Source organism: Phaethon aethereus (genome assembly GCF_964289735.1).
Source record: "Phaethon aethereus genome assembly, chromosome: Z".
Taxonomy (NCBI): domain Eukaryota; kingdom Metazoa; phylum Chordata; class Aves; order Phaethontiformes; family Phaethontidae; genus Phaethon; species Phaethon aethereus.
In genome coordinates this window covers 69,425,061-69,541,273 of record NC_138577.1, presented here as the reverse complement: position 1 = coordinate 69,541,273, position 116,213 = coordinate 69,425,061, and the positions used below count along the sequence as shown (strand labels likewise).

Below are 116,213 nucleotides of genomic sequence, written 5' to 3'. Positions count from 1 at the left end.
TGCTAAAAAGTCTGTCCCCATCTTTCTTAGAAGCCCCCTTTAAGGACTGGAAGGCTGAACTAAGGTCTCCCCAGACCTTTTCTTCTTCAGGCTGAACAACCCCCACTCTCTCAGCCTGTCCTCACAGGAGAGCTGTTCCATCCCTCAGATCATTTTTGTGGCCCTCCTCTGGACCCACTCCAACAGGTCCATGTCGTTCCTGTGCTGAGGGCTCCAGAGCTGGATGCAGGACTCCAGGTGATACAGATAGTATTGATTCTTCTATTTAATCAAGCTGTGTAAAGAAAAGGAGTGAGAGGGACTGGCCAACTGTGCTTTCCTGAAAGAATTTAGAAAATGTTATTTTCATTGCAATGACATATTCAGAACTGGAATCCTGGAGATTAAGTATTAAGGCAATTAATTGCAACACCTTAATACACTCAGGGGTATCAATGTTTCAGGAGGGGAGTAAGGAGGTAGTTGTGCTCCTTTTGCTGTTTCTCATCAGCCCCAATAACAATATGTGCAATGCACCCAACCATTAGCGTCTTCAAATATTTCAGCTTATCATAAATTACAGGTACCTGAGTTTGCTCTTCTTATGTACAAGCAAAATTCACAGCAGCAGAAGAAAAGATTGCTCTGATGTTCTGTCCTTGATTTACCACAAAATTTTAGTTTTAAAACAAAAGAATTTACTTGCATGCTCAAACATGAGCTGATAGATCTAACTCCTGCCCTACTTTTCAGGCTGTGCTAGTCTCCGTGAGTGAAAATCTTAATATGATAAACTTTTCATGAATTGGACCTCCAGAAATATAACTGAGAAAAGCACTGACTTATAAAGGTGTTCTTTCATGCGTAAGGAGAAAGGTTTATCCAACTTGATCCTATTATAGACTCTGTTAGCACAGCTTATATTATTACCATGGCAGTGCTCTCTAATACTTCTGTAACTAAAAATCTGTCAGCATGTCTCCAACTCTCATCTCTTTGAACAACACCCACCTATCCTTTTATGTCTCTTAAAACTTCATAAAGATATGTGTTTTAAATAATTTGCTTTGGCTAAACAAGGCACATAGATATTTATAACTGTAGTTGTGTGACATTGTAGGCTGCCTTATATACATTGAAAATGGGCAGTAACATCAAAAGTATGTGAACAAAAAAATATAGTGGTGATGAACGTATTCTTTGGTTTTAAGAATGACAGCTTAGTGGAATAAATATATGTCTATTTCCATCAACTATCTGTATTTTTGTCTTACCACAAAATGTCCTCCTTACATCTAAAAAAAGAAATGAGAGCCTAGGCTTATTCCGCCCTGAAATGAAGCACTGCTCTTAAAACTGTTAGTCTAGCACAACTGAGGGATCTGATACTTCAGGACTAATCTGCAATCTAACCCCATTCCTACAAACCCGAACGTATCTTGTTATTTTAAACAGTGACAACAGTTTAATTTCAGAAGTATGGAATTACATCAAATAAAAGATTTCCTATTTTAGCAATTGTTGCACTGTCTGAATCCCTCAAAAAGATCTGAACTTTATGGGTCTGCCTCACAGGATATGCAAAAAACAGGCATAGGTTAAGTGGTAAATGAGTTGACTTTTGCAATATGGAAACATGGCATTTTTCAAATAAAGTCCTGACCTCAGTGAAGCCAGTGGAAATTTTGTCTTTTTCTGTTTGGTAGAGCCAGAATTACACTCTACAAGGGAGCTTGCAACACTTTGACAATCCACTTTGAACCCTGTACATCTTAAAAAAAAAAAAAGATAAGCACACTGAAAGGAATTGACCCACTTCTCTTCACCATGGATTTAGTGACGGTGTGCAGTTTATTCTGAACAGCTGTGTCAGAACAGCAAAGCAAACAACAATTAACAATATAAAATTAATAGTAGGTAGTCCTTGAGAAGTTGATTTGGCTCATACATTGTTGAAGATAGAGCTATGTTACTACATGTTTCACCCACAAACAAACAAAGAAAAAAAGCCTTCCAATACAAGCCTTTCAAGCATGAAAATATTCAGAAATGGTCAACTAAAATTCACTAACTGCAGATGAGGAGAACTCAAAGAAACTTTATATTAATTTCGTATACTAACTTTTTCCTTAAAATCTTAAAAATCATGAGGTTTCTGTATCGAACCATAACTCTGACCTTAAATGTTCATCCACTTACCTAATAGGATAGTTTTCAGTGTATCGTGATGTTCACAATATATGTAATACTTTCCTGACTACTTATGTTGGAAATACAGTTTGGCTCTAGCTTTTAAAAAAGTGTTGATAATGTACAGTGCTTTCCAATGAACATGAGTGTCTAAAAATACAACACATTTGCCTTGTTTGTTGTTGATGGGATAGGTGATGGAAGAGTTGAAGCATTAAAGTTGAAGCTTAGAAATTAAAATAATTCCACTGCAGCATGTTCAGCAAACAATCTATGCAACTCTAGCACATTTAGCTTAAGCCACTCTGCAACTGGAATGACGTAGAGATTCAGCTCTAAGTGGCATGGGCACTTGCATGTCGTTACTTGCCATAGTGTCATGATGCTGACCATGAGGGAAAATGCAGGATAGATATGGAGTAAAAGTATGGAAATGCAGGTTGCCACAATTGATATATCAAAATGCAAGGAGCTAAAGTAGGAGAAAGAGAGAGATGAGTGATGGTCACATCCACTCCAGAGAAATTAGATGTGGCAAGTAAATTTTCATTTCATTTGGACAACAATTACCTGTGTAGTTATACACATGATTTTGGATCAGATGAGGTTATTGTTTGTTTGCTTTTTTCTGGGGATACTCTTGCTGAGGTTCTTTTCTTGTTGTTTATCCCTGGTTAGTGTTACATACAGGAGAATGACATGAACTGAAAAAAAAAAAAAGCAGCAAATAGAACAAACAGGAGGGATATGTCAAATCAAGGATATTAAATCTAAAATAGCAGCTGGCTGAGAGAACATTTGGCAAGGGGAAGAACAAAGCTAGAGATATGCATCTCAGTGCTGGGTCAGGATTACTTCATATTCAACTGCATGAAATGTTTTGCTATTTCCTTTAAGTCAATAAGGCATTGAAAAGACATCCAGCAGCCCAGGGACATGTGCGTTTTCTATGCAATGTCAGAAAAGATGGTTAACAGCAAGCTGACACTGGCAACAACATTGGCTGTTGTTGTCTTTTTGTGTAAAAAGACAAACAGAAAGAATATATGGGAGAATTTCTCTACCTTGTAAATGTCAGCTTGGCACCTATGTGGGCACTACTCTCTGTTCTCGCCAGCAAAAGAACAATACATTTTGTAATTACTCCATATGGGCTGAAATTCCTTGGAGGTATTTCTTTTGCAGTTAGCACTGCTTGGACCTATTTTCTCTCTGATTACTCTCAACCTTCTTACATGCAATAATCAAGTTCTTACCCACTCACACTAGACCCAGCATGATACCTCTCCTGAATGTTTCCTGTTTTTCTCTATTCATTGTGCCTTCCTTTTCTGCTTTCAGGATTCTCTCCACTTTCATGTTCCAACCTATATTTGGAAAAATTTTGTAAAGTCAGTGTTTAACCTTGAGAGGTGCTGAAACTTGCAAATTTCCCTGCTTTACTTAAATGGGTTGGCTTCAAAGGGAGATGTGAGGTTCTGTCACCTATCAACGTCAGATCACAATTACGCTTGTTTTGTCTATTTTATCCTTAAAATTCAGAAATCCTTCTTAGCTAATTCACAGTTACCTCCATGATCTCCAGTGCTTGAACTTTCACTTACATTTTACTTTTGCTGATATCATCCTTAAGTGAAAGAAGTGACCTCAGATTTTTAGGTCTGGTTCTAAACTTGGCCTTCACCATTACCAGCTACCCAAAAGCATTAGCTGGCAAAAGCACCTTGGGTTTTGTACCTGGCCAGGAGACAGCCTTTTTTGGCAGATGAAGATTTGGCTAGGATGACCAATAAGCTTGTGAGCTTTCAGGCTTCATTATTGCAGTGTACTGTATCTGGCCCAGAATAATTTCCCAGAGGGTGAAGGATGTGACAGCCTACCACTTTACAGATTCTGATAGTACTGATACAGCATCTGATCCAGTAGGTTTCCGGGTTAAACTCCAGATTCTTGGTGCAGAGTCTCTGAGGCATTCAATTTGGACTTGGCAATCACATAAAGGGGTGTGGGGAGAGGAGGGCTGACTAGCTTGATCCTCATGTTGGTTCGATGCCAGCTCCCAAAGAGTTGAAAGCAACCAAAAGGCATTTCTAAGCTACACCAGCTGCTAACAACTCCAGAGGAACCATCTGCCAGGTTAGCACATCCCAATGCAGTCATGCCTTGATTATGCAGCTTCCAGTTCTTGCACTGGGAGGAAAAAAATTGTATGTAAGAAACCAGCAAGATGTTAACATAAGGCTTCCCTGGAAATTAGGAAATTCTGTTCTGGCAGCTAACACATTTCAAGCTCCTTTGTAATCCTCTCATATGGCAAAGAGACTAGAAGAAGGAGAGAAGACATAATTTCACATCTTCATCTTCCAACCTCTCAACAGGCTAAGTATTCTGGAGATGTCCTCATTATGCAGGCACACCACAATAACAACAAATATCTAGAACAATGGAGTTGTCACTAAACACAGAGACTGGTACTTCCATGGTGGCCCATGAGTGGGGAACATGCTGCCAAGAGAGACTGAAATGAATCTTTTTTCTTCTGGAGAAAAAAAAAATGAACCTGTTTCTTTGCCAGTTCAAATAACAGTAATATCTCACGGGAAAAGACACAAAAGAAGGAGGAGGAGAAAAGGAAATGTCTGGAGAAAAGAGAAAAATAACTCTAGTGTAGTACACAATACTAAGAGTACAAATACAAAGAAAATATGAATACTATACAAGATGTGTTATCATTGGCTGCTGTTATGAACCTTATTGACATATTGGGAGGAAGAAAATGAAAGATCAGAGCTGGAATCTCCATGGGTGTAAATCAGCATCATTCTTCCTTGACTGCAAAAAGCTATGACAATTTAGAACAGCTGTTATTTGGCCTGTATTGGTTTTTAGGGGTTTTTTTCTTGTTTTATTTTTGTAAATCACAGTGATGATCATGGGACAGAGGATAGATTGACAATATGAGCTGTGAATCCCATGGGACATGTCTGCTGTTTTGAGTTTTCTAAGTCTTTTGAATACTTAATGCAATGCTATTTGAATAACTAACAACGTTTTCTTTGGCAGAAACCCTATTTGGTATCAGAACAACTAAATGAAGACTTCAAATGCTAATTACCAAATTGTGCTATTGCTGGTTCATAATTGCATGTTTGAGTGTTGGGAGAGGGAGAAATTAAATTCTGTATCATTGACCATGTCAGGAGAACTGGTATTCTGAGTTCAGAAGGAGTTAGTTTAGACTTCAGCTTTTGCTTTGAAAATATGCTTTCTTCCTTATGGAGAACAACATGTTGTTTCTTAATTAGGTTTTGGTCTATTTTGCCCGCAGTCCTTATCTGCTTGTCAAGAATATTTACAAAGAGTACCACAATCCAATATGCCTTTATAATTGTGATTCTTTTACAAATTATTTATTGCCGACAAATAGCAGTACGTATTACTTAGTAGCTGTAGAAAAAAAGAATATAAATTGTTTCTTCTTTAGTTCACAGTACTTGAAATAGCTATGTGCTAGACATCAGAGATGGCAAATAGAAAAATAATTACAACAGTGAAAGAAAACAACAGTGAAAGAAAACAACAGTGAAATACAAGATAGCATAGCCAAAGGAAAATGCTGTCTGAAATAAGCTTCTTTGTAACTGCCTCTGTATAAGGGTAAGGAAAACAGGCTTCCCCTTTACAGCCATCAAGCAGTGAGGTTATGTCAGTTTGAAGATCCACAAAACAATCCACTTTATCCACTAGGAATGTTTAACACCGCATAAAAATCTTTAATTCAAAATACTAATTATGGTAAACGAAAGCACGATTCTTCTGAGCTTTTCTTTGTTCATATTACTATTTCAGATCTTACAGAAGTTCAGGCAGGGAGGTGGTTTTAGCAAGCTCTGGTGAATACTGACTTGCTAAATAGGAAGTCATGTGAATGGAATTTTTTTTTCTTAATGTGAACTCTAACGTTCAGAAGCATCTTGTCAGCCACTGAGGAGGTGAAAATGCTCAACACCTGATCACAAAAATGAGACTTCCTTTTCCCTGATGCTACAGGTGAACTGGCTGTTTTCCAGAACAAAGCAGCACCTTTAGTGAACATCACTGTAGCCTTCTGTTGCCACTCATCCACAAAATACCTGTACTCAACTTCTATGCAACTGCCATGTTCATTTGCTATCATCTGTCTCAATATATTGAAACTCTGTTATTAATTTTACCCAAATTAGAGCCTTTGATCTTGAGGGGAGTATTTTGAGAGGTTGTTTAAGAAGGCATCACAATGAGAGTGGACTGCAACTGTGTGGTGTGGCCACTGTAAGCACCCTGACTTTTATAAGAAGCAAAGCAGACCACTGTATACTCTTATTTGCTGAGCTAACCCAACAGATGAGTCCTGTCTTCTAAGTGATTCACAGAGAATTAAGAGGGATAAAGAGTTGGTGTTTACTTCCAAGGACTGATTTTCAGGGCTAGTTTTAGCTATCGCTGCAACAAGTTCCTTTCGTATAGATAGATATGCAGATAGATGTGTGTGTCTGCATGTGTTGTCTAAGATCCAATGGGACAAGAAAACAGAAAACAGCCATGTCTCTAACTGCTTAGAAACTCCTTGTCTTGTCTCTGTGGTCCCCAAGTTGCCTCCACCAAGAATTATTGCAGAACTCTACATTTCAGCAGAGAAGTACCAGACCCCAGCACAGTCATTTGGTCAGCTCCCAAAGTTGAAGATTTCCACCCTAACTTTTAAATGAGAAATAGTCCTCCTTTCTCATGTAGAGATTTATTACGAAGTAGTCTAGAAGTCTTACTTTTCCTTCATTTTAGGCCTGTATTACACAGTCATCTGGTTTCCAGAGCTTTCCCCAGACTCTTTTTTTCATATCATTATTTTAGCAATTATTTAAAGATTGTTTGAAATGTCTTGCTTTGACCTAGCTCAAGAGATGGAGCCTTCTGCCAAGAGATTGACAGTAAACATGGATTTAAAATTTCTCAGAATAATGTTATTAACGGGTCATCTTCAAAACAGTTGAATTAGTATTGATGTACTGGCTATAGCTCTAGTGTTTTTGATTAATTCATAGGGTTGCTGTGATTAGAATTCACTTCTAGCTCTTACAATAAGTTTATGGTGGTAAAGACTTTGCTTAAGGCTCAAGTGAAACATAATATTTGGTCTTAATCCAATTTAACATGTTGCCCAGTCAGGATTTCCTCTAATGACTCATTCATACCTCTACTGAATTGAAAAGGATATGTGTAAATCGACGTTGAACTTAAACTCCAAGACTTTTGACTTTTTATCTTATCTCTAAATTGGCACCATACAACAGCTTTATATTCTAATCATATAAAAAAACAACTCTTCCTTTTTTCCTTGTTTTTCTTGTCTAATGAGGTCACATCAAAGAATGCAGGTCACATATACAGGATGGGACAAAAGCAGAGTGTAATTCTGGACAGATAACTACATGTGTATTCCCAGTATAAAACAGTAACTGTGTAATCCCACAAGTAAGCTATAATGCCATAAGCTAACACAGGAACTGGTGGGGTTCAGCTACTTTGTGGGATTTTCTGTGCACCCTCTCACCTTCTGATGAGTGCAAGCTCACTGCCCCTTAACAAGAGCACATTCCCTTAGCAAGTGATCCGACTTCACCACAGGAGGGAGAAGGAGCTACACCAGGGCAGTTAAAGAGCAGAAGATATAATCTGCTGCTTCAAAGTCCATTTTACCTCGTGGCAACTTGTTTATGTGGCCATATCCAAAGGTAGTCTTTGTACATATAGCAGAGGCATAACAGATAGAAAAAAGAAGATGTATTACCATCTGTAATTTGTTTGAGGACCACACTTAAAAGCTTTCCAATTTGCCAACATTAATTTTTAGAATGAAAATCGATGACGTCAAATATTTGCAAATTCAAAGCTGTGGGCTTGTATTATTGTCAAAATCTCAGAGAATTCAGACAAATCCTTTATAATCTATCCAAAATAACTTTTGAAAGGAGGCTTGAAAACACACTGGAAATACATGGATGGTAAGAAAATCTATGAGAATGGAAAACTTCTCATTTACAGCAGGCAAAGGCTGTGTCAGAATTTCAAAACGCAAATAGCTGAATGAGGAGCTGGACCAAGCATACATAATTTAACACTGAAGCTAATTATCTATTAATTATCTAACAATGTTGTTAGGAGTGTAGCGATCAGGATTAGTTCACTTTCTGAAAAACATTCTCTAGTTCAGTCCAGAATTATGGGGCTTTATGCCAGAAGCTAGAGTAGCTGATTATGGTAATTGTCCGTGACCTTTTGATCCAGTAATGCCATGTACTAGCTTTCCAACCATACACATCATGTCCAGTTCTTCTGCACAGTTGTGCTGAATGTGTGAGCAGGACCTTGGATGCCACGTTGTTAAATTCTCTGTGTGATTCACACAACAGAATAGATCAAATTAACAAGCATTTAATGAAGCCCAGGCTTGAGACTCCTCTCTCCTCATGCTAGTTGACAGTTAAATGGCCTGTTAAGATTGCAGAAAGTACCTTCCCGCACAATCCCAGAAACAAAGCTGTATGCACTGAAAGATGTTTGTGAACTAATTATTCAAGTTTTTCTAATCACGTGTCTTCTTATGGATGAGGATCTGATCTGCATTCTTTTCAAGGCACTCTCTTGCTTTCTGAAACTCATTGGCAGCAGATTGACCCATGGTGGACTAATGGATCAGGTTCAGACATTATAAACACTGAAGAGAGTACAAAACCACAGCAGAAAACCAACTCATTTTTACTGCAGTCCGAGGCATAGTCTCACAGTTCCTTCAGATGCAGCAATTTCATGAGACTAAGATGGTAGACATATTCGGCAGCACGTGTGTGGTGCTGTTGTTGTAATCAAAGTGAAACAGTAAGTCAAGCATTTCTAACAGCCTATGCAACGTTGTCACCATTCTCTCAGTATAACAGAATTATGCCTATAGCTGTATTTGCTACATTTTTACATGCTTTTCAGAATGAAAATGTTTTTCCAAACTGAGTAAATTATTTGATATAATGTAGGGCAAACTGAAGGTAGGAAAAACTAAGAGCAATGTTTTTTGGAAGTTAAATGCAAGGTTGATTTGATCTGTGTCCCATTTATCTCCACTCAGAATCTGAAGATGAAAATAGGAACAACGCACCTGGTTTTGGCTCAGTCTTTTGAAACGAGTAGGTAAATTCTGTCATGCTCTAAGAATGGTAGTTATTCTTACTGGTCCTCAAAGCTGAATGGGTTTTTTCTTTCTTTTTTAAGGGAACACCTAAGTGCCAGGATGACTGTTTTGAATGTGAGTCATCATGGATCATCATATGACTGAGTTAAAGCTTGTTTGTTGTTTCATGAGACACACACTGAAATTGCTAGGTTTTGCTTAATATGATACTGTTCATGATGTTCCTTAGTGGAGCTATCACATGTCAGTGGTGCTAGGTCACCATCTGGAAGTCCACAGGCTGCCTTTACGTATGAAGTACTTTGAAAACCCTACAGTGTTAGCGACTGTTTAAGTTACCTACATAGCAGAACACTGATTCCCAACCTTGCTGCTCTGAAAAAAATGGCCACGTACTGCCCCTTACAGGACTCATCTCTTCCAGGCTGCTGCCTCCTTTCTGTTCCTACCCACTTTTTCCATTGCAGGACTGCTGTGCATTTCCAGGAATAAGCATAGAGGCATCAGAGTTGGTCTTGCACAGGAACAGAGAAGCTCCTGCGGACATATCTCATATGTCTTCTTAACTCATATGTTCTTCTTAACTGAAATGTGGTCATGTCTTCATAAGCAGTATTATCATGCTTTTAAACTGTCATTTAAGGTCATCTCTTAGAGAAGTTTCAAAATTAATGGAGAGTTTTCTCTTGTATTCAATAACATCAATGGATGTGATCACTGACGGATGCTGTGATCACTGCTGACTGTCATAGGCCCTTGATGGGGGCCACACAATTCAATTCTGCAAGTGCTGCTAGCCCACAGAAGATCTGTCTTTTCCCATGTGGAACTGACCATGCTTGTGCAGTTCTGACGCAAATACCAGCCTCGGCTTCATCAAGTAGGAATACTGAGGTTCAACAAACCATTAAATGGTCCTGGAGAAACATACTAGAAAAACAATGTGCAACATATTTTTGAACCACTTTTACTCCACTGGGAATAGGATTACCAATGAGAAGTTTCTTCTATTTCAGCAAAATTTTGTATCTCCTCGCATAGTAAGACGAGAGCTAGCATTCCGTGATTTTAGACAAAAAATAATGATGGTGCCATGTAACCAGCAGGAAAAAGTCATCCTGAACTTCTTACAAGAACTGAAGTTGTATTTCATAATTTAGTTTTTCTGCAGCCATATAGCCTAATCAGCACTTCTTATTTAAACAGTATTTCCAGCTATGAGTTCAGAAGTAGATGTTTGAACAGGGTTATCAGCTCTAATTGAGATACTATCATATATAACACATACAAAGACACTTGGCAAGTTTTTATCTTACACGTTGTATTTGCATATGGATGGTATTTATAGCCTCTAAATTAAAATAAGGTTTTTTTGGTTTTGGTTTTTCATCAACGCTGTTCGTCAAGCAGGCCATACTTCTATATGACATTGTGTTCTGGAGCTGACCTGCATTCCTTTCAAACCATTTAATCACACACAGCTGACCAACATTCCTGTATAAAACCACCTAATCAAATGCATTACAAATACCCCAAATGGTTACTTAATCTCCATATATGTACAAGTGTGAAACGTGCAGTGTCCAAATATGCCCTTTCATAAAAGCAAATGACATAAAAGCAAAAGACGTTTCCAAAGTAAACCTTCCCCCCCTCAATCAGCACAGACATTTTTAAGGTGGTTAAAGTAGTATTGCTCCACGTAGTTGGCCTTGCACATGAAGATCAGAATTCACTGAAATTCATATTCAAACTTGTTTCCTACCCATCTTGAAAATGCAATTTAAGAAGAAAAAAAATATAACAGCTGTCCACTTCTGGGTAAGTATGTCAAATGAACTGCAAAATACTTGAAAACACATGACACTGCAGCACCTAGATAGCTCAACGAATGTACCACGGAGGGCTGTATGTGCTTTCATCTCCCGGTCGCTGGGTTCAGATGAAAAGCTTCTCAAGGTTGTTACTGTCTGATGACTGTGTCTCAGGATTAAGGGGAATGAGTTATTCTTTTTATGTCCGGTAAGCTATGCTTTGATTAGCACTTTCACTAGAAATCTCTATAGGAAGGACAGAGACCCCCTGAGCTGGAGGCTGAACTGTTTTCCCTGTTTCCAGAGATACTCATCCAGAGCAGCAGTACGTGCTGACTGATGTGGGCACACTTGTGGTACTGCCGAGTGTGCTCTACGTGTTCTGCGGGCGATAGTTTTCCAAAACACCGAACTAGCATAAATTCACTTTAATTTCCTACATGCATCTTTTGGGCTTTTGCAGTGTTCGCTCATCAGAGAAAATGAAATTTCAGAAGTTCTGTGTTTGAAACGTAAAAGCACAGAACAGCAGGGGGAGGTGGGAAGGTACGTAAGGACCCTATGAACAAGCAAGGGGGCGGCGGGTGGGGGGGCGGATAAAATCCCTGTTAATACTGTGAAAGCACGGGACAGAACAGGCTAAATAGAAAGAAGAAAACCAGCGAAAGATTCGCTTTACTGCTCTTCGCCTGTTGCCCTCCGATGGCCCAGCGGCGGGGTGTTACTGGGGCCGACCCATGAGGAGACCTTTTCCCCGCGGAGCCCCTGCAGCGCCCGAGGAGCAGCCGGCGGGTTTCTGGGACGATTACCGACCCCGCAGAGCGACTGGGTGCAAGAGCACCCCCACACCCCCCCCCCAACACCCTAAAACCCCAAACCCACCGAGCCTTTATTTTAAACAGAGGAGAGAGAGGATTTAACTCAATTATTTTTCAGGTATTTTTAGGGCCGCACCGTGCCACGCGCCGAGCATTTGACACGACGGCGCATCATTATCAGATGCCGCGGGCAGCGTTCTACACGTGCGTAAAACCCGCGTGGAGGGCTGCCGGCAAGCCGCGGGGCGGGAGGAGGCACCCACCGCCGGCCGCCGGGCCAGCGCTGGCCCCAGGGCTCCCAGCGGGGCAGGGCCGCCCCCGCGGCGCGGCTCGGCGGCCCGGCCATCCCGCCCCCCCGCCGGCAGCCGCGGAGGGGCCGCGGAAGGGCCTCCCCGCCCCCCCACCGCCTTCCCTCCCCACGCCGCCGGTCACGTGGCAGCGCCCCCCGCGCCCCGAGACCGCGGAGCGCGGCGGCATTGTGACGCAGCAGGCCTCCGCCGCGGCGGCGGCGGCGGGTGAGTGCGCGGCGGGGCCGCCCCCCTCCCTCCTCGCGGCCGCGGGCCGGTGGCAGCGCAGGGGCGGCGGGGCGGGGCGGCGGGAGCCGGGCCGCTGGCGGAGCCCTGCCTGCACCGGCGGGGAGTGGCGGGGGGCGGCAGCCGAGAGGCGGCACCTGGGTCCTTCCCCCGTCTCCATCACCCCGCGGCTGCCGTGAAACGGCCGCGGCCGAGCGGAGCGGAGGGGTGAGGTGAGGCGAGGGGAGCGGAGCGGAGCAGCGCGGGGGGGGGGGTGCTTTGTTGCCGCCGATAACGCGGTCCCTCCGGGGCGGCGGGAGGGGGGCGCGGATCCGGGCCCGGGGTCCCCCGCGGGGGTGCGGGCAGCGCTGGAGGCGCCCGGCGAGGCTGCGGGCTTCCCCCCGGCGGGCCGACCCCGGGGGGCGCGGGTGCGGGGGTGCCCGGGCGGCAGGAGAGGCGGGGGGCGGGAGTGGGGGCGGGGAGGGGGGGGCGAGCCCCGGCCCCCGCCAGCCCGCCCCGGGGAAGTGCTTTCCGCATGAAATCAGGGCTGAGGGCGGCGGGTTTTATTGGGGCTGAGCACATACGTGATGTCAGACCTGCGAAGTGCCGCTGCAAAGCCCCGTGTAGCGCGGTGGAACCCGCTGACACCCGCCGCCCACGCAGGTCCGGTCCCGCTCTGCTCGGAGCCGGGCGTCCCTGGCGGAGAGGCAGCCTTCAGCACTCGCCGGTCCCACCGGGTCGTGCCGAAATCTGGCAGAAAGTCCAGTAGGAGTTGCGTGTCTGTAACCGTGGGGAAGAAAATGCAAAGTTGTCTGGTAGAAAAACTGCGTCTTGGCTTATACTTGGGTCAGTCCAGGATCGTGTTTTTGCAGCACCGGGGATCAAACCTTTTTCATGCCCGTATCAGTGAGCGTTTTTACACGAGCAAATGCAGTTTAGATGAAGAAGAGCACCAGGATCAGGTCCTGATGGTTCTGGATACGAACCAGCTCCTAAATAATCTCAGCCTTCATTGTCAGTGTTATCATCTCATGGCACTTTCAATGGTTGGCTCAAAGCCACAGCTCTTGGGAGATATATTAGTCAGTCACAACTACTTCTCAAAAAGCACCCCCACCCCAAAACCCACCAAAAAACTGCTAGTGCCTATGGTTCCATAGAAAATCTTGGAAGCACGGCCTCGTTGTACACCTTAGCAATCCAACCAATTAAAAAATTGTTCTGACCCTTCTGTGATATTTAAGGGGCTGAAGAAGGCATACACTAGTAGCATAGGAAAATCAAAATTACTTTATAACGCGTGCAAATAGCTCTGATCCTGCAGCCAGGAATTATGTTGAATGATGTGCATGTATCTAAGCCTTGCGCAGCATGCTGTAGCAGACATTCATAGTGTCCTGCACTTGCTGAATTTAGTAGGTATATCTACTGCATGTACTCCCAATGAGCCGTAAATAGTATGACCTGTTGCCTTACTACCACCCATAAACATCAGCTTCTTCACCCTAAAATCCTCTGCAACTAGCTCGGTTGCTGCCCGGTGAACCTGGTAAGCCACTTTTCTCTTAATGCTGCTAAGCCTGCGAGTATGCCTGGTGCCATACTGGAGCCCTGTTTTGAAGATTTTGCACCTAAGATGGGAACCCAGTCTTGAGAGCAGGCTTGAGGGGTCACGCAGAGGGAGTTGAAACACAGTAAGAAGGGGGTTTTGTGTGATAAAACAATTAGAATTTGACCTGTGCAGTTGTCAAGAAGAAGCTTGCCTCGCCACTATAGTTACAGTTCCAAAATTGTATAGTAATTTTTCCTTTAGGTATTCCTTCAGTTAACACAGAGGCATAGTGCCCATGCCTGGTGTGGAAAGACTCCATTTGTAAGGTGTGGTATGTTTCATTTCTGCATATTTTTGTGTGTCAAGGACTGACTTATGCAAACTGACTGTTCCACTTCACCTGGTCACTAACAGAATCTTAATCCAGCAGTTCAGTGATTTTTCAGATCTTTGTGATTTCTGATTGGTGTCATTGACTCAATGTGCTGCAGAAAGCAAATGTAGCTTGTAGCTTATTGCAAAAGTAGGTAAAATAGAATTATATCTGCAGAACAGGCCAGTGAAGAGTTATCTCAAAATCTGAAGAGCCTGTAAAGAGACCAGCCTGTTAAAAACCTTACTTGAGCGAGTTACTCCAGTGTGGACATTCAGTAAAAATACTTTAGGTGGCATTCTGCCATAAGGAGATAGGCAGTCTTTCAGGTAATGAAGTCCTATAGAAGCTAGTAAATTATATTCAAGAGAAACTGCTTCTCTTCTTAACGTTTTTTCTCTAATGACGGCGACATGGTAAGTAAGTATGACGTGACTCAGCTTTCGAGTTTACAAAGAGCTGCATGTAAAAGGTAGACTGGTTCGGCAAGGTGATGGAGTGGTGCCTTTGGAGATGCAGTCCCTCCCTTGAGTACTGTGAATTAGTGATAGGTTGCTTTGCATTTGTGTTTTTCATGATTGGACAACTATAATCCCAAATATCTACATATTTTGTAACCACTTTTTGACAAGGCAGCAGCAGAGCTTCAAGAAACTAGGAAGTACCTCTTGCTGGCCTTCTGCTTCCCAATTGTCCAGTCTTGCTGGCATCCAAAACCTGTCCCCACACAGACTCCACAAGTGCAAGAAGTCTTCTTCCCACACGTACCTGAGGTGGGATACCCCCCGCACTGGTACAGCTCTCCTTCTCGCACAGTCCCCTTCCAGGATGTCCCAGACTCCCGTTATCTTTACACCCACAGCAGCTCCGTCCTGCCCGATTAGAACCAGGAAAGGGAAAACGTGACAACCCTGCTGCAGGCACTGTAGTTTCTGTCCTCTGAAACGGCAACACGTGGGTAGTGCTGCTTCCATGCTGTGATCAGCTGCTGGCAAGAAACGGGAGCACACAGCCAGAGGCAGCCCAGTGAGGGGGGACTTGACCATCATGGACAGCAGCACAAAATTCACATTGGCAACAGTGCAGGGATGCTGGTACTCGTAGTTCTGGCATCATCTGGTGTCATGTATGCATGGAATGGTGATGCTGCACCTCACAAGCACAAAGATCAGTAGTTCCAGCAGCCTTTGTGGGATGCAGCATGTTATCTCCCCTGACCTGGTTGTTAAATGTTTTATCTGACTAGATGGGATGTGCAGCAGAGATTTATTTCCACCCTTGTCTGTCTCCGATTACCTGCATGAAACTCCAGAAGCAACCTATGAATCACAAGCATGGTTACAAGAGCAAGGAGGGGAAAAGAAGGGAACAGTTACCATTTTTATTTCACTTTTATTAGAATAAATCTACATCTATTTCAGCTTACACAGTTGAAGGTAAAATGCCAGAAGGAGGATATTCTCATGCTTCCTTATGCAACCATGTTAATTAATGCTAAGTAAAATACAGAAAAGTTAATATTTTTCAGATTAAAATCTTTGTCAGAAACCTATTTGCTAATGCTTTACTGGTATTGCTTAGAAAATACAATGATTTTGCATAGTGGAAATGTCAAGATTCAGTTCACTGTCAAGATGAAAAAATACGTTAAAAATTTGAGAAGTATTGGATTTTGGAAGGGCAAGTAGTTCTTTTCAACTGTTGTCATAATAGGACCATAACTAAACTAACAGAAATAATGCTTAGATAATTGGCAACAGGACTTGGAGGAGCATTGTGTCTGTGCTCTCTCTTTTTCTGGGAGATCTGTCTGTTTCTCAAAGGAGGCAGAGAGAAAATAGGCTTAGATGGAGCAGGTGCATAGTAAACACAAGGGATTTTCTCTTTAAATGCAAATGTGGTTGTACGATAGATTTATATGCACAGTGGAACCATTGGAAACAAGAAAATAGAGCATCCGCATCAGATGTCTTACTGATTTAAGGTCCCAAGAGAGTTTTTAAACTGAGGGGGGGAAATTAATTAATTAATTATTGTGGTAGAAATATCACCTGATGCTTACCTGTCTAAGGTAGAAGCTATAATTTCATCTCCTAAGATAAAGCCCCAAGTGATTCAGAGGTCTGAAGGTCTTAGAGGTATCAAAGAGAAGTACAATTCAGCTGTCATAGTTTGGCAGTTGGGGCAATCCTTCATTAGGTATATTTTCTTGTATGGTAAGGAGCATTTACAAAAGCTTATTTTGAGTATGAATGTGGTTCATTTGCACTGTGTAAAGAATTCTTGAGTAATGCTTGAAAATGCATTTTTCTGGTTAAAACGTAGCGTTAGGTTTGTAAGGTTTGCTGCAAGCATTTCCTTTCCAGTTCCGTTTCCTCCCGAGTTCTTGTTTGCAGTCAAACTGCTGGCATTATTTTTCTTTGTTTATACTGGAGAAAAAGGCATTGTCTCACTTATCTTTTAAACTCAATACAGTGTATTACATGACCTCTCCTTGTGTACAAATCCTCCCCCCTCTCTCCCCATCTGTTTTATTGTTACTCTATCAATCTGGAACTTACCATTTAAAATTGAATTCTAATCAGGAACTTAACACTTCCCTTCAGCCTCCTCCCCATTTTATCAAACTTGTTTACATCTGTGAGTAAAAATCAGGCTGTGCTGCATAGCTTTCTCACATGTGCATGACAGGGGTATGCACATGATTATGGTTTGAAGCTATACTGCTCTGCTGCTTGTTCATCCATGTAGTTCTTTTGCACGATTTGGCCGTACTGACTAGCATTTTTCTTAAGAAATAGGAGATAACCTTTAACCATCCAGACTAACAACATATAACTGCTGGCATGTTTATATGTACATGTACATCTCTCGTGTTCTCTTTTACTAAAATTTAACTGTAGGTATTCTGCCTTTTATACTCTGTGCTATCAGTTCCAGTCGAGTCACAGTAGTAAATTTATGAAGAGCTCAAGAATTGCTTTTGAGTTGGCTCAAGATTTTAATACTGAAGTTGTCGGCATGGTTAGAGATCTATTTAAATAGTAGTAAATGCTGTGTCCGAGATGTTTTTAAAAACAACCAACCAACCAACCAAACATAATAAAGCAAAATAAAACGGGGAGATGTAGTGCACATAGAAGCAGAAGAGTGCTAGCAAGGTAAATAAGCTGCATGCCACTTTCCCTGACCCACACTTCTATTGCACTCAGTATAAGTATACTCATTTATCCTCTTGTACATTCAGAGAGTCTTAGGGTATATGTCCTAACTGCGTTAAATACTGGGATAGTATCATTTTGCAAACTCATATGTTGAGCACTGGATAAAGCACAGTATTTGTGCTTGTTGCTAGGACATGGGCAAAAACTTATCTTGAGTTACAGATTGGAATCGCCAGGAAATTGAGTTAAACTTGCATCATTAATTATTTGCTTTTCATTAACCGAAACCAGATTTTAAATTAGACGTAAAGGAATTTATGGTGGTTAAATGTAAGCAACTTTGAATGAATACTGTAATCTTGAACTCTACCAATGCTTTTCACTTCAAAGCTGCAGAATCATAGTTACCTGGGCCCCTGACTAACATTGGTCATATTTAAGTTAATGGGCATCCTTGTGGTAGATGTGAATGGAGTGAGGTCGTGTACCCATGGAACAAGTAACAGGTTAGAAAAAGGAGGATTCAGCTTTTCACTGTCCTGTTGAATATGATGCTTTCTATCTTAATGTGATATTTGCTTGAAGCAATTTGATAGCATAATTTTCAGGAGACTGAGTTTGTATTCCTCTGTGTACATCTTTGTATTAGCTATTTGCGTATGGCATTTTAACTTTTCCACAGGAAAAGGAGGATTACCTTTTAAAGTCTTAATCATGATCACAGTAGTTGCTGTTATGATTGAACGGGCCAGATCTTGGAAGAAATGCTGTCAAAGCAATTAGTTGCAAGTTAAGAGAGAACCAAATTTGTGATACACTGTTACAGAGCACATGGTGCAGTTCCCGAAGTTAATGGTTGGAGGTTTTGCATTTAGTTCAACAAGTTTCTGTTAATGTTTGTTTGTGTTAGTGTACCGTGTTGTATCTTTGATAAATGGTAATGATACTGCTTTTGGTGATAAATTGACTCTTAATTCTAGATTCAGGAACCCTCTGTTTACAAATAGCTCAATACAACATTTCTTGGAACAGAGTTTTGGGAGCACCAATATCTGAGAGGTTAATATAAAATCATTACTTACTGTTCAGCATTATGAATCCGCTGCTGGTATATATATGACACAAATTTAGCGGTTATCTCAGTTGCTTGGTAATGCTTTCAAAAGCATTGATAATGTCAGTCTAATAGGTAGATTTTTCACACCATACTGGGCAACTTTAGCTGTGGTCTCTAAGACTGAACAGAGAGCAATTAAACTCTCACCCACCTCCTTAACGTTGTTCTTGAGGGTCATAGATGAAACACGTTAGCAAACAGCATAATGGCAATTGTATTTCTGCTCTTTACTGTGGTGGTCCCTGTGTGGAGGAGTTAACCATTGCCTCTCTGCACTTCTTAGTAAAGCACTGCGGGAATCGGATCTGAGGTGAAATGGCTGGAACAGCACTGTCCGATGACTGGAGGTTTAGCTGTGGTTGAGCGCTGAGATGCCCAGGTCCAGACAGCCGAGTGGACCAGGACTATGCATGTGCTCAGGGTTTGCACAGAGAGGCAGGCAGCAGCATGGGATTTTTATCCCTACGCCCAGAACTTTCTGTATTTCACTAGCTTGCTGCTTCTCATGGTAAATTAGCTCATATGTAATCCCTGCTGCTGTGATCCAATTCCTACCAGAACTTTAATTGTCTGAGTCAACACTAGCTTGTGTGTCTTTATAAAGGCAGCTAAGCATGCTGAAGAACTGCATTCCTTCTTAACTTGTCTTCTGGTTGTGATTTAGCAAAATGCACACAAAATCACAAGTGGAGTGAATCATTCATTACGCAGTCCATTTAAGAACATGCGTAAATCCCTTTGGTCATCGCTTGCTGGACAAATGGTAGTAAGCCATTCTTGAGAGGATGTAGTATCTGTAGTAGTTTGTAGTTTGTAGCTAGTAGAGGATGTAGTGTTGCAGCTGTACAGCAAACCACCGTTTGAGGGGAGGACGTCCTGAATTTGAAGGACTTTACCAGCTCCTGGGTTTTTGCGTCACAGGGGGTTCTGCCCCTGGTAGCAGCAGTAAGGATGAAGGCGTTGTTGGTATCTTGACGTTCTGAAATAGCTGGCCTTGAAACAGTAGATTGCTAACGTCCGGTGTTAGTACTTTATGAGGAGGAATGAGTGCCGTTCGCTCGTAACAGGGTCGCCCGCGGCTGCCTGTAGAGTGTACCAGTGTTTCTTCATGAGGCGATAAAGCTGGGTGAGTCCCTGTACCTGACAGATCAGGTTAATCTGGCCTGACTCTGTGAATCCCCACAGGAGAGGCCAACCAGCACGTGTCACAGTGTCCTCCAGGAGTACAAGGGAAGCAGGTTAGGTGGGGGAGGAATCAGCCCAGCTAATACCATTTAGCAAAATGGACACTCTCCAGCATGTGTTCCTCATCAGGTCCCATATGCTTTAGGGTATATTCCCAGGCTTTGCTTTTTGCAAATGCAGTTTTTAGATGAACATATATCTACAGTAGCACTATTTCTGGATGTGTCTACACTGCAATTGAGTAGTGTGATTGCAGGACATGCAGACAGATCTGTACTAGCTTTGATCTATATGCGATGTGAAGACATGCCAGCCTAGACTTAAGAGAGGGCTGTCCAAGCCTTCTGGACAGATTGTTAAGCCATACTGGAGTCTGCTTTCATCTGTCTTTGCTGCTATTTTTAACTGTGCTATCTAGATTAGCACTACTGTGGATACTCCTACACATGCTGACATAAATTCACAACTACATGCCCACTGCTTCCTTACAAGGTTGTCGGTGGATGCTCTGCATCTGGGCATGTGTCCCTTATTCCCTGTCCTGAGACAGTCTAATTTTCTTTTCCACTGAGTTTAGTTGTTTATTTCACAATTTAATTCCCCTCTATAAGGAATTACAGAAAGAGCAGCTGAGTGTAGGAGAGACTTCTGGCATTTTTCCACTCCAAAAATGCATTTATTGTCTCTATTCCAAGTTTGATTGTTAAGCTCAGCCTTAAAGAACCTCCAGATCCAGGCTACATGTTTTTGCAAATGTTAAAATCCAGATGAGAGACCAGGTTGATGGAGCAGTGTTAGAAGGCTAGCATTTTAAAATGTTCTTCACAAAAGCATTGAATCTAGAGCACAATTATGTGAAAAAAATTGTGAAATTATATGGAAAATATCAACAATGACAGTAAGGTGGTTATCATGTATAAAATGATCCAACTGTATGAAAAAGATTTGGATGTATTTTTAAGAGAATTAATGTGTGTGGTTTTTGAACATTTAAAGGAAGAGCCCAGAAAATCCTAAGAGTTTCTTGTTGTTTTGGTCTGTTGTTTTTTTTTTTTAATGTATGCAATAAAGGTTATTTTGCTTTGTCAGTCAGATTAATTGTAAGTTACTCAGTCTTATCAATGAAGGGTGCCTTTAATTAAGGTACCATATTGTAAGAGTAAAGTTTGACAACAAGAAGTATACTTGCACATCAGATTTTAGTATTTTTTATTCAGAAATAGACTTTCCCTTCCTCATTAAAAACCAACCAACCAACCAACCAACCAAAACCACAGAAAACAGCAAAACTAGTCTGTATCTAATGATATAATCTGAAAAAATCTGTCAACTATCCAATTCTTTTACTGTGCAATTTTCATGCTGTTGACAAGGGAGAAAACATGGCTTGAAAATTGAAGTTAGGACATAAAAAGATGAATTCATGTAACTTTTTTTCATGCCACAAAAATATTGCACATAAAGGTGAGTACTGTCAAACAAAGAGCAATACAAAATAGACTCTAACAAGGCATATGTTTCTGTGACATGAGACATGCTGTTAAGTAGTAAGGTGAAGCTGAGCTTTTAAACATGGTAGAATGTTGCAGCTTACTTACCTGCCAAGAAAATATTTTGTTTCTAGATAAATGGTTGAACTGAAATAAATAAAATATACCCTCATCTTTCCTTAAACAGTTCTTTAGAAAAAGTATTTCTTATGACAGTCCTTCACATCTTTTTGAGGAAAAAAACCAGCCTTGGTTCACCGGACAGAGCACAGGAATGCAAGCACAAACCAGCTGAGTCTTGTTCTAGCACCATGTGGTCTTCAATAAATTATTTAAGTCCTTTCACTTATCCACCTGTAAAGTGAGAACAAAATACATTAGAGAACTGCAGTAGCAGAATTTTCAAAAGCAGCATCTCTTTGTAATATGGAGATCCAACAATGCCTAATACTTTTCATTATGAAAAAGATTTGTCCTCTTCCTGAAGAGCTCTGGCACCTTTGTAGTTTGAAGGTGTTAGAGGCTGAGTGTATCTCCTGTGATATACTTAGTCTTCCTCAGTCCCCTCGGTGGTCTTGCATAATGCTAGGGGAGCTCACACAGAGAAGTGTGTTGGAAGCGGAGAACTTGGCGTCTTTTTGTGGTTGAAGCTCCTTGAAAAAAAAAGCCAGCATCAGAAATTACATGAATAGTTGAAAGATTTGTGATGGTTACAAAGTCAGGTGCTTTTAAATTAAAAAACAGAAGAGTCACTTCCTGCTGTCTTCACTTTTCCCCTTTTTGTCAGGTAGCATGGTGGTCAGGGATGTTTAGCAGATATCCTTGGCTCATTTGCTAATGGAGCTGGAAGGCAGATGGGTAATGGGGTAAAAAAACAATATGGGAGACCTGGTTACACAGGACATGGAAAAGGTGGAAGTACCGAATGCCGCCTTTGCCTCAGTCTTTACTAGCAAGTCTGGCCTTCAGCAGAGAAAGGTTGGAGCAAGGAAGATGTACCTTTGGTGGAAGAGGATCAGGACAGGCAATACTTCGGCAAACTGGACATACGTAAATCCATGAGCCCTGGTGGGATGCACCCATAAGTGCTGAGGGAGCTGGCAGATGTCATTGTGAGGCCATTCTCAATAGTCTTTGATCAATCATGGTGACTGGGAGAACTACCTGAAGGCTGGAGGAGAGCAAATGCCACCCAGAATTTCAAGAAGGGCAAGAAGGAAGACCCAGAGAACTAGAGGCCTGTCAGCCTTACCTTAATCCCTGAGAAGATGCTGGAGCAGTTAACCCTGGAAACCATTTCCAGACACATGAAGGACAAGAAAATCATCAGTAGTAGTTAGCATGGGGGAGAAGTTATGACTGACCAATTCAATAGACTTCTATGATGAAATGCCCAGCCTGGTAGATGAGCTGAGAGTAGTGCATGGTATCTACCTAGGCTTCAGTGAGGCCTTTGACACTGTCTCCCATACGGATCTCACAGAGAAGCCGTTTATGTAGAGGCTGGATGAGCAGGCAGTGAGATGGATTGAAAACTGATTGAATGGCCAGGTCCAGGGGATCATGACCAGTAGAACAGTCTAGTTGGAGACCAGTGTCTAGCAGTGTACCCAAGTGTCAAATCTGCGTCCAGTCCTGTTTAACATCATCATTAATGATCTGGATGATGGGGCAGAGTGCACCCTCAGCAAGTTTGCAGGTGACACAAAACTGTCAGGAGTGGCTGATATGCCTGAGAGTCATGCTGCCAATCAAAGGGACCTCAACAGGCTGGAGAAGTGGGGTGGCAGTAACTTCAAGTTACTGCACTGAAGCGCAGAGCCCTGCACCTGAGGAAGAGCAACCCCATGCACCAACGTATGCTGGGGGGCACCCAGCTGGAAAGTAGCTTGGCAGAAAAGGATCTGAGGGTCCTGGTGGACACCAGGTTGAACATGAACCAGCAGTGTGCCCTTTTGTCAAAGACAATGAATGGTATCGTGGGCTGCATTAGGCAGAGTATGTTCAGCAGGCTGAGGGAGATGATCCTTCCCCCCTACTCAAAACTGGTGAGGCCATGTCTGAAGTACACTGTCCAGTGCTGGGCTCCCCAGTACAAGAGAGACATGGACATGCTTGAGAGAGCCAAACAAAGGACCACAAAATGAGTAAGAGATTGGAGCGTTTCCCATCAGAAAAGGCTGAGACATCTAGGACTGTTCAGCCTGGAGAAGGAAGACTTGGGGGAGATCTCATCAATCTATATAAGTATCAGAAGGGAGGGTGCAAGTCGGATGGAGCCAGGCACTTTCCAGTGGTGCCCAGGGATGGGAAAAGAGGCAACAGGCACAAACTGAAACTCAAGAGGTTCCTCCTGAACACCAGTATTGTTTAATATCTTCATCAGTGATATAGACAGTGGGATCGAGTGCATTCTCAGCAAGTTTGCAGACAACACCAAGCTGAGTGGTGCAAGCTGACATGCCTGAGGGATGGGATGTCATCCAGAGGGATCTGGACAAGCTCGAGGAATGGGCCTGTGTGAATCTCATGAGATTCAACAAGGCCAAGGTCAGGGTTCTGCACCTGGGCTGGGGCAACCCTCAGTATCCATACAGGCTGGGGGCTGAAGGGATTGAGAGCAGCCCTGCTGAGAAGGACTTGGGGGTGCTGGTTGATGAAAAGCTGGACATGAGCCTGCAGTGTGCACTCGCAGCCCCGAAGGCCAACCACATCCTGGGCTGAAATCAAAAGCAGTGTGGCCAGCAGGTTGAGGGAGGTGATTCTGCCCCTCCGTTCTGCTCTGGTGAGACCCCACCTGGAGTCCTGCATCCAGCTCTGGAGCCCTCAGCACAGGAAAGACATGGACCTGTTGGAGCGGGTCCAGAGGAGGGACACAAAAATGATCCAAGGGATGGAACAGCTCTCCTATGAGGACAGGCTGAGAGAGATGGGGTTGTTCAGCCTGGAGGAGAGAAGGCTCTGGGGAGACCTTATTGCAGCCTTCCAGTCCTTCAAGGGCGCTTCTAAGAAAGATGGGGACAGACTTTTTAGCAGGGCCTGTAGCGATAAGACAAGGGGTAATGGTTTGAAACTAAAAGAGGGCAGATTTAGACTAGATCTAAGGAAGAAATTTTTCCCTATGAGTGTGGTGAAGAGAGGTGGTAGAAGCCCCATCCCTGGAGACATTCCAGGACAGGTTGGACAGGGCTGTGAGCAAGCTGATCTAGTTGAAGATGTCCCTGTTCATTGTGGCGGGGTTGGACTAGATGACCTTTACAGGTCTCTTCCAACCCAAAGTATTCTATGATTATATGATCAGGAAACACTTTTCCTCTGTGAGAGTGACCAAGCAGTGGCATAGGTTTCCCAGAGAGGTGGTGGTGGTGAAAAGCCTCCTGGATGCAGTCCTGGGCAACTGGCACTAGCTGTTGACCTCCAGAGGTCCTTTCCAACTGCAACTGTTCCATGATTCTGTGAAACACTGCAAAAAGAAGGGTCATCATTATAATTAATACAGTAAGGCAACACTGACTAACCTGTGTCTTTGCTTATGTGATGGTGGCCTTGTATGGTGCTAAGCATGAAACCCAAATCATTATATAGCAAGGTAGCCAAGAAAACTGTATGCTTTCCTGTTTAGGTTACCTACAGTCTGGAGGTATGGGCAGATACACAGGTACTCCCATGTGCTGTTTCTGATCCTGGCCCTTCTGCTGTGTTATTCTGTGGCTTCCTCTAACTCCCTTTGTTTCCAGTTTCTGGATGGGGATAACAGTGCTTTCTCATCTTGTAATGGAGATTGTGAATGAATTAATGAATAAACACTTGGATAATACTGGTGAGCATCCTTGAAAAAGCAATAAAAATGTAACTGATCTTAGACAGACTAAAATAAATTAAGATTTAAGCTAGCTAAATGCTGGATAGGGGACAAAAAGAAACGGAAATAGCCACCTAATATTTCTGAGTAGTTTTGATTGTGCCCTGCATGAGGTAGATATTCTTTTGTAAAACATTAAAGTGTGATCCTTCAGTTAGACTCTGTCAAAATCAGTACAAGCAAATGAAAGTCCCCATGCATAAATTTTGTAACATTGTAGTTTTTGATGCAGTGAGGTTTATTAAATGTAGTTTCAAAAATGTAATTCAATTTTTGTAAAGGGTTTTAGGAATCTCTGAATAAAGACACTACAAAATTACAGCTTAAAATAATATTACTGCTTCTATAGTTGGCATTTTTGCCGTCATCTCATCCCACACTTTTGCTAGAGCACTAATATCCATACAACTGAGTGCTAATATTGGGTTGTATCTGCTGCTCATATTATTTAAAAAAATTAGTATTGGATAGCAGTACTCTAGGTAGGATAGCACTTGTATAGCTGCAGAAGTGCAGTTGCAGTCTATTTCTGATCTCTCAAATGAAAAAATGACAGTTTCAGAAGACTATGTTCTGATCTCAGGGGTATAGATGTCTCTCAAGAATAATTTAGCTGTTCTTCACTTAATTTTCCAGTTTTCACGAAACTTCAGCTGAATTAAAAAGTTCTTTTTTGACAATGCTTACATTTACAGTAGTTTACACTGTTCTAAGAACTTTTGCAAACAGCATCATATGTCTAGGGAATAAGGTATGAAAAATTGTCAAGTTTTTGTCCTTTCTTAATTTTAATTTTATCAAAATGAAGATATTTGCATATATGTTAACATGTCATTGCTAATTATGAGGAAAGTTAATATTTGCCTTAAAATTGCTAAATGCTTTTTAACAGTTTTTTTTTTCTTTAGAAGTAAATACCTGGAATATATGCATGCAGTCAAATTTGTGTGATTCATCAAGTAGTCTCAAAAGAAATTAGACTTTTTCTCATTTCTTGAGTGACAAGGAGAGTGAGTTCTTGTGAGTGAGTTTTTGAGTTAAGATTTGGGTTTTTGGCCCACAGCCACAATATGCACAGATATGTGCTCTATGTGACGTGCCCTGCCTACAGCTGTCTCAGGTACCAAATGGAAGTGTAATGCTGGTTACCCACTGGCGCCCCAGATGCTGACCATGCATAAACCCCACTTTGCATCAATGGGAAGTTTCACTTTGAAATTTGGAGTATTACAGTTTGTTAGAGTTTAGCCATTGAACGTCCTAGTGACTTTCAGTGTGCAAAGGGTGGGACAGTAGAGTTGGTTGTCCAAAAGTCAAAAAAGAGGAAAAAAAAGGGTGCCGGTGGAGGACAGAATAAGAAAGTGGTTTGGCCCTTGTTGTGGAGAAAACGGCTTCCACACATGAGCAGGGCAGTGCATAGACTTCACACAAATGGTGGATACATTTGATATACTGTGACCCTTGCAGGGAATGTTCCTTACATAGGAGTTTTTCCTTGAATTTATAATTAAAGCTCACATGAAGCAAAAAATCGTCATGGGACTAAATGCAGGATATATATTTTGGCAGGCAAATGTAAATGAGGCAAGTTCTAAACTTCTAACTTCAAATACAGCATTTGAATGTTACAAACTTTCGAGAGTACTGTTTGGCATTAGTTCCTTCCCAGGATATTTCTAAAAGTAAGTTAACAGACCACTATGGGTCTACAAGGTGTTGAAATTCTAATGGATTATTACTGAATTTGGGTTGAGGAATTTAAAGGAGAAAATGAAAGATGCTGAGAAGTGTTTGAAAAATGCCTTTTTCTCATCCTAAAAATAATAATTAAGAAAAAACCAAACCCAACATGACCTAACAGATGCTTTCAGCATTTAAAACATATTGAGCAAAGTTATCTCAGATTACTTGGTTTATTGAAACAACAGTTATAATTGAAATATGTCTTTAATGAAAAAGCACCATAGGAAGATTTATAGGGATGGTATACTGATTAAATTAATTCCCCATTTTTCTATGATCCATGCCACTGCAGAAGGTAAGATGAATAAAGGTGTTGCATGGTATTAAGGAGACAAACCAAAGCCAGGATTTGAGCACTGCGTCACAATACTGCAGTGTCAGATACTATGATTTAATTGAACTGATTGCAGTGACAGCAGAAACTTATGAAGAATCGCTGCCCCAGTGCTACTGCCCCCAGTGCTGCTGCTGTTGATTCAGTGGAAAAAGGAGAGACCTCAGTTTCTGGTTTTAAATGAGAGTGCCATGAGTCACATCTGCTTTATTAAAGATGTTGACACAGAATTCCCCACCTCCCCCCAAACCAACGCATGGTTTGGAAAGGCTGAGCTCTGCTATGCTTGATTTCATCGTAACGTAAGTGCTGGAGCCTACATTAGCAGTGGTAGTTGCCATAAGCCCTTTGCTGCTCTGTCTTACTTTGGGGCCAAGTATCTGGTTCCTTGTGGATGCAGTTACTAGGGTGTATTATTTTTGGATTTTTACACAAGAACTAGGCTACCAAAAGAAGGCATCTTTTTTATTTCTGTAGTTCATGAACTTGCAACAGCCCTGCAGATGTTGAATATTCATTACCTTTGCCAAAAGACTTTAGAAGTTGTGAACACTTTTACGGCACAGTACTTTTCGAACTGGAGTAAACTGTTGTTAAAGCAAAATACCACGCGTAATTGTATGTATCACTTTCTTCTCACGGTGATTTGGAATCATGTGTAACTGTTAATTTTCTGAATGTTATGTTTAATTCTCCTAAAAATGCAAGTGTCTGAAGTCTTGCTGAAGTAAATACAAGGACAGTGTGTACATTCACACATACTTTCTCATGTGGTGTTTCTTTACTGTGGTATAGTTTTACATTACTATGGAGTGGTTTTATGTGACACATGGGCTTTATGCTTTCAGCCACCATTTAGGGTATAATGATTGAATTTTCATTTTTCTGTGTGCTTTCCATACAGAACAAGTCGTGGTTTTTGTCTTGACTAATGGCTTATGGAACATGATGAGGCTTGATAGGGAATGTGGAAATGCAAAGCAAGACATTGTTAGTATTCAAATAGTTAATTCCCTCTTATTTGACAATGTTACTGAATAGCTGCACAAGGCTCTGTTCTTTCTTTGCTTACATTAGCAGTGTACTGATTGTGTCAAATAATTTAGGAGTCCTGTCAGCTGATCTCCCAATTGTCGTTTAGTAGTTGCCTCCTGAATTCAAGAAAAGGAATAAGCACTGGCTTTAATGTGGAGTGCGCTGTATTTCAGTCACTAGTATTCTTTGAAATAATGAAGTGAACTGCAAATAATCTTGACATGAAATAGCACAGCATTTTATGTCTCTCTTTCAATGTTCCAAGCAACCATGACTTGATCCATATAAGTCTTTGGTTCAGCCTCAAATCTAAGTTTAATGGAGGATTTACAGAAATGCTGAACAGCACAAGTACTTCCACATGATTGATGCAGTGTTCTATATATATTTTACAGTTCTGCATTATAAATTAGTTGCTGGTTTAGTATTAAAAACAGATGACAACCTATACCTTTAGTATTATGTATGCATAGAAGATGGATATACATACTCTCTGTATTTGTGATTGTTGTATCTTTATACTATATTAAAATGTATTATTAATTTCTGCCAACAATCATGAGTCAGTGGAAAATAATGGGTGCAATCATTTGAAAAACGCACATTCACAATTTGCTTGTATTCATCTCAAAGTTCAGATTGCAGATGTGTAACCATTCATTTTACTGTTCTCAGTGATGCATGTAAGCCTCCTGAGGATTCACATTTAGGAACTTCCTGCATGGCTGTTGGTATTTAAAGTAGAACAGATAGGTAACATGAAATAAAATTTATTTCTGCCATAGAATTTACTGATAAAAGAGGTAGTTATAAAAAAAAAATCAACACTCAACCTGATTTTGTTAGTTCAGCTGCTGTATTTTCACTTGTAAAGTCATAAATTCAGTTTGCAGTGGGCTTTTCCTAGTAATTGCAAATATTGTATGTGCGTTTTCTCCAAGGAGTCACACTTTGGAGTAGAAGTGGCTTTTTTCCTAAAATTTTGCAGGAAGTAGAGAAAAAGAATGAGTATCTTTTAAGCTTACTTTGTTAAGCAAGCTTTTCTGTTCAGATTTTACATTTCTAAAATGACTGAAGAACAGAATTGTTAATTCCTGATGTTTCTGCTCAATCATAATTTTCCACGGAAAGTTATGTCATACACAATCTCCTGATCTGTATGTGAATGTATTATTTTAACCTGGATCTGGTGTTAGCGTTAAATTGCCGATACTCAAAACAAATGTATTTGCAGACTTCTCTGGGTAGCTCTGCTTAAGAAAATATTTTTAAAGCACAGAGGAGGTACAATGAACTAGTTATTAGTGTAGTAATGTACAAAGGCAATTTAAACTTGAGCCTTTGTACACTCAGTGCTCAAAAATATATCAATGGCAGATTTCCCACTGTTGTGCGTGTTCTGTTTTATTACTGATTGTTCCAGATTGTGCTTCTAGTCTAATTTAATGTTATTCATAGCTTGATAGGATAGGTAATTTTTTTTCCCTTTGGTTCAGTTGGTTTTGTTTTATTTTAGTCCATTCATTGATATGATATCCTTTGTGTTTTTTTACCATTTCAATAAGCAAAGGAAAAAGTCCTTTCACAGACCTTCTTAAGAGAGTTGGTTTTTACATATTGCTGAGATCTTGCCATTTCAGAGGTTGTTTTGATTATGGAGGTAGTGCAGTGTGATTAAGCATAAATACAATCTAATCAGAAACTCCAGAAGAAAATATTGCAGTATCAATTCATTGCTGTAATTTTGGCTCTTTAAACAATTTGGAATTCAAATTAAGAAAAGCATTTTTTTCTTCTTTTTTTTTTTTTTAATTTTAGAAACATGTTAAGATTGATTGCTGTGATGGAGGAAAAAGAGAAAACATTTTAACTACAGCTATAGTGTAATATAATGTTCCCTAAGTGTATTTTAGATCTCCAACTGCAATATGAAAAATGCAAATTTCACTAGGACCAACATACACAAAAATTATTTTCCCGTAAATGGAGTGGTTTAAACCAAGCAGGACACTTGAAAAATTGCAGCACTTACAAAATCTTTTAAAAATATTTGCAGGTTACAATTTTTCTAGACATGAGTCTCCAGGATGGCAATAAATAACCTGCTTTGAGAGAAATTGCTTCCATAAAATTGAGAAAGTGAAAAAAATAACCAATGCTGTATTTGCATCACCATAATTCTGCAGAATGAAGGAGGTAATTCTCTTTCTTGCTTTGAAAACTAAATTTAGTGTACATCAAGAAAGAGATGGTAATCTTTTTTTTGCATCCCTTACTCATACCTTATGGAGTACTCATAAGGCGCCCTGTCCTGGCTGAGAGAGGCGGTGATTTGGAACCAGCACAGCTGATGCCAGAACTGTTTTGTCATTCGTTGGTGAAAGCAGGAGGATAATCAGTTCTTGCTCTTTTCTAGACTCAAAGGGAGCTTTTCAGATTTCTGAACTGGAAAGTGTGCCTATGTCATGACTAAGTACCTTCCCCTGCATTCAGTTTTGAAGACTAACTGATTTGGCAGCTCTGGTTTTCAGGTGGGCAGGTGAATCTCAGTTACATTAGCAGCAAATCCTCTCTGTTGTTCAGTGCAAATCTGAATTTTTGGTTCTGTGGTATATTAGATAAAGCATAATATTCTGTAGGATTCCTTATTATAAGCACTTTTGGTTTCCGTATCTACACAAGTACACAATGGTACAGCTGTTCATGAAAGGTCTTACTTAGATCTGACTTGGATCCACTTTCCTTAGCATGGAAATAACTGCATAAGAGGTCCTGCTACATTTTTAGAGAATTTGTACAAGCTTTAACTAACTTGCAGGCAAATGGAAAGTTGAGTCAGCTTGCAGGGAAAAATGTGGCTTCGTAAGTGTTTTGGTGATGGGCTCTTTGAATCTCTCAGTTAGAGGAGAGATTATTGTCTTTACTACTTACCGTTCTACACATGTGCCTAATCTCCTGTCAAAACTCTGCCATAAGCGGTTTAGTAGTTTCTTTGTGTGACTCTCCAGCACTTAGGGCTCTGGATGCATTTCTGCAAATCCACAAAGAATGGTGCTGCTACAAAATTCAGTTGCTCATCTGCACTTGTGTCTGTGTTGGATCTTTGAGTGTTTGGACAGACAAAGTGGGTGAAATTCTTCATAAACGGTCAGACCTTTGAGAACTTGGCTACGAAGGTTGGAGACTGTCGGATCCAGGGTTTCAGGCAGATTCAGAATTTGCTTGCTGCTGTTATTCTGCCTTCTCTAAATTCAACATTGTTTTTAAGGCAGTAAAGTTGCAAAATTTATATGTTTGAATAACTGCCTGTTCAGCGCAGTATCTGTACTGTAGTTCACATAAGGTTTTGCTATGATATTGCAGCTATTCACAAAAAAGAACTCATGGTGATGACATAAGGGGCATTCGTATTTCATGTGAGCCTGAATCACCAGTTCACAGAGGACTGTGACAGCTGCAGAGAATGCACTTTTTTCTTTGCCCAGCCAGGGTTCTGGAACTGTAAGACATCATCTCTCATCTCTTAAGAGCATTCATGAGAGTTAAAACTAGCTTTTGAGTAGCAAAAACATACTTCTTCGAAGATAGATGTGCTAGATAACAAGAAACCTAAGATCATATTAGTTAGTAGCAGCTAAATGCTGAACTGACATTGCAGTCCAGAGTTCCTTTTCAGACTATATGGCTATGATAAAGATCAGTGAATCATCTGTATAATTGAAACACCATATGAACATCCTGGACCACATAAGGTTCCCAACTTTGACAGTATTCCACAATGCAAATTCTGGGACTGGCAACGGTTTCTTCTGTGTAGTAGGATATATGAACCAGGAAATCCTTGTTCCTCCCTGCTTACCAGATGTAATGCCCCTTTACCTTGCAACAAGTGAATGGAAAAGATTTGAGCTGTTTTAAAAGGAATAATCTCTTAAACAGTTGCAACTGGCGCTGATTTGTTCTGAACGGTATTGAAGCTGTCTTCTCTTTCTGGAACTGGGACAGATCCTACCTGGAGTATAGTTGCTTGTTTCAGTGTATGCGTATGTGGGAAAAAGAGGCAGTAAAACAAATAATCCGTTGTTGAAAAAACGGAATAACAGTCTTACAACACTGCCTAGCCAACTGCATTTATTCCCAGTAAAGTGACTACACTTGTGTCTTGGTCACATGCCAAGACTGATGATGTGCTTTATAGATGCAGAAAATTATGTTAATAAAACTACAAATTATAGTGCTACTATCCACAAGCACAAGCTTTCCTATGACAATATTGTTTACTTAAAAACTAAACATTATAACATTGATGCTAAATTACTTGCACAGATTTTAAACCAAATCTAGGCAATCAATGTTTCTGCTTACTTGTCAGTTGCGGATAACTAAATATTTGCTTGTGAAGCTAAGCTGCTGTCTGCCAAATGTTCTCAGGTTTTTGGGTTTTTTTTTCCTCAGTAAATAGATGTATTCCCAGTTTCTAATTTTATTCTTTTACAATCTCCTAGAACTAGGAGTAGAAATGTTGGTTGTTACAATTTTTAGTAAAAAACCAGATATTGTGGTATTTGGCCATACATTCTTTCAATAATCCCTGTCAACAGATTGTACTAAATGTAACAGCTGTTCCTGGTGGGCCCAATAGTCATTACTAGAGAAGAGTTCAAGAGTGCAGTACAGACTATCTCAGTGGAGGTGGAGGAGTTGGGGGGCCTGGAAATGAAGCTGATAGCTCAATGGTGAGAGCTCAGTCCTGCTCTTTGTATGATAAGTATCTTGGCCATACAGGTTCTGTATCTTAAATTACAGTCCCTTTCAGAGGTCATCCTAAGTGATGTGGTTGCATAATTTCACTTGTGAAGACTAGTGGCTAGGAATCAGAGTTGGATATTAGTTAATAGTTACCAGAGACCAGAACCATCTAGTTTTGGCATGCTTTCTTGTTGCCTTGAACAGAAATGTAGTTGGTGTGGAGCAAAAATTAAGCTACCACTGAGTAAAAAACTTAGTTGCAAATCAGTTAAAACGTAAGTCGGTCTCTGTTGTCCCATTCTGGTTTATCACCAAGCCCTATAGCTATTAAACTTCATAGTTCTCACTGTCTAGCTCACTACACAGTTTGATAGCTTTATGAATGACTTCTTGTTCAGTGAAGTTTTAGTAGAATGTATAAAAAGAACATAAAATGTGTTCTTAACAGTTTCAATAGCCTCATCCTTGTTAATATTTTTGTTTTTCCATACCTTTGAAAATTTGAGGTCATTGCCCCAATTTTTCATTCATGTGAGGCTGATTTTTGAGTCATTCAGCTTCTTGATATGCTTGAACAAGAGGAACTAGACAGTTTCTTTCAGCTACAAACATTTCCTGTTATCAAGCTCCAATTTCTCCTACTGTTGTCACCCATGTCCATGTATTCTGGTGTTTTGACAGACAACAAGGCAGCTTTTTGGCTCCTTCATTTCCTTTTCATGTGTCCTTAATTAACAGTGGCACCCATAGAAGTAGCTAGAGTCCCTTAGGCAGAATACTTAAAATCTCAGGGTTTAAGAGAGTCACATGTAATGGAGCAGAGGAGTCTGAATAGTTGTGTGGAGAGCAGAGTCCTGGATGGAAAGTAACAGAGTGCAAATGAAAAGTTTTTCTGTTTGTTTTAGTAATTTATAGTGTGGAGTCAAACCAAGGAGATAGATTTAAACTTTAGCAGTAGGACATCTGTGGTCTGGTTTTCAACGGTAGTAGCAAGTCATTGTGGCCAACTGACATCCAAAAAGTTAAAAATACTTTTGCAATATTGCATGTGGTAAAGGAAAGCACACTGGTTTAAAAAGTAATCTTACCATCTGTGATACTTCAACATGGAGGGCATCAGTTATAAATTTCTGTGTGTTTACTAAAGGTCTGATTTTTTCTTTCTCTCTCCTGCATTTTCTGCAGCTATCTCTACCAATACAGAGTAAGTGTGAGTAAAATACTGGTAAATCAGAACGGAGGAGTTCTGAATCCACTTTTTACAAATGTAGTAAATTACAGAGGGCAGAAGTGCACCCCACCCCCTTTCCTTTTCCTATCTGTGCTATCTTTTAAACACGTAATTTCAACTTGTACAGATTGTAAAGGTCATTATTGCTCCAGTAAGTGGAAGACAATGAGGCATGCCTGTTCATCTGTCTGGTAAACAATTCGAGAAGAAGTAGCAATTGAGAGCGGAGATGATGCATGCTTTCAGAGGCAACATACACAGTAGTCCTGGCAGAGTTCTGACTGCTACTGGTTCTGGTTTTGTTAAAAATAGATAATTACAGTAGGTGATACTGGATCACAGAGCTCTTCAGGAAGACTAATTGCTAGGTGTCTGATTTAGATTATGAAAGAACTATATTTAGAATAAAAAGTTCAAGTTAGTTCTCGCATTTTTCTCTGGTTGCACTCAGAATGTTTCCATGTCTAGTGTGATCTCTAACTGAATTGCCTGTTTGATGCAAGAGGAAAAAACTCAGAAAAGAAGTAGCGAAGGAAAAATAGCTGAGGAAATCTTGCAGTCCATTTTAGATTGTAAAGAGTGATCTACATTTTTCAAGTGGTAAAGTTTTTTTAAAATTTTCATCAATGTTGTGTTTCCTATCCAGAAATTTGTGACTTTTATATGTCCCTAATGAGTTATAGATATTTAGGTGAATGACAATTAGTAAAGGAGCTGTGTTGATCTGTTTGTGTTCTTTTTGATATATCAGTCAATAATGATAAAAAAACTGTAAGATCAATTTCAAAACCTCTTAGCAACCACATAAAAAATAACAACTGTATCGATTTCTCTGATAATTGTCCTGGAAGAATGGTAGGAGCTTAATGGTACAAACTTAATGAAATGCATTTATCAATAGGCTGTGTGTTGGATATACTGCATTAGAAGCCTACACTAAGATGCTGTCAGTGGGGGGTCTAGATGTAAATTTTCAAGGTCTCTTTCACAGATTGGTGAAAGTGCAGAAATCGTGAAAATAGGAGAGAAAACAAATATCGCAGAAAACCTGTAGCAAAAGGCAGACATCTGAAAGGAAATGCAAGAGTAATGTCCTCTTCATTAATCTAGCAAGTTCCTTAAAAGGATGTGAAACAGAGTCTGTCGTGCATATGTTCTAGATTTTATAAAGGAGACTTTGTGAGAAATATTCTCAGAGCCTGCTGGGATATAGTCAGGATTATGGCAATTTCCCATAAGAACATGTGTTTACCAGCTCCAGCTTCCTTTTGAAACACTGTAAAGAATTGCTTTCATGAATAGGTTGGTGGTTTTTTTTTTTCCCTTCTGTTTGAACAGGCAGAACAAACAGGATATCTTGGTCATATATGAACAACATAATGAAATGATAAGTACATCCTAATTGCAGCTTGTTTATATAATGATTACACAAACAAAATTATTTTGATAGGTATTTCTGTTTCTACACACCCTAAAAAATCTTCAAACATTATTGTCTCATTTTTGTTCTTTTCTCTGTTAAATACTACAATATATAAGAAAGACACTAAAATGAAAAAGCACTGAAGCCATGCCCATGTAAAAATGTATATAAAATGCAAAATTAGTCTTCATCTCTGCCTTGGGTTTCATTCTCAATATTGAATCCTACATTACTAGCATTATGATATCTAGTGTTTGAAATGCAGACTTCCCTTTATTTAGTTTCACACAATTTATAAGCTAGCAAAATAATAGAAAATAAATGCTTAGAGAAAGAAGTCATTGTTAATATAACAGCCACCAGTATTAGTCCATACATCTCTTCAGAGATCTGCTTGGAAGAATCCCATGGGTTACAGCCCTGGAAAGAAGAGGAGTCTGAAAGTACTTGTTGATGCACAAGGATCACCTCCAAGACCAAGAAAAGTCCATCCCAACAAGCAGGACGTCAAGCAAAGGTGGCAGGGGTCAGTCCTGCTTGGTGTATGGACTAGCCAGGAGCTCCTGACTGAACTCAGGCTGAAGTGTACAACAGGTGGAAACAGGGGCATGTGACCCAGAAGCAGTATACAGTTGTTGTCTGATCTTGCATGGATAGGGTTAGGAAAACCAAGGCTGACCTGGAGTTGAATCTGGCAAAAGATATGAAGTGTTAACAGGAGAGGCTTCTACAAGTACATGAACAGCAAAAGGAAGACTAAGGAAAAAGAAACCTGCTGCTGAATGGGATAGGGGAATTGGTGACAAAGGACACAGAAGGCCAAGGTACTCAACGTCTTGTGTCAATCTTTACTGGTATGACAGGCTGCAGGAATCCCAGGCACCTGAGATCAGAGGGAAGGTCTGGAGCAAAGAAGGAGGAGGAGGACAAGGTGAAGGACAGGGTTATGGAGCACTTGAACTGGACACATATAACTCCATGGGGCCTGACAAGCTGCACCCATGAGTGTTGAGTGAGTTGCCTGCTGTCATTGTGTGACCACTCTCGGTTATCTTTGAAAGATCATGGTAATTGAAGACTGGAGGAGATCAAATGTCATTCCTGTCTTCAAGAAGGGCAAGAAGGAAAACCTGTGAAAAAACCACACTGATCAGCCTCACCTCAATATCTAGTAAGGTGATAGAGATAATCTTCCCGCAAAGCATTTCCAAACACATGAAGTGCAAGAAAGTAATCTGGAGTAGTCTGCGTTGATTTATGAAGGGGAAACAATACATAACTAACATAACCTGACAGCTTTCTACAATTAGGTGACTAGCTTGGTGGATGGCGGGAGAACAGTGGATGTTGTTTACTAAGACTTTTGACACTGTCTTCTGTAACATCCTTATAGACAAGCTGACAAAGGTTGGGTGAAATAAGTGGACAGGGATGTGGATTCAAATCTATCTGACTGGCTGGGCCTAGAGTATTGTGGTCAGTAACACAAAATCCAATGGGAGGTAAGTCACTAGTGGTCTACCCCAGCGGTCAGTACTGGTGCCAGTACCGCTTAAAATCCTCGTATTAGCAGTTAAACAGACGTGAACAATGGGACAGAATACAGTCTCATTAAGTTTGCAGATCTTACAAAACTGGGAAGAGTTGTGCTGCCATTCAGAGGGACCTGAATAGGCTGATGGACTGAGCAGAGAGGGATCACATGAAATTCAGCAGAGATATGCAAAGTCCTGCATCTGGGGAAGAATAAGCCCACACGCCAGTACATGTGATGTGGGGGCCAACCAGCTGGAAATGAGCTCTGCAGAGAAGGACCTGCGGTTCCTTGTGGACACCAGGCTGACCATGAGCCAGAAATATGCCCCTGTGGCAATGGCAGCCAACAGCCTTCTGGGCTGCTTTAGGCAGAGTGTTGCCAGCAAGTCAAGAGAGGTGGTCCTTCTCCTCCCATCAGCCCTGATGAGGCCACACCTGGAGTACTGAGTCCAGTTCTGGGCTCCCCAGTACAACACAGATACGGACTTCATCAAGCAAGTCCAGCGCAGAGGCACAAAGATGATTAAGGGACAGGAACCTCTTTCATATGAACAGAGGCTGAGAGAGCTGGGACTGTTGAGCCTCGAGAAGAGAAGGGTCAGGAGAATCTTACTCATGTGTATAACTACATGATGGGATAGAATGAAGAAGGGGGAGCGAGCCTCTTCTCTGTGGTGCCCACTGACGGGACAAGAGGCAATGGGCACAAAGTGAAACACATGAAATTCCACCTGAACACAAGAAAACACTTTTACTGTGAGGCTGATCAAACACTGGCACAGGCTGCCCAGAGACATTGTGAAATCTCCATCTGTGGACATACTCAGAATCTGACTTGACACAGTCCTGGTGTGTCAGTTCTAGCTGACCGTACATGAGCAGGAGGTTAGACTAAATGATCTCAGGCTGACCCTTCCAGCCTAACACATTCTATGCTTTAACCTCAACAATTTTTTGCTATTTGGAGGGATAATGTTGATCTATCTGTGAGTTATTTCTGAGGATATCTAAAGCTGTTAAAAATGTCTTCGCTCATTTTTTCACTTTTTCCTTTGAGAAAATGAATTTTCCTTTTCTGAAAATTTATTTTTGTTGATGGAAAAGTATTTTTTAAATTCAGTCTTTTCTGTTAAAATTTATTCTTGTAACTGCACTGTTTGCCTCCAGTGTCCATTTCTTTTAACCATTGGAACATTTCATATGAGAAAATCTAGTCTAATTCATGGGGAAGATGCTGATCTTTTTTGTGAGTGGGAGAAATGTCCCTTTCATACCTTTATGGTAAGAATGTCACACTTTAAATAGCTTGCTTTTTTTTTTGTGACTATGTCATATACCTCTAGATGACCGGTTTTTAAATTTACAAGTGGATAGTTTTAAATGGACATTAGTATTTCTCCTGTAACAGAGATTTGAGAACTATTGCTCTCTACATTAAGCAGAAACACTTTGTCGTTTTAGAGTCACGCTGTCACAAAATGTTTAGTGGGAAGACTGAACAAATTCATTTTGAGAACCAGCCATAACTGAAGATAACATGAGGTTAAATACATATTCATAGAACAGTTTAAAGGAAGAGGCAGAAGCTTGTATACCATTTAAAGACCCTTTTTAAACAAGTGTCGGGAGCAGCCGTCCTGCCCAAATAGGGTCAGCAACTGGCAGGAGGTAGGACGCCACAGCTTAGGTAAGTGGGATGAACGTAGCAGTGGAAATGAGTGGAACTACACGATATTATCCGCACTTCACTGGTTTAATGTCCTTTAACAAAAAATGGCTGAGAATAATGAACAGGGCATTGTTTCATTTTTTTCATCCCTCAAAGGTAAAATCTCTTCTTTATATGAAAAGTTACTAAATAAGGAATGAGCTTATAGAAATTTATGGTTAAAGTTACTTTGTGGTCCCTGTGTGTGAGAAGTATAACAGCATGTCACAGTGGAGAGGAAAGGATGCTCCCGCAGTGCACTCAGTAGAAACTGTACCTCTGTGCATGATACCTTGGTTAAAGCACTGCTTTTCTTACTGGAACGAGTTGGCAAGTGGGTAAGTGGCAGAGCCATTATGCAGATTTTGGATGTTAGAAGTTGGAGTAAATCCCACCACCTGCTTTTCTTACAGTTTGGCTGCAGATTGCATCCAAAGCAGCAACTATATATTCCACTCCAAATGCACACGCTGGCCTCTGTTGTCTCTAGGTCACTACGAACAGTGGCATTATAGAAATAAGTCATGGTAATGGAACAGCATGTATTCTTGCTGCATGTTCTAGTGAGGTTTCTGTCCAGTCTTTCCCTCTATTTATATGTATATGTGCGTACTTCACTTACAGAGGGGAGTTGTTTAACCTGGTTTTGATCTGCATGTTGGTGAGTCTTAAAGCCCATAAAAAGAGTTAGCTTGTGTGAAATAGCTGAAACAGTTGCTATATAACCTAGAGAACAATGAAGTAAGCATATTAATTTTGCATGACTGTAGAATATTTTATCTTAAGAGCAAATAGCCTTGTAGTAATTCAAAGGGAATAAAAACATAAATTAATGAAATACAGCCAATGAAATAATTCTTTTTCAGCAGATCAATTGACCTCTTATTTGTTCTGATCCTGTCATTAAAGTTAAGCAGACAGTGCATTAGCTTTGTACAGTGCTTGAATCACTGTATGCTGTTTCAGTCTTAAAAACAGCTATTAATTTCCAACTCCGAAGGCTTCTTCTTCAAAGCTGATTGAAACAAACAAGTTTATTTTTCTAGGCCTCATTCCAGAATGCTCAAGTGCATATATTCTGGCTGAATGCTTGGAGTCCAGTTTTCTTTATGCTTGAATCTTGAAGGAAATATGAAACCATGGGGTGGAAAGAATGGTTTTATTATGAGAAAACTAGGGTGGTTTGCAGTGAGCAGATGTCTTTCAAATGGTGTTACAGTAAAAACAACTCTTCAATTAGTCAGATCACTCAATAGCCTGAATATTGATTTCTTTTTGTTAGGTTGCTGTTTTCTTTTTGAATGAAGAAGTAGAATCACTCTATTTTAATATTAAATGTAATGGTTATTCATGAAAGCACTAAATGGAGGAGTATGTAGAACAGCAAGAAGGAAGTACTTTCTAACAGCCAAATAGACACTCCTTTCCTTAAGGTGGGTGACATCTTAGTCATGCAGATATTAATGGCAAAGCTTCACTGCAGGTCAGATGTCATCCTTGGAGTAACACTTTCCTTTTGCAGTCAGTTATGTGGAGTACTATTCAGTGTGCTAAAAAAAAAAATCAAACATAGAATTATAGAATAGTTTGGGCTGGAAGGGACCTTTAAAGGTTATCTAGTCCAAATGCCTTGCAATGAGCAGGGACATGTTCAACTAGATCAGGTTGCTCAGAGCCCCATCAAACCTGACCTGGATTGTTTCCAGGGATGGGGCATCTGCCACCTCTCTGGGCAACCTGTGCCAGTGTTCCACCATCCTCATTGTCAAAAACTTCTTCCTTAGATCTAGTCTACATCTGCCCTCTTTTAGTTTCAAACCATTACCCCTTGTCCTATCGCTACAGGCCCCATCTTTCTGAGAAAGCCCCTTTAAGGACTGGAAGGCTGCAATAAGGTCTCCCTGGAGCCTTCTCTTCTCCACGCTGAACAACCCCAACTCTCTCAGCCTGTCCTCATAGGAGAAGTGCTCCATGCCTCGGATCATTTTCATGTCCCTCCTCTGGACATGCGCTAACAGGTCCATGTCTTTCCTATGCTGAGGACTCCAGAGCTGGACACAGGACTCCGGATGGGGTCTCACCAGAGCAGAGTAGAGGGGCTCTACTCCACCTCCCTCAACCTGCTGGCCACACTGGTTTGGATGCTGGCCAGGTTATGGTTGGCCTTCGGGGCTGCGAGCACACATTGCTGGCTCACGTCTGTTAAGACTCCATAGGACTGCTTTATATCCAAGAAATATGGATGAATATGTGATCTTGAGGTCTAGGTAGATGACTAGGAGAACTTTGATTATGTTTGGCCAGAAACAAATACATTTGTTCTTATCTAAAATGAGTGCTGAATGTGCATTGACTTCATTAGGAACAGAACTGGATTCAGTATTTGTGCCTCTTCCGGTCTGTGGGTAGGTTGTTTCTCTATGTCTGGAATGCACAGTTCTTCTGAAGTTAAATTTTAAAAATTGCATCTTTTGTTCTTGGAAAATTGTTGTGCTTTGCCGCATGCCTTCTTCCTGTCCTATCAGCGTAGCTTGTCCACTGATAGTACTTGCATGGTGATTAAAAGCAGTGCTTTTATTTTGACTTGCTTTAGAATTATGAATTGCTGCTGTGAACTTTTAAACTCAGGAAACCTTCTGAATAAATGTGATAAGGGATAAGGTAATCCTGGTCTCAGAATTCATTCCTTCACTGAAATAAATCACATCATTTTTCAGCCTCACTGTGAACTTTTTTTTTAACAATAAATTGTTATTTAAAATTCATCTTTACTGTTTAAAATTGCCCTCTGCTCCTATTGAACCTTCCCTTTATATTTTAATATTTTATATTTGACTGGACAGATAATTTCCTTTTCATGATATATTTTTCTTGGCTTACATAGAAGGAAGAAAAGTAAGTAAAACAAACTAGTACAAGAGAGGTGCTCAGTCAGTAATAGACAATCCAGACACTGAGCATGACAAGTAATAGAAAAAATGTTATTTCACATAATCAGAAAAAACACTTTGGGAGCCCTAGAAGGTAAAAAAAATTGGTTGCATAAAGCACTGCAGACTTCATTATAATATCACAAAACCTTATAGGACTTAAAAGCGTCAACATAGTCTAACCATATGTCAGGTTGTCATTTTATTTGAATGCATGAAGCTAAAATGGTATGCTTGAAAAGCAAATGAACTGCCATTTGAGCTGCAGTGTTGTTCTTTACATTCTCAAAGTCATGTGCTTGAATATTTATTGATTATATCCAAGTAGTTTGCCCCTTAGATATAATGAAGAAAATGTAACTATGAATGAGAAGCTGGGGTCTTCTAAGAGTGCATGTATATATAGTATTAAATTTAAAGTATTGCTCACAACTAGATGATCATTGTAGGTCCCTTCCAGCTGAAATATAATATTCTATTCTCTTCTGTTCTAGTCTATTCTATTCTTCTATACTAAAATGATGAAACTGCAATCTTTCTATGTATTTGATGCTTTCTCTGTGTGTTCTGCATTTATCACCTGCGGAGGTTCCATCTGTATTTGATGAATAAAGGTTTTCAGTTGTCCTGGGGATCTCCTACAAAGCTTCAAATATTACTTCTTCCAGACTCCATTGCAGTATATTTGCATCATGTTTATTATTTAATTGGATTACTCTTGTACCATGGAGCTCTGTTAATATACCAGGACACAGGCTATATGAAAAGCCAGACAAACGTAGCGTGACTACACAATACCTGTCTCAAAGAACATGTAGTCTTTAATATAAGACAACACACAGCTAGGCACCGGGGAACATAGGAAGCAATAAGAGCTAGGACAGCTGGAGAGGTGGTTGTGTTAGCCCAGACTAGCTTTGCTAGGACCTAATGGCGAAGGTTTCTTGCCTTCATTCAAGAGACCAGCTCTCATGTCCTCTAATTATGTCAGTACTCCTGAACATGCTATAGTGCTTTCCATATACTGTGTAGTAAATAGGGTTATAAGGCCAAATTAATTTTTGGTAGAACTTCACTGTTACAGTGGAATATGAGGATGGAGCAACTGAATTCAAAGTTCTAGATATTTTCTACTGCTGACAGATGATGTGCCTTTCTGAACTGTAGATTTTAATCGAGTGCTGGGCTTTTCACTGCATGCTAAAAAGATTTAACATAGTGTAACATTACATTGTTCTATTTGTTTGAAAGTGAAGAAACTTTGTTTTATACTCTTGGTATTTCTTAATGTTAGGGAATAAAATTCAGACACCAGATTTCAAGCATTACTTGAAACAGATACTGTGTGCTTAAATGAAAGATGTAAAGTCTTTCCTTTCTGCCCATAAATCTTATTAATCTTGAGCTACTATAGCCTCTGATGCTTAGGAAAGGGCAGTATGTTTATTTTGTTATCTTAGACCTATAATTGTAAAATGTAACCTTATCCCCTAATTGAAAAGCAACCATGATGGCATTCTGACATTTAAAGCCTAAATCTTTAATATTAGCTATGTTTAAGGAAACAGCCTTTTGCCAACCACTATAGAAGTATTTGCATCTGATTTACTTTATATTTGATTGAAAGCTTAAGTAAATCCCCAAATATTTTGGTATAGTAGTTCTGAGATGTGGAAAATAAAACCCCATGTGGCATTTAGCAGGATTTCTTAGAGTTACAACTGAAGTAGACATTTAATTAACGGCAGATCTTTTTATTGTTATTTGTTCTTGTTATTTATGTATCCATAAATAATTAAAACAACTCATTCTCAATTAGTTGTTTTGTTTTGGCTCAGTAAAGGCCATTTCGCCTGTGCTTCCTTTTGGATTTAGGCTTTCACATGCAGCACTGAGACTGGTGTTTTGGCTGAGGTGCTGGGTCAGATTCCTTTTGAAGCGACTGAATTTGCTACAGCCTTGTGGCAAAGGGTCACTACAGGTTGCTTACACCTTTTTACTCCACAGTTTTGCATTGAGCAAACAGCACAAGAAACTGAACGTGATGCTTCCTTACTTGCTACCTGCCATACCCATCTCTTCATTCACTCAGTTAATTGACGGACAGCAAATGCTCACCTGGCCTTGTTCTTGCCTGATGTGCATTAGCATGGATAAGGAGATGGCCATTGGCTTCATTATACAAAGTCACCAGCAGGACTGGCTTTTAAAGCATTCCTGCCATTCCCACATTAAATCTTCTTCATCCTCAAACGGCACACCGGCTCCTAGGGATGTCGGTGTGGCTGTTTTTTTGAGACTGTGTGGTGAGACAAATCCAAGGCTTGATCTACCTTAAAAAAGATACCTGAACAATGTGAGCGTTTCACCTGTAGGTGACACGTGCCATCAGTCTAGAGCGAAGTTTTAGTTTGCAGGAGTTGATGGATTTGTTCCCTGTATCTAATACTTCATAGCTTTTTTTTTTTTTTAATTTATTATTACTTTACTGGGAATTGCTTTCTTTGTCCCTTTTTTTCCTTGTTGACCTATTTGTATTGAATGTTTGTCAGTAACAGGATTTGAGTTCAGACAACTAGTTTTAGCTGAGAAAGACAACAGCAAAGGAAATTATGTTTTGGAAAAACACTAAGGATTGTTGCTGTTATTTGAAAAGGAGAAGGGTGATGTTTTTCTCTTTATTTTACAACCCAGTCACTGTTTAATATCTGTTGCAATGCAACATATGCAATATGTTATTATATCAATACTACTATTACCACATTTCTGTGTAGTAATTTTTAGCTGGATGATTTCTCCTGGTGGAACTGTTTCATGGAACCATAAAAAACACTTTTTCTTGCGTACATATGCGTGATGCTTATGCAATTTTCTTCTTTTAGCTGCAAATTCTGAGAGCAGACAGCGTTTCTTTTACCTGTATAAAATGTGTATGTGTCTGTATGTGTCTCTCTGCAAGCCAAATTGCCAGACGAGAAATGCCTTTTTTGGGGAGGTTAAAATTTTGTGGAATATTTAATTACTATCTTCCAAAATACAGTTAGGAAAATTGATCAGTTAAATGTCAGACATTTCTGCTGGCAGGCTAGAGACAGCCATCTGTATTGCTTTGGTGTTGATGCTGCATTGTTCATCTTATGTCATCCATTGCTGGCAGTTGCAATTTGGGTTGCAATTACTTATACCTTGATTTTGACCAGTTGTGCTTATGATCTGCTTGTGAATGCTATTCAGATTGTTTATACTTCTGGTGGTATGCTGGATTCAGCCATTGTAAAGGTCTCAAAATAGTCACAACTCTGAGAACTGTCCTTACCATATGGTTTGCATTATACATGGTGTAGTTACTATTTCTACTATGTTAAATTGTATCAAAAAAGTGCACCTCTTGAATAAGACCCCAAGTATAGCCATGGGAAATCTTATGTGGTCATAGTATTTGTCCTGAGTTGCTGTCCAGTTTTTCCTCATCAAGAATAGATGAAAATCTTACAGCAAATGGAATGCATGAGTCTCTTGCCCTTTCTTTACATATAACTGAACACTATCTTCAGAAAGATAAGTTTTCCATAGAGAAAAAGTGTTTGTTTTGGTTACCAACTTTTTTATCAGCCTTTGTGGGTTTCATAGTCTTTATGTTTTGAAAAGACAGAAGTAATGCTGCAAGACTGTGGGCTGGCATGATGAGTTTTGTACATGTCTAGGTGAAATGCAGTCCTTTCGTCAGTCAAAGGTGAGTGCGGCATTTTTTGCCTCAATGGCTTCTTGCAACTTAGAAATAAAAAATAAGTTTGAAAGGTTGAGATCTTTTTTCTCTAAAATCTTGAGATATGTGTTAACAAGAAATAGTAGGGTTTTTATTAAAACCATGGAGTTATTTTACCAGTATGAATCAGTTTTAATTGCAAAATAAAAATTTTAGGTCACTTCTTGATTCTGGCTTATTATGTGGCCTGCCTAGAGTAGCTTTATTTATCTCTTCCATTGATTTTTAAACATACTGGGTGGAGGTTTTTTTAATCCATTTAAAGCCAGTGAAAAACTGAAACTCAGTGAAGCTTTGGTTTGTTTTTAGGCTCTTTGTATGTGGTTTTGTATATGTTTTTAACCTTTGAACTTTTATATTTTAATTTTCATTCTTACATCATATGTGTATCACGTTATGGAATGACACTGGGTAGATTCTACAACCCTGTAATTTGTGTAGGACAGTACATATGCAGTTGGCATTTATCTTGCTTCTAAAACTGACTTAATAATTCGGTTTGAGCTGGTATCAACAGTCTGACAGCTAGTCTTTACCTCTGTGGAGGGACACTGTGATGGGCTGACCGTGGCTGGCTTCAGATGCCCACCCAGCCGCTCTCTCATTCCCCCTCCTGAACAGGACAAGGGGACAAAATAAGATTAAACAGTTCATGGGCTGAGATCAAGACAGGGAGGTTGCTCACCAATTACCGTTGCAGGCGAAGCAACTCAACTTGGGGAAAATGAATGTAATTTATTGCCAATTAAAAATAGAGTAGGATAGTGAGAAACAAACACAAAAACTAAAACACCTTCCCCTGTCCCTCCCTTCCCAGGTTAAACTTCACTCCTTTGATCATGATTCCTCTACATCCTCCTTACCTAGAGGTGCAGGGGGACAGGGAATGGGGTTGCGTTCCGTTCATCACATGTTGCCTCTGCTGCTCCTTCCTACTCATACTCTCTCCTGCTCCAGCCTGGCCCCCGCGGGGTCCCAGGTCCTGCCAGCAAACCCGCTCCAGCCGGGGCCCCTCTCTCTCCCCACGGGGCCACAGGCCCTGCCAGGAGCCGGCCCCAGCGCGGGCTGCCCACGGGGTCACGGCCTCCTTCGGGCATCCCCCTGCTCCGGCGTGGGGCCCTCCCCGGGTGCGGGTGCAGATCTGCTCCCCCGTGGAGCTCCATGGCCGCAGGGGCACAGCCGGCCTCCCCGTGGGCTTCCCCAGGGGCTGCCGGGGACCCTCTGCTCCAGCGCCTGGAGCCCCTCCTGCCCCTCCTGCTGCTCTGGGCTGGGGGCTGCAGGGCTCTTCCTCTCACATATTCCCACTCGCTCCAGATGCTGTAGTGCAGCAGTTTTTTCCCCCTTCTTAACTCTGCTCCCCCAGAGGCGCTGCCACCGTCACTGACGGGCTCGGCCTTGGCCAGCGGAGGGTCCATCTCAGAGCCGGCTGGTGTTGGCTCTGTCGGACACAGGGGAAGCTTCTGGCAGCCTCTCACAGAAGCCGGCCCTGCAGCCCCCCTGCTACCACAACCTTGCCATGCAAACCCAACGCAGTGACAGTGTACTTTGCCACAAGTAAGCTGTAAGGTCATCCAAATGCAACATGTTAAAGCATAAACCTTAGAAAAATACACTGAAATTCTGTGTTTCTGTTAAGAAAGCAAAATCTCTGGTGTGGAAAAGAATCTGTAGACTTGAGAGTGTCAAGCCTTTTCCTTTTTCAGCTAATTCTTTTTATTGCAAGGATTTTGTCTGATTTTAGAGGTTCCCTCTAAAAATAAACTTAGCATTTGGGAATTGTGCAAAATGAAAAGCTTTCAGCTAGTTTCACTTCGTAGCCACTTCTGTTTCCTCATATCAGTTTGGACTGAGGACTTTATACTGTTTCTACCTGTTTAACCATCTCCTTTCCCACTGCTTCACTCAAGCCTAACAGCCACAGTGAGACAATAATAGGTAGCTGAGGTTGTTCTTACATGCTGCCTTCCTCCCCGTTTCTCCTCCCCAGAGTTCCTTCCTTCTCATATTGCAAGGAGCAGAAACGTCCTAATACATGAAAGGAAACCTATTCTTTTTATTATATTTTTTTTTACGAAAAATTATGCTGAATAGTTCTTTACCTTCAGTAACTTCATCAAATCATAGAATCATAGAATGGTTTGAGTTGGAAGGGACCTTAAAGATCATCTAGTTCCAACCCCTGCTCAATGGACAGGGTCACCTTACACTAGACCAGGAGATAAAAATTTGGTGAGAAATAAAAATTTTCTTTTCCAGTTGTTTCAGCTTAAAACTGTAGATTTGCCTCTTGGTTCTTCTTCTAATAACTTTTCAAGAACAGGTGTCTTAAGATCAGCTTTGTGCTTGGCTGGGTTGTTACGAAGGAGATTAATGACTAAAGTTTTGTTTGCCAATAAGTATAACACCTGCAGAAATGCATTTTCTTCAAACCCCTTATCCTAGAACTTTCTTAACTGCATATTAATGTTTCACACAGTGATTTTATTTAGACCTACGCAGCTGACTTCATTATTCATAAACATATTTCTTGGCAGTTGTCATATGAATAAACTGGGCTTGTATTATTTTTTTTTCCTTCAGACATTTCCTTTTGTTACATACAAGTACTAGAAGGATTTAATTTGCTTCCATAATAATACTTAACACCTATGTAGTGCCTCACAATGTTTAAAATATGCATTACACTTTTCGGCTTCCTTTAAAATAGCTTCCTTTTGCACTTTTACTTCTGTTGTACTTGTTTGTAGTGATAATGCACACTTTCGTTCTAGTTAGGATTAGGAAAGTAATGAGGATTTTATTGTCTTTGATGTTCTGATTGTTTAAACTCTAATTTATTCAGAATAACGTATTGACTTTTCCAGCCAAATTTCTTGCTTTGCAGAGAGTTTTCTCTTCTCTTTCCCTTGCTGTGAGGAAATGGTTAAGGCCCCTGATAATCAGTGCACATTATATATAATTCTGGTTTTGCCCTGGTTACTGTTTTGGGGGAAGTGCACTTGCAGGCTGCGGAGAGATAAATCATCCATCTGTGAAGCACTGGCTGCGTTGTGTGTTAGTCTGCTTGTAAGTGGAGATAAGGTGTGATAGGATTTTGTTTTCTGTGCCCAGTGTGATTCTAAGTTCTTTTCTGCCTTCTTGAACAGAGGAAGACTGTAGTGACAGAAGTCTCTCTGTTCAGGTCAGTAAAGTAATAGCATCCTTAAGACAAGATGGGTCATTAACTCATCTGTGGTTGCAGGGTTATGAGGGTGCTCAACAGCTTAGGTCTTTACACCTGTATTGAACTTCTGGAAGGACTAAGTGATGCTGAATCAAGTATTTTAGACTTCCAGTTCAAGTACCACTTAGCTATTATCCCTAAAAATTGAAATCCTTCTTCATGTTATGCAGAGTAGAGATGGCAAATCATATTTAGCTTTTAGGATTAAGTTATGAAAGGCTTTGCTATACAAGTTAATTGTTTTCAGTAATCTAGCAACTATATTAAACAATTTCTGTGTGATTTTGACTCTTTAGTAGACAATCCATTTCTCTTTTCTTAATTAGGTCTTTACTACTGTGCTGACTCACCCAAAATGTCCATAGAAGAATAATGGAAGCCCCTGAATACCTTGATTTGGATGAAATAGATTTTAGTGATGATATATCGGTAAGTACGAGTCTTATTTTATTTGTTCAAGTTGAGACAATCTTAGATATCTCAAACCTGATATAACAAACAACACAATTGTTAGAAGCCACAATCTTTTACCTCCTATGTTTAGGAGGATGTTTAAATAGAATAAAATAGGTGTTTTGTAAGGGAAATCTCTAATAAGCTTAGAAGGAAAACTTGTTTCCTCTCCTCCAGGTAGTAAAAATGACTTGTAAATCAAGTTAGTAAATGAGTTTTATTTCTGGATTGCTTATCTACTCTATAGTCTTGAATGAGTTATATGCGCTCTAAAGCTAGCTTTAGGCACCAAACTTACAAGTTTACTTTTTTTAATTGCGTGCATTTCAGTTGTAAAAAAAGTCCTGCCTCTCTCACCTGTGAATTGCTCCTTTTTTATATAAGTTACTATTCTGCCCTTTGCACCAGTAACTGTCTCCAAATACAGCAAGATTTTATCAATGGGTGTGATGTAGCTACCTGTGACATGGTAAAGTACAGAAAGAGGCAGAAAGAATTCCAGAGATTCAGAGGCAGCACTGATCCTTAGTGTCACAACTGAAACAACTGCAGCTGTAATTGCAAGCAAAAATACTGTTCATCTACATTGTTAGTGGTTTATAGGAAGCACTCTCACAGTATATTCTATTACACATAACAACACTGCTACTGCCAGTGTTTGTGCTTTTTGTGTAATAGAGTTGCTAGTATATTGAATGTCTGATTAACAGTGGACTTGAACACATAAGTTAAATCCACCGTAAGAAAATGTATTAATTCCATTTTCAGATCAGAGAAATGTGCCACCATCTCCTTCCACATTTTTCATAATTTTATCATTTTATTTCTTTTATTTTTACAAAGGGCCTGGTTTTCCCTTTAACATTTGGGACTCTTGATTCAATTTAAAACATTCCAGATGCTTTGTTCACAGACAGATTCCTTTTGGAGAGGTTGGGGTTTTGGTTTTTTGGTTTTTTTTTTACCTATAGTAATGCTGAATTTTTATTAAAGAGAAGTATGGCAAATGCCCAAAATATTACAGGACAATGAGCCAATCTTGAGCAAATACCTTATTCTGGGCAACTTTTTATTACTGTTATATGCTACATCATGTCCTGGTATCTGTTTCTATACTCAGTTTTGTAAAACTGTAAAACATAATAGTTGTAACCTCTCCATGTCTCTCCCATTGTGGCTTTTGCTGCATACTGGTGGGTTAGGTTACTCACTTTTCCGCTGAACAGCTCAGGCTGCCTCTTTTAATAGGCTGTTCTTTCATTGGATGCTGAACATTGAATAAAAAACCAGCACAAATTATAGAGGTAGCAGTTTTGCTCCCTGCTTTAGCAGGTAAGAGAACAAAGGATTTGTTGCCAGAATCCAGATTAACAAGAGAATTCATGGTTTTTCTTGTGCTCTAGTCATATCTTACCATACAAAATTTAGAGATACCTGACCTTCACATTTTATCGTTAGCCTGCCATGGAAAGAGCAGCTGCACAGCATCAGTGTTAGCAATTTATATTGTTCCTGTTAGCCCTCTGGTTCTAATCCAGTGCAGAAAAGTACTGACTAAAAATAATGGCAGCAAAAAGGATATTAAAATTACACACTTATAAATGTGCTTGAGTTAGAAAGCCACTGTGTGTAGTCCAGACCCTTGTAGACCACTTCAGCCAAGATGACCAAAATGTGATACACATAAAAAATAGACGGGAATTTGTTTTAAAAGGCAAACAGATATGTAAGTGGATTTGGTTTCTTTTTGTTGCTGTTGTTTATGTTGCATTTGTACACAAGAAAATGAAACTATATATTTCTCCAATATCATAGACTCATAGAATGGTTTTGGTTGGAAGGCACCTTCAAAGGTCATCTAGTTCCAACCTCCCTGCCATGGGCAGGGACATCTTTCACTAGATCAGGTTTCTCAAAGGCCCATTGTGGTGGGTTGACCTGGTCTGGCCATCAGGTGCCCACCAAGCTGCTCTATCACTCCCTGTCATCAACAAGATGGGAAGAAAAATATGACAAAAAACTTGTGGGTCAAGATAAGGACAGGGAGATCACTCACCAATTACCATCATGGGCAAAGAAGACTTGACTTGGGGATATTAATTTAATTTATTGACACTTAAACAGCGTAGGACAATGAGAAACAAGAACAAATCTAGAAACACCTTCCCTGCACCCCTCCCTTCTTCCCAGGCTCAACTTCACTCCTGACTTCTCTCCCTCCCTACCCCAATAAGCGCAGGGGAATGGGGGGAAAGGGAAGGATGGGGGTTGCGTTCAGTTAGTCACATGTTGTTTCTGCCTCTCCTTTGTCCTCACACTTTTCCCTTGCTCCAGCATGGGGTCCTACCCACAGGGTCACAGGTCCTGCCAGAAAACCTGCTACAGCCCGGGCTCCTCTCCGTGGGTCCAGAGGTCCTGCAGGGAGCCTGCTCCAGCATGATCTTTCCAAAGGCTGCAGGTTCCTTCAGGGCACATCCACCTGCTCCAGCATGAGGTCCTCCATGGGCTGGAGGTGGATATCTGCTCCACCATGGTCTTCTCCATGGCCTGCAGGGGAATCTCTACTCCAATGCCTGGCACATGTCCTCCCCCTCCTTCTTCACTGACCTTGGTGTCTGCACAGTTTTTTCTCTCACATTTTCTCATTTCTCTCTCCCAGCTGCTGTTCTGCAGTGTTTTTTACCCTTTCTTAAATATGTGATCTTAGAGGCTCTACCAACATGACTGATGCGCTCAGCTTTGGCCAGCGGCAGGTCCATTTTGGAGCCAGCTGGAGCTGGCTCTGTCCCACATCGGGGCAGCCCCTGGTGTCTTCTCACAGAAAACACTTCTGCAGCCCACCCTGCTAGTTTGCCATGTAAACCCAATACAATGGTCGTCAATGATGGGCATCCACCACCTCTCTGGGAAACCTGTTCCAGTGTTTCACCACCCTCACTGTCAAAAATTTCTTCTTTATATTCAATCTAAATGGACCCTCTTTCAGTTGTCCCTTGCCCTGTCACTACAGGCCCTGGTAAACAGTCTTTCTCTAGTTTTCTTATAAGGTCCCTTTATATTTTGAAATGCCATAAGAAGGTCTCCCTGCAGCTTTCTCTCCTCAAGGATGAACAATCACAACTCTCTCAGCCTTTCTTCATAGCAGAAGTGTTACAGCCCTCTGACTGTTCTCCTGGCCTTCCTCTGGACCCACTCAACAGGTCCATGTCTTTCTTGTACTGGGGACTCCAGGGCTGGATGCAAGTACTCTAGGTAGGGTCTCCTGAGAGTGGAGTTGAGGGGAAGAATCACCTTTCTCACCCTGCTGGCCATCCTTCTTTTCGTGTAGCCCAGGATATGATTGGCTTTCTAGTCTGCGAGTGCACATTGCCAGTGTATGTCGAACTTTTCATCCACAAAGTATCCACAAGTCCTTTTCTGCAGGGCTGCTCTCAATCCCCCAATCTGTATTGATAGTGGTGGTTGCCCTGACACAGGTGCAGGACCTTGGCCTTGTTGAACTTCATGAGGTTTGCTTGGGCCCACTCCTCAAGCCTGTTAAGGTCCCTCTGGATGGCATCTGTTCTCTCCTGTGAATCAACGGCACCACTAAGCTTGGTGTCATGTGAAAACTTTCTGAGGGTGCACTCGATCCCACTGTCTATGTCATTGATGAATATATTCAATAGTATTGGTTCCAGTATGCACCCTTGAGGGACACCACTCATTACTGGTTTCTGCTTGGAGATTGAGCGGTTGACTGTAATTCATTGGGCATGGCCAATTCCTTATCCATCTATACATCCATCCATCAAATCTGTATTTCTCCAAATTAGAGGCAAGGATGTGTGTAGGACTGTGCCAAAGGCCTTGCAGAATTTGAGACAGATGACATCTGTAGCTCTTCTCACTCCCTCATAGAAGGCCATTGGATTAGCCAGGCGTGATTTGCCCTTTGTGAAGCCAGGCTGGCTGTCTCTAATCACCTCTCTGTCATCTATACGTTTCAACATAACTTCCAGGAAGATCTGTTCCACAGTCTTACTGGGCACTGAGGTGAGGCTGACTGTTTGGTAGTTCCCAGGGTCCTCCTTTTTACCCTTGTTAAAAATGGATGTGATACTTTTTTCTAGTCACTGGAGACTTGACCTGACTGCTGTGACTTTTCAAATATGATTGAGAATGGCTTAGCAATTACGTCTACCAATTCCCTCAGGGCCCTGGAATGCAAATACGACACATATTTTGCAAACTGAGATGGTACTATTGCAAACCCATCTGGTAGAGTATATTTGAATGTAGTTTAGACAGCAGAATAAGGTTCTGGGACTCTTGTTTACATTAAACAAAAATAATATTCTGCCTGCAATAATGCTAAGCAACCAATCTGAATAATTTAATTTATTTCTTCAATAACTACTCACAGAAAGGAAGAAAAAAATTACCTTTAAGCTGCATTAAATAATATATATACTATTAAAAGTATTTTTTAAACTTTTCCCTTTTTTCCATTAGTACTCTTGATTTTGCCTGTAAGTTTATTCCTGCTTGTAAGTCGTATGCTATTGTTATGGTTACCTGAAGGTTTCCTAATCCTTTGATTAAAATGCAGGATTTGTATTGCACTGGCAAACTGTGCAAATTGAAACTATTTTACTTCTTGCTTTACAGAAAGAATACCAAATGACCTAGTCATAACCAGAGCTCCTTGTGCTAGATATTTGTAAATTATTTGGGGTTCAGTGTTTAGATTATTGCTCCAATCATTCGAATAGCTCTGTGTGAATAAAAGCCTGGCTTACTGGTGCCAGTGGAGGACTGGGCCTAATTTGAAAGTTTGTGAAATGTGAGTGCAGTAAGTGAATTCAAACAGAATTAAGCAGCTGTTGAATTGTTGAGTATTTTGAAACAGCTTGAAAAGTTTCTTCATGTCAATCCTCGCCTGGCAGGGCAGATGTGAACTATGTATGGTCAGGAGTACAGCTAATCTTCTGGTCTCTCATTTAGTTGGCACGGGGCACCTCCTAAGCCTGCTGTCCCCCTTCCTTGGCCGTGGGAAGAGCTGGGACACCCCTCAGGCTCACACAGGTGTACAGGCAACACACAGCTCAACTTTGCCTACCAAGCAACCAGGACTTCAGGGCTCAGCAAGGATAGTCCTAAATAGCTTTGCGGGCACAGTCACTAACTGCAGCGAGTTGATTTATTTCCCATCCAGCTGATGAACTGATTGATAATTCTTTTTTTTTTTTTTTCCCCCTCTCTCCCTTTGCAAAATGAAACAAAATGCAGATGGCCACCAAAATGTTCACAGAAAGTGTTAGATTCAGACAGACATTTTGTACCTTTAACAGTGTTAGCATCCATATAGGTCTCCTTTAAAGTTCAAGGAAGAATAATATATGAAGTGTCTATATAAGATGCTGTAAACAATACATAGCACAAATAACCTAACCAGTACTCCACAGATGCTGATAACATCCATTAAATACGAATTTTATTTTGGGGAGGTGTTATTTCTCGCATGCACTGTGCCAGCCTAATCTCTTTCCTCTGTTTTTTTGCTGTGGAGCTGGTTAAATTGACACTGCTTTTGAGAAAAATCTTTCTGCAACCTCAGGCCAAGTATTGTTCCTTTATTTGTTCTCAGTATAGCTTGCTACTCCCAAGTAAATGTCTAAGAAGAAAGGTGGTGTTGCATAGTCAGAAATGATTAAGCAAATGTAATAAAAAGGTATTAATTTAATGGGATTTGAATATTAATGAAACAATTTATTTTCCACTATAACAAATAAACTGAAATGAGACTGTTAAATAGCTTACAGTAGTAATAACACCTGGAAACAAATTAGTTATAATGAAGGAAGGTGTCTGTTTTCTCTATCTAAATGAAAGCAAGGAGCTGTGCTTTAAGACAGGACACAGTCACTGGTGTCTTGATCCAGTGGAGGTGAATTTGTTGAGTTTTGATACTGACTCCAGTTGGAGCAGGACATGGTCCTTACTGTTTTGGGGGTGTTATGGTTATGACAACGTGGTCTGAGAGTTGCACTATGTGTCCAACTTTGCCCTTTGACTCCATTTCAGAGACATTAAAGGTAGTCTCCACAACAGAATGTTAAAAAATAACTGTGGCTTTTTAATTTACTTTTTTTTCTATTTTGTATATACATTCCTATGCTACTACTCATGATCCAGTATTTCTTCTTTCTGATACTTCTCAGACACAAGTGAGTCTCCAAGTGGCAGACAAGTGGCACAGCACAGAACAGCCTTACTAGAGATAGAAGGTTTTTTTCCCATTTCTCCATTGCATTAAAATTTGAGAACCATGTGAAATTTGAAAGGTTAACATTTGCATTAATTCAAATTCTGTAGTACAATTTTATATAATGAACAAATGTTTTATATGATAAGGGAGGTTCCTTTTCCCTGACTTAACAGTATCTGTTGAAGAAACTTGGGAATATCTTGCATTTGCGTGGAATGCTTGTTAACTGCTGCTTGCCTCTTCTTTGCTGTTGATACTGTTCTTCCATCTTGCGAAGTTCTTAAGGGGTTTACTGAAATACTCTTTTTCAGGTTGGACATAGGTACGCCTTAAATGCAGAAAAATAACCCAAACCTCAAACAGCAATCAAAAATTACATTACATGTGTTATTCTGGGAATAAGCCCTTAGTTTTGTTACTGAATTTCACCATCAACCACAATACACTTTGATTAAATACCAAAGATCACAGTAAGCACTGACTAACAAAGTGACCTGATGTGCTTAGCTCTCACGTTGTCACTCATGCCTTTGGGCATGGCCCTCAAGTCTGGTTGGCTTAGTTACTCTAATGGTGAAATGTGAGAAATGATGTTTCATTTTGTAAGTAAAACAATTTTAAATTATTGAATGAGAAGTGAGAAAGAATTAATTTTAAATGCCATTGAGTAAGCATTAAGTCTAACATGCTGTACCAGGGAAGGGTTGCAATCTCAACCTCTTTTGCTGTCCCTCTGTGATACAGCTGATAACCTTGAAATTTTTGGTTGAAGAAAAGCTAACAAACATTAGTGATGATCAGAGCTGGAGCTAGAGAAACTAGAGGGATGAGCTGGCAATGGATTGTGCTTATGGCTGGGAAAGGTCTACTTTAAAGAGTAATTTTAGTTGCTTCCTGGACAGTTCTCCACATCTTGACCACAAAATACAGATGGCAGAAATGTAAATGCACAGAAGTCTTTTTGAGGACAGAGGTGAGTGGGAGGAAATCTGTTAATGAAATCAGACCAATATGATTACAATGCATAATCAAATTTATTTAATAGATTCTTGATGGTGGGAGGCGGTAACTGAATACATTTTAGTGCAATGTTGAAACAGAAACAAAGATCTGTCTTCCAGGAAAGGTCAGGAAAAAAGACAAAAAGAAAAATGGCTTTCTGTTTTTGAGGTTGCCTGACAAAACACATAGCAATGGAATACAAAAGGCCTCATTCTAATTGAATTACAAACTGTGTAATAGTTTAAACTGCACCAGCTGGTCTTATGAAGCTACCATATCCCTTGGAGACATGTTCTTTGGATTCTCTTAAGAATCTTACTAGACCAGTTCAACATTGCCTTCTGAGTCTTTGTGCTGAAATAGCAAGATGTATAGCTTAACAGCTCAATCTTTATTAAACAATAACTACAGTGAAGCACAGCACATGGCGTTTGTACATGTGTGTGTTTAACTTTTATTAATTTGTATTTAGTAGCATCTTTCTCCCTGTTCTTTGGCTGTTTGTTGCTTTAGGCTGTCACATCCTGGAGCAGTCACAGCCTTATAGACAACCCCTTGTTTAATGGGTATTGGAGTCACTGGGTAGTTCTGTGGAGTGCTGATACACATTTTAATTAATAAGTTCAGTGTTGATCCTAGGAATACTTACGGGAGAATCTTGTAGTTGAGGTTTCTCAGTACATCCCCGAACCAGGTCAGCAAGGGAAAAAGTAAGGCATGGGAGGATTTTGAGGCTTAATAAAGTAACTACAATCAATTGAGCAACAGTCTTAAACTTGCACCACAGAAGTAAATTACTTCTGCAATTGGCCACATGAGGTTGACTTTAGATTATTTTGAAGTAGATGGCCAGCTGTGCATTAGAAGCACATCAAACTTTGCATGGTGAACTGTCAGCAAAAAACAGGACAATGTATGACCGTTTCTTTTTTGTGTGGAAAGCTCATGTGGTTTTATATGTAGTTGTTTTGCTTCATTGGTCAATAGCACACCAGCTAAAAATATCTGTTTCCTTGAAAACATATGGTGTTTATATATTCTTTTAAAATTTTCAGTTGTGCTAATCCAAAATCCTTTTTTTCTGTTTCAGTTTCCAAAATACTGGTTTTAATAGCTTTTTTTTTATATGAGCAAAGCCATTGATCTTTCACAGACATAATGATTTTCATTTGTTTAAGTGACGATTCCTGTAGCATTTAAGCATTTGATTAAGGAAGGCTTGCTATTAAGTAACTTAATTTCTGTATTTTGGAAAGTGTAGTTTTATAACACTGTATCATGTGTCTTACCAAGGGTATTTCACAAGTTTATAAAAAAAACATTTCTGTTTAGTATGATACATATGTCATCCCTGGTTTTTGTCATTTTAATGTTGAATTCAGAGAATAACATACTGATTAACATCCAGCATATGCTGTCACATCAAAGTAATAATGCAAATTTGCTTTAATAAAGCCTAAGTTAGCAAAATGAGCCTGTTGTCTGATATGTGTATGTACATGCATCCCTCTCTGAAATTAGATCTCTGTGGTGCAAATATTCTGCGTTACTTTTACATGTTGGTTTGTGAAAGCTTGAATTCTAGTTTTTAAGCATGAAGTATCTTGCAGTATAATCACCATAATAGATGCCCAGGTGGGCAAAGTGAGAACCACAGTGTTTACTGTGAAGCCTAGATCTATTGCCACTTTTGATGTACCTTGCATCCCATGGAAAGGATGGATATATGAAATGTATTTGTGACTTGAATAATGGTGATCTGCAGGAAGGAGAAATCTGAGGTGGGGAGCCACATTGCTGTAGCTTTGGAAGTCTGTTTGAAACCCCTCAAGATGGGACATAAAAGCATATACCATCTGCTTTTCTCATGCAACCTGAGAATACCATCAGACTGCCAGAAATACCCTTGGGCTGGTAGATATATGCTGTGCCCATGACACCAGCACCTCTTGAAAGTCTTATTTTTTATCTTTTTAAGTTAATTATTTCATATACTTTTTTTTTCCTTTTTTACAGTATTCTGTAACTTCTCTCAAGACGATCCCAGAATTATGTAGAAGGTGTGATTCACAAAATGAAGATAGATCAGGTATGATGCCCACTTCTGTCGACCCCTAATTTTCTAGGCTGCTTTTTATCATGTACTACTTGGCAACAATAGCTTCTTGGCAGTGTTCTGTTGTTTTGTTTTCTCTCATTTTTGTACAGCTTTCTGGAAACATGACTTCTTTTTTTTTCAACAGATGTTAGCTCATTAGAAGGAAAAAAGTTCCAAAAAAGGATTTGGCTGTATACAGATAAATGTAGGGCTTCATCTCAGCAGCCCCAAACCACAATATATGCAACAATTTAGTTGAAAACCCGAGAAACCATTGGTGACAAGACGTAATAATGTAGGCGCCAATGAAAAAATGTTGGATACATCTACTACCCATATGGCCACGACCAGTTTGAGAGATGATGTTTTGCCAGAGTCTGAAACTGTATCAAGGATGCTACATGATAGAATCTACTCTAAGGCATACTGTAATAGTTAAGATTAAAGCTGAGTTTTTTAGTTTAATAGTGTAAACTAAATGAAGAATCATGGCATATAGATGAGAACCAGCTGGAGACCTTCCCCCTACCCCCTTGACAAAAAGTGCATTCAGAGTTGTTTTTCACTCAGTAAATCAGATTAATCCGCTTTTGTTTTTCTCTTCCTGATGGAGGAGAAATGAATTGGTGAGAGGAGCATTTTTGTTGAGTTATGAAAAGTTTATTGTGCTTTCTGATGTTTTAATTGGACTTTCATTAATGTTGTTTCATCAGATACTTTTATAACAGAAATGGGAGACCTGGAATTTGTGGGATGTTAGAAGGCTTCAAGAACTGTGCTATACTTCAGCAACTTTTATTTCTATATTTCCTTGTAGAGAGTTGTAAACTTCCAAGGTGTGTAACTAAGACAAAACTTTCTGACACCTACTTCTTCAACCTGAGTCGTTAAAGGACAGGTCATCACAGCCATATGCCACTGCCTTTGGCAATGAAGGAAGGCAAAGCTCTCCTTACCATACCTACTTGCCACGTTACTGCCTGCACAGGGCACAGCAGTAATTGCACATATGGTATTACCTGCTGCAAGCAGAGGCAGGGAATCAGAATCATTGAATCACAGCATCGTTAAGGTTGGAAAAGACCTCTAAGGTCATCATGTCCAACTGTCAACCCAATACCACCATGCCTACTAAACCATGTCCCAAAGTGCTATGTCTACACATTTTTTGAACACCTCTAGTGATGGTGACTCCACCTCCCTGGGCAGCCTGTTCCATACAAGTCTATGGGGCCTGATGGGATCCACCCGAGAGTACTGAGAGAGCTGGCGGAGGAGCTTGCCAAGCCACTCTGCATCATTTATCAGCAGTCCTGGTTCACAGGGGAGGTCCCAGAAGACTGGAGGCTTGCCATGTGACGCCTGTCTACAAGAAAGGCCGGAAGGAGGATCCTGGGAACTACAGGCCTGTCAGCCTGACCTCTGTACCAGGGAAGATTATGGAGCGGTTGGTCTTGAGAGTGCTCACAGGGCATGTGCAGGACAACCAAGGGATCAGGCCCAGCCAGCATGGGTTCATGAAAGGCAGGTCCTGGTTGACCAATCTGATCTCCTTCTCTGACCAGGTGACCCGCCTAGTGGATGAGGGAAAGGCTCTGGATGTTGTCTACCTGGACTTTAGTAAAGCCTTTGACACTGTCTCCCACAGCATTCTCATGGAGAAACTGGCAGCTTGTGGCTTGGATGGGTTTACTCTTCGCTGGGTGAGGAACTGGCTGGATGGCTGAGCCCAGAGAGTTGTGGTGAACGGCGTTAAATCCAGCTGGTGGCCGGTCACAAGCGGTGTTCCCCAGGGCTCGGTTCTGGGGCCGATCTTGTTCAGTATCTTTATAGATGATCTGGATGAGGGAATCGAGTGCTCCCTCAGTAAGTTTGCAGATGACACCAAGCTGGGTGGGAGTGTTGATCTGCTGGAGGGTAGGAGGGCTCTGCAGAGGGATCTGGACAGACTGGATCCATGGGCAGAGGTCAACTGTATGAGGTTTAATAAGGCCAAGTGCAGGGTCCTGCACTTCGGCCATAACAACCCCATGCAATGCTACAGGCTTGGGGAGGAGTGGCTAGAGAGCAGCCCGGCAGAGAGGGACCTGGGGGTGTTGGTTGACAACCGGCTGAACATGAGCCGGCGGTGTGCCCAGGTGGCCAAGAAGGCCAATAGCGTCCTGGCCTGTATCAGAAATAGTGTGGCCAGCAGGAGTAGGGAAGTGATTGTGCCGCTATACTCGGCACTGGTGAGGCCGCACCTTGAATCCTGTGTTCAGTTTTGGGCCCCTCACTACAAGAAGGATGTTGAGGTGCTGGAGCGTGTCCAGAGAAGGGCAACGAAGACGGTGAGGGGGCTGGAGCACAAGTCTTATGAGGAGTGGCTGAGGGAACTGGGATTGTTTAGCCTGGAGAAGAGGAGGCTGAGGGGAGACCTTATCGTTCTCTACAACTACCTGAAAGGGGGTTGTGGCGACGAGGGTGTTGGCCTCTTCTCCCAAGTAACTAGCAATAGGACAAGACGAAATGGCCTCAAATTGCACCAGGGGAGGTTTAGATTGGATATTAGGAAAAATTTCTTCACCGAGAGAGTGGTCAGGCATTGGAACAGGCTGCCCAGGGAGGTGGTGGAGTCTCCATCTCTGGAACTGTTTAAAAAACGTGTGGATGTGGCACTTCAGGACATGGTTTAGGGGACATGGTGGTGCTGGATTAATGGTTGGGCTTGATGATCTTGAAGGTCCTTTCCAACCTTAGTGATTCTGTGATTCTGTGAATGCTTGACAAAGAAATGGAAGAAATGGAAAGGGAGAGGACCCCTTATTCTCCCCCCTCAATTTGCACTATCTAATTCTACCCCAATCTTCCTCCTGTCCTCCCCCACCCTCTGCCATCCTCTACTCCATATTCCACCCATCCTCCCCCATTACACCCTTCCGTCCTTCCCCTGCCTCACTCCCCATCCCTTTTCTTCTCTCTTCTTCCTACCTTCTCGCTCCTTTTCCCCCTCTTCCTCATCCCTTTCTTCCTTCTTCCCCTTTTGTCCATTCTCCTTCCCCTTTCTTCCCTTCTTCTTGCCTCCTTCTTACCCATTCTTACCACCATTTGCCCCTCTCTCTCCCCAGTATCCCATTCTTACACCATTTCTTCCCAACCGTTCTTCCCCCCATTTTCCCCTCATTCCTCCTCCTTCCTTTCCTCCTCCTTCCCTCTTTCTTCCCCACTTCTTCCCTGCTTCTATTCCTCATTCTTACCTGCCATTCTCTTTACCAGTCATCCCCTCATTTGCCCCCACATTCCTCCCACCATTCTTTCCCCCCTTCCTCCTCCCATTCTTCTTTCCCCATTCTCCCCACCGTTCTCTTTGCCATTATCCCCAGTGTTTCCCTACCTGTTCTCCCTACCATTCCTCCCCGCCATTCTTCATCCCCGTTTTCTCCAATATTCACCTCACCATTCTTTCTCCCCATTTCTCCAGAGCTTACCTTTTCTTCCCTCACATTCTTCCCTCCTCAGTCTTTCCCACTATTCTTCCCACCATTCTTATACACCTTTCGTCTTCCCATTCTTCTTACCATTCTTGTCCCCACCATTTACTGCCCCTCATTGTCTCTCCCTTCATTCCCCACACAGTAACCCCCTCATGTCTTCCATATCCCCCGCTCCCTCATTTTCTCCCCACTGACGTTTACTCACCTCTCTCTGTCTGTCAGTATTAGCAGTTGATCATGTGGCAGCAGGGCATTATCTTGTCTTTTCATAAAGAGTTAAAGCTACTCAGTCACTCAGCTGCTCCAAGAGCAAGGTGAACCAGAGAAGGAGACCAAGAATAGCTCCTGAGACATATTATACTGGGTGGTCTGTTCATGAGAACTGCTCAGGCACAGTGGCAGGATCAATATCTGTCTTCAGGAAGAAGAGTATATTTTTTTTTTAAATTCAGATAGTAGTCTTAAAGTAAAATGCAGACCAATAGCAAGGATGAAGGACTGGTTATGAGCTCTTCCTTAAGACTGTGGCATATTGAAAACTGATTGTATAGCTCTTTTGTTTCATGGTCGCCTCTGCAGTTGGACGTTTTTCAATGATGATTTTAATTACATCTGCACTCATCTATTGCCTTGAAAAGGGGTTGCCAGAAGCAAGTACAGGCATTGCTGGAAGACAGTAGCAGCACTGGGGAGTCTGCCAGTGGAAGTTAATTCACAGCTTTGTTTAAAAGTCTTGAGTCAAAAAAGAGGTCTTTAGCATTGATAACAGTATTGGCAAACTGGAAACTGTACTAAAATCTATTTTTTCTCTCTATCATTTATGAGTTTTTGTGAATTGGAAATTGTACTAAAATCTATTTTATTTTTACTCTGCTTAGTCACTGAATAAACATAGTGTTGAACAGGAAGGTGTTGCTTTACATCTCTGTACAGACTTCAATATCTGAAGCATCTTGTAATACCATCAGAGCTGCATCAGTCAACATTGTGTAAGGCCCCGTCTTTTGATTTGTCATAGTTGTAGACCATTGAAAAAGTTGAAAATCCTCATATTGTAGACCACTGAAAAAATGTTCCCCAAACTATTGTTGCTATGTGCTATTTTTGAGGAACCTAGATGATATCATAGATCTTTAGTATACATGACATTCGTGCTATTTTATATCTGTATTCCATTGACAATATAAGTAGTTACACATAGAAATACTCACAGCTTACAAAGAGCTGATCCAGCTTTTTACCTCATACTGACTCCTGCTTAGTTAGAGTTTATTCTTTAAAATAGAGAAGAATGTGGAAGTAGAACTATACAAGGATTATTTTTTTAAAAGAACTTAGAAGTTAAGTATAAGTTAGCCATAGGATTAGATATGTCAAGACCCTAATAATCTAAAAAATAATTCCCTCTCAGCTTTGTCTCAAAAATACTTAGTTCACTAAGGCAGTCAAGACAAAATTATAGAGAAAATAAAATTAAACTTTATACCTAAAAATATATATAAATATGCAGACAACCATTTTCTCCAACAAGATTATTAGCTCTTCACATAGACCTTTCAACAGATTTTTGGGTTTTTTTAATCTATTTCTGCGTGCCTGTAACTTTTGCTTAAATTACATATTCTTTTAGACAAAGAGAGATTAGAAAGTCTGAGAAAGGATTTCCCTACATGTAGTTTTTCCTCCCTGAATTCCCAGTCTTACTTCCCTTCATTGGACAGCACTGGCTAGTGATCTGTACCAGTGGGAAGGTCCTATCTTTCCTTACCCTTTTCCAAAGTGTGCATGAAAGTTATGCAGTCATTACATTTTCTGTCCTAATCCTTCTGTGTCGTTCCTTGGATTTAAGGAATTCTGACTCACAAAAATTCTAAGGGATCCTTGGAGCCAAAGTATGTGTGTCAGTACCCACAGATTACAACATAAAAGATATATGAGGTTAGACAAAAGTTGTAGGGCAAATCCTGATTTATCCACAATAAAGCTTGATTAAGGGTAATTGTTTTCTCTACCATCATGCTTCAAGAGAATGATCTTTGTAGCTAGCACAATAACCACTAAGATGGGCATTGTTCCTCTTCAAAGATATAAAACTAAGGAGTGTAGTTTAAAAATGGATCTAGCTAACTCATTTTTCTGAAATGAAGCATTAGCCAGTGTGCCCATTGATTTTTGGCATTGTCTAATGGAGAATGATGAATTGAAACAGAAATCAGCCCTTTATGCTTTTGTTATTAAGCATGAAATTGGTTGCCTTTTTTCTGGGCAGATTTTCTAAGGCCACTTGAGCAAATGGTTCAAGACATCTGTGTTCAACAAGCATCACTGAGCCGTATCATTGTTGAAGTATATTCTGTCAGCTTTTGGTTGTCATTAAATGTATGTCTCAAATGAGGACAGTATCCTACTCTAGGTTTTTCACAGGTTGATAAAAGCAAGTTCATCTTTAATCTCCAGCAGTTATCCTTCTGCACTGCTTTATTCATTCCCAAAGTAACTGTCATTCACAAAATTATTCAGAAAATTAGTTTCCTATATGAGAAAAATAAATAAATCAGTGAATATAAAATTGCACACAATTTCTCTCTCAAGCTCTAGGAGTTTAAAGTAAAATTTTATTTGGAGGCAGTTTATATGGCATTAATTTCACAGTCTGTTGTACTCCAAATACCTCCCAGGTAAATATGTCTGAGACAATACAAAATTGATTGGATAACTCCTTGGTAGAATACTGAAGAATTTCCTCAGAAAAAACAATAGTATGCAGTGACCCTTGTGATAGCTATATATAAGCTCTTTTCCTACCTTGTTTTCACATCCTCCCTCTTCCTGTTTTACACATTTTGTGCCAGAATGACCTCTTCTGATTTTTCAGTAGAACTTTACTTGCTACCTGCCTTTTACATCTTTAGATCAGTCTGGACAAGAGCAAACCCAGTTTATTACTTTTGAAATTTTCTTTGCCTCTTCTATATCCTCTCTTTTAGAAATGACAGCTTTTGCAGTGGTCTTCCTCAAGCCAAGACAAGAAAAATTATTCATTCACTTGTGAGGCTTGTATTAACGTTTGAATTTCCTGGAAAAAATGCATTGTTATTTAAAAGGTTGAAATATTATTTACCTTTTTTACCCTTTCTTTCTTCTTTAGAGTGGCTTCAAATTCCACTTAAATGGAGTAAACCCTCCCTGTTCTTACCTGTGCAGGGATGTTCTTAACTCAGGCTCTCATGCTATAGAGTTTATGTTAAAGAACCCTAAAATAAACTCCTGGAAGTTATTAATACATTAAAACTATAAAACAGTGCCACCTTCAGTTAAAATTGTTAAATATGATTTCAGTTATATTAGTAAAACAGTAAATAGGTATTCAGAACTAGTTTTGATTATCCATAAATATGTAAGGGACATCCCTTCCTCCATCTCAGTATTGCTGCCAGTATTGGAGATAAATTGGTATTAACAACCATGAGGAATTTTCTAAAGGTTTTCCTAGTGTAGATAACACCTCAGTGTCTGTATACAAAGTCAGAATCGCAGTTCTCTAAATGGACCTGGAATGAGTACAAGTTTTAATTGATTCAAGAGTCTCTGCTGAAGTCATATCACAAGGAAGAAGCTCAGGCATTTGTTTCAGAGGACAGTAAAACTCCAAATGTGAAACTCTGTATACACTTACTGCAGGCCCCCAAATGATTATAACATGAGCAATATGGTGAAATACTGCATTTTAGAAAAAATATTTAATGGGTATGGGCAGTTCTCAATGCTAATCCCAGGCTTCCTTGATTTCCATGATCATGGAAAGTGACGTAAACTCCACAGTGAGTGAATTTTTAAAGCAAGGAGAAAGAGTTTCAGATAAAGGAAACTCATTTGAATGTGTTCATCCTTTGGTAGCAATGGATTCAACCTAACAGAGTTTGTTCTCATTTATAGAATCATAGAATCCTAAAATGGGTTGGGTTGGGTTGGAAGGGCTCTCCAAAGATCATCTAGTTCAACCCACCTTTCATGGTCAGGGACATCTTTCACTAGATCAAATTGCTCAAAGCCCCATCCAGCTTGACCTTTGAACACTTCCAGGCATGGGGCATCCACAGCTTTCTGGGCAACCGTTTCCAGTGTCTTATGATCTTCATTGTAAAGGTGCAAGACCCTGCAATTGACCTTGTTGAACTTCATGATATTCAGATGGGCTCAGCCCTCAAGCCTGATCAAGGGACAGAGTGCTAGCAAGGGCCCTCAGCCTGTTGCTCTGAGATGTGCTGGCTATACTGCAACACACTTGAAGTCTTACAGAGATGAGACGTGGGCTCCTGAGGTAATAGAAGCCAACACAGAAACACTAGTGAAATATCTCAAAGGAATTAAAGGGTGTTTCTCTAAGAAGGTGACATGGCCAACAGCCCCGCTGAATGCACACAGTGCACACCAATGCAGGCAGCATGGGCAACAAACACGAGGAGTTGGAAGCCTTCGTGCTGCTAGAAGGCTCCAACCTAGTTACTATTACTGAAACTTGGTGGGACGAATCCCATGACTGGAGTGCAGCTGTCGATGGCTACAGGCTGTTCAGAAGGGACGGGTGAGGAAGGAAGGGCAGAGGCTTTGCCCTCTGTATCCAGAACTGGATAGAGTAGGAAGAGCTATCTCTGAAGAATAGCCACGAGCAGGTCAAAAGCTTATGAGTAAGAGTCAAAGACCAAGGCAACAAAGGGAACCTTGTGGCTGGTGTCTACTACGGGCCACCCAATCAAGGGGGAGCTTATTGATGAAGCCTTCTTACTCAAGCTACAGAGGCACTGACTCACAGGCTTTCATCCTGCTGGGGGACTTCAGCCACTCCGACATCTGCTGGAAAAGTAGCATGGAGAGCTGTAGGCAATCCAGGAGACTCCTGGAGTGCATTGAGGATAACTTTCTGTGCCAGGTAATAGACAGCTTTACCAGAGGGGATGCTGTACTGGACCCATTAGTCACCTGCTATCAATGATGTCAAGATTGGAGGCAGCCTGGGCTGCAGTGGTCATGTACTTGAGCAGATTGCAGTCCTGAGGAATATGGGTCAGGCAAAGAGTAAAGTCAGGACCCTGAATTTTAGGAAAAAAAAACCTTCTAGCTCTTCAAGGTGTTGGTCAATAGAACCCCCTGGGAAACTGCCCTCGGGGACAAGGGAGCAGAACAGAGCTGGCAGATCTTTAAGGATGCTTTCCTTAGAGCACAAGAGCTCTCAATCCCCAGGTGTAACAAATCAGAAAAGGAAGGCAAGAGGCCAGCATGGCTGAGTGGAGACCTGCTGGTCAAACTGAAGGGCAAGAAGGAAATAGGCAGTGGAAGCAGGGACAGGTATCCTGGGATGAATACAGGGATGCTGTGGGGCTGTATAGGGATGAGGTCAGGAGGACCAAGGCATGGCTGGAGCTGAACTTGGCCGGGACGCAAAGAATAGTAAGAGTTTCTACAGGTATGTCAACAAGAAAAGGAAGGTCAAAGACAGCATACCCACCTTGATGAGCAAGATTGACAAACTGGTAATGATGGACAAAGAGAAGGCTGTGGTATTCAGCTACGGTTCTCAGTCTTCACTGGCAGTATCTCTTTGCACACCTCGTGAGTGAATGGACTGCAGGGTGGGGATTGGAGAAGCAAAGTGCCTCCCATTGTAAGAAAAGATCAGGTTTGTGGCCACCTGAGGAACCTGAAGTTACAGAATTCTATGGGACGTGCCGAGGTGCATCCCAGAGTCCTGAGGGAATTGGCTGATGTAGTTGCGAAGCCACTCTCCATGATATTTGAAAAGTCATGGCAGTCAGGTGAAGTCCGTGGAGACTGGAAAAAGGGAAACATTGCACCCATTTTTAAAAAGGATAGAAAGGAGGGCCCTGGGAACCTCCGACCTGTCAGCCTCACCTCTGTGCCTGGGAAGATCATGGAACAGATCCTCCTAGAAGCTATGCTAAGGCACATGGAGAATAGGGAGATGATTCGAGAAGCTAGCATGGCTTCACCAAGGGTCAGTCCTGCTTGAACCAACCTAGTGGCCTTCTATGATGGAGTGACTACATCAGTGGACAAAGGAAGAGCTACAGATGTCGTCTATCTGGACGTCTCTAAGGCCTTTGACATGGTCACAGAATCACAGATTCATTAAGGTTGGAAAAGACCTTTAAGATCATCAAGTCCAACCATCAGCCCAACACCACCATGCCCACTAAACAATATCCTGAAGTGCCACGTCTACATGTTTTTTTAATACTGCCAGTGATGGTGACTCCACCACCTCCCTGAGCAGCCTGTTGCAATGCTTGACCACTCTCTCAGGAAAGAAATTTTTCCTAATATCCGGTATAAACCTTCTCTGGCACAACTTGAGGCCATTTCCTCTTGTCCTATTGCTGGTTACTTGAGAGAAGAGACCAACACCCACCTCACCACAACCCCCTTTCAGGTAGTTGTAGAGACCGATGAGGTCTCCCCTCAGCCTCCTCTTCTCCAGACTAAACAACCCCAGTTCCCTCAGCTGCTCCTCATAAGACTTGTTCTCCCAACCCCTCACCAGCTTTGTTGCCATTCTTTGGATGCGCTCCAGCAACTAAACGTCCTTCTTGTAGTGAGTGGCCCAAAACTGAACATAGTAGTCGAGGTGCGGCCTTACAGTGCTTACAGGGGGACGATCACTTCCTTAGTCCTGCTGGCCACACTATTTCTGATATAGGCCAGGATGCTGTTGGCCTTCTTGGCCACCTGGGCACACTGCTGGCTCATATTCAGCCAGCTGTCAACCAGCACCCACAGGTTCCCCACAACTTCCTTCTTTCTAAATTGGAGAGACACAGATTTGATGGGTGGACTCCTGGATGGATGAGGAATTGGTTGGATGGTCACATCCAGAGGGTAGTGGTCAACAGCTCAATGTCCAGTTAGAGCTCAGTGTTGAGTAGTGTCCCTCAGGGGTCTATACTGGGACCAGTACTCTTTAATATCTTCATCAATGACAGAGACAGTGTGATCGAGTGCACCCTCAGCAAGTTTGCAGATGACACCAAGCTGACTGGTGTGGTTCACATGCCTGAGGCGTGGATTGCTGTCCAGAGGGACCTGGACAAGCTCAAGGAATGGGCCCACGTGCATCTCATGAAGTTCAAAAAGGCCAAGGGCAGGGTCCTGCAGCTGGGTCGGGGCAAACCCCAATATCAATCCAGGCTGGGGGATGAAGGGATTGAGAGCAGCCCTGCGGAGAAGGACTTGGAGGTACTGGTAGATGAAAAGCTGGACATGAGCTTGCAGCCCAGAAGGCCAACCATATGCTGGACTGCATCCAAAGAAGTGGCCAGCAGGTTAAGGGAGGTGATTCTACCCCTCTACTCAGCTCTGGTCAGACCCCACCTGCAGTGCTGTGTCCAGCCCTCAGCACAGGAGAGACATGGACCTGTTGGAGTGGGTCCAGAGGAGGGTTACAAAAATGATCCGAGGGATGGAACAGCTCTCGTCTGAGAACAGGCTGAGAGAGTTGGCGTTGTTCATCCTGGGAGAAGAGAAGGCTACGGGGAGAGCTTATTGCAGCCTTCCAGTATTTCAAGGGGGCTTCTAAGAAAGATGGGGACAGAGTTTTTAGCAGGCCCTGTTGCAACAGGATAAGGGGTAATAGTTTGAAACTAAATGGTTAAAAGACAGGGTAGATTTAGATTAAATCTAAGGAAGAAAATGAGGGTGGTGAAACCCTGGCACAGGTTGCCCAGAGAGGTGGTAGATGCCCCATCCCTGGAAACATTTAAAGTCAGGTTGGATGGGTGTCGTGGTTTAGCCCCAGCCAGCAACTACGCACCACGCAGCCGCTCGCTCACTCCCCCACGGCGGCACAGGGGAGAGAATTGGAAGAGTAACAGTGAGGAAACTCATGGTTTGAGATAAAGACAGTTTAATAAGTAAAGCAAAAGCCGCGCACGCAAGCAAAGCAAAACAAGGAATTTGTTCACCACTCCCCATGGGCAGGCAGGTGTTCAGCCATCTCCAGGGAAGCAGGGCTCCGTCACGCGTAATGGTTTCTTGGGAAGACAGACGCCATAACTCCGAACGTCCCTCCACCCCTTCCTTCTTCTTTGTCCCAGCTTTATATACTGAGCATGACGTTATATGGTATGGAATATCTCTTTGGCCAGCCTGGCTCAGCTGTCCCAGCTGTGTCCCCTCCCAGCTTCCTGTGCACCCCCAGCCTGCTCGCTGCAGGCCAGCATGAGAAGCTGGACTGTCCTTGACTACTTAGCAACAACTCAAAACATCAGCACCTTATCAACATTTTCTCATCCCAAATCCAAAACATAGCCTCATGCTAGCTTCTATGAAGAAAATTAACTCTACCCTGGCTGAAACCAGGACAATGGGGCTCTGAGCAACCTGATCTAGTTGAAGATGTCCCTGCTCATTGAAGGGCGGGTGGAGTAGATGACCTTTAAATGTCCCTTCCAACGTAAACATTTCTATGATACTATGAAGGTCCCTCTGCATAGCATCCCTTCCCTCAAGTGAACCAATTGCACCACTCAACTTGGTGTCATCTGGAGATCTGCTGAGGGTGCACTCAATCCCACTGTGTATGTCATTAATAAAGATATTGAATAGCACCAGTCAAACCCCTTACAAACACCACTTGTTAGTAATCTCCCTTTGGACGTTGAGCTATTGACTGCAACTCTTTGGATATGGCCATCCAGCCAATTCCTTTTGCATCAAATAGTCCATCCATCAAACCTGTCTCTCCAAATTAGGGGCAAGAATGTTGTGGGTGACTATGTCAAAGGCCTTACGGAAATTGAGATATATTATATGAATAGCTCTTCCCTTGTTCACTGATGCAGTCACTCCATCGCAGAAGGACACTAAGATTGATCAGGCATGATTTTCCATTGGTAAAGCCTTCTTGGTTGTCTCTACTTACCTCTCTGTCATCCATATGCCTTCACATTGGTTCCAGGAGAATCTGCTCCATGATATTCCCAGGCACAGAGGTGAGGCTGACAGGTTGGTAGTTCCCAAGATCATCCTCTTTGCCCTTTTTAGAGGTTAACAACTGAAGCCTAAATGGTAAAGAAGCTTCTTGTTGTGTTGTCAGCAAGGATAGAGTACCTCCCAATATTGTGTATTGGGAGTTTTCAAGTACATGCTGACGAGGTCTTGAGGTAAAAGCCAACAAACAGTGTCGTCTTTTGTCTGTCAGTTTTGCACTTTGTTTCCAGTCTTCCTACTATCTGCAGGCAGGTGGCATTCTTTGAGGGTGGTTACTTCTTCATCATAGCATAACTTAAGTCAGAAGGCACCTCTGAAGGCTGTCTTGTCAACTTACCTCTGCTCAGAGCAGTTCCAGTTACACCAGATTGTAACAAAACATTGACCTATTCTCCAAATGAATGTTGCAATAAAGAACATTGCATCCAAGTTACTTTGAGGAAGTGTTAACTAGGGAAGCAACCGTGATGCACCCACTTTGTCAGCAAGAAATAGCTGTGATTCAACCTCAGACTTTCATAGACCATTGAAAGAACTATTAGGCATGATAAAATCAGCAGATAGTCTTACCATAGCCCAGGTGTCCAAGCTCCAGGGCTTAAGCAGCATATTGTTCCCCATTATTCACAGTTTTACTGTGACTTGTGACTGCACAGGTATGGAGTTCATAGAAAAGAAAGGTTGAAATACAGAGAATTTAGAGTTAGCACAGTCTGGGTGCAGGTCACGTCATGAGGTGGAAGCATTAATGGCGCTGATGACTGGGAACTGTTTGGATAAAGGCAAGTCTTCCAGTTTTTCTTCTGGAGAGTGGTTCAAAGCAGTTGACTATAAGATACTGTTCTCCATTCTAAGAAAGAACAGAGAGAGCAAGCTAAAAAGGCTCAAGGTTTTCATTGAGGGATGTAGCATAGTAACAGGGGTCACGGGTTGCCACCTGCGGAAGTACAGGAGTGAACTGATACTTTTTCATTCCTGTTATAATGGTGTGTAGGCATCAAGTGACCTAGCAGAGCAACGTGGACTCAGTTGCCAGCTCAGCTGCAAATGACTCAGAACTTTACATCCATTTTCCCGCTTGCCTGCACCACTGCCTGTTGTATGTCCCAGCTGTTCAACAGCAGCATTCGTGACTACAGAACATTGGTCAAAGCGTAAACCTAACTGAGTCCTTGGTGATGGTGGCAGAAACGCACTGTTAGGAGTTTTACCGCTTAGTCAGTTGGTGCTCTTTGAGTCATTCTGGGTGCATGAAGATCTGGCATAGCAACATCTACAAATGCCACTCTGCACTATGTTCACTTCATTTTGTAATGGTACTGACGTGTGATATACAGCCTTTTGCCACCTCCTATTTGTGTCACTAGTGCTGTAAAATTCATGAATCCATCATTTAAAGAATGTTGCTGTACCCATATGCCAGGGAGACAGGCTCTTCCATGCACACCAGCAATGAATTTCTGTAGTAGTTTTCTTAGAACTGAGGTAAAAGCTGAGTTCTTTGTTATTTGTTTTATACTCAGGACAATTTCAAGGTATTCTTACGTTTGGCATTAGATTCTAAGTATCACAAAAGCCACCTGTCACAAAGGTAAAGTTTTATTTGTGCATGAGGTAGTCTTGATGGTTAGACAAAACTTATGTAGTTATCCTATAGATCTACAGATGCTTGTATACCAGATAAAACTCCCCCTCTCACCTCCCCATGCCCTAGATACAGAGATGATGTCGAAAAATGCTCTGAAGTCAACAGATGCTTCCAGTTGGAAACATGTTCGAAGGATCTTTTTTAGAAAGTTCAAGGTAAATTTTGGTTCCTAAAATAAAAACTGATGAAGTGATTAAATTGGCAAGAGAAGTTGCTTCCTGATTGCCCCCTTTTCCAATTATTGGCCCCAGTAGTTCTAGGACAGCTATAAATAAATAAATAAATAACACCCCCCCCGCAAATAAGCCTACAGGCCTCTTTATTCACATTTTGCATTTTCTGTTCCTCAAGAAGAGCATAAAACACAATATATGGTGAAGAACTACTTTTGCAAATTTGACTCTTGCAGGTTTTCATCAGACACTATTTTCTTCAGTGCCAAGGAAATGCTTTGGCACCTCAGGTCTATCAGGCAGCATGATAATTCTTTACTGATGTGAATGAAGTCTCCCCAGTTTTTGTGTTCCTTTCCCTTTTTATTTCAGCAATACAACAATGGGATCATCCAAATCTCTCATATTATTAAATAAAAGTTAAAGAAATATTTTGACAACATAGTTGGGAAAAAAAATTGTCATCACCTTTTTATGTTTGAGATACTGGTGCACAGAAGAGATATGGCTTATCCAAGATTATACCAGAATTATTTGTCAAATTCTGGAATCAAGCTAGCTGCTCCACATTCTAGTCCCCTGCCTTAAACTCAGCCCATCCTTTACCGTTGTTTATAAAAGAATCAAACAGTATTTATTTGACCCAGTCTTTTAATGGCCCCTGCCTGAGTTCATAAATATGGAGAGATGAGCAAGAGGCTTTTCCCCTGGAGCAGCTGTGGAAGACTACTCACATAAATCCTGCTGTGCTGGTCCTTAGGAGGAGATAGGCAGCACTTGCTTTTCCTTCTTGACAGAACAAGCGTCTGAAAACAGAAGACATTCAAGCCATGCCCTGGTCCACTCTGGCCTATGGTTTCAGTGTTGTGTAGGGGAAAACCATGCTGTAACTGGCTAAGCACTGGTGCAACCTGTACAGTACCCCAGTAGAAAATTACACAAAGAAGGATTGTGTCTGCCCATCTGACTTGCTTTCTTCCCTGTTGCTATTTCTAATCCTTTGTTAAATGCAGTGCAAATCAATCATCCCAATTAAGTGAGGAATATGTTAGTAAGTCAGTAAAAATATTGCTAACTGTTCTCGGTGTTTCAGTTTGTTTTCTGGAAAAACAGTGTTTGTAGAGAGATGTTGGGAAGAAACACAATGAAAAAATGGAATTACCTTACTCTGCTTCAACTGTAATGAAAGAAAGGAGAAATACATGACTTTACAATGATCCTAGAAGGATTTGTAACAAAGGTCATTGCTTCTTCACAGTGTCCAATTTTACAATTTTGTCATCAGTGGTTTATGTAAATGCATCTTATTAAGGTTAGAAAGTGGAGAAAGCCAAGCAAAAAAATAAATGTAAGCTTAAATAAAGTGACGACAAACAAAATGATGATGCCTTTTCCTCTGTCTAGACCCCTGTGTTGAAAGCATGTTTTCATAAAACTCAGACAGAATTCATTTCCATACTGAGTGCTTAATAGTTCCTGTCAGAAGAAAACAGCTGGGAAACATATGGTATCCATTTCCCTGTATCACTTGGAAAAAATTTCACATGTAAATAAAACCAACATAAAAGTGTAGGCCTTTGAACCTAGAATCTTATACAATACATAAATAAGTCAGTACAGTGCATTCTTTGTGTTGGCCCACTAAGTTACATGCCTTTTGATTATTATTATTTTTATTTCTTCTTTGGAAATGTATTCTTAAGCACTTCCAAAAGTATTTAGGTAATTTTCAGACATCCATAACTACTAAGCCATACTAATCTTTCATTTCAGACGTTAATGTTGCACTGAAAGTGTATATATCTGTTTCCTTAGGAAGGTGTTCATGGCAAATTGTGTGTTTTGACCACAAATTAGATCCCACTGATATGCAGTTAGCACGTGTAATAAATCTGCTTTGTTTAAAGAGTATTCTTGACTTTCAGAATGCATTAACTCTTAGTGTACATTCAAAGGGACATAGAAACTGCCTAGAGGCTTTACTGGTTTTAGTGATGTCCTTCAACTGAAAATAACAAAATAAGGAAAACTCTTTGACAGAGTTCAACTGATTACAGAGATCATAAATATCACCAGCTGGGACTGTGTGAAAGAGTGCAAGTTCAGTAGGATTGAGTTCAAGGTCAGTAGGATTAAGAGTTCAGGTGCCTTGAGCTCCCTTTCTTCTCTGCAACTCAGATTCATTGGCAAACTCCATATCCTGCAGTGCACTGAAATAATGGTCTGGAAGGTCCAGAGATATATATGTGTGTGTAAATATATACAGGTTATATATGTATAAGGGATGGAAAGTTTGACAGAGAAGCTCAACATACAGAGGAGAAGTGGAAAAGGAAACATCATACCTGAATAAGTAGGCTTAATTTTCAGATCAGAGAATCAGAAAATCGTTTAGGTTGGCCAGGACCGCTTGAGACCGTCTAGTCTAACAGCCCTGCTTAAGCAGAGTCAGCTAGAGCAGGTTAAGCCCAGAACTGTGTCAAGTCAGATTCTGAGTATGTCCACAGATGGAGACTGTCTCTGGGCAGCCTGTGCCAGTGTTTGATCAGCCTCACAGTAAAAAAGTGTTTTCTTGTGTTCAGATGGAATTTCATGTGTTTCACTTTGTGCCCATTGCCTCTTGTCCTGTCAGAGGGCATCATGGAGAAGGGCCTCACTCCCTCTTCCTCATGGTTTGCCATCATGTAATTATACACAAGGATAAGATTCCTCTTGACCTTTCTCTTCTCCAGGCTGAACAGTCCCAGCTCTCTGTCATTGTTCATATGAATTTCCAGTTCTTGTGTGAAAAATACATTTCTCAGAGATAACAGGCCTTAAAAAAAAAATTTTTTACTGTTGTTAAAACAAATCCAACAAAAAATTTTGACTAACCTTTTTGTTGACCTCCCAGAAAATCATCCTATTCTTATGATGCATCTCCGTGCAATAAAAAAAAGCAGAGTGCAAACTAACATAATTGGACAGGACCATTGTAAATGCCACTAGGATCCTATCGATGGCCATTAATTGATTGAAACTACTTTATTTGTAATTGATTACAATGTATGTCCTGTTTGAAGAAAGTTTCTTTTCTGGAGTGTCAAATTCTTCAGCTGTTTTAATAGAGATGCCATTAAATCTGCTTAGATATGAATGTGGTATGTTATCATGTAATTCTTGCTTCTGGTGCTTGGCCAGGTATATCTTTAAAGCATGCTATATCATGTCACATGTCTGGTAGTAATCACTTCTAAATCACATTCCTCTATTTCTCTAGTTTCCAGCAGCAGCTGGAACTGTGGAGTCTCAACTCTTATCGGAAATGCACAGAAACCAACAGGAATTGCAGATGTGTGCAATAAATTCAGACCAGTGAAGAGGGTTTCCCCATTAAAGCACCAGCCAGAAAGCTCTGAGAACAATGAAAGTGATGACCAGAAGAACCATAAGGGAGAATACCAGAAAGGCAGTGATTCTCAGTCTGCACCTCCAAATGATGACCAGAGTCCAGGAGAAGGAGAGAGCCTCAAAAGCAAAAACATCGAGACTGCTGTTTTGCTTGGGGAGCTGGAGCACTATGACCTGGATATGGATGAAATTTTGGATGTGCCTTATATTAAATCAAGCCAGCAACTTGTTCCTTTTACAAAGGTAGCTCCTGAGAAAAAACTTTTGGGTGTATGTTCAACAGTGAATGGTCTTAGTGGTCAGACCTGCTCTGCAGGGAGCACAGAGAGCTCTCCTGCCAGTGGGACGCAGTTCTGTGTGCTGTCTCCTGTGAAAGGCTCTCAGCTGAGAAAAATGCAGCCCATTGTCCTTGACCAGCACAAGCATTTAACAGAAGAATTGGAGCTTTCCCAGCCTGTAGTTAAGTGTAGCTCAGTCCATGAATCTGAAGCCCAGGGCAAGGGCTTCCTCAGCAGGACATTTGTTGATCCTCATGCTCACAAAACTGAGAAGACTATGCCAAACTGCCACCTGAGGACTTTCCACCTGCAGACAGCAGTGGCAGAAAGCAAGCAGCTAGAGGAACTGAGTATGAACTGGAGCAGTGCAGGGGGCCAAGAAGAGAGGAGTGAAGAGGTGAAAAAAATTAAAAGCATCTTAAACATTGTGAAGGAAGGCCAAATCTCTTTACTGGTAAGTATCATCTTTTTCATAAAACACATAGAATAAAGGTGATCTGTGATGTGGTTTATTAAGCCAGCAAAGCTGAAGAAGTGCGTTATTTTGAACCGCTGCCCTTTTTATCTTTTACACTCCTTAGAAATTGAGCCTATGGACTTCCAAATGGAAAGTTTTAATCTTTAAATCAAATATGTAGCAAACCCAAAATCCTAGTTTTATGTAAATGTGGCCAAGATTGCTAGTTTATGCAATACAGTGAAATCATGTAGAAGACAGGCATTTTAGCTATTGAGATCACTTAAATATTGGATTTAAATCTTAATTGAGTTTTGCCTTTCACAACTTTTGTGAGTCACTTTGTTCAATGATTGCTGGTTTACCTCAGTTGTTATTTAGAGGCTGGTGATGGGAACAGAGGGGCTTCTGTTTTATTCTGATTATTATTCAGGAGTGTTTATGCTGTCTTGTTGCAGCAGCATTCTCAGGCAGGAGTTTTCTGTAAAGCCTCGTTGGCCTCTGACCCATATGAAGTTTTTTAGTAAATTCTAGCACTGTGATCAGCCACTATCAATGATGGTTTCCAAAGTAACTAGATGCAAGTTAACACAGTGATGCAGAGCATGTGATCTCCACTCAGAACGGGTGGTGGAGGCACAGTGTATGTGTAAGAAATGGTTTTGTTAGATTTTTGTTTAGCTTCTCTGTTTACCAGTCTAGCTCAAGCACAAAGGCATGCTATTAACATAGCAGCAAGAACAAAGGCAGATATTCAAAGACTAGACAGAGGCAGAGAGAATATTAGATTGCTTGGTAAAAAATAAAAGCAAATTAAATTAGCCCTGAAATAGGAATTGAGGGGAAAAAAGCAGGTCATCATAAATAGGTAGATGGAAAGAAAAAGCATAGTTTTTCCAAACAGGTCGAAACCTCTGAATCATCAAACAGTACTCTGGCAAGTCTGCACAACTCTAGGAACTTATCATTGCTACTCCATAACTCTGTCTTCCTTCTTCCCCTCTCCTTCTGGAGTTTCTCAACTTTTGTTTTGTCTCATTTGGGCAGAAATAATGTATTAGTTCATGGTTGTATAGTACTTTGGGTAAATATTCCAACAATTTTTTTCATAAAAACAAGCTATTAAATAAAAGTCTTCTGTCGTGTGTTTTAACTACATTTTAGATTGTGTTTAACACAAGCTGCTGCTTTCGCGATGAGCAAAATTAATCAGGAACTTTTTTTAGGAGACATGGATGTTTTCTGTTCAATTATCAGCGTAATGAAAAAAAAAAGGAGAGAAAACAAAGGCAAAATAGACAGAAATCATGAAAATCTGGGTATTTTTGCAGATACTTCATTGATCAAAGTAGTACAAAGACTTAAAGCTACTCAAGATCCGGCGCTGTTGTATGACAATTGCAAGAGAAGGCGAGAAGCTACACAGTGAATCAAGCCAGTGAGCATCCCACCTTTATCTGTTTGGCTAATAGTAGCCAGGTTCTGTATAGTGCAGTGAAACGCTCCTGGTTTTGAGTTACAAAAGAACATGCCTATGGAGAAACGTCTTTGTATTTGTCTTGTGTCTTGGGCTGTGAGGCTTAATGTTCAGTGTGTCTTTTTATCCTTAGTTGTAACTAGCATACATACCTTTTTTAACAGCCGCATTTAGCAGCAGATAATCTGGATAAGATCCATGATGAATGTGACAACAATCTGTTGCATGTAGCAGCATCAAAGGGACATGCAGAATGCCTGCAGCATCTCACTTCTTTGATGGGTGAAGACTGCTTGAATGAACGAAACGTTGAGCAGCTAACTCCAGCTGGATTAGCTATAAAGGTAACAGTGTCTGTCTCTACTGTAATGTGACATGAAGGTCATATAGTTTCTTTCTGTGATGGCAGCAAGTAATACATCCAGCAGGATGTTATTTTTCAAGCATTGTGTTAAGTGAGAGCAAAAAGAACTGTTGGCTGGTACCACGTAAGCAAATAAAAGTGGATTACTATGCAGGATACAATATCAGCTGTATAATACTGACATTTTATAAGTTGTTGTCAATGCATATACATTGATTTTTAAATCAAATAACTGATTAAATTTTTTTTTATTATTTTGAGGAACTTTCTTTTAACTTGGACTCAGTTTTGTGTTTAGAGAGCATAACAGTTTCTTGGTTTTTAACAAATGCGGGTATAATCTTTTAAGATAAGTCTGAGAACATGTTTACAAAGCATGAAAAACCTCTGATCCACATCTGGAGTTGAAAATTCTTGGTTGTCTTGAACAATCGCATCAAAGTTAAAATGTGCATGTTACAGAACAACGTGTCATAAACTGCAAAAATTTATGTCAAAGCTTACAGGAAAACCTGTTATGTAGGAAAATGTGAAAATTATTGGTGTTGCTGCACTAAAATAAAATACAGTGGTGTACAGGAAGGCTGATAATTTAACCGTACTGATTCTTTTTCTTTAGTAAGCGAGACTAGACTGAATAGTTGAATGCTATTCCTTTTAGCCACTAGGTACCTTAAGAAGAAACAAGGAAAGGGGTGAAATGTAATACAAGAGTTTCTGTTTCATCCACAGTTCTATTGTTATTTGCTTCTTGGAAAAACTTTAGAAACTAACAGAGGATTGGTGGATTCCAACCTGCAGTTTTGCATCTTTGAGACATCATTTCAATGACCTAGGGCCCTGGTGCCGGTTTCATGAGAAGGTTTTTTTAATTTTTCTGGGACAAGTCATATAAATGTAAAATGAAACTGATACCTAGTTGTGCTAATGAAATGCTGTTATAAAAGTAAGGTATTTAACTTCAGTATCTTGGCCTATGTCCGGGCTGAATAGATACAGTTTGCCAATTTGAAATCTTACAATTTTAGTTGGAAATAATTTTCTTTTTTTTTTTCAACCTAGGTATATAATGTCTTTATAAGCCAATAAAACCTTGTGGTTTTTTCTGCAGAAAGGTTGGCTTTTTTAATAATAGATTCCTTTAGTTTCTATAATACTTGGGCATCCTTTGGCATTCACAGAAAAGTGTATAAATGGAGTTCTTCATATAAGTGAGTGTGCTCAGGCCCAAGTGTTTCTAATGACGGATTAGAACAAGTCTGCATGGCTGGACTTGTCCTGCATCGTTGCAAAGTTTTGTGAGAGCCTTAAAGTAATCTGGCATAACTAAACTTTGTACCTCTTGATGCTTAGTCCCAAAGTGTTTTTGCACACTGGTGGAATGGACTTTATTCTTCTTGCTCTTACTATATACCACTGTAACTCCCATAATGTTTACCATGTGGGCGTGCACCTGTGTTACACAAGAATGATAACTATCAGAACGGAAAAAAACTTGCATGAAGGAATATAGATTTCCATGGAAGAGAATTTTAACAATTTAGTGATGATGCATGACACCTCTCAGTAAGGGATGAATTAATTAAAACTAATTCTTTTGATTGAAGACCTCTTTCTGACCCTGAGCTATGAGGTAGAGAGTGAAAATGGAGCAGTATGTTGTCACCAGTCACACTGTCATATTGATTGTTTATTTTAACTAACTGCGGAGAAATCCTTTCCACATTAGCAAAACTATCTTATTTAGCAGGTACTTGTTGTTATTAATCCTTTACCTTAATTTTAAAAATATAGAAGTATTTTATGCAGTTGTGATACAAAGGAAAACAAAAAATAATATTAGTTAGTCATGCTTATTAATATTTGAACCCAAATATGATGAGGAAAATTTTTTTAGCGTGTTAAAAAGAATACAAGTAGTTTCATTGTTTTACTTCGTTACTGAAATTGAGACAAATAGAGGAAAGTACGTAATGGAAAATGGTGTGCATTTTTGTGTTTATATACATACATTACATATAGAAGGAATAAGACAAATATCAAATTAATTTTATACCAATTTTTCTTTCTCCCATATAATTTTAAATGAGTTAATATTTCTTCTTTTTATAAAAATAAAACTGAAGCTTGAAATGGGTGTTTCTTTCCTTCTGATGATAGTTTTTTCCATTTTGTCCACACAAACAGCTTTTTATGTTATGTATTTTGACTCTGTGAGGTTTTGACTAAGAAACTGAAATACTTGTTTCAGCTATAAAGAATATAATAGCCTTTCTGAACATGAGACTTGAAAAATCAAGTAAGAGCAGGCTGGAATGTAGGTCATGCCAAACTGCATTTGCCAAGGTACCATCGCTGAAAAGGAGCTGCAGCAAGAGAAGCTGCTAAAAACTCTTGCCTTTCCATTGGGCGACAAGCATGATCTGAAGAAAATGTTCATCTGTTCCCACAGCATGTACATCCCACTTCATAGTAACTTGCAAATTACTAGGAGTGTGCATAGCAGCTTGGGAACATTGAGACTAGGCTGTAAAAGGTGTTCAGGCAAGAATAATCTCCTTGTTTGTGTTTGTGCAGTATCTATTGCAGATAGGTCCTAATCCATGAGGATTAGGTGTTCATATACTACACACATGTGGGAAGCATGCATGTAATTAGTGATCAATGAAGACTTGAGTTTGTAGGGAGGCTGTTCACTCTGCACCAGCAAGTGATCTTGTTTAGTCATTGAGCCTTGCTGTACAAGTGATGGAAAAAGAACCATGGTTTTTCTCTGAACAATCTGAGAGGGACCAGACTGTGTATCCAATACTGGTTTACTGCCACTTTCACATTGCCCCTTTCGCTATAATCAATAGCCAAGCTATAGGTTGATCCAGGACAGCAAGATAAACAAGTACATTACATAAGACCAGATGAAAGAATGCATTTTCAAACTGGAATTTAATAACATTTTTATAATTATGATAAGCTTTTCCCTATTTAGTAGATGCCTTTAGAACTGAAACAGGTGGAATTTAATTTTTTTTTTATTTGTTTAGAATGGTCAGCTGGAGTGCGTTCGATGGATGGTGAGCGAAACAGAAGCTATTGCAGAATTAAGTTGCTCAAAAGACCACCCAAGCCTTATTCATTATGCAGGTTGCTATGGCCAGGTATGTCTTTCATGTACTTTTTCAAATAGATTATTTAGATGCTTATACAAAAATTTCAATTTAAAGCATGTTATCATTTTGTGGCTTTTAATTACAGGTGTGCTTAATTAGTTCAAATATAGCAAAATCTTTTCCCACTTGATCTGTATATTTTTTTTCAGCATTTTCCGTCTTAAGTCTGGGGATTTTTTTAAGCTTTAATTAATGGCTAGGAGAAGATTAGCTGGCATAGTAGGCCAACCTGTCAATCCCAACAACATTGGGGGAGATCATCTGTCATGATCCCTAGAGGACTCCTAGCACACATCAGAAAATCATCAAACATTTTGGGATAGTTCACATTCTCTTTCCAGAAGAGACTAATCTCAAAAAATTTTGGCAAATTATTACAATTTAGCAATTCAGTATATTGGCAGTGAAGTGTGGTGAAACTTGAACATCATCTGTCTAGTTCTAGCCAGTTTTATTGAGAATTACATATAAAAATATGGTAAATCAATCCTGTTCCACACCTAACTTATCTATAAATCTAATGATGAGAAACCACAGAAGTACAGCATTTCACTGCTTTGCTACTGTCTGGGGAAACATACCACTTAATCGCACCACATTGTCTTCCCACAAAGTCTGTTTTTCCTAGGCAGACCTTGCAATAACTGCTCTTCAAAAGACCTTCTCCAGGATCTGCTATGCAAGGAGTAGTGATAGCTTATTCTTCTCTAATCTCTGTGGCAGATGGGCCAGTTTATCATGCAGTTTCTTCAACAGACGTTAAGGATAAATGCAGAAAAAACCACTATTTTTCTGCTAATGCTTGTTTTTCTCTTACCTGTTAAGAGAGAACAAGCAAAATGTAACCACTAATAAAATTATCTTTTTCTTTCCTGTACAAGTATGGTTACCTCATCCAATGCCACACAATTACTGTGGTGTATATCTGCTGTTAACTGATCCTGTCCAAGCATGAATCTACTGGAGGGGGAAGGAAAAAGAGAGGACAGGTTTGGAAGGCTATGGAGTTGGAAGTCTACCCTTTGTCCTGCTGTTTGCATAGGCACACAGACACCCTTGTTTTCATGCTGTGCAAAGGTCTCCTTTGCCTTTTCTCCACTCACCTGCTGTGCAGATGTTACCAGTGCAAGTTAGGATCCTGCTGGATATACTGATTGATCGTGTCCTGCTTTCCGTAGCAAGTTTGGCCTGTAAAACTAGCACTGAATATAGGGAGGCTGGGAGCCAGATCAGAACTGGATTTGAGAAAGGTGTATTTGCTACTGGGAAGAAAAAATTTGGAAGAGAAGGTTTCATGTGAACTTACTTCAGTTGATTACCCTAATTTTGTCCTCATCTCTAAAGATATTTATACAAACTAAATCCAGCAAAGCTTTGTTTTTTTTCAGTGAGCTGTGCTGTCTACTACCAGGAACAGATCTGGCACACTTTAGCTAGATTATTTTGAGAGCAGGAAGGAAGCTCTACCAGTTAATAAACACCAGCTACAATCAGCCACCCATGAAATTTAAAAAGGTGATATATAAATTGCTGCCAAATTTTTTCCTTAATTAGCTGAATGCCAAAGAAAGTTTACATGTAATGTCAATTATCTTTTTTTTTAATAATCCATAAACATCTTGCAAACATGAGGTAATGTTGAGGCTGAAGGGATGCCAGACTGTCTCACCCAACTGTATTAGGAAGAAAAAAACACTGAGAAATTCAAATGCGTAGTTGGCGCTATCCTCCGAAGCTGTAATTTATTTAACCATTACTTACATGAGAGATAATCCATGTAAACACTGGTCTTGGCAGAACTACAAGAATAATATTTTTACAAGGAAGACCTGTTATGGAATCATTTTCTAAAGGAGTCAGTCCATCCATTGTTTCCCCAGGCATTAGACGTGCGCACCATATTTTTCTTCAATAAATGTCTGGAATGGGCAGCAAAAGGGAGTTCATAGCAAAGTTCCTATGTTAAAGGTCATCAAACCACAGTCATGGCTTGACTCCAAAGGCATCTCAACAGTATTATATTTTTCCATTGAGAGAGGGACTACATAAGTTCATGTGATGGAAGAGGAGATCTTAAAGTCAACCTGTAGCCTGGTCAGCATACCTCCTAGCAAGGGCTTCTTTAAGCACGGGATTACGCAAGAAGCAGCCATGGTTGTTGGCAGGCCTCTCCATGCCATGCATAAGTCATGGGTACATGGCAGATTGGGTATCAACTGTACCTGGCACAGTCACCATGTGACAGGAAGGAGATGGTGATGCAGTCCGGGGTGCACATAGTAGGTCCTAAGAGCTTCACAGGGCTGTAATTTCATTCCAACACGGATGCTGTGGTAGCATGGACTGCACAGGTAGGAGGCAGAGGATGGGGAATACCGAGGGTTTCTTGCTTCTGAGCTCCAGAAAGTCTAGGAGGGCTTCGGGGAGCCAGAACTACAGCATGACTGAAGTCCTAGAAGGTGTTCTGTGTACCACTCGGCAGTGGTGTAGTGCTGGAGAGTGCACTGGGGAGGAGTGTGTGACATTCAGATACACAAATGCCTAACAATACACCTTTTTCGCACCTAAGGATGTTTACCTTCCTGTCTAATGTCATTTTTGCAAGGACAATGTACTGCTTTCACTCACTTCTACTCCTCTACTGTGAAGGGATGCTGAGAAAGGCAGCTTATTTAATTAATATTGAGTGATGGGGCTAGGCTTAGCTGTAGAGCCAGTACACTTCACCATGCTAATCCTTCCATTTGTAGTCCATTTAATGATTTAAATGGTCTTTGTTAGTTATTCTTTCTGTTACAAAAGCCATCTGATGATGGAGCCAAAGTCTGCAGCCTGTCCCAAAACAGAAATGATGTAGACATTTTTCCAGAATCTTTTTTTCGGGAGGTTTGAATTATTGTAGGTCTAGAATATGCCAGAGGGATGTTAACCACTGCTGTATCATAAGACCATTGTAGGTCTTAAAATTATCAGAAGTACTGAATAATTCATCAGTATTTATCAGTTCCCGTTACATAAAAAATATATGATTATTTTCCATAATCTTAATCTCATTAGTTTTCTGATTATCCTTCATTTTGTCTGAATAAATTGAGTTGATGACTATAAACCTATTCCGAAGAACACTTTTATTCCAAATACATAATGTTACTAAAGTGATATATGATATATTTTGATATGTGATATTTTCATTTTCCCTAGATATAAGTGAAGATAATAGTTGTTTTCTTTCTTTTGTCAAGGATACATTTGTTAAAAAGCAGTCATCTGAGAGAAACACAAAGTGTTTGAGTAGGCCTCTGACTTTGTGCCTGTGATCAGCTGATGCGCAGACAGTCCTAAGTACAGATGATTGCATTTAGCCATCCAGGCACTTGATTTCCATGATTATAAGATAAATGACTAAAAAGCATCATTTGCTCCATGCCAATTGTGATCATAAAATTACAGAACATGCTTAACATTCTGGTCCCTATTATGTTCCAAAGAAATATATAATTTCAAAGCTATAGTTATCTTCCAATTCTGCACAGGAGTTTTGCTAAAATATTTTTCTTTTAATTATTAAAACATAAGGGCAATTCATAGGAGTAGTGTAATCCTTCTTCACTGCTGGCCAACACCACAGGCATCTCAAGAAATTGCTCAAAAGTATTTTAAAAGGGATATGTGATCTGAAGTCATCTCTCCATGCTGGCTGTCAGCTGTATTGGGTATTCAGCCAAGGAGAAGTAAAAATACCTATCCCTTCACCCTGTAACAAAAACAAAACTGCTGTTAAAGTGGAAATATGAAGAAGGTAAGTTCCAGACAGACTAGCCCTCTGAAGTAGTAAGAGAGATCCAGGTGGCTGTATGGGCAGAATCTTTTGGAGGAGACCTGAAAGAGTCTGAGGATCCATCTCCTTTTTCTTGACATTAAAATTTCTGTGGTACTTTTATACAAAAAAAGAGGTTTATACACATGGTTCCTAGCTGGAATTTCCTTTCCTCATTTTTATTCTTTCCCTTTCCTGTCCTATTACAGCTCAGTGTCCTAGAAATGCTTTTGGTACCGTTTTATTTAGGTACACTTCACTCATACAGATCCACGTATCTAACTGTGGGCCATTATGTACTTACGTGTCACTGAAGCTGCTGAAGTGCTGCAGCTTAAGTCTGTGCATTGGTGTTTGCCTCACCAACACTAGAATCTACAAAGCCCTTTTGAACTAGAGCTCCTAGCCAGTATAACACATGATAGATATCAATGGAAGATAATAAAAAATACATGTTTAAATAAAGAACTTTTAAGCTAGAAAGTAATTTTTTCTTTTCAGCTATTTAGATGCAAAAACTGGGAGTACAGCTGCAGTCAGCTATCCTTTAATGGACCTCACTTTTATGTAACCTATAGATTTATTCTAGATTTTTCAATATCACATTTAGCAGGACACAATGAAATTCAACCTGGAGAGACATGGAAGGTTCCTGGAGAGGAGAAGATTTTTCCAAATAAATCTGCTGGGGAAAATAAGAAATAAAATAAGCTTAGTGCACATATATTAACTCTCCATTGTTAGAAGAGAATACCCATATAAATGTGTATTACACCTGCATACACACACAAAAAGCAATGTTAGAAAGACTTAAGTCAGCACCTCAGTTTTGGCTTGCAGACTTTCACTTGCAAGTTTTGCTGTCCAAGTCTCCCCGTACTTCCCAAATTGGAGGCGTATACAAATGGTCCATTAGTCAATACACTGAGAGCTCAGGATAGAGGGATTTCCTAGTATTAGTTGTATTGCTTCTCTTCTTGCACAACAGCCCAGAGCTGGGGCCTGGTGACGGATCTGAAGAATCTAACTGCTCAGCCCTGTGATCTGTGCATATTGCTGTTTTAATTTTCCAAACGAGCTTGTGAAATTTCATCGAATTTCACAAGCTGATTTTTGGATTGACACACAGGCTGTTCTGCCTCGGGTCTCCTCTCCAACATACAGGCATGCATGCTTTTTAAAGTACAATCTCTCAGAATGCGTTACAGTACTCAAATTGTTCTTGTTGTGTGTTTTTATGAAACAAATAAAGTATATTGGCCTATTTCCTTGAAGAAAAACAAAACAAAACAAAACAGAGGCACACCCATGATACAGTAAGTCCTACAAAGAGAGACTCAAAACAAGGAATTACTGAACAGTATTGGTAAGAGATGATGATACCAGTATTCCTCTATTACCTTTAGCTTTTCATTCTTTCTTGTCTTTTGTGACATCTCTTTCCCCCTCTTCCTAGGAGAAAATCCTTCTGTGGCTTCTTCAGTTTATGCAAGAACAAGGGATTTCACTGGATGAAGTTGACCAGGATGGAAATACTGCTGTTCACATAGCTGCTCAACATGGCTATCTAGGATGCATACAGGTAGAGTGGTAGCTATATCAGAAACCTCTTTGCATCAAACTTGAATGACAACAATTATTAAAATGAATATAGGAGATCTTACAAGTGGGAATAATTATTGATACGTTAGAATACACTAGAAGGAAGAATTTTAAACCAGTAGGAATGAGACTGAAATACCAAAAAGCTCTGGGGTTTTTTATTCTATTCTCAATTATGCTATTGTTGGCCTAAAGTAACTGTTGTATTGCAAGAAGAAAGCATGATTCTATTGTTTGTACATAAGCAGCTAATGTGTATGTTTTTATGTTACAAAAGGGCAGCCAATGTAGATCTGCTTACTTTTATTACTGTTCTGATATTTTGCTTCTATTTCTTTTTCCAATGAGTAGTTGTAGTGCTCTGTCTTAGGGGAAGTCTAACAGATAAGTTTCTTCTATGTTGAAGGATTTCCACGTTGAGTAAACCATCCCTTCCAGACTTGTAATCTTTGAATCTATCTATGCAATACAATGCAGCGTGATGGTGATTTCCTTCTAATTCTCAATGAATCAGCTTGGCCACTGAAAGCAATATAGTTCTGTTGTACAGAGCTCCTGAAAAGGGTATTTTATGTTGCTGAGAAGGCTTACACAGCTACACTACTTTTGGGAGCCAGATCTGAAAAAAAGAGTTTGGATACCTCTGTACAGTACCAGTGTCCAGTGCAGACATATGAAAAAAGCTGTAGCTGGATGGCTAGGTGAAGCATCTCAACTTTGCATTGAATTGCATATGTACTCTCTGTCCATCAAAGTCACCAGAAGGATTACGTGACAAGAGTACATTTCAGTATTTGGTGTTGTCTGCACTTTGTGTGAGAGCTGTTTGGAGAAGAAATAATAATAAAATTATTATAGTAGATTGCAGAAAGGTATTTGAGAAACTAATTAGTCATTGGAGAAGAGTAGATAAAAGAATAAATAACCACATTGGCAGAAAGTCAAGAAATAGAAATCAAAGTAATCAAGTCAAGTAGGGAAGGAAAACATATCTAAGAAGGAGTAGTAATTCTCAGAGTCTAACGACTCAGATATATATCAGTAAACATTTTAATCCTGTTGCCACACATGAACTGAATCATAGTCCCTCTTCGGTCACTGCAAATACAGAAAATTTGTATTAGTTCAACCCTAAAAGAAATACAGCTAGTCAATTCTCATTAGCTAACCTCTTAAGAGATCTAAATATATTTGTGCAGACTGTTACGTTGAATCTACAGATGCATGGCTGCTTATTATTATTATAGCAGTCTATTTATGTATCTGGACACAAAGAAGACGTAAGTCTATAAAAGTCAGTTTGAGAGTTTCACGCAATAAGAAAAAGCATGTAACAGTTGAGGTGAATGATTAGACTTGAAAAAAACAGTTTAATAGATTTGGAGGATATGACCATCTCTGCATTTTCTCATTGATGGGACATCTCTTTCTTTTAAAGATGTCAGGAATAGACTCTGCAAACTCTTATGAGAATAAAATAAACAAATCATTACATCTCTGCTAAATCTGGTGGTTTTATTATTATATTGTAGACAATTGCTATCATCAGTTGGAATAAAGTGGACAGAAGAAATGTTTATGATTTATTAGCGGGGAGCACCATTGTGGTAGGATATGTACTTAGGGTTGCTAACTCAACAGTGCCTCATCAAGATGTACAATGCATTTGAAGGAGAAATGAGAGTAGATTGTTTTGAACAGAGTGGTGACATCTGCAGGCTGTTTTCATTGATAAAACTAAACCAAAAAGAGACTAGCCCTGCTTTCTCCATGAAGAATGTACCTTAATAAATGGCTTAGAATTCTCAAGATTATTTTATTGTAGATAAATATACAAGTCAACGAGTGTTTTGTGTTGAAGTGAAGCCATGAGAATAAATAATGAAAATATCTAATGACAACAAAAATATACAACATTAGTAATGTCACTTCATTAACACCTCACAGACTTCAGTGTAGTTGATGTTTTGTTGTGCTGTGAGACAAGCCTTCTGCCCTGTGAATTTATAGTCTAATTTAAAACAATGTACAGTGAACAATCTGATAAAAAGAAAGAAGCGATAAAGGAGGCAAGGAGATTATAAGTAGCAGTACAAAAATTGAAGGGTCAGACTGTCAGTGATTCCCTGGCCCTCCCTGTCAGTGATTCCCTGATATGAGAGGGACTACTAAACACAGTAGGACTAGGTTCTACTGTGTTTATGAGCAGGTGACACTCCTATCATGTTCCAAACTCTAAGATTGCTTTCTGCAGGGTTATAACTCTCCTTTCTTCATTTTCTGTACTGGCAAATTAAACCAAATTTGTTGACATGAGATGCAGTGCAAGACGGTTCATAAGTTTCCTTTCTGTATAGATTTAGCAGAGCAGACAGACCACCGTTCTTCTATTCTGTCAGCAGATGTAGACGTGTCTGTGCCTGCTGTTCTGAGTCAACAAGGCCACTCCAATCCTTGGTGGCTTACCAGATCTGCTTGAATAAGTCAACCAAGAGCTCAGCCACACAATTCCTCTTCTGCATGTGTATGTGTAATGTTAATGATGCTGTAGTGTTTGGCTGCATTATGATTTTGTCCAGAATTTCTTCCAGAGTGCTCTGAGCAATGTGTGTCTGAACATTGGTGAGAACATTTAGGTCCTACTCTAGGTTCTCCAGTAAGGCGAATAGTGCATAACACTGATTATCACAAATCAGAAAGAGCAAAGGTTTGGTCTCAATTCTTGCTTCCGTTACTGGATGTCTTGACGTCAGCATGACAGAACTTCTTTTGCCCTTACAACAGTCTCGATTCAGGTCCCAGAGGTAATTCAAATGTCATGTTTACAACCTGGACAGTTCTCCAGCAACAAGCTAGGGTTCTCCTCTAGTACTGAGGGAAACACAGGGGTCTACATCAGAGTATAAGCCATTAGTTTTCTTAAACACTAAATGCTGGCACGTATTTTAGTATCTCTTGAAAAGAAAATGAGGGGAAACCAAACAAGTGCAAAGCAATGAGACTTCTTTCAGCACTAGAAAAAAAAACGCCAAACCCCCAAAAAACCCAACCAGATTGGAAAAGTCATTGTACAGATTTCTTTCTGCAAAAAGAAATTTGTGCCTGTCTAACCTAAAGGAGTTGTTGGAAAGTATCTGCCATACTTTTCATATCCAAACATCACTTGGCTGTGGAATCAGGACATTGAGACTGCTGCGTTGAGTGTTTTAAACTCAGGGATTCTGCTGTGGTAGGAAATTGAGAGCTAAACCACAAAAGGAGCCAGCAAATGTTGTGGAAAGACATTCCTAAAAAGAGATTCTCAGAGTGTGTTGCAATGCCTTGCAGTGTGGAGGTCCCAAGAACAGCATATAACAGACGCGGTAAGCCATTACAGCTCTTCACCACCCTCTATAAACTGGCTAGCAATGTGTTCACACTGCCCTGGACCCTGATGTTATCTAGCACAGATGTCCTTTGAATTGCACTTGCCCGATTCTTCTTTTCTAGGTCTACCACATGCAAAGTTAGCACAATGTTCAGTAATGCATAGACAGGTGTATCTGAAAAAGTTTATTATTATGGCTCAAGAGAGAATCAACAGGTGCCTAAATATAAATTCTCTGTTTTCATTTGGTGGTCCCACTCACTGTATGAATGCTACAAGTCATGCTATGCTGTACAGACGAATGAACAAAAAAACAAATGAACTGAGCAGAACTGCAAGGGAAGAGGAAGTAAGAATATAGCCTTTTTATAGTTCTTCTGAACCACAGCTCACTCTTCTGTGTTATCCTTGCACCTGAGAGATAGATTTTAGTCGTAGGTGTTTCGAGTTCAAGCTGCATATAGACTTGTCAGTGACTGTTTTTTAAAAATTATTGTCTTAGACCAACATTTTCAAGCATTTTATTTGGGAGCGCTTTGCATCCAGCTGTTCTTGTGGTTGACCAAAACTCACAGTAGAGACTTAACGCTTACAGGTATCCATGTTTCCTTTGTGTTTTTACAGACGTTGGTTGAATATGGAGCAAATGTCACCATGCAAAACCATGTGGGAGAGAAACCCTCACAAAGTGCAGAGCGACATGGGCACACCATGTGTTCCCGCTACTTAGTAGTTGTGGAGACATGTATGTCATTGGCATCTCAGGTTGTCAAGCTGACCAAGCAGCTGAAGGAGTAAGTGTTTCATTGTTAGCAGAGGGATCATTCTTAAAACAGTACCCTACTTTGTCTTCAATTTCTGAGCAGTGTCTGGTTTTGCACTTCTTATATATGATATTTTCAAGTCATATTTCTACCTTATTTTTCCACCCTTTCCTCCTCTCAAGCATTTGCCCCTACACATTTAGCAGCACAGTTTTTTAGCTCTTCACTTTGTGGCAGTTTGCTGTGAACACAGATGAAGAGAATGGGAGTGGAAAAGGGTATGTGTCAAGCAATCCAGTCCCCTTTCCCTTTGCATACCTTGGGATCACATCATTGCTAATCATAATTTCTGTTCGCGTAGCATGGTTTTATATACAGTGAGTCGCTCTTCCCAGTTACAGTGCTGGATGTTGATGTTGGGAGGAATAACGGAAATAGTAGCTGGAGGAGGTTTTTTTGGTCTTGGAAGGTCACAATGACTACTTAGGAAATATCTTATGTTCTGTTTTTTCTTCATAGGAGCTGGTTTTAATATTCTAGTGTGGTCTAAAGAGCCTGTTATTTTGAAACATGAATTTATGCCATTGCTTACTGTTATTGTAGGTGCAGTTACTATGATTTACCATGTCAATAGGCTCATAAGATAAGCCTTAGAAACCACCAGCACTGACCTAACACTGTTCCAACTTAGATACATGATTGAGAGCTTGTCAGCTACCGCAGGCCATGAAAGTGGCTTCTGACAATCCCATGTTTAGAGGAGACTGTGTCATTTTATGCAAGCAGCATGTGGGTAATTGTACTGGGTATAAATTACAAGACTGTTAGCGGGGGAGCTGCAGGGGTGGCCTCTGTGAGAAGTGAGAGGCTGCCCTTTGCTGGACACAACTGGTTCCAGCCAGCTCTGAAACAGACCCACTGCAGGACACAGCAAAGCCCATTGACCCAAGTTGGTGGCACCTCTGTGAAAACATATTTAAGAAAGAGCAGAAAATGCCAGAGGAGAAGGGAACAGAAGAGTGACAGAGGGAACAGCAAGGTCAGAAGAGCAGGAGGTGCACCATGGTGGAGCAGGCACACTCCAAAAGGAACTGCGGCCCATGGAGTACCCATGCTAGAAAGTACGCCCCTTGAAAGGACTGCAGCCCATGGATAAGCCCACACCAGAGCCAGTGCTTCCCCAAATGGACTGCAGCCTGTAAAAGACCCACACCAGGGCACAGGAAAAAGTGAGAAGGAAGGAGCAGCAGAGAGAAACTGATACACATGAACCTTGACCTCTACTGCTCGTTGCCGTACTGAAAAGACTGGGTGTAACGTGCAGCGATGACAAGAGGGGAAGAGACATGTCTGGCGTGAAGCCTGAGAATGGGGGAGAAGAGGGGTTTAGAGTGCAGATGAACCTGGGACTGAAGTTGATCCTGGAAAAGGGGAGGACAGGTGTTTAAAATGTCTGTCCTGCTTTGTTTCCCAATACCTGAATCAATAATGGAATATTTATGCTGATTGGCAATCAACTAAGTTAAATTCCCCAAGCTGAGTCTCTTTTGCCCATGGCAGTAATCGGTAAGTGTTCCTGCTGTCTCAGTCTTGACCAACGAGCTTTTTTGCCTCTGTTTCTCCTATTTTCTGCTCCCATTCCACTGAGGGATGGGGGGAGTGAGAGACCTACTATGTGGGTGCCTGGCTGGGGCCAACCCATTACCGTGATACAATTTTTAGTTTCAAACCGTGTAACTTGAAAATAAGGGTAAAAATTATCTGTACTGTTAATTCACCCTTTTGGTATGATCAGGTATGTATTTTGTACTGTTTTTACAGCAAAAGGAGTGTGTAGTAGCAGTCCTCTCTGTCATTACAGAATACCTTCCTGCATTTGAAGTATGCTTATTTTTGCATTTGTACCTCTAAGTTTTATATTATAAAGGCATTTTCTCTTTGTGATATCTTCACTCTTCTTTTGCATTTATATTCTCACAAATATAAACAGTGAACTAAGGATGATTATAATTTTCACAGTTTTCATAATTTTACAGTCTGGCACTGTTCACTGGACATTTCAAAGTACCAGGTATTTTGTAGTTGGTTCATTCGCTGAGAAATATTAAAATACACAAATTGGCTGATATAAAGGAGAAAAATACAACATTGGGTATTTCCTGAGTAGCTTGCATTAGCACCTGGCTCATGTCAATATATCATGATATTTATTTTCCCCATAACTCAAAAGAAAGAAAAAGGATATAGCAGGAAGTCGGAATGGCAACCACAGATTCTCCGTGTTTCAGTTCTCTTCAGTGCTCATCCGGTACTTGATATAATTGTTGCCTCTCATGTGGAAAAGAAAGACTTGTTACGTTAGTCAGCAGGTTGTTTACCCCCATAGAAATAGTCTAGTTCTGACTTTCCTTTCAAAAGCATTAACACTTTTCCAAATCTTCCCCCTGTCATCTCAGAGACTGCATGCATAGGAAGTCATTTAAATTATTCTTATCTGGCTCCTGATGGGCTCCTTTGCTTGTCTCAGCTGGAGTTAAATCTGTTTTCCTTCAGCAACCTATTTTTTCAGGCTTCGTATTTAGCTCCAGTAAGTGCAGCAGCAGCCTTTTCTCCCTCTTCTACCAAGAGATGTGTCTTGTGCAACCCTGTTGCAGTTTACTGAGGCAGTGAAATATTCTATTTTCTGCTTGAAAGAACAGCTTCCGCATGGTTATTTGGGCTGTAAGCCTCAGGCCGTGAGTGGCTCTGATAGAAGCAATGAACCATGTTAAGAGGTCCATGCTCAGGAGACAGAGGTGATGATGGAAGAAGACTCTTGCCCTGTTTTGCAGCACCATCCTGCATAAAAATCCAACGATGGTACAAAGTAAATGCCTGGGACAGCTTCTCAAGGGACCTTACCTCTAGCATAGCAGGAGAATTCATTGGCTACAGCCCTGCTGAAAATTCTGCAAGCATCAGATGGCAGCAGATGGAAGTCCAGTTTACAGTCCAAGTCACTTCAAACTGCTGTTACATAGGAGCAGCTCCAACTTGGACAGCTGAGCTGGCTTTCCTGTGTTTTCTCCATCTACTTCTGCTGGTGTTAATGAACATTATTCTAGAGACAGAGGAGTTATGACTGTATCATGATGGAATACTTGAATGGTCAATATCAGCACAGAAAGCCCTTATGTGCCTTGCAGCCTTCCCTCAGCTGCTGTAGACATGAGTTTATAATGTAGTCTTCTTTTATTCTGGATGCCTAATTAGCCAGGGAAAAGAGCTTCTCTCCAATAACACTGTGTGTCCCCAGCCACAGGAAGAATGGAATGGTTGATATTGTGCAAGAAGAACAGCAGCGCAGAAACTGTCTTAGACCGGCACCTAGCAAGACCTATCTTCGAAGTTCCTAAACCAAAAAGGAAGTACTGTCTTTCATTCTCTTTTTATGAGCTCTTCCAGACATCAAGGCAACACAGAGCAGTTCTAGAGAGAAGTTATCCCAATCCATCACACTCTCTGGAGCCATTCCTGAAAAAAAAGGCACAAAACCAGAACAATAAAATCTTGTTTTGCCAGAACTTTCACATCTTTTAGCTCTTTCATCCAACGCGGCTCAAATACAGAGGAGTAGAGCAAAACCTTTTGAATTGGGTCTAAGTCTCCATTCAGAGAGAAAAGCTTTTATATTTGAAAGAAGGAAGTAAGTGATAGCTACAAATGTTCCAGCGAATGTTCACAAGAGGATTAACTGAGACTTTTCCCCAAAAGAGGGAAGGAACCAAGCAATTCTTTCTATAGGTAAAAAGGAAAGTGGCCCACAAAAACTGCCATTACTGGCTTCAAAATAAAAGCTTTGATTTGCATCTCTTGTTAGTTATATAAGTTTGGTCAGTCCAGGAGGACTTTCTGAACTAAACAAAATGCTTAGGACAGTCTCAAAAGTTTCTCACAGGGTCTATACAAATACTGGCTTTCATTTTACTTCCTGAGGTCTTCATAGGTCTTACAATCTTTGTTATTCCCTTACTGATTTCATCTGCCTTAAGAAACCTTGGCCGCCGGTGTAGAAAATTCCTACCTGCACAAATACATGGTTTCTAGCACTGATGTCATTAGCAGTAATGACTTGTATTGTTTGGGCTTTCCTGGCATGAAGACACCAAGTCAGAACCAATGACATAAAATTAATGCTTCCCTAGATTTTTTTTACAATGCTGCTTGACGGCAAACTGTTCTACCTGCAGTCCCAAAGGGTTGCACTGTCCTATGGTTATGAACTTGGATGTGCAAAGCAATTAATGAATTAGAAACTTGTTGATATTTTTGATACACTATCAAGCCAAAATCTCTGGCAAAGCAAAGATCAAAAAAAACCATACGTCAAAAGATGAAGATGAGAAAGTGGTTTAATATCCTCTGTTGCCACCACCTTTCTGTGTGCTGTAAACAAATACTTTATTTTCTTGAAACCTTATAGGAATAGCTGTAAAAATAGCTGAATAAAAAATTATTGTGGTGGTATGTTCAGGGGTGTTCAAGTTGCTGGTTGGAGTTGGTTTTGGGTTTTTTTTTGTGTTAGTGTTATATAGACATATAGTAAGAAATCCAGTATAAACTTTACAATGTTCATCTCTTTTTTACTTATGTAAAAGTAAAAGCTGTTTTATTTTCTGCTTTGTAGAGTGGCTGTTCTTGTTTTATTTGAAACAAAACAGAGAAGTGAGGCAACATACTATAAAAGATATTTCAGTAGAGCCCAGTGCCTCAGCCTGTTCCCTGTTCAGTTACTGAGCTCCCTGATTTCATTAGGAGGTAGCTGGGGTCCACAATTGTCTAAGTAGACACAGAAGGGTCCTTACATATTACTTAACTGGAAACATTGTCTGAGCTAAGACCTTCAGAATTTGGGCATTAAATATCATAAAGTAAGTAGACCCTCTTACCCCTGAAGCTACAGTGATCTTGTCTCCTAAATCAATCTGGTTTAATACTTAGCAATATTGCTATTCCAAGAAGTTGGAATGCCTTGTTTTCAGTGTTACCTTAGATATATATGTGTATATTATATATCTTTAGGGATAGGGCTGGCAAGATGTGTGGGTTTCTGTGAGCTATTTACTAACTAACTAGTTGAACTGTGAAAATAATAGGGGAAACTTTAATTCTTTTAGCACAATAAAATGTTCAACTGGAATGAGAACGTTAACTCGGCAGCAGAGGTGTCAGAGATTTCCATTAAAGCTAAAAGCGTAAGAAGCTGTTAGCCTCATTATTTTAGATACTTAGAGATAGAATTTGAAGGAAGCATAAAAGGCAAATAAAACACATAAATTGCATGACAATCTAATCTCAAATGAAAATTTCCCTGGCTCTTAAAAGAGAGTATCTGGGGAGTTGCAATATAAGCCAATGTTGACAGATGGTAGGAGTAACTTTGAAATAGTCTAAGGAAGTGTGTAGGCAAGAGGAAGGAAGACAGAAAATTAAAGGAAGAAAGGATCTATGTAAAGCATTGTTGTATTGTGAAATGTGAAGGCAAGGCAGTATGTCAAGATCCCACCTTTATTTCTGTAGCACTTTTCAGATCCAGTCTGATATGTTAGAAGTAAAATGTTTGTTTTCTGCCAGCCCTGCAAGTACAACCCCTGGTCTAAAAAGTCATCTGGATTCTTTCTGGCTCTGACATTGCCAGTTAATAAAGACTGCATTTGGAACTCAGCTAACTCTTCTACTGATGGCATGCAAGGTAGGAAGGAGTCCAGCTCACTAGTGGAGAACTGTATTAGTTCTGCAGATCCAACAAGAGTAAAAGTACTAAAAACATATTACTTCTACAGCAACAGAAGCAGAGCCTGGGAGAAGCAGATAAAAAGTCAGTTTTAGCATGGCCATTTGATCAGGACCAGGGAATAAAAGCAAATGTACCAATTGTATTCCAGGTGAAAAATAGCATATGTGCCGTAACAAAAAGCTGTAAGTCTCTTGTTTTCTATGTGGCTTCCCAGTAATTCTGTCTGCATGGTGTTTAGAGGCACTGGAACTTACAGGTCACTAAACAAGTTTGAACGTTATCTGTGGTGGTCAACAAGCTAAGGGGTGTTTTGCTGTACACTGGAAGGTCTAAATCGGATGTGAGCAGGGACAGGGAGAAGAACTTTTTGTGGCAAATTGATCTATTCCTTCATTTTCATAGAACTACTTGGAGGTTTGCAGGTTATTCAACTGAGTCCTTCCTATGGAAATAAGTATGTGGCAGGACAACAGAAATTGTGATTACAGTTCTAGGGAAAATGGAGTTTCTAGTATGGATGTCACTTTCATATTACTGACTACTTATATCTACTATTACAGTTTTTTAAACATTGGTCTCTAAAGTTAATTACAAAGCAGTGTAGATCATAACACCAGACTGAAAGGGATAGACTGCAGTAGTTACAGCATTACGGAGTATGAAGTGAGTGCAGAGCACAGGTGGGACCTTTGGTAAGGTTGGGCAGCAAGCAGATGTGTTTTTTCCTACTTCGCTGAATACACAGAGGTCATACTTAGTTCCATCCTGCAGCTGAAGAAATCTGGACCAGCCCTTCCGAGTGGGCAAAGGCTCCTCTCTGAGTTCATTTGCAGATAGAAAAGGAGAGACCAGTTGTCTGAGCTATCGTTTAGTTGAGTAAAAGCCGTCCACCAAACATAAGCAATGACTTCTTAAACTGTCCCTTTCCTCTTCCTCTACACAAAGAAGAAAGAACTAGGTGGCCCTAAGTTTGCTCTGCCGTATCTTTGTTTCTGGACTATTATTTTCTGTGAGTCACTCAGTTCCAATAAACTGCTGCTTATGATCCCACGCTTGTTCTTATATGAAGCATAATAAATAATCTCTGACAAGTAAGCATCTCTCAGTTGGTCTTGTACAGTGATCACAAAATGTCCACAGGGATTCAGAGACAAGGACAAACTCTCTGTTTATGCTATTATTTATAATTTTGCTTTTTATTTACTATGTAAAATATAGGTGAAGAGGACTTCTTTTTTGAACAAAGTTGAACAGGTAGTATCATTCATCCTGTAGCTTACTAATGCTGACAGTTTTACAATTCGAGGTAAACCGTCTTATATTTTCTTGCAGGCAAACGGTGGAACGTGTGACATTACAGAACCAACTCCAGCAGCTTTTAGAAGCCCAGCGGTCAGAGGGCAGGTCACTGCCCATGTCCCCAAGGTAAGGTGACTGGAATTATGCTGCAGCCTGGATTTGCACAGCTTCATGGTACATCGGTTATCAGGAGCAGCTGTGACCTGTCTAAATAGTAGATGTGTTCTGTAAAGTGTTTTTTTTCTTCATGGGCTTACAGCTGAGCTTCTAGAATTTGACAGTGTGTAATGTATAAATAATTGGAAATTTTGAGTATGAAATGAGTAGAGCCTGTTTCCCAATGAGGTGAAAATCAGATTTACGGTGGAATAGAATATATTTTGTATTAGATGAATAGCAGAGGATCCTAGAAACCTCTAAGAAAGTTGTAAAGTTTGACCTTGTGGTGGTCCACTGTACATTACTGCCAGCACTAATCCATAAAGCCAGCTACCAACAAAACCCGCTTTCAGATTGATAAGACTCCTTACGCTCATTAAATCTTTTGCCTGCAGTAGCTTGTATAAAAAGTCAAGACTCCAGAAACTTTATGTGGTGTTTACCTATCCTGTCAGAAGTCCCAGAAATAGACACAAACTGAGTAACATTAAAGAGGAGGAAAATGAAGGCAGAGGACTGGATCTGGAGTCTGCTAATATATCTCTCTGACTTTTGCCATAGAGTTCCAGTGTGATGTATGGAAGTCAAACAAGCACGTGACTTCTCTCTGATAGCAATCTGAAGATGACTTGGAAAGGAATTAAATAACTCATATGTAAATAGGACTTGATTTATCATTACCTTAGAATTCAGTTTCCTCTCTGGAAGACATATGGAGAGCTTCTCCTTGCTCCAGAGTTGTTAAGGAGCTACATATATGTTAAAGTATACAGTCAGCATAAAAGCTTCTGCAGGCATTGATGGTCAGAGCTTTCGGTCATCAGGTATGACGAGTACTGTTTAATATCTTCATCAATGATATAGACAAGGGGATCGAGTGCACCCTCAGCAAGTTTGCAGATGACACGAAACTGAGCGGTGCGGTTGACACACCTGAGGGACAGGATGCCATCCAGAGGGACCTGGACAAGCTCGAGGAATGGGCCCATGTGAACCTCATGAGGTTCATCAAGGCCAAGTGCAGGGTCCTGCACCTGGGTTGGGGCAGCCCCCAGTATCAGAACAGTCTGGGGGCTGAAGGAGTCAAGAGCAGCCCTGCGGAGAAGGACTTGGGGATACTGGTGGATGAAAAGCTGGACATGAGCAGGCAATGTGCGCTCGCAGCCCAGAAGGCCCACCACATCCTGGGCTGCATCCAAAGCAGCGTGGCCAGCAGGTCGAGGGAGGTGATTCTGCCCCTCTACTCCACTCTGGTGAGACCCACCTGGAGTACGGCGTCCAGGTCTGGAGCCCTCAGCACAGGAAAGACATGGACCTGTTGGAGCAGGTCCACAGGAGGGCTACAAAAATGATCCAAGGGATGGAACAGCTCTCCTATGAGGACAGGCTGAGAGAGTTGGGGTTGTTCAGCCTGGAGAAGAGAAGGCTCTGGGGAGACCTTATTGCAGCCTTCCAGTCCTTCAAGAGGGCTTCTAAGAAAGATGAGGACAGACTTTTTAGCAGGGTCTGTAGCAATACGACAAGGAGTAATGGCTTTAAACTAAAAGAGTGAAGATTTAGATTAAATCTAAGAAAGACATTTTTCCCAGTGAGGGTGGTGAAGCACTGGCACAAGTTGTCCAGAGAGGTGGTAGATGCCCCATCCCTGGAAACATCAAGGTCAGGTTGGACGGGGCTCTGAGCAACCTGATCTAGTTGAAGATGTCCCTGCTCATTGCAGGGCATTTGGACGAGATGACCTTTAAAGGTCCCTTCCAAACCGAAGATTCTATGGTTCTGCAATTCTAGGAACTCCTAGGATCACTGACTGCTTTTTTTCCGTTATCACAGAATCTCAAGCACTTTTCTGGACAAGTGCTCCATGTCGCTGAATTTCATGCGTCAGTGTTTCATACAAGTGCAGATATTTACAGAAGTAGGTAACAAGACATTGGGATTGGAGATGCATTTGTGTAAAGGAACTTCAGCGAGGAAAGGGCTGTAAACTCCAAACTCCCACTTGAAATAGAAAACCACACTGGAAAAAAATTGTTTTGACCTTTTTTTTAGAATCATGGTTTTTGTCTTCCCTGTCTGCCAGCTCAACAGGGACAATGGAACCAAACACTGTCTTCCAGCTCATTTGGTTTCTGTGATTTGATTCTGACTGGTCTTTCCAAGTGGTCGTGCATCTGAGTACTCATGAGCACCAGGACTGTTTTACTTTCAGTATCAGATAAGATCAGGTGAGAGCAGATCTCTCATCATTCATTATTCCTGTAAAAGGGTAGGTTTTAACATCTTCTTAGTTAAGTGAACAAGTCTGAAAATAATACTCTATTATTTAAAATTTTATTTCGTGATTGGCTCCTACTTTTCCTTCCAGCTAGAACTCACTTGTGTATATTTTCATTACTGAAGGAGTCAGTAGCAGATCTAAGAGAACCTATCCTTTTACTAGGAATGCCGGTTGTAGATACATGCATATTCTTTGGTGTCTGTTTCTGTTTGCCAAGGGAGAACAAGTGCAAAATTAATTGAAGATGAGGTGTCTAGTATAGGCGTGTGAATTTTATACACTGGGAGAGGTATGGACTCATCAGAGTAGAAGTTTCTTGTGAAAAAAGAAATTAAATGTCTTAATTCACTGCCTCACACTAATGTTAGTTTTGTCACCTTACCCTTGCTTAGAGGAAAAGTGGTTTAAAATCAGAAAGTGGAGTGCTATGAGATCTGCATATGTCATGGGGACAGAAATGGTCTCATAAATGTAATTTATATTCTTTGCAAATCAGACTTACTTGAGATTGCTGTTTCCTCGCTATGTAACATTTGGAGTTCTAAATTTATTATTCTAATAGTATTGAAATAAATTCATGTCACCTTTCTCATGCTTTTCCCTATTTCATATCTGAAAAGGCTTTGAGTGCAAATGGCCCTGACTTTTTATGAGGTCTTATATGACTATTATTAATACCAGATGAAGTTTAGATTTATGAAATCATTGCTGTGCAGAGAACTGGTACTTTCATGGTATTTAGAATAAGCTACTTTTGTATTATGATGCCACTTGGATAGGAGGCATTTGGCCTTGCAGGGTTTTTTTGCCTTTAAAACACATCAACTCCCACAAATAGGAGACAGTAGTTGCTCTAAAGTTTTCCTCAGAAAGTCATTTTTGGCTTTGAAATAACTATTCTAAGTTTTGATTTTAAGGAGTTGTCTTTGTAAGAGAAGGTGAAGAGACTCAGATTGTAGTTAGGAGTGGAAGCAGAGTTACATCCTTCTCTCTGTAATCTTTCCTGTGGCATCATAGTAATGAATTCCATGTGAGTAGCAATGAAGAGGATAAGTCACAATAAGCTGAGACAGACATGTACACTGGAAATGGCAGTTTCACATTTTATATGTACATTAATTTGGCTGTGGTATCTCCTCCTCTTTTTTTCTTTAAGCTCACCATCATCTCCTGCCTCTGGCAAACCCCAGTGGAAACCATCTGAAGCAGATGAATTGTCTCCACCAAAAAGTAAATTGAACACCCAAGATGGGATTCAGATTCTTGGCAGCTTGGGAACTTCTAGTCGCGCTCGAGCCAAGATAAAAGATGAGGACTCAGATAAAATCTTGCGCCAGTTGTTGGGGAAGGAAATCTCTGAAAATGTCTGTATGCAGGAAAAGCTGACTTTGGAATTTCAGGATGCTCATGCGTCCTCCAAGAACGTGAAGAAGATTTTGCCAGAGAAAAGGGAGCTGAAGTTAGCCAGACTGAGGCAACTGATGCAGAGGTCACTCAGCGAGTCTGACACAGACTCAGCTAACTCTGAGGACCACAAGAACACCCTTGTGAAAAGAACTGACAAACCAAGGCCTCAGCCCATAGTGGAGAGTGTTGAGAGCACAGAGAATTTGCACCTGATGATCAAGAAACACGCTTCCGCAGCAGGACGCCGCTTCCCTTTCGGTATCAGGGTCTCTAAGTCTGTGGACGGCCACAGTCCTTCCCCTACTTCAGAGAGCAGCGATCCGGATAATGAAGCCCCGTACCAGTCTGGTACTGTACCTCAGAGCCAGTTCTGTGGAGACAGCTCTCTGTCCGGCACAGACAGTGCCACTGCTCAAAAAGTTGCCACCAGCCCTAAGAGTGCCCTCAAATCTCCATCTTCAAAGCGCAGAACCTCCCAAAATTTGAAACTCCGAGTAACTTTTGAGGAGCCTGTGGTGCAGGTGGAGCTAGCAGAGTCAGAACTAAGTGAGGAAAAGGATAAAGAGCGGGGCAAAGGACTCCTGCGGGCTCCAGCCGGTGCTGGGGAGCCAGTGGGGGACCAGCTGAAAAGGCCTTTTGGAACCTTTCGGTCCATAATGGAGACGCTGAGTGGCAACCAGAATAACAACAACAACTGTCAAACAGCAAACCTGATCAAACCCTCATCAACGCTGCCTTTTGCCTCATTAGGAAGGAAGACAGCAGACAGCAAGGGAAATCCAGCAGCTCTCACAAAAGGAAGAAACAAGCCAGTGAGTGCACTGAAAAAGAGGAAGGGCCCTTTGTTTTCTCTTGTCTCTTTAAGTAATGAATAAGTTTGACAGCTTCTTTTTCTGCCTTTCTATAGCAAAAGGATGCACACAAATACGTTACTGTATTTGACCTGAAGAAAGACCATCCACTGTTTTAATTTTTGAATGCTTTTCCAAGGAGTGGCAGGTATTGCTTGTGTACAAAGTCCATACTCTTAGTGCACGTGGTTCACATGTTCTGTGTTGAAAGCTTTCCACAGAATCATGATTCACCTGGAAATGATGTTTGATGTTGCTCTGACTCACAGGTCATACAATGAGAATGTCACACTTGAACCCACAGGATTTCTGAGGAGTAAATAACTGAAGAACAAGCCCTGTCCTGTCCTATAGCCAAGACTGATGAGCGTAACAGGATAAAAATAAGTGGTAGAATATAAAGAGGAAAAATAGCAGATATGGTCCTTCCTGCTCCGGTGGGAGCTACAGCCATCCCCTAGGTGTTGAAGCTGTCAGTACCCAGCCTTCTTTGCCCACCCTCTCTTCACAGCACAGAGTCTTCTCATGGCAGAGCATATGGTTGGTCTGTGGCAAAATTCTGTAGCAAAATGAACCGGATCCAGATCATCCCCTCTCTGCGGTCAACAGAGTGCCCTTTCTGGGATCTCAACACAAAGAGGGGTATCTCCAGTTAGGAGGCTGGCTCTCTTGTTCAAAAGAGAACAAATGTATCTTGCAAGAGAAAGGAAGAGGTATTGAATGAAAGAAACAGATGTAGGAAATACTGTGAGCACAGTGTTTTCGTGGAGCGGAGCAAAGTGTGAGCGTCTGGAGATACAATAAAGAGTTGAGTGAGCAGGAATGGTAGATGATTTAATCCTCTGTGAAAGACAGGGTGGGAGGAAAGGGGTGGATGGAAAGACATGAGGCGAAAGAATAATTTCAAGATGAAAAAAAGAACATAAAGCAGGCCAAGAGGAGGAGGAATAGTGAATTATATACTGTAAAAAGTATGACAAGGTAATGGGAGAAAAACACAGGAAAATCTTAGGCATAGAGAAGGCAAAATAAGTATGGAAAAGAAACAGTGGAAAGAGAGAACTGGGAAACAGTGAGCAGTCCGTATTAGTGGGTACTGCTAGAACAGCAGTGCTATAGCAGAATGTGAAATTAAATGAAAAATCTGAAGGAAACCTAATAGGCTAAATTGAAGTGGGACTGCATATATTAAAGTTTACTCAGAATCACAGTAAGAACTACTGATTTGAGCCTTTAAAGACATGCACCATCTAGTTGTAGAGCTGATTTAACATAGAAGTGTTTTCATAACACAATGGCAATTATTTTCAAAAGCTTTTCAGATTTTATAGTGACAGAGGAAAAGACAGTCTGTCTTCAAAGATGTTCTGATAGATTGCAAGGTCATGAGCAGTTTTCATAGTTCCCTAAGAAATTTGAAGAGTTGGATGAGGTAATTCTAACAGTATTGACGCTTGCACTGTAAAGCACATGTTGTGTGTGAAAAGGCCATGTTTACATGTCATTGTTGCCAACATCAAAATTGTGTAAAGAATACCATTTTCATACCAACCCAAAGGACGACAGCACAGCACACATCTCAAAGAGGCAACATATTCAGCCTTATTTACTAACTCAGAAAGATATCTGTTAAAATGTTATTGTGGCTATTTGACTGCATGTGTTGATAGACTTCCATGTTATGCATGTGGTAAGCTCAGTGCATGTTTTTAACTGATATGATGTTGTACTTCCTTAGGCTCCTTACTTCAGCTACACCAGTCTTTCCTCTAGCACGTTGAATGAAGAACTTCTGTCTTACTATGCATGGTATGTGCTTATGCATGGTGATGTTAAGCATCTCTGTTTCTTTGTTTTTTCGAACTGCATGTGTTTGCTAACATTGTTTGTAGCTGAAATACTGGAATTAATTGATGCACAAGAAGGGAACTAGATGAACAGATGAACATCTAAATTCCTAGAAAAACAGAAATTTATGATGGATTTCTGCTGATGTCACCATTGAACTGGCTACAGGATTTCAGTTCCAAGCAAGTATAGAAAGTATTCATACTCGTAAATACACCAGGGAGTATAGCACACTTTGGCTGAGTATTCAGCTTCTGTTGAATGAAAGTCAAGTACCAGATGAGAATGGAAATTAAATTTCCTCTCATGAGGAAAGCAAAAAGACCACAGTTCGTCTCTAGATGGAGAGTAAGGAGAACATGAGGCAGAATGCTATACTTCAAACCTAGTGCTCTCCTATTTTCACACGTTTTTCGTACCGCCCCTCAGACTTTGAGGTTAAACCTGTGTTTAAAAGTCTGATAACTTTGACTGTGTTCAAACTCCTTACTTTAGACATGTTCCATCAGGACTATTCAGGCAGGTAGAGACCAGTCCCTCAAGGTCCATAATGACATGTTGGAAAAAACGACATTTGACAAAATATGTGTTTATTTTATAAGCAAATTCTTTGTAAAAATTACCTGTCATTTTTATTCAACTCTTAACACTCACAAATTCTTGTGTTGATAATCTTTTTCTGTTAAACTGAGATGTAAATCCCCTTGTCAGGCCTGGAAATGATTGCTATTCACAGCAAAATTACACATTTGAAGATACTTCTTGGAAAATGATAAATTACTCATTCTGCAGTTCAGGATCCTACATTAGTTTCAAGCCACTCTTTTCTAAACGTCTAACAAATTTTTTTTGTTCGCTTGTTTTCTAATGCCAGGACCTTCCCATACTTAAAAACTCAATTTCCGTAGTGGAAATGGGAGCCTTGTTCTGAAGTCATTGGCACAGTGTATGTGAAACCAGAAGCAGAACTGTAAGGTTTCCAAGAGGCTTCATTCTCCCCTGAAAATAAAGAGGGAAATTCAGAAAACTGACTGCACAGCAGCAGTGTGAGGGAGCATCCATGGGCAGCCTCCAGTCAAAACACCCAGCTGCCCGTCCAGACCGTGGAGTAACACAAAACCATTAATCTCATCCTTATGTTAGAGCTGTCTCCCGGATGTAGCCAGTTACTGTAATTCGGTATTGCCTTGTGTAAGTGCTTTCGTGTGAGGAATTCCTGGCAGCATGACATTTCCCCAGAAGCAGCGAGAGAGAGACACGGAAGGTCTGGCTGCTGCTGCGGAGCTGCAGAGTCACCTTCGGGGAGGGGGACTCCCGGCTGTCACTCCAGGCACTGTGTCCTGAAGCTGCCTCCGTGGCGGTGGGCACGTGGAAAACCGGAGGGCAGGAGACAAGGAGAAGACCGCACTAGGGGCACAGCTTGAGGCGGCTGTTTTTGTACCCACAGATGAGGGCAGAAGTGGGCAAATTGCATGCCAGAGTTTGTGGCATGAGATTTCCAGAAGTCACGTGAGGATGGAAGATGTATTGTGCGTCTCAGAAATCAGAACGCAGATCTGAAGGCTCTCAGAGCTTCTAAGCTGGCTTTCATGGTGCCTTTTAGCATGTGCTGTGATTTTTGAATAGCAAAATGGGTGCCTGTCGCTAGTCCATTGCATGCTGGTCTGTAGCCTGTGAAATTTAAATAATAGAATAATAGAAGAATAATAAATTTAAATAAATTTGTAAGTGCATCATGTGCACTTACAAGCCCCTGGACACTGTTTCAAGTTTTCCCTGGATGGTCTGGGGAGGCTGTGTAATTACCATTTCATAGCTACTTTGAAAAAGAACCTTTCTGGAAAACAGTGCAGTCTTTGGTGCTGTAAATCTTTGTACATTGTTATATTGGAGGGGGGGCGGTATATTTCTGGACACCGTCCCAAACCCATTTTAACTCTAGACCCTTACAGAGGAGATTTTATTAGCATCTTCTGAAATCTGAGGTCATTATACAAAATCTACCTTCAGATGACGTTCCTGTCCACCAGTTTCCACCTTCCTTTTCTTCAGCTTCTGTTTATTTTGTACATGGTTTTTTTTCATTCAAAATACTCAGGTACGTCAAGGCTTTGTAGTTTACTTTGTCAGATTGTTCGCAGCTTAATAATGGAGGATTGTATTAAATTTTCTAGTGTCCTTTTAAAATTTGATACGCCTTATTTTTCTTAAGGCCCTGGAGTAAATTTTGGATGTGCAGGAGGGGTTAGGGTATTTTTACCCCCTTTTGGAAGGGTTGGCTATTTTCTTGTGTATTACAACTCCAAGCAAATGCTTGTAGTTTTTTCTGTCTTACATGTATGCTAATGAATGGTTCTTTCCCAAACTTTTAATCATCTGAGATCTGCAGTACATTAAAGTAAGCACTAACTCACCATATCAGTACAGAACCCTGTATTAGCTGCAGCTGTCAACAGCAAAAATTGCTTCATACGTCAGGAGCAACCAGCAGAATCTGCCATCAGATTTCTGTCAGATAGTAAACTGGGCATGCTTCTAAAATAGTAAGTGGATCTAACCCAACAGATATCCCACTGCCAGACCTAGTGCTGGGTAAATTACAACTTCAAATACATACTCTAGAAAAAGGTTGCTTATCTGTATGTCTAATAGTTATGATTCAAACTAGTGCAGTATAAAATCAATATAAAAGTAATTCTGACCTTGTCCCAGACAATTTACAGTTGTGAAGTGTTATATCATGTGTCAGCGCCTGTTGCATGAGGGAATGTTTAGTGTTTCTGTGGTGACACAGGCACCAGAAGATACTAGAAATTTGGTTAGTAATTAGTAATATTGGTAATATGTTTCCTTCAGGTCAGCAGGCACAGTCGTAAAAGGCATGTCTGTTCAGCATTGTCACCTAGAGACATCTGTATTAGCTAAAAATTACCATCTTCAAGGTCACATGCAACTGTACAGCTGCGAAATGGGGTCTTTGGAGTGCCTAGTGAGCCTCTACAAGGGTGGCTCACCCAGAGGGTTTTTCAGCACTGCAAGTCCAAGCTAACGCAGTAGTTAGTTGCTTGATGCAAATTATCTTAGCCTTGGAAAGCATCCATTAATAAAGCTCCATGGTTAACGCTAAACATACTGTTGATAACAGCACTGCAAGTTAAGTGCCAAAATGTAGCTACAGCAAAAAGTTAAGTGCTCCTGTTTTACCTCCTCAGATTCAGTGCTACAAATTCTACCTCCTCTGGCTCAATTCTATGTCTTTTGCTCTTACTTTGGGTATGTGGCAACAGTATCATTTAGACGAATGAAGGAGATTTTAAAATAAAATGATCCCTCATGCTGTCTTACTAGGACCCACAACTATGGTCCCTAAGAAGGTCAGCTTCTGTTAAATCCTGAAGTAATCACAAGGCTATCTAAGCATCCTAAGTACCCATCTCTTGGGGATATTTGGTTCTTTGTGGTCATTGTAGACTGGAATAAAGCTGTTCTGGTTTACAAGGATCAGGCTCACAAATAAGTGAGTTTAAGGCAAACTTTTTATACACATACTCTTGCCCTTTACTCTGGGTTTTTAACCTCCCACTAGTATCTGTCCTTTGCAGCAAGAAGCCAGCTAGTCATGATTGTATTGTAGGAGTTTTACTGTTCAGCAGTAATAACTAAAAGTGAGCATTTTAACCTCTTTGAAAGTTGCTGTGGGCTGGATGCTTAATCAAAAATCCTTCATCTGAAAGGTTAATTGAAGAGAGGGGGAACATACTGGGGATTCAGAACCAGGACATATGAAAGGAAGTGAAGAAACCGAGTGTTATATTCAGTGTTTAATTTTTCTATTTCAATTGGCAAGCTATCATTTGAGTCTCATACACAATAGATAGATTTTTAACTTTTTTTTTAATTTAAATGTACCTAGTGTAGAAATGAAGACAAACCATAGAGAAATTATCCTTATCTTTGCATCTAATAAAATCTTAATGATTCAAATTGAGATTTTACCTAAATTACAATGTGAAAAGAGGTATAGGCTCCATGTCAGAAAGAGAATTACTGCTTGCCATTTTTTCTGTGGCCTTTGCCACCATCTTCTACTTAAGCAGACACATAAAGTAAGTCCAATGAATCACCTTCTGAAAGTATTTACTTCTCTCTGATGATTATTAATGGGGACTAGATGATTCCCTTACAGGTAGAGTCAGAAACAAACTGGGTATATCTAATGTTTGTTGTAGTGGATCTTGTTATCACTATGGTACTTTTCCCTAAAGAACAAGGAATTTTTGGACATTTCTGCCCATTATTGCCAGAACATTATGACACTGTACTAATTAACTCTGTGACTTAAATGCTTCTTATAGTCCCATTGGTTTCCAGTTTTGGTTTCAGAATAGGAGCTACAAGAAAGTCAGTAAGAATCCACAGTATTAAAAAGTATTTTTTGGAGTACATGTCTGGAGAAATAAGCCCAGAGAGAAGGATTGATTCAAAGTTCAATACTTGCAAACAGAATAAAACAGGGTAAACAAATACAAGGCAAATCCCTCTATTTTGTTAGTGTTACCATGAGTAATTTTCTTCTTTTTCTCTCCAGGCATGAGGACATCAATAAGAGAAGCCAGAAATATGACAGTCAAAAGAGTACTGAAGAGCCAGAGCTTCAGGAATTCTTCCTCTAAACCACATCTCATGATGTCTCAGTTTGTTTGAAATACCTGAAATATATCCTTTTTAAACACTAATATGAGACATACCCCTCACCAGCAAAACAGCAGCTATTAGGATGCCTTAATTTGTAGCAGTTAGACCATATACAAAACTTTTTTATGATATATGTGTATATGTAACTTGTTTGTAAGCTGTGCTGTGTAAAGGCATGGGTGAGCAAAAGTAACAATTTGAAAATTGTTATGACACAGGCAACCTCCAAAATGTTTGTTGGGCCACAGAACACATTTTGTACTTTGTGTCTTGCATGGATATATTGTCATATATCTTTATTTCCCTATGTCAATGGCATATACTGTCAAAGTTTCAACCAGGACTCTGCCTGCTCAGCTCCTCAGTGAGACCAAGGCAAAAGCATTGATTTTTTTGAGTATGTTTTGTCAGTTGTTATTTCTATTTTTTGTAAAAAGGAAATAAAGACAGTGTTAATAAGACACACTGTGTGCAGATACTTCTTATGCTTCACTGTTTCATCTTTTGAGCTTTAAGTGTTTTATTGGTCTTTTTGGTGTTCATTTGATAATGAGACAATGTCCAGTACCAGGATTTCACTTCAGTCAGTCAGCTGAGTCAAGAATTGCTTTACAGTTTAGTGGTCCCTTTTCAGCTTTAAAATGTGTAGAAATAAAAAGAAAGCATAAATGCAATTTTAAATTACCTCTTATTGTTACTTGCCAAACACTGGCAATGTGCTCAGCTCTGTTCAAATTACTGAGTAATCTGATAAGACCTAGTCCATATTCTCTCAAAGCTGATCCTTTAGTGAATATTCTTTAAACCTTTCAGAGAAAATGCAATCTCTTACTGTATTCACTTAGTTTCTGGTAAACTATGAGTACATTCCGCAAACGTGTCATACAGCACAGCATCCAAAAGCAGACTACTAGGCAATCTTTACTTGACACATTTATTTATAACAAATACGTATGTATATATTTGCTTTATTTTGATGATATTGATCTGTTTGCATTTGAAAGACTGCAACAGTTTGATGAGGAAGATCCAAATGCATGAGGATTTATTTTACTGACTGTTCTAATAGAATATAGGGAAGTCATAGGAAGTTTGCGAAAGAAATTTTTCATAATAAAGACAGTCGGAATCATAGAGTGGTTTGGGTTGGAAGGGACTTTTAAAGATCGTCTCATTCTAACCTCTCTGCAGTGGGCAGGGACATAAAAATATATAAGATTATGCAAATTAAATTCCTGCAATTGCAGAACTAATAGGTAAATAATGTGGATACTCAGGAGGATTTTGATTAAGTACAATGGAGTTGCTGTCTATGCAATTTCTCTTGCCTGCTTTTTGCTGTGTTCATCTTGACCATTGGGCTTTGTCTCTGATCAGTGAGAAGAGAGAGACGCTTGCTGAATGTGATTTATCCTACCTATTATAGATGTTTCATTTACAGGAGTACCAGTCCCTTCCTACTTACAACAGGGAAATTTGAGGTAGTAGAGCTGTTGGAAGAGTTACTTAGTGTTTGGATGCTATTAACTGAGATAAATGTCTTTCTTTGGGTCACTCTTCAGAGTGATGTCATGCTTGGCTGTACAGCCACCATGGACCAAGATAACTGAATGCCCCAGGCATTCTGCTTACAGGGTTTGGATAAGCAGAGTACTACTGGATAAAATGGAGCCAATTGAGAGATCAGCAAAAAACCCACACATAGAAATAATAAAAGCATGCACTTACAGAAATGAAATTCTGAATTTCTTTCCACAGTTCTTATCTGTCACTTGGCAACACTTTGATTTTTGAGCTAAGTAATAAACCTAGCACTCTAGCTGACCTGAGCTGTGTTGTTTAAAGAAACAACCAAACCTCCAAAAATATCTGTCAGCCAGGAACAGCGATACCTCTAACTGGGCCTCCTGTCGTCTGTGTGCGTATGAAAAATCTGAACGCAAAGTGAGAAGAGGCACATGTGCTGCAATTGCCAGAGTGCTGAAAGAGAGTATAAGAAGGAGAAATCCTGCGTCTGCTAGATGGCCGTAAAACAAATTGGAAATTTGCATGTTTGAGATCATGAAGAGTGTTGGCTATGGTCATGTGAGTGGCAGAAGCAGCAGTCCTGCTGACTGATCTTGACTGACTGGATACCTGTAGAGTCTGCCATAGATATCTGTAGTATCTAGCTGAATCAGGCAATAAAGCTGAACTTTCTGTGAAAAGATTTGAAACAGACCAAGGTGGAAGTATTGTCAAATCCTGGAAGAAAGACATTGCCTATTCTGGAGACTGAGGATTTAAAAGTCACCTGCTGTCTGCAGGGTAAGCAATTTCTACAAGAGTATATTCTCATATAGCATATGGTGAATCAAATTATGCAAGTATCATAGGGCGACAGAAATCACTAAATGAGATAGGACTGGGATGCCAGAAGGTGTTCAGGGTCTGTGGTTAAAGATATCTGCTAGGTAATTGATGTTGTGTCGAGGACTCCCATCACAGATAATTGGATAATTTAGTACAGCTGGGAAGGGCTGGAGAGCTACACGTGCTGTTCATATGGCTATCCGTGGTTCCTGAGCACGCTGGGACAGAAAGCAGTTTCAGGACTAGCTGGTGCAAAAGAGAGGCCAACTTGATTTAAGCATGAAAAGTAGTGTCTGGAGGGTTTTATCTCTGGAGAAGGTGAACTCATGTTGTATAAACTGCTGATTTTATTGTTCCTAATTTGTAGGGGGTTTCCTACCTAGGGCCCCAAAGCCTACATGTGGTACACTCTGATGTCATGCCTATTAGAGAAATGCTGATTCTGTGATCTTCAGCTGGCTGAAGTGTGAGCTCCACATATTTGTATCCTTAGTAGCCACAGAATCCAGGTGCCATAACTCCTTCTGTTTGGTTTGTAATCCCCCAGGCAGATCCCTCCTGGCACAAGTCTAAGTCAGACTTCCGTCAGCAAAAGCATAAGCATTTCCCAGAGGCAGAAGAGCTGATCAGGGATTTTCCAGCAAACAATCTTCGGAAAATATCCGAAGTTAGCCAAAGCTTTTAACAGGAGCACAAACCCCTTTTGATTACAAAGCTTGGCAGAAAAGGTCCACTTGGAAAAGAAGGTAGTGAAGTCATTTGCTAGTAAACCAATGTGTGTCCCTAGTAAAATGACATCTGTGGACACCACAGATACAAAGGTGTTCTGACACCCCCAAAGATGTTGGAATAGTACTCTCTGTGTTTGTCCTGTAGTTCCGTACCAAACGTGATAAATGTGATATTGGAGATCAGTTGTGAGTTCCCAATTTCATTGTAATCTCTGGCTCTCCTCTTTTGAAGAATGAAAATCATTTGCTAGGAGCCTAGTTTTTTCATGGTTGGCTGATTCATTTGTTTGTTTCAGGTATTTGGGATGGGCAGCATATGGAAACATTCAGTATCAAAACTGCAAGTATGGTACTTTATTTCAGCAGCAGGATGTGGGCTATGCTTTGTACTGCATTAGTAGAGCAGCAATTTAGTAATATTTTATTTATCTGCCTTTCAGTCTCCATATTAGAGGGCAAATATATTGGTTTGCTAGGTTACTAATGAATAAAATAACTATAGTCAGCATAGTTGGTGTATGAAGGAGGCAAGTTAGACAAACAGTTTAAATTTAAGATTCGTTTCACTGTAACTGTCATTCAGAAACCTTTACGTAATATTAAGCTGACATAAGATCAATGGCATAACAAAATAGGATTGACAGCATAACAGTAAAAAAATACTCCAACATCCACTTATTTATAACAAAATGGTAACTGTCTCAGAAACATGTTCTCTGAGAGCTGATTTGTTGCATGTTTCATCACCTACCATTACAGCAATGTCAGAATATCACCGTGCAACACAGTCAGAAGTAAAGTAAAAATGTCAGCACATCATATGCTAGGTATGAATTAATTGATTAGTGAATGGATCTCATGGTGAGACAACTTTCGTCTGCATATAGAGTAAGATTCAGCTCCTGGTACCCTTGAAATATTTCTTAGCCTTTTAAAAACCTACTTGATGAAAATTTGACAGAAAGGTCTGTGAAAAATGTAGTCCCTGCAGTTGTAGCATCAAACTGCAAGCCTTAATTGTCTGTCATGAAATGGTTTTGCAATGACATAATAGGAATAATTCCTCAAAATTACATTGCAATTCCTATTGTAAGTTCAGAAATGTCTTTCTAACTGTACGTTAACCATACCCAAGTATAGCCTGTTACATAATCATCTTTTGTATACCTTGTTCCTCTGTTTATAAATGCATTTTGAGGTTGAAACTAAGTACACAATTGTGCATGAGAAGTATAGTACATGCTGTGTAACCAAAATGTCTATCAAACGCAGAACAATGCTGAGTATAAATTGCCCAAAAGAAAAAGCCCAAGCACTGAATAACCTGTAGTTCATCCTCTGCCCCCGCACAGTATCACTGCCATGTCATCTTCATGCATACACCAGACATACTGCTCACTATTTGTACACACCTCTTCTTCATTATATGGACCAGTCAATATGTAACTTTGACCCAAGTATCAAAGACTGCAACCAGGAGAAATCAGGTGGGTTCTTAAAACGCCACACAACCTCTTCCAAATAAGGAAGGGGTGCTACGTACACAGCATCCACCATCCATCCTCTTTGCACACATTTAATAATTCATCACCAGTTTTCCAGATACTCCAGATTTTGTAACATGGACTGCTTTTTTCTAACATATATATGGACAATTATAAATACTAGCTCAAGCCATCTGTTTCCTGAAGAAAACATTACTCTTTGACGTCTGCACAGCCACTTCCTTTCCCACTCTAACTGCTAGGTGTTTCGCCAGTATGCTTATTGGCAAGCAGTGTACAGGAGGAAGGAAAATAATTATTCTGGATATATCTGGGAAAATGATAAGAAATCCTGAGGCTGTTAGAACACGGAGGTAGCTTTTAGGTATCGCTGCTGTCAGTCATCACTATTGCTTCAAGAAAAGACAAAAATCATGTGGGTCTGGAAGGGAAGAGGAAGAGGCCTGAACAGAGTTTACCCTCCTTGCTGTATAGATGTGAACATAAACTTACCTGTAGATAGTGTACAGATACTTGAAAAACTGCAGAATAAGGACCAACTCAGGGGTTTTGCAATGCAAAAAGCTGTGGCCTGGCCATATACATGTATCTGTGTATGTATGCAGATAGGTATGTATATGGACATGCAGTAGAAGACAACAATCTTTACATTTTTATTTTCAGCTGTGGATATGGACAGCGTATACATTAAACAATGAAATACATTAAACAATGAAACATGAAAGTGCACAAGTGCAAAGCTATAAGGAAACACAGAAAAGGAGTTAACTTCCTGTAAAAAAAAGTCAAGTGACCAAGACAACTGTCTTCCAGTACACAACTAAAAAGGAAGATGGGAATAAATGCCCCTTCTTGTTGCTCTGCACATTGTCTACTATGGGTAGAACAAGAAGCAGTGAATACAGAACTGTAGCAAAGGTGATGGAGGTTATGTGTTAGCAAAACTTTCCACAAGTAATGATAGCACTGGAATCAATAGCCTGGGGGATGTTGTGAGCGAGTCATAATTGGAGGATTTTAAGAACAGGTGGGAGAAACAACTGTCAGAAATGACATGCCAGCAATAACCATCAGAAATGCCATGGGACAGACGGTTGAACTTGGATGACCTCCCAAGATCCCTTCCAGGCTGCTCTTTTTTAATGGGTCTGTGATTCAATTGTGGCAGAATCAGCTTAAGAGAGAAAACTGTTGAGGTCTTTACAACCTCGTGGCTTTTATAGCACTGTCAAGATAACCAACACTTCTGCCAGAGGTCTGTGATATGACATTTATTATCTGAGAACACTGATCAAATAATACCCACATACAGATTTGCTAAGGAATCAAATAGGTGACATAAATTTAGGCTTCCTTGAAAATGTCTACCCGAATTGTGGCAGCTTCTGAAGTATGTTTCTGGTCCATTAAGAAACCAGATTAAATCCTTTTGCTCAATGCAAGGCCAGTTTTCACTACGCACCAGTTTTCTGAGCTATAAGAAAAGGTTCTTTTACAGGATCCTCAGACTTCACTGTATATGCAGTAGTGGCACAGGGGAAAAGAGGAGAGATCAGCCAGGGTAAATGATCAG

At 40.5% G+C, this 116,213-nt stretch overlaps 1 protein-coding gene across 1 annotated transcript; it reads left to right on the top strand.

Annotated features, from left to right (window-relative positions):
- Window positions 1-49,328: 49,328 nt before the first annotated feature.
- SNCAIP (synuclein alpha interacting protein) lies at window positions 49,329-110,030 on the top strand (the record flags this gene model as incomplete). Its single annotated transcript, XM_082013659.1, has 11 exons — window positions 49,329-49,385; window positions 58,678-58,750; window positions 76,316-77,178; window positions 78,823-79,002; window positions 82,064-82,177; window positions 87,463-87,588; window positions 91,600-91,769; window positions 98,848-98,940; window positions 102,408-103,470; window positions 105,248-105,318; window positions 109,946-110,030. The coding sequence occupies 11 exons, from the start codon at window positions 49,329-49,331 to the stop codon at window positions 110,028-110,030; spliced, it is 2,895 nt and encodes a 964-aa protein (XP_081869785.1).
- Between the last annotated feature and the right edge of the window lie 6,183 nt (window positions 110,031-116,213).